Source organism: Mytilus galloprovincialis, chromosome 7 (assembly GCF_965363235.1).
Source record: "Mytilus galloprovincialis chromosome 7, xbMytGall1.hap1.1, whole genome shotgun sequence".
In the NCBI taxonomy this organism is placed as follows: domain Eukaryota; kingdom Metazoa; phylum Mollusca; class Bivalvia; order Mytilida; family Mytilidae; genus Mytilus; species Mytilus galloprovincialis.
In genome coordinates this window covers 90565228-90709406 of record NC_134844.1, presented here as the reverse complement: position 1 = coordinate 90709406, position 144179 = coordinate 90565228, and the positions used below count along the sequence as shown (strand labels likewise).

Sequence of the window (144179 nt, the reverse complement as noted above, 5' to 3'; positions counted from 1 at the left end):
ATCTGTTAAATCTCCTAATTTATTTCCCATCATACTTTCTATCTTTTTACAAGCTTCAGAACCATCATCATTATAAATACAAGAATCTGTATCCATGTATAAAACTCTTTCTTGTAGAATATCCAATAGTTCGTATAATTTTAATCTAGCATGTGCTGTTGTAAACAAAGCTATATAAACATTTACACTTGGATTAGGTTTAGAGTATTCTTCTTTATTTTTATATTCTGTTAAAACAATATCTTCATCTAATATCATAGTACTTATATCTTTATATTTTTCATTAAATACTATTTTAGTTATATGTTCTAAAGTAAAACAATATTCTTTTTGTGTAAAATTATCTCTCATACCAAAATGTCCCCATAAATTATTTAAACATATTTTAGCTATAAATCTTAATCCTGAATTGTACTTAACTTTGTCAATATCTAAATCATAAGCAGTATTATCTATAATGTATTGTATTTTTGTTTTACATTCTTTATCGTTTTTACAATCATTTTTACAATATTTAGGATCACATTTACATCCTGAAGCTTCTTGTTTATATTTCATAAACGTATCTACATAAAGTTTAAATATATCTGTAGATGTTTTTTCAAAATGTTCTAGTTCATATATTTTTTGTAATTCATAACCTTTTTCTATTGCTTTATCTATTTCTATTGTAGACCATGTACCTACTATAACTCTTTCCTCATCAGAATGTATACATTTTTCATTTTTAATATTTTTACATTCTTTACATCTTTTTATTTCATGTATTTTATCATGTTTATTTAAAGTAGGATCATCTATGTGTTTACATTTAAAAGATATTTTATTCATACATGTTCTACATAATCCAAAAAGTAATTTATGTGTATTATCACTAGTTGATTGTTTATAAGGTAAAACAGGGTGATACAATCCTTTAGGTGGTAATATTTTACATTTCATTATTCCGAAATAATTATTTTTTATATAATCATCTACAGAAACATCTGTATATGTAATAGGATGTCCTATAGGATATTTACAATATTTATTTACTGATGGATACAGAGAACAAAAATCTACATATCTACCTTTTAAATCAGAAAGATTATTGTATAATTGAATAGTTTCTGTTCTTCCTCCATGAAATGCATCTCTTTTATCAATAGGTTTTAAATGTGGATCAACTTCAGGATATTTTTGTTGATCAAACTCACATTCTCATATTGTATGAATTTTTACATTTGGTTTTAGATTATCTTTAATAATTTTAAGTCTTTCTTTAGTTTCATTATATAACTCTTTCATAGTTTTTTTATTTCTATCTTTTTTGCATATTTCTTCAGGACTATAACATTTTGGACATCCAAAAAATTCATAAACATTACGCATTTTATTTTTTCTATCATAATAATAACCATCGACTTTATAACATTTATTATTAATGAATAATTTCTTTTCACCTCCTCTTTTAGCATGTTGAATCATTATATTATATTCTAAAGAAATATACTCTAACCATTGTATTGATTTTTGTGAATGTACTTCTTTAATTGTCATCTTTTTGTGAATTCCAATTGTTTCATTTGTCAACATTAATGTTTTAAATATTTTTGTACAACATTGAGCAATTGTAATATATTGAAATGGATCGATACAATTATTGAATATATTTAAAAATAATTTTCTATATAAGGTACAACCTTTGGCAAGAATTAAAACATCCAATAGACAATAATAAAATATTTCTTTATAGAATTTAAATTCTTTTTCTTTAACTTTATTATACCATTCATCAAATAATTCTTTATTTTTAATTGTCATAGTATTATAACCAAAATATTCTTTATCAGGATAAATTCCCTCATATTTTTGATTCTCTGTTGTATTAAAATAATGTGGAAAATAACCTTTGTTACCCACAAATCCAAATGTTTTTGGGAAAGCAGCTAATCCACATAATGTAAAATTTATAGAATCTATGAATCTTAAATTTATTCCTTTAATAAACATAGCTGTTAATTTTAGTCCAGAAGAAATTATGTTATGTTCAATTTTATTTTTTACAATGTATCCTAAAATCGGTTGCATATCATAACCTTTTCCATAATGTGAAATAAAAGTGTAGTCTTTAAATTTGTCTCTTATGAAATATTTACAAAAGTTGTCTATTACAGAATTTCCTATAGGGGTTTCATATTTAATTTTTTCTACATCACTAAAACAATCATCTATGTCTAATTCTAACAAGTTTAAATCATCAATATTGAAATCACATTTAAATACTTTTACATAGTTATTTTTAAAACAATAAATATTTTCTAAATCGTAAGCTATACAAAAATTCATTATATGTATTCCTGTTTCTTGATTTGCTTCAAAATCAAAATATATATATTTATTATTTTTTACTTGTTTTGGTACTGATGGTTTCATATAACATAAGTGTTCTTCATTACTTTCCGTGTATTTTTCATAACATATTAAACATATTTTTTCACCACATTTGTGATTTTTGCCTGTATATGTTTTGTTACATTTATCACAAATATGTTGTTTTCTGATAGTTGTTACTGTGTTATCTTTGCATGTATGTTGTTCAGTATAACCAATTAAACATACTTTACAAAACCTACGTTTAGCTAAAAATCCTGTTATATTTGTTATAGTGTCAAAGTGTTCATCATGATAATATAAATATATTTGTTCATTATATTCTTCATTACCATTATATACAATATATTCTGTACTATTTGATGTAAAAACAATTATCCTAATATTAAGATAATTTTCAAAAGCTTTTAAATCATCTAAATTATTACCTTCTTCTTTTATTTCTACTCCTGATTGTTCATGCAAATCTTCAGCTAATCTTTTTTGTAATGGTCTACTTTCATTGATATGTTTTAATTGAGAATCTGTAAAATCTTTTAATAACTTATTTGAAGCTAAAGAAGTTACAATTGCCCTTGATAAACATATTGTATCATCATTTTTTATTTGGATAATACTTCTTTTATTTGTGACATCTAATATTTTTAAACCCCTACCTTTTCCTTTTCTATTAGGTATAACAGTAACTTCAAAAATAACTTCTTCTAAATTTAATTCTTCAGCACTATTTAATAATCTTTCCATTTGATCCATGAATAACTTTTTAACTGTATTATATGTTCTTATAGGCCAGCTTTTATGTTTAGTAATTATGATTTCATGAATAGGTACTATTTTAATTCTTCCATTAGGGTAATCTTTTATGGAATAGTCTACCATGTGTTCAAAAGCATTTGTAAATGTTTCTTGTTTTTCATCCTTTAGACTAATTTTATAATTAAATACATAAATACTTGCTTTATGTTTATATTCTTTTGTCAAAACAAGTTTATATGAATCTCCTCGCTTGGATAAAATTTTATCCTTTTTTGCCTCCATTTTTTAAGAAAACATTTTAGTTACTTAAAAATGTCTAAAACAAATCTAACAAATAAATTAGCAAATGAATTACATCATAGAGTTGTAAAATCTTTTCCTAAAAGACGTGTTTATGTTAATTCAATAGATCAAACATGGGCAGTTGATTTGATAGATATACAACAATATTCAAAACAAAATAAACACTATAAATATTTATTAGCAGTTATTGATGTTTTTAGTAAATATGGTTGGTTGATTCCATTGAAAAATAAAACAGGAGTAGCAGTAAGTGAAGCATTTAAAACATTATTTAAAGAAAGAAAACCAATGTATATTTGGTAAGATAAAGGATCTGAATTTTATAATCGACAAGTAAAAGAATTGTTAAAAGATAATAACATAAAGTTATATTCAACTGAGAATGAAGAAAAATCCAGTGTAGTGGAACGCTGGATAGGAACAATGAAACAACATATGTATAAATACTTTACTGCTAATGAAACTTTTAAATATTATGATATACTAGATAAATTAGTTAAAAATTATAATAATACAGTACATTCTTCAATTAAAATGACACCTGTTCAAGCAAGTAAATTAAAAAATGAATTAACAGTGTATAAAAATTTATATCCAGAAAAAGAAGAGAACATTAAAAAACCTAAATTTAAAGCAGGTACTAGAGTAAGAATAACAAAAAAGAAGGGTAAATTTGAAAAGGGTTATACTACTCGTTGGACTAAAGAAATATTTGTAATTGAAAAAGTTTTAAATACAATTCCTTTTACTTATAAAATAATTGATTTAAAAGGCGAAGAAATAACAGGTTCTTTCTATGAACAAGAATTACAGATGACTAAGTTTTAAATCTTTATTTACTTACGGTTAATTTATTACCAAAACAATAATCAGTTTCAAAATTTTAATTTGAAAACAAAAGTGCAATGAATACATACAAATCAAACACTATAAACATAATATCACTGTTCAAAGTTAGATCTGTCACATCCACTAAAAGTTACCCGGTTATGAATAACCGTTACAATGTCCCACCTACTGATCATGTATGATCACTCCTTATATGGAATAAGAAAATCAATAGTAAAGAGTTGTCCCACCTACTGATCATGTATGATCACTCCTTATATGGAATACAATATCACATACATATCAAACTTCTTGTGACGGAGTAAGTCCATCATCCCATGGAATAAAGTCTCCCTTTCTCCAAAAGGTGGCAAACTGATCAATTTCTAACATTTGTTTAATAAGTTCTTGTTTTGAAAGAATATCATTGATTGAAACATTAATGTTCAGAAAACCTTTAAATCCTTTAAGTAGATTAGAAAGTTGTCTTAATTTCCGAGCATGAGGTATAGATATATCTATCTGAGTTGATAACCATGTGTCCCACGTTGTATTGACCTTTGCCAAAATAAACCAGTCTCTCAAAGCATTAAGGAAATCACCGAAAAGAATGTTAAACAGCATACCTTGGGCGTTATGTCTTCCCAAGTGTTTGTATGCTTCTTGTAACTGTTTAACAGGGTCGCCTTCTATATTAAAACAAAACTTCTGCCTCGAAATTGTCTTTGTTAAATCCGCCTTTCTGCTTATTAGAAAGGTGTGAAGTTCTTCAGGGGTCGTGATAGTTTGTTTTTTTTTCTTTCCCAGTTTTTCTTTAAATAAGTCCTGCACCTTTCTTTTCGGAGCTTTTGGAAGTTTAACCGGTCCCAAACTCTTAGCTCTTTCGATTGTCTCAATCATTTTCTGATAGTAACTGATATTTTCTATCAAAATGTTACTTTCTTCTAAACTCCATGACCAGTTCTGTGGTTGAGGCTGCACCTGACACTCTTGAATTTCCATTTGTATTTCTTTTGTAGAATTACTTTCTTGAAGCATTAATTCACGTCTTCTCACCACTGTTAATTTGAAACGAAAGACCGCACCAGTCTGCTATATGTTTACATGTGATGACAACATTGTCTAGGCAACATGTAAACATACTCTTGACAACCATGTAAATATTTCCAATGATCGATTTAGTCTATTTAAAAGTCATGTCCTATTAAATAGCAAATGTAAAAAGCAATTTAAGTTGTAGTAGTATTGATCCGTTTTATTACTAGACTATATTGATAAAATTAATTAAAAATCAAGGTTGGGGCGCACTGGGGAAATTATTTTTTCTCTTAAATCCCACAGAATTTTTTCTCTGCCTGTTATCCCGGTTTTTTTTTGGGAGTAAGAAAATTTGGTGTTTTTTGGGGTGTTTTTTTGCTTTTTTTTTTATGAAAATTTAGGGCTCTTTTACTTGAAATGAGGGTAATTTTTTGGGGGTCAAATTTTTTTTTTTTGGAGGGGGGTGCTGGAGTCGTTCAAGTACTATACTACTCCCCTTAGGGGAAAAAATGAGTTTTATAAAAAAACCCAGGATTAAGGTTTTGGTGTGCTCTTTACAAAAATTTTTTTTAATTTTTTTTATGGGGGGGTATAAATACAAAGTGTGTTTTTTTTCTTCTTAATTTTGAAGTTAAAAATCACACAAAAATGTTGGTAAAATTTTTATTTTGGATGTAAAAAGGGTTTTTTTTCTTTAAAATGGGGGGTCAAAAATTGAAGATAATTTTTTTTTTTGTGGGGGGCTAAAGGAGTGGTATATTGTGTGGTGTACATGTCTAGCGGGCAGATGTCATCTAATCTTGACCTCATTTTTGTCGAGCCTGCAACTTTTGTTGCAGAAAGAGTTAATTTAAGCTCGACATAGGGATAGTGATCTGGCGGTGACGGCGGTAGCTACGGCGGCGGCGGTGTTAGCTCACTTCTTAAAAGCTATATATTTTAGAAGGTGGAAAACCTGGATGCTTCATATTTTGTATATAGATGCCTCATGTTACGAAGTTTCCGTCAGTCACATGTCCATTGTCCTTGACCTCATTTTCATGGTTCAGTGACCACTTGAAAAAAAAGTTCAGATTTTTTGTAATGATAAATTCTCTCTTACTGTAAGTAATAGGATAACTATATTTACAATGTAGTATGTACGTACCTTGCAAGGTCCTCATGCCCGGCAGACAGTTTTCACTTGACCTCGACCTCATTTCATGGATCAGTGAACAAGGTTAAGTTTTGGTGGTCGTCCATATCTCAGATACTATAAGCAATAGGTCTAGTATATTTGGTGTATGGAAGGACTGTAAGGTGTACATGTCCAACTGGCAGGTGTCATCTGACCTTGACCTCATTTTCATGGTTCAGTGGTTATAGTTAAGTTTTTGTGTTTTGGTCTGTTTTCTCATACTTTATGCAATAGGTTTACTATATTTGTTGTATGGAATGATTGTAAGGTGTACATGTCTAGCGGGCAGATGTCATCTGATCTTGACCTCATTTTCATGGTTCAGTGGTTATAGTTAAGTTTTTGTGTTTTGGTCTGTTTTTCTCATACTTTATGCAATAGGTTTACTATATATTTTGTTCATTGTTGTTGTATGGAATGACTGTAAGGTGTACATATCTAGTGGATAGATGTCATCTGACCTTGACCTCATTTTCATGGTTCAGTGGTCAAAGTTAAGTTTTTGAGTTTTGGTCTTTTTATCTAATACTATATGTCATAGGTCAACTATATTTGGTGGATGGAAATATTTTATGATCTATATGTCAGTGGTGCAGGTTTTATTTGACCTTGACCTGGTTTTCACGGTTCAATGCTCAGTGTTAAGTTTTTGTGTTTTGGTCTTTTTTCTTAATATAAACTATACATGCTATAAGCAATAGGTCAACTATATTTGTTGAATGGAAGCATTGTTAGCTGTACATGTCTGCCTGGCATATGGTTCAACTGACCTTGACCTCATTTTCATGGTTCAGGTTAAGTTTATGTGACAGTCGTAATAAAGCTTTATATTTAGGAGTATCAACATAATATCAATGATTAGTAAAGAAGGCGAGACATTTCAGTGTGTGCACTCTTGTTATTTTCATGGTACAGTGGTCATGGTGGTTATACATGTAGTTAAGTTTTTGTGTTTTGGTCTGTTTTTCTCATACTTTATGCAATAGGTTTACTATATTTGTTGTATGGAATGATTGTAAGATGTACATGTCTAGCGGGCAGATGTCATCTGACCTTGACCTCATTTTTATGGTTCAGTGGTCAAAGTTAAGTTTTTGAGTTTTGGTCTTTTTATCTGATACTATATATATATGTCATAGGTCAAGACAACTATATTTGGTGTATGGAAATATTTTATGATCAATAAGTCAGTCGTGCAGGTTTTATTTGACCCTGACCTGGTTTTCACGGTTCATTGCTCAGTGTTAAGTTTTTGTGTTAAACTATAAACTATAAGCAATATGTCAGCCAAATTTGTTGTATGGAAGCATTGTTAGCTGTACATGTCTGCCTGGCATATGGTTCATGTTAAGTTTATGTGACAGTCGTAATAAAGCTTTATATTTAGGAGTATCAACATAATATCAATGATTAGTAAAGAAGGCGAGACATTTCAGTGTGTGCACTCTTGTTATTTTCATGGTACAGTGGTCATGGTGGTTATACATGTAGTTAAGTTTTTGTGTTTTGGTCTGTTTTTCTCATACTTTATGCAATAGGTTTACTATATTTGTTGTATGGAATGATTGTAAGATGTACATGTCTAGCGGGCAGATGTCATCTGACCTTGACCTCATTTTTATGGTTCAGTGGTCAAAGTTAAGTTTTTGAGTTTTGGTCTTTTTATCTGATACTATATATATATGTCATAGGTCAAGACAACTATATTTGGTGTATGGAAATATTTTATGATCAATAAGTCAGTCGTGCAGGTTTTATTTGACCCTGACCTGGTTTTCACGGTTCATTGCTCAGTGTTAAGTTTTTGTGTTAAACTATAAACTATAAGCAATATGTCAGCCAAATTTGTTGTATGGAAGCATTGTTAGCTGTACATGTCTGCCTGGCATATGGTTCATGTTAAGTTTATGTGACAGTCGTAATAAAGCTTTATATTTAGGAGTATCAACATAATATCAATGATTAGTAAAGAAGGCGAGACATTTCAGTGTGTGCACTCTTGTCTTTAAAGGTTACCTTTAAGACTAGTGGTCACCAGTTTCAGATTTTTTGGTCATTGACAAAGACTACACAATATGTTTAGATTATTGAATATCAAACATTTCAATTGGAAAAAAAATGACAAGAACATTTTGACTGACCTTTGCAAATATTTGTGTATAGACTATTGATTTTATTTGTGCATGATTTGTATCTATACTTGTGTTTTTAATTATTACGAAGGATCAAAATCGGAGATTGAATGGAAAAGGCACACTGTTCATTGTATCTAGTTTAAAATCTCATACCGCATTTCATGCATTCAAAATTTATGACGACACACTCGACCTCGATGAGTCGAACCTCAGATGAGTCGAATACTTTGGTCCAGTCCCTTCGATTTCGACACAACGAGGTTCGACTGTAGTTCTATTAAAGTTCGTGTTGTGCCTTTGTGATGTCATTTACCAGATAGAGGGGGATCGCCTGTATTCTAGTTCTATTAAAGTTGTTTTGTGCCTTTGTGATGTCATTTACCAGATAGAGGGGATCACCTGTATTCTTGTTCTATTAAAGTTCGTTTTGTGCCTTTGTGATGTCATTTACCAGATATTTAAAGGGGATCGCCTGTATTCTTGTTCTATTAAAGTATGTTTTGTGCCTTTGTGATGTCATTTACCAGATAAAGGGGATCACCTGTATTCTAGCTCTATTAAAGTTCGTTTTGTGCCTTTGTGATGTCATTTACCAGATAAAGGGGATCGCCTGTATTCAAGCTCTATTAAAGTTCGTTTTGTGCCTTTGTGATGTCATTTACTAGATAGAGGGGGATCGCCTGTATTCTAGTTCTATTAAAGTTCATCAAGTGTCTGTAATCGTCATTATGCAGGATTAACTAGAAATAATATTTGTTCCTTAAGTACCTGATTACAATTCCCATACAACAACAGTGCTGATTAAATTTATAAGAATTTAATTTGCCGAATAATATGTGCAATATAGCAATATCATTTTTTCAACCAATCGCTCAACATAGGAACGGAAGACTTTTTTATAATATCAAAAAAAAAAATTGTTCTTATAGTTGTGACCTGTTATCTATTTTTAAAAGAGATATATCTTGTATCACACTGCAAGGAGTAAGATACGAAAATGTAATACAAAAACTGATTTAATTTGATTGGCTTATCCAGCATCATATGATTATCTATTATTTCAACATGATTTAAATTTGATGTTAACGTTTATTTGCAGATTGTTATTGACCTGTGGCAGCTGGTATTAATGCCATGATGACACCCTTTGAAATAAGCTGAAGTTGCAATTGGAGTTTTATGAAGGATAATTTGTAGTTATTGACAGTGTCAGAACTAGAACCAACAGACTTCTGTTTGGGACTTTGGGTATTTAACCATACTCGGTATATATATATATATATTTCTGATGTATAGGTGTCTCTTTTTGGACATTCACTACATCGAGTCTTTTTATAAGTGATATATAATATCTTATTAGCTTTGATGGCATGAGGCAATAAATAAAAACATTGTCAGTGCAACAGCTAAACAGACATTATTTCCGGTGATCAAACATGCTTAAGGGGAGATAATCAAATTAACTTTCATCAATATACTGTCCATATACAGTCTGTGTGCCTTGTCAGTGACTAACAGCTAGACAGATATTGTTTCTGGTCTAACATGTTAGAGGGGAGATAATCAAATTAATTTTATTAAGGAATGACTGTAATATTTTTTCTGTCCATGAAGAAATAACATTAAAAATTTGGTGCACACTGAATAACGTGCGTAGCGGGTTATTTAACAGTGTGCACCACATTTTTTATGTTATTTCAAATAGACAGAAAAAATATCACAGTCATTTCTTATAATTTAATTCTAAATTCCATTTTAAGCCGTAGAAAACCATGAAAAAACGTTGATGACGTCACGGTCACATCACTAAATTATGTATATGGGCTCATAACAAAATAACATCAGCCAATCAGAATTAAATTAAATCATTTCTATATACTGTCCATTTGACCATGTGCCTTGTTTGTGTAACAGTTGGACAGATATTGTTTCTGGTGGTCTAACATGTTCAAGGGGAGATAATCTGATCAACTTACTTCAGTATCTGTCTATATGTCCATGTACCTTGTTGTTGTAACAACTGGAAAGATATTGTTTATGGTAAACTAAAGTTTACATGTTAAAGGGGAGATAATAAAATCAACTGTCTTTAGTAAACTTATGTCTGTATGCATTGTCAGTCCTTTACTTCTTCACAGATGATGGATACATTAACCTTTACATAGTGGAGAAATAGTATGGCCTAAATCAATGGTTAAAATATTAGAATTATAATCTAATACATATATTTAAAAATGTGTTTTTTTCTTTTTTTGCAGGATAATGGAAGATTGGGATGGGGTAAGATTTTCTTCTTAAAGTTCAATAGTCTTGTGACCTATTTCTGTCTTTAAACTGCAGAGAAAGGTACATGTGTGTAGTTCATTGTATTCATAGAGGGAAAATAAAAGAGAATCAAAATGACAAGAGTTATAAGAATTGTAATGGACAAAATTTAAAGGTGTAAACCTGATACATTATACAGCATCCACATTTTTAGCTCACCTGGCCCGAAGGGCCAAGTGAGCTTTTCCCATCACTTGGCGTCCGTCGTCCGTCGTCGTCCGACGTTAACTTTTACAAAAATCTTCTCCTCTGAAACTACCGGGCCAAATTTAACCAAACTTGGCCAAAATCATCATTGGGGTATCTTGTTTAAAAAATGTGTCCGGTGACCCGGTCAACCAACCAAAATGGCCGCCATGGCTAAAAATAGAACATAGGGGTAAAATGTGGTTTTTGGCTTATAACTCAAAAACCAAAGCATTTAGAGCAAATCTGACAAGGTAAAATTGTTCATCAGGTCAAGATCTATCTGCCCTGAAATTTTCAGATGAATCAGACAACCTGTTGTTGGGTTGCTGCCCCTGAATTGGTAATTTTATGGAATTTTACTGTTTTTGTTTATTATCTTGAATATTATTATAGATAGAGATAAACTGTAAACAGCAATAATGTTCAGCAAAGTAAGATTTACAAATAAGGCAACAAGACCAAAATGGTCAGTTGACCCCTTTAGGAGTTATTTCCCTTTTTAGTCAATGTTTAACCATTTTTCGTAAATCTTAGTAATCTTTTACAAAAATCTTTCTCCTCTGAAACTACTTAGCCAAATTAATCCAAACTTGGCCAAAATCATCTATGGGGTATCTAGTTAAAAAAAATGTGTCTGGTGACCTGGCCTTCCAACCAAGATGGCTGCCACGGCTAAAAATAGAACATAGGGGTAAAATGCAGTTTTTGGCTTATAACTCAAAAACCAAAGCATTTAGAGCAAATCTGACTGGGTGTAAAATTGTTAATTAGGTCAAGATCTATCTGCCCTGAAATTTTCAGATGAGTTGGACAACCCATTGTTGGGTTGCTGCTCCTGAATTGGTAATTTTAAGGAAATTTTGCTGTTTTTGGTTATTATCTTGAATATTATTATAGATAGAGATAAACTGTAAACAGCAATAATGTTCAGAAAAGTAAGATTTACAAATAAGTCAACATGATTGAAATGGTCAATTGACCCCCTAAGGAGTTATTGTCCTTTATAGTCAATTTTTAACAATTTTCATAAACTTTGTAAATTTTACTAACATTTTCCACTGAAACTACTGGGCCAATCATTATAGATAGAGATAATTGTCAGCAGCAAGAATGTTCAGTAAAGTAAGATCTACAAACACATCGCCATCACCAAAACACAATTTTGTCATGAATCCATCTGTGTCCTTTGTTGAATATTCATATAGACCAAGGTGAGCGACACAGGCTCTTTAGAGCCTCTAATTTGTGTTTTCTCCAAAAACTCTGAAATTACAAACAACAATTTCACTGTCTTGGTCAGTTGTTGTCACTGCATTTGAAAAGTTAACTGTAAAAGTGGACATCATAAGTAGAATAACTCAGACTATAAAAAAGTAGTTTGTTAATTTGTTAAATAAAAATATGTAACATTGTAACACACATGTCACTATAATTACCAATATACTTACTTACTTACTTGCTTAATTTGAATTATAACATTTATCATACATTATTATGTACAGGAGAGAAATGCTTATACTTTGTTTTACTTACAGAAACTGTGTACAGCTGCTGAGGAGGGAAATATTAAAGATGTGGAACTATCATTAAGGAATGGAGCTAATTTGGAATATAAAGATGATTTTGTAAGTGAAGTAGAAATATTTAAATCATATAAAGATATTTACTTACAGTATACACAAGGTCAATCATATATAAATCTTTAAAAATAAGCTGAACGTTTTAATTACGTTATATTAAGGAAATATTAAATTTCTCAATGATCAAAATTAGTGTTTGTCAAACTGCTATATATATCCAATGAAATTTTTCTGATAAAGTGTGTAGTTCAAGTTTTTATATTTTTGTCAAAGGGTCAAGGTCAATATTTTGTCAACATTTTATGAAAACTAAACGAGCCAAATTAATTTCAGTCGAGGTGTTTGGTACCACTTTAATGAATGTTGGTTCTAACCATTCATCTGATCATGCTCTGGTCATTTAAGTTTGTTTTGTATTTATATCAGGTGAAATATGTTAAAGTTCCACATTGACGATCGAAACAGGTGTTAATTACTGGTCATCAGAAACATGTCATTTTAAATGTTATACAAACAAGTATGTGTGACACCTGATAATAAAACACTCCTGTAGTGAACATGACATGTGACACCTGATAATAAAACACTCCTGTAGTGAAAATGACATGTGACACCTGATAATAAAACACTCCTGTAGTGAATATGACATGTGACACCTGATAATAAAACACTCCTGTAGTGAATATGACATGTGACACCTGATAATAAAACACTCCTGTAGTGAACATGACATGTGACACCTGACAATAAAACAATCCTGTAGTGAACATGACATGTGACACCTGATAATAAAACACTCCTGTAGTGAACATGACATGTGACACCTGATTAAACATCATTCATTTACCACTCCTGTACTGAACATGACATGTGACACCTGATCATACATCTTTCATTGACCACTTCTGTAGTGAACATGACATGTGACACCTGAACTTACAACATTCATTTACCACTCCTGTACTGAACATGACATGTGACACCTGATTATACATCATTCATTTACCACTCCTGTACTGAACATGACATGTGACACCTGACCATACAACATTCATCAACCACTCCTGTACTGAACATGACATGTGACACCTGATCATACAATATTCATTGACCACTCCTGTATTGAACATGACATGTGACACCTGATCATACAATATTCATTAACCACTCCTCTACTGAACATGACATGTGAAACTTGATCATACATCATTCATTGACCACTCATGTACTGAACATGACATGTGACACCTGATCATACAACATTCATCATCCACTCCTGTATTGAACATGACATGTGACACCTGATCATACTAAATTCATCAACCACTGCTGTATTGAACATGACATGTGACACTTGATCATACAACATTCATTAATCACTCCTGTAGTGAACATGGCATGTGACGACACCTGACCATACAACATTCTTTGACCAGTCATCTAAGGAACATGACATGTGACACATGATCAAACAACATTCATTGACCAATCCTGTATTGAACATGACATGTGACACCAGATCATACAATATTCATTGACCACTCCTGTACTGAACATGACATGTGACACCTGATCATACATCATTCATTTACCACTCCTGTAGTGAACATGATGTGTGACACCTGATCATACATCATTCATTTACCACACGGTACTGAACAAGACTTAACATCTGATCATACAACATTTTCGTTACCCCTTCTGTACTGAACATGACATGTGACATCTGGTCATACATCTTTCATTGACCACTTCTGTAGTGAACATGACATGTGACACCTGAACTTACAACATTCATTTACCACTCCTGTACTGAACATGACATGTGACACCTGATTATACATCATTCATTTACCACTCCTGTACTGAACATGACATGTGACACCTGATCATACATCTTTCATTGACCACTTCTGTAGTGAACATGACATGTGACACCTGAACTTACAACATTCATTTACCACTCCTGTACTGAACATGACATGTGACACCTGATTATACATCATTCATTTACCACTCCTGTACTGAACATGGCATGTGACACCTGACCATACAACATTCATCAACCACTCCTGTACTGAACATGACATGTGACACCTGATCATACAATATTCATTGACCACTCCTGTATTGAACATGACATGTGACACCTGATCATACAATATTCATTAACCACTCCTCTACTGAACATGACATGTGACACTTGATCATACATCATTCATTGACCACTCATGTACTGAACATGACATGTGACACCTGATCATACAACATTCATCATCCACTCCTGTATTGAACATGACATGTGACACCTGATCATACTAAATTCATCAACCACTGCTGTATTGAACATGACATGTGACACTTGATCATACAACATTCATTAATCACTCCTGTAGTGAACATGGCATGTGACGACACCTGACCATACAACATTCTTTGACCAGTCATCTAAGGAACATGACATGTGACACATGATCAAACAACATTCATTGACCAATCCTGTATTGAACATGACATGTGACACCAGATCATACAATATTCATTTACCACTCCTGTACTGAACATGACATGTGACACCTCATCATACAACATTCTTTGACCAGTCCTCTAAGGAACATGACATGTGACACTGATCAAACAACATTCATTGACCAATCCTGTATTGAACATGACATGTGACACCAGATCATACAATATTCATTGACCACTCCTGTACTGAACATGACATGTGACACCTGATCATACATCATTCATTTACCACTACTGTAGTGAACATGATGTGTGACACCTGATCATACATCATTCATTTACCACACGGTACTGAACAAGACTTAACATCTGATCATACAACATTTTCGTTACCCCTTCTGTACTGAACATGACATGTGACATCTGGTCATACAACATTCATTTACCAATCCTGTACTGAATGTGACACTTGATCATACAACAGTCATGTACCACTACTGTACTGAACATGACATGTGACACCACATCATACAATATTCATTTATTACTTCTGTACTGAACATGACATGTGACACCTGATCATACATCATTCATTTACCAGTCCTGTACTGAACATGACATGCAACACCTGATCATACAACATTCATTTACCACTCCTATGCTGAACATGACATGTGTCACCTGATCATACATCATTCATTTACCACTCCTGTATTGAACATGACATGTGACACCTGATCATACAACATTCATTGACCACTCCTGTACTGAACATGACATGTGACACCTGATCATACATCATTCATTGACCACTCCTGTACTGAACATGACATGTGACACATGATCATACATCATTCATTTACCAGTCCTGTACTGAACATGACATGTGACACCAGATCATACAATATTCATTGACCACTCCTGTACTGAACATGACATGTGACACCAGATCATACAATATTCATTGACCACTCCTGTACTGAACATGACATGTGACATCTGGTCATACAACATTCATTTACCAATCCTGTACTGAATGTGACACTGGATCATACATCATTCATTGACCACTCCTGTACTGAACATGACATGTGACACCTGATCATACATCATTCATTGACCACTCCTGTACTGAACATGACATATGACACCTGATCATACAACATTCATTTACCACTCCTGTACTGAACATGACATGTGACCACTGATCATACATCATTCATTTATCACTCCTGTACTGAACATGACATGTGACACTTGATCATACATCATTCATTTACCAGTCCTGTACTGAACATGACATGTGACACTTGATCATACATCATCATTTACCAGTCCTGTACTGAACATGACATGTGACACATGATCATACATCATTCATTTACCAGTCCTGTACTGAACATGACATGTGACACCAGATCATACAATATTCATTGACCACTCCTGTACTGAACATGACATGTGACACCAGATCATACAATATTCATTGACCACTCCTGTACTGAACATGACATGTGACACCTGATCATAGAACATTCTTTGACCAGTCCTCTAAGGAACATGACATGTGACACTGATCAAACAACATTCATTTACCACTCTGTACTGAATATGACACCTGATCATACAACATTCATTTACCACTCCTGTACTGAACATGACATATGACACCTGATCATACAACATTCATTTACCACTCTTGTACTGAACATGACATGTGACCACTGATCATACATCATTCATTTACCAGTCCTGTACTGAACATTACACGTGACACCTGATCATAGAACATTCTTTGACCAGTCCTCTAAGGAACATGACATGTGACACTGATCAAACAACATTCATTTACCACTCCTGTACTGAATATGACACCTGATCATACAACATTCATTTACCACTCCTGTACTGAACATGACATATGACACCTGATCATACAACATTCATTTACCACTCTTGTACTGAATATGACATGTGACCACTGATAATACATCATTCATTTACCAGTCCTGTACTGAACATTACACGTGACACCTGAGCATACAACATTTTTTGACCAGTGCTCTAAGGAACATGACATGTGACACCTGATCATACATCATTCATTAACCATTCCTGTACTGAACATGACATGTGACACCTGATCATACAACATTCATTTACCACTCATGTACTTAACATGACATGTGACCCCTGATCATACAACATTCTTTGACCACTTCAGTACTGAACATGACATGTGACACATGATCATACAATATTCAGTCACTACTCCTGTACTGAACATGATATGTGACACTGGATCATACATAACTCATTAACCACTCATTTAGTGAACATGACATGTGACACTGGATCATACAACATTCATTTACCACTCCTAAATTGAACATGACATGTGACACCTTATCATACAATATTCAATCACTACTCCTGTACTGAACATGATGTGACACCTGATCATTCAACTAGCAATTACCACTCTGATACTGAGCATGACAACACCATCATTTGACCTAACCATGACACTCTTTTCCTTAAGGGCATACGATACAGTTACAGGGGAGGTAATGACGTTGCTAACGTAAAATGTTATTTTCGCGACGTCAAACTGTGACATACCGGGAAAAGATGCATTTTTCAACTGATTTTTATCATTCAAACTGATTTAATTTGAAAACGAGTGCATGGGACCCTATTTTTTAAAACGACATTTTGTTTCTTTTTGCAGGGAGATTATGTGAACCAAATTTTATAAAACTGTAAATAGTGCAATTTTATTAATGTTGATATATACAGCAAAACATTACGTTTTTTTCTCAATTCATGACCATTTGATAAATATGAGTTATTTCTGAATAAATAAGTACATGCGTTTTTAGGATACTTATAAAATACAGAAATTACAAATTATTTAACAAAAAACAATTTGTGTTTATCTTTTAAAACAAAAAAGTTATGGCTTTCTTTCGAAAGGGAAAATACGGCCACAAATCCGAATTTTGAGCAAATATACAAAATTTTGACCTCATTTGACTCAAAAAGGAGCACATGAAGGTATATTTTTTATTACATATTTGATTTAATCAGGTAAAAAATAGTCTATATGGAAATTTTCATCAAACTGTAAATACGGGATCAAAACTGTATCGTATGCCCTTAACACAAACAAATGACATATCACGGACACTCTTATACTCAACACCAACATGTGACATAGCAATTACACTCTTATACTCAGCACCAATAAGGGACATAGCAATTACACTCTTATACTCAGCACCAATATGTGACATAGCAATTACACTCTTATACTCAACACCAACATGTGACATAGCAATTACACTCTTATACTCAGCACCAATAAGGGACATAGCAATTACATTCTTATACTCAGCACCAATATGGGACATAGCAATTACACTCTTATACTCAGCACCAATATGTGACATAGCAATAACACTCTTATACTCAGCACCAACATGTGACATAGCAATAACACTCTTATACTCAACACCAACTTGTGACATAGCAATGACACTCTTATACTCAACACCAACTTGTGACATAGCAATAACACTCTTATACTCAGCACCAATATGTGACATAGCAATAACACTCTTATACTCAACACCAACAAGTGACATAGCAATCACACTCTTATACTCAACACCAACAAGTGACATAGCAATAACACTCTTATACTCAGCACCAATATGTGACATAGCAATAACACTCTTATACTTAGCTCCAACATGTGACATAGCAATAACACTCGTATACTCAACACCAACATGTGAAATAGCAATGACACTCTTATACTCAACACCAATATGTGACATTACAATGGCATACTTATACTCAACACCAACATTTGACATAGCAATGACACTCTTATACTCAGCACCAATATGTGACATAGCAATGACACTCTTATACTCAACACCATCATGTGACATAGCAATAACACTCTTATACTCAGCACCAATATGTTACATAGCAATGACACTATTATACTCAACATCAAATTGTTACAAAGCAATGACACTCTTATACTCAGCACCAACATGGGACTTAGCAATGACACTATTATACTCAACATCAATTTGTTACATAGCAATGACACTCTTATACTCAGCACCAACATGGGACATAGCAATAACACTCTTATACTCAACACCAACATGTGACATAGCAATAACACTCTTATACTCAGCACCAATATGTGACATAGCAATGACACTCTTATACTCAACACCAATATGTGACATTACAATGGCATACTTATACTCAGCACCAATATGTGACCTAGCAATCACACTCTTATACTCAGCACCAACAAGTGACCTAGCAATAACACTCTTATACTCAGCACCAATATGTGACATAGCAATGACACTCTTATACTCAACACCAATATGTGACATTACAATGGCATACTTATACTCAGCACCAATATGTGACCTAGCAATCACACTCTTATACTCAGCACCAACAAGTGACATAGCAATAACACTCTTATACTCAGCACCAATATGTGACATAGCAATAACACTCTTATACTCAACACCAATATGTGACATTACAATGGCATACTTATACTCAACACCAATATGTGACATATCACTGACACTCTTATACTCAGCACCAACATGTGACATAGCAATAACACTCTTATACTCAGCACCAATATGTGACATAGCAATGACACTCTTATACTCAACACCAATATGTGACATTACAATGGCATACTTATACTCAGCACCAATATGTGACCTAGCAATCACACTCTTATACTCAGCACCAATATGTGACCTAGCAATGACACTCTTATACTCAGGTCCAACATGTGACATAGCAATACCACTCTTATACTCAGCTCCAACATGTGACATAGCAATAACACTCTTATACTCAGCACCAATATCTGACATAGCAATCACACTCTTATACTCAACACCAACAAGTGACATAGCAATGACACTCTTTCACTACTCACAACCATGCAACATATCACATTTATAGGCAACGCAAACAAAAAGTACAAACACAGCTTATTGAAGTTTTTCACTTATACCCAACACAAACATACACCATTGCTATATTACCCTTATACACAGCAACACATATGATATGAAGCAACTTCAGTGTACTAGCCAAAATTTGAAAAGGGCAGGGTGCAAGTCAGAAAAAGGGCAATTTTACGCGTAAATGTCATTGAAAAAAGGGCAATTTTACCCGTTAATTAATGTCACTGAAAAAAGGCAATTATTTAAGCCTCATAATTAATTAGCCCATAACTTTTATTATGCATTCTTGTAAATTCGAGTTTCAGTTAAAATGTAATATATTTAAATGCTTTTGGCACAATTTTATATGTTTGACTTCATAAATCTATGGTCATGATGCTGTTGCCATTTTAGGAAGCTGTTTCCTTCTTATTATATAGTTTCTGTTACAATAGCAGTCTCACCAAGTTTGTAAACAAATATTGTGAATTGTTTATGCTTCATTGCATTTGATAGATCAGTTAATGGAAGTAAAGATGCAAAATATAATTTTCAAAATATTTATTTTTGAAGTGTATTCAAGTGAAAATAATTTAAATTAATATTCTAATATGCATTTGCATTAAATTAATTTCATATTTAATCCTTTTATGAAAAGAAACATAAATTTAAGGAATATATTGTGAACAGGTGATAAATAAGGGGAAATAACTCATTTTGTTGATATACACAAATTATGTAAAGCTAAGGTAATTGGTGTTAATATTAACAATGTGTTTGACACCAAAGCTGTCAGGAGAAGCCATGCACTTAATGGGTTACTTAATTTGACAGTTTGCACAGGTAGCTGAATTTCCTGTTCATGGAAAAATTACGAATTTACTGGTATTTCAAAGGCAGAAATAGCTGTTTTTTTCGCGATTAAAACGGCAGGGCGCCCATGGGATGGCATAAAAAAGGCAGGGGCCTCAATAAAAAAGGGCGGGCGCTGCCCCCTGTTCAAACTTTGTAGCTAGAACACTGAACTATTATACACCACAAAAACATTTCACATGGAAATACCACTGAATTCTTTTTAAGCTTTGGTCATTATTCTGAATCAACACAAAATCCTGTTAATCAAACATGTTTCATGGACATTAAATACTTGTTAGAATTACATAAAGTGGGGTCTCTTTTTTCCTGTCTCATTAATCTGACTTAGAAAATATAACTCGTTTTTATCTTTCTTGAAATTATTTTTTTTAACTTTGATCATCATTGTTAATCAGACAGATTTAATAAAAATAATAACAAAAACTTGACAGAATTATATAAAGTGGGGTCCCATTTTATTTGTAACACAAAACTGAATCAGATAGTAAATGTTTTATTTTGTTTCTTGACAAAAAAAATTATTTTGTTAGCATCTGATTTTAATGAGAAGTTGATGAGAACAAGTTGTGTTGACATCTTTAGTCAGATAATGTTAATTCTACAGATCTAATGTAAGTTCTGACATCTCACAATAAAACATGTTGTTTATTTGTTGTTTTGACCACTGATTCATGTGATATATATTTTGTTTATATTTATTACACAACATTGTCCAGTTTATGACACAAGTTTTGATGTCTGTTATATGTTGATATTACAGTTTGGAGGACAGACACCATTAATGTTGGCGGCTGAGGGAGGACACCTGGAGGTAGTGATGTACCTCGTTAGTCAGGGCAGTCAGTTAGAGGCCACAGACCCGGTAATGATAGATATAATCACCGTACTCTGACCAAACATCACTTTATACAGAAGTTTTTTTTGTTAACTTTGATTATTCTACACAATCTACACAAAATTATGTTGTTAATTAGACATGTTAAATGTAAATGTAAATCATCTTTTAAAAATAACAAATACTTGACAGAATTATATAAAGTAGGGTCTTATTTTTCTTGTCTCTTCGTACTGAATCAGAAAATTTAACTTGTTTTAATGTTTCTTGAAAAAAAGTTTTTTTTTAACTTTGATCATTCTACTGAATCATTGTTAATCAGAGAGATTTAATGGACAACAAATATTTGTTAGAATTATATAAAGTGTGGTCTCATTTTAATAGTCTTGTCCAGCTGAGTCAATTGATATAAATATTGTTTATGTTTCTAGAAAAAAGTTTATTTTTTAACCTGACAGTTCTGATGGAAGTTCTGACATCTCACAATAAAACATGTTGTTTATTTGTTGTTAATGTAGAATATAAATACAAGTGTGACTGGTCATTTTATTCAGTTTTGACCACTGATTCATGTGATATATATTTTGTTTATATTTATTACACAACATTGTCCAGTTTATGACACAAGTTTTGATGTCTGTTATATGTTGATATTACAGGTTGGACAGACACCATTAATGTTGGCGGCTGGGGGAGGACACCTGGAGGTAGTGACGTACCTCGCCAGTCAGGACAGTCAGTTAGAGGCCACAGACAAGGTAATGATAGATATAATGAGCTTACTCTGGCAAAACATCACATTATACAGAATCTACACAAAATCATGTTGTTAATCAGACAGATTTAATGGACAACAAATATTTGTTAGAATTATATAAAGTGGGGTCTCATTTTATTCGTAACACAGAACTGAATCAGATAGTAAAGGTTTTATTTTGTTTCCTGACAAAAAATTATTTTGTTAACATCTGATTTTAATGAGAAGTTGATAAGAACAAGTTGTGTTAACATCTTTAGTCAGATAATGTTAATTCTACAGATCTAATGTAAAACATCTTTTAAAAATAACAAATACTTGACAGAATTATATAAAGTGGGTCTTATTTTTCTTGTTTCCTCGTACTGAATCAGAAAATATAACTTGTTTTTATGTTTCTTGAAAAAAAATTTTTTTTTAACTTTGATCATTCTACTTTATCATTGTTAATCAGACAGATTTAATGGACAACAAATACTTGACAGAATTATATAAAGTGGGGTCTTATTTTTCTTGTCTCTTCATACTGAATCAGAAAATATAACTCGATTTAATGTTTCTTCAAAAAAAGTTTTTTTTTGTTAACTTTGATTATTCTACAGAATCTACACAAAATTATGTTGTTAATTAGACATGTTAAATGTAAATGTAAAACATCTTTTAAAAATAACAAATACTTGACAGAATTATATAAAGTGGGGTCTTATTTTTCTTGTTTCTTTGTACTGAATCAGAAAATATAACTCGTTTCAATGTTTCTTGAAAAAAGTTTTTTTTTTAACCTGACAGTTCTGATGGAAGTTCTGACATCTCACAATAAAACATGTTGTTTATTTGTTGTTTATGTAGAATATAAATACAAGTGTGACTGGTCATTTTATTCAGTTTTGACCACTGATTCATGTGATATATATTTTGTTTATATTTATTACACAACATTGTCCAGTTTATGACACAAGTTTTGATGTCTGTTATATGTTGATATTACAGTGGGGAAGGACACCATTAATGTGGGCGGCTTGGGGAGGACACCTGGAGGTGGTGACTTACCTGGTCACTCACGGCAGTCAGTTAGAAGCCACAGAACCCTTGGTAATGTTAGATATAATGACCTTACTCTGACAAAACATCACTTTATACAGAATCTACACAAAATCATGTTGTTAATCAGACAGATTTAATAAACAACAACAAATATTTGTGAGAATTATATAAAGTGGGGTCTCATTTTATTCGTAACACAGAACTGAATCAGATAGTAAAGGTTTTATTTTGTTTCCTGACAAAAAATTATTTTGTAAACATTTATTTTAATGAGAAGTTGATGAGAACAAGTTGTGTTAACATCTTTAGTCAGATAAGGTTAATTCTACAGATCTAATGTAAAACATCTTTTAAAAATAACAAATATTTGACAGAATTATATAAAGTGGGGTCTTATTTTTCTTGTCTCTTTGTACTGAATCAGAAAATATAACTTGTTTTTATGTTTCTTGAAAAAAAGTTTTTTTTACTTTGATTATTCTACTGAATCATCGTTAATCAGACGGGTTTAATGGAGACCTAATATTTGAGAGAATTATATAAAGTAGGGTCTTATTTTTCTTGTCTCTTTGAACTGAATCAGAAAATATAACTCATTTCAAGGTTTCTTGAATTTTTTTTTTTTTTTTTTCAACTTTGAACATTCTACAGAATCAACATAAAATCATGTTGTTAACCAAACATGTTAAATGGACAACAAGTACTTGTTAGACTTATATTAAATAGCGTTTGCTATTATTTTTTCCTGTTTTGTAGAACTGAATCAGAAAATACATATTTAGTTTCTATATCTTAATCTACCATTTATCAGTTTATACATAAGTATAATTGGATATTTTCTTCTCCGATGTTATATTTGTTACATTTTGATAAATTGTTTGACACCTCTCTTGATTTATTATCACACACCATTAACATGTTTATATTTTTATATTGTTATAGGATGGACGAACAGCTTTACATCTTGCTGCTCAGTATGGACGGATTGATGTAACAAAATGGCTAACAGATCAAGGATGCAGTCCTTGGGTGAAAACAAAACAGGTAATTTTCATTTTTATTCGCGATCTTTCTTGACAAAAAATGTATACATTTTAAATTGATATATAGAACAAAAATTCACTTGATATTATGTGAACAAAGTATTTAACATTGTGTAGTCACTTGATTTACAAACATTAATCATACCAACCCACATACCACACTTTAAAACACCAAACAAATCTGAAGACATGGACAAATCACCAATCAACACAGACAAATGATCAAAGTATTTAACGTGGTGTAGTCACTTGATTAACAAACATTAATCAGACCAACCCACAGACCACATTTTAAATCACCAATCAACATGGACAAACAATCAAAGTATTTAACATGGTGTAGTCACTTGATTTACAAACATTAATCATACAAACCCACAGACCACACTTTAAATCACCAATCAACATGGACAAACAATCAAAGTATTTAACATGGTACAGTCACTAGATTTACAAACATTAATCATACCAACCCACAGACCACACTTTAATTCACCAATCAACACGGACAAATAATCAAAGTATTTAACATGGTGCAGTCACTTGATTTACAAACATTCATCATACCAACCCACAGACCACACTTTGAATAACCAATGAAATATTAACACACAGACAAATAATCAAAGTATTTAACATGGTGTAGTCACTTGATTTACAAACATTAATCATACCAACCGACAGACCACACTTTAAATCACCAATCAACACAGACAAATACTCAAAGTATTTAACTTGGTGTAGTCACTAGAATTACAAACATTAATCAGACCAACCCACAGACCACACTTTAAATCACCAATCAACACGGACAAATAATCAAAGTATTTAACTTGGTGTAGTCACTAGAATTACAAACATTAATCAGATCAACCCACAGACCACACTTTAAATCACTAATCAACACGGACAAATAATCAAAGTATTTAACTTGGTGTAGTCACTAGAATTACAAACATTTATCAGACCAACCCACAGACCACACTTTAAATCACCAATCAACACACAGTCAAATAATCAAAGTATTTAACATGGTGCAGTCACTTGATTTACAAACATTAATCATACCAACCCACAGACCACACTTTGAATAACCAATCAAATCTTAACACACAGACAAATAATCAAAGTATTTAACATGGTGTAGTCGCTTGATTTACAAACATTAATCATACCAACCCACAGACCACACTTTAAATCACCAATCAAATCTTAACACATGGACAAATAATCAAAGTATTTAACATAGTGCAGTCACTTGATTTACAAACATTACTCATACCAACCAACGGACCACACTTTAAATCACCAATCAACACAGACAAATAATCAAAGTATTTAACATGGTCCAGTCACTTGATTTACAAACATTAATCATACCAACCCACAGACCACACTTTAAATCACCAATCAACACAGACAAATACTCAAAGTATTTAACATGGTGCAGTCACTTGATTTACAAACATTACTCATACCAACCCACAGACCACACTTTAAATCACCAATCAAATCTTAACACATGGACAAATAATCAAAGTATTTAACATGGTGTAGTCACTTGATTTACAAACATTAATCATACCAACCCACAAACCACACTTTAAATCACCAATCAAATCTTAACACTTGGACAAATAATCAAAGTATTTAACATGGTGCAGTCACTTGATTTACAAACATTACTCATACCAACCAACAGACCACACTTTAAATCACCAATCAACACGGACAAATAATCAAAGTATTTAACATGGTCCAGTCACTTGATTTACAAACATTAATCATACCAACCCACAGACCACACTTTAAATCACCAATCAACACAGACAAATACTCAAAGTATTTATCATGGTGCAGTCACTTGATTTACAAACATTACTCATACCAGCCCACAGACCACATTATAAATCACCAATCAACACGGACAAATAATCAAAGTATTTAACATGGTGTAGTCACTAGAATTATAAACATTAATCATACCAACCCACAGACCACACTTTAAATCACCAATCAACACAGACAAACAATCAATGTATTTAACATGGTGCAGTCACTTGATTTACAAACATTAATCAGACCAACCAACAGACCACACTTTAAATCACCAATCAACACAGACAAATAATCAAAGTATTTAACATGGTGCAGTCACTAGAATTACAAACATTAATCAGACCAACCCACAGACCACACTTTAAATCACCAATCAACACAGACAAATAATCAAAGTATTTAACATGGTGTAGTCACTTGATTTACAAACATTAATCATACCGACCCACAAACCACACTTTAAATCACCAATCAACACAGACAAATAATCAAAGTATTTAACATGATGTAGTCACTAGAATTACAAACATTAATCAGACCAACCAACAAACCAAACTTTATAAACACACCTCCCACCAATCATACATTACAAACACATCTTCCACCAATCATACATTACAAACACACCTTCCACCAATCATACATTACAAACACATCTTCCACCAATCATACATTACAAATACACCTTCCACCAATCATACATTACAAACACACCGTCCACCAATCATACAGTCAAACACACCTCCCACCAATCATACATTACAAACACACCGTACACCAATCATACATTACAAACACACCTCCCACCAATCATACATTACAAACACACCTCCCACCAATCATACATTACAAACACACCTTCCACCAAACATACATTACAAACGAATCTTCCACCAATCATACATAATGAACACATCAACCACCAATCATACATTACAAACAAGCAATCTACTAATCATACATTACCAACACACCTTCCACCAATCATACATTACAAACACACCGTCCACCAATCATACATTACAAACACACCTCCCACCAATCATACATTACAAACACACCTTCCACCAATGATACATTACAAACACACCTTCCACCAATCATAAATTACAACCACATCTTCCACCAATCATACATTACGAACACATCTTCCACCAATCATACATTACAAACACACCTTCCACCAATCATACATTACAAACACACCTTTTTCTAATCATACATTACAAATACACCTTCCACCAATCATACATTACAAACACAACTTCCACCAATCATACAATACAAACAAATCTTCCACCAATCATACAATACAAACACATTTTCCACCAATCATACATTACAAACACACCTCCACCCAATCATACATTACAAACACACCTTCCACCAATCATACATTACAACCATACCTTCCACCAATCATACATTACAAACAAGCATTCCACCAATCATACATTACAAACACACATTCCACCAATCATACATTACAAACACACCTCCCACCAATCATACATTACAAACACATCTTCCATCAATCATACACTTCCAACACACCTCCCACCAATCATACATTACCAACACACCTTCCACCAATCATACATTACCAACACACCTTCCACCAATCATACATTACAAACACATCTTCCACCAATCATACATTACCAACACACCTTGCACCAATCATACATTACAAACACACCTTCGACCAATCATACATTACAAACACACCTTCCACCAATCATACATTACAAACACACCTCCCACCAATCATACATTACAAACACATCTTCCACCAATCATACATTACCAACACACCTTCCACCAATCATACATTACAAACACATCTTCCACCAATCATACATCACAAACACACCTTCCACCAATCATACATTACAAACACACCTTCCACCAATCATACATTACAAACACACCTTCCACCAATCATACATTACAAACACATCTTCCACCAATCATACATTACATACACATCTTCCACCAATCATACATTACATACACATCTTCCACCAAGTATACATTACAACCACACCTTCCACCAATCATACATTTCAAATACACCACCCACCAATCATACATTACAAACACACCTCCCATCAATCATACATTACAAACACATCTTCCACCAATCATACATTACATACACATCTTCCACCAAGTATACATTACAACCACACCTTCCACCAATCATACATTACTGTTTACAAACACACCTTCCACCAATCATACATTACAAACACACCTTTCACCAATCTTACATTACAAACACACCTTCCACCAATCATACATTACAAACACACCTCCCACCAATCATACATTACAACCACACCTTCCACCAATCATACATTACAACCACACCTTCCACCAATCATACATTACAAACACACCTTCCACCAATCATACATTACATACACATCTTCCACCAATCATACATTACAAACACACCTCCCACCAATAATACATTACAAACACATCTTCCACCAATCATACATTACAAACACATCTTCCACCAATTATACATTACAAACACACCTTCCACCAATCATACATTACAAATACACCACCCACCAATCATACATTACAAATACACCTCCCATCAATCATACATTACAACCACATCTTCCACTAATCATATATTACAAACACACCTTCCACCAATCATACATTACAAAGACACCTTCCACCAATCATACATTATAAACACACCTCCCACCAATCATACATTACAAGGACATCTTCCACCAATCATACAACAACATACCTTCCACCAATCATACACTATCACCAAACCTTCCACCAATCATACACTACCAACACACCTTCCACCAATGATACATTACAAACACACCTTCCACCAATCATACATTACAAACACACCTTCCACCAATCATGCATTACAAACACACTTCCACCAATCATACATCACAAACACACCTCCCACCAATCATACACTACCAACACACCTCCAACAATCACACTACCAACACACCTTCCACCAATCCTACATTACAAACACATTTCCACCAATCATACATTACAAACACACCTTCCACCAATCATACATTACAACCACACCTTCCACCAATCATACATTACAAACACACCTTCCACCAATCATACATTACAACCTCACCTTCCACCAATCATACATTACAAACACACTTCCACCAATCATACATCACAAACACACCTCCCACCAATCATACACTACCAACACACCTCCAACAATCACACTACCAACACACCTTCCACCAATCCTACATTACAAACACATTTCCACCAATCATACATTACAAACACACCTTCCACCACTCATACATTACAACCACACCTTCCACCAATCATACATTACAAACACACCTTCCACCAATCATACATTACAACCTCACCTTCCACCAATCATACATTACAAACACACCTTCCACCAATCATACATTACAACCACACCTTCCACCAATCATACATTACAAACACACCTTCCACCAATCTTACATTACAAACACACCTTCCACCAATCATCCATTACAAACACACCTCCCACCAATCATACATTACAACCACACCTTCTACCAATCATACATTACAACCACACCTTCCACCAATCATACATTACAAACACACCTTCCACCAATCATAAATTATAGACACATCTTCCACCAATCATACATTACAAACACACCTCCAACCAATAATACATTACAAACACATCTTCCACCAATCATACATTACAAATACACCACCAACCAATCATACATTACAATCACACATCCCACCAATTATACATTACAAACACATCTTCCACCAATCATACATTACAAACACATCTTCCACCAATTATACATTACAAACACACCTTCCACCAATCATACATTTCAAATACACCACCCACCAATCATACATTACAAACACACCTCCCATCAATCATACATTACAAACACATCTTCCACCAATCATACATTACATACACATCTTCCACCAAGTATACATTACAACCACACCTTCCACTAATCATACATAACAAACACACCTTCCACCAATCATACATTACAAACACATCTTTCACCAATCTTACATTACAAACACACCTTCCACCATCATACATTACAAACACACCTCCCACCAATCATACATTGCAACCACACCTTCCACCAATCATACATTACAACCACACCTTCCACCAATCATACATTTCAAACACACCTTCCACCAATCATACATTATAAACATATCTTCCACGAATCATACATTACAAACACACCTCCCACCAATAATACATTACAAACACATCTTCCACCAATCATACATTACAAACACATCTTCCACTAATCATACATTACAAACACACTTCCACCAATCATACATTTCAAACACACCTTCCACCAATCATACATTATAAACATATCTTCCACGAATCATACATTACAAACACGACTTCCACCAATTATACATTACAAACACACCTTCCACCAATCATACATTACAAATACACCACCCACCAATCATACATTACAAATACACCTCCCATCAATCATACATTACAACCACATCTTCCACTAATCATACATTACAAACACACCTTCCACCAATCATACATTACAAACACACCTTCCACCAATCATACATTACAAACACACCTCCCACCAATCATACATTACAAGGACATCTTCCACCAATCATACAAACAACATACCTTCCACCAATCATACACTATCAGCAAACCTTCCACCAATCATACATTACAAACATACCTTCCACCAATGATACATTACAAACTTACTTTCAACCAATCATACATTACAAACACACTTCCACCAATCATACATCACAAACACACCTCCCACCAATCATACACTACCAACACACCTCCACCAATCACACTACCAACACAACTTCCACCAATCATACATTACAAACACATTTCCACCAATCATACATTACAAACACACCTTCCACCAATCATACATTACAAACACACCTCCCACCAATCATACATTACAAGGACATCTTCCACCAATCATACATTACAAACACACCTTCCACCAATCATACATTACAAATACACCTTCCACCAATCATACATTACAACCACACCATCCACCAATCATACATTACAAACACACCTTCCACCAATCATACATTATAAACACATCTTCCACCAATCATACATTACAATCACACATCCCACCAATTATACATTACAAACACATCTTCCACCAATCATACATTACAAACACATCTTCCACCAATTATACATTACAAACACATCTTCCACCAATCATACATTACAACCACACCTTCTACCAATTATACATTACAAACACATCTTCCACCAATTATACGTTACAAACACATCTTCCACCAATCATACATTACAAACACACCTTCCACCAATCATACATTACAAATACACCACCCAGCAATCATACATTACAAACACACCTCCCACCAATCATATATTACAACCACACCTTCCACTAATCATACATTACAAACACACCTCCCACCAATCATACATTAAAAACACACCTTCCACCAATCATACATTACAAACACATTTCCACCAATCATACATTACAAACACACCTTCCACCAATCATACATTACAAACACACTTCCACCAATCATACATTACAAACACACCTTCCACCAATCATACATTACAAACACACCTTCCACCAATCATACATTACAAACACATTTCCACCAATCATACATTACAAACACACCTCCCACCAAACATACATTACAAACACACCTTCCACCAATCATACATTACAAACACACTTCCACCAATCATACATTACAAACACACCTTCCACCAATCATACATTACAAACACACCTTCACCAATCACACTAACAACACACCTTCCACCAATCATACATTACAAACACATCTTCCACCAATCATACATTACATACACATCTTCCACCAAGTATACATTACAACCACACCTTCCACTAATCATACATAACAACCGCACCTTCCACCAATTATACATTACAAACACACCTTCCACCAATCATACATTACAAACACACCTTCCACCAATCATACATTACAAACACACCTTCCAGCAATCATACATTACAAACACACCTTCCACCAATCATACATTACAACCACACCTTCCACCAATCATACATTACAAACACATCTTCCACCAATTATACATTACAAACACACCTTCCACCAATCATACATTACAAACACACCTCCCACCAATCATACATTACAAATACACCTCCCACCAATCATACATTACAAACACATCTTCCACAAACATACATTACAAACACACCTTCCACCAATCATACATTACAAACACACCTCCCACCAATCATACATTACAAATACACCTCCTACCAATCATACATTACAAATATATCTTCCACCAATCATACATTACAAACACACCTTCCACCAATCATACATACAAACACACCTCCACCAATCATACATTACAAACACACCTCCACCAATCATACATTACAAACACATCTCCCACCAATCATACATTACAAACACACCTTCCAGCAATCATACCTTACAAACACACCTTCCACCAATCATAAATTACAACAACTCCTTCCACCAATCATACATTACAAACACACCTTCCACCAATCATACATTACAACCACACCCTCCACCAATCATAAATGACAAACACACCTTCCACCAATCATACATTACAAACACACCTTCCACCAATCATACATTACAACCACACCTTCCACAAATCATATTTTACAAACACACCTTCCACCAATCTTACATTACAAACACACCTTCCACCAATCTTACATTACAAACACACCTTCCACCAATCATACATTACAAACACACCTCCAACCAATCATACATTACAACCACACCTTCCACCAATCATACATTACAACCACACCTTCCACTAATCATACATTACAAACACACCTTCCACCAATCATACATTACAAACACACCTTCCAGCAATCATACATTACAAACACACCTTCCACCAATCATACATTACAAACACATCTTCCACCAATTATACATTACAAACACATCTTCCACCAATCATACATTACAAACACACCTCCCACCAATCATACATTACAAATACACCTCCCACCAATCATACATTACAAACACACCTTCCACTAATCATACATTACAAACACACCTACCACCAATCATATATTACAAACACACCTTCCACCAATCATACATTACAAACACACCTCCCACCAATCATACATTACAAACACACCTTCCACTAATCATACATTACAAACACACCTTCCACCAATCATACATTACAAACACACCTTCCAACAATCATACATTACAAACACACCTCCCACCAATCATACATTACAAATACACCTCCCACCAATCATACATTACAAATACATCTTCCACCAATCATACATTATAAACACACCTTTCACCAATCATACATTACAAACACACCTCCACCAATCATACATTACAAACACACCTCCACCAATCATACATTACAAACACATCTCCCACCAATCATACATTACAAACACAACTTCCACCAATCATACATTACATACACATCTTCCACCAAGTATACATTACAACCACACCTTCCACTAATCATACATAACAACCACACCTTCCACCAATTATACATTACAAACACACCTTCCACCAATCATACATTACAAACACACCTTCCACCAATCATACATTACAAACACACCTTCCAGCAATCATACATTACAAACACACCTTCCAGCAATCATACATTACAACCACACCTTCCACCAATCATACATTACAAACACATCTTCCACCAATTATACATTACAAACACACCTTCCACCAATCATACATTACAAACACACCTCCCACCAATCATACATTACAAATACACCTCCCACCAATCATACATTACAAACACATCTTCCACAAACATACATTACAAACACACCTTCCACCAATCATACATTACAAACACACCTCCCACCAATCATACATTACAAATACACCTCCCACCAATCATACATTACAAATATATCTTCCACCAATCATACATTACAAACACACCTTCCACCAATTATACATACAAACACACCTCCACCAATCATACATTACAAACACACCTCCACCAATCATACATTACAAACACATCTCCCACCAATCATACATTACAAACACACCTTCCAGCAATCATACCTTACAAACACACCTTCCACCAATCATAAATTACAACCACTCCTTCCACCAATCATACATTACAAACACACCTTCCACCAATCATACATTACAACCACACCCTCCACCAATCATAAATGACAAACACACCTTCCACCAATCATACATTACAAACACACCTTCCACCAATCATGCATTACAACCACACCTTCCACAAATCATATTTTACAAACACACCTTCCACCAATCTTACATTACAAACAAACCTTCCACCAATCTTACATTACAAACACACCTTCCACCAATCATACATTACAAACACACCTCCAACCAATCATACATTACAACCACACCTTCAACCAATCATACATTACAACCACACCTTCCACTAATCATACATTACAAACACACCTTCTACCAATCATACATTACAAACACACCTTCCAGCAATCATACATTACAAACACACCTTCCACCAATCATACATTACAAACACATCTTCCACCAATTATACATTACAAACACATCTTCCACCAATCATACATTACAAACACACCTCCCACCAATCATACATTACAAATACACCTCCCACCAATCATACATTACAAACACACCTTCCACTAATCATACATTACAAACACACCTACCACCAATCATATATTACAAACACACCTTCCACCAATCATACATTACAAACACACCTCCCACCAATCATACATTACAAACACACCTTCCACTAATCATACATTACAAACACACCTTCCACCAATCATACATTACAAACACACCTTCCAACAATCATACATTACAACCACACCATCCACCAATCATACATTACAAACACACCATCCACCAATCATACATTACAAATACACCTCCCACCAATCATACATTACAAATACATCTTCCACCAATCATACATTACAAACACACCTTCCACCAATCATAAATGACAAACACACCTTCCACCAATCATACATTACAACCACACCTTCCACCAATCATACATTACAAACACACCTTCCACCAATCATACATTACAACCACACCTTCCACCAATCATACATTACAAACACACCTTCCACCAATCATACATTACAAACACACATCCCACCAATAATACATTATAAACACATCTTCCACCAATCATACATTACAAACACACCTTCCACCAATCATACATTACAAAAACACCGTCCACCAATCATACATTACAAACACACCTTCCACCAATCATACATTACAAACACACCTTCCACCAATCATACATTACAAACACACTTCCACCAATCATACATTACAAACACACCTCCCACCAATCATACACTACCAACACACCTCCACCAATCACACTACCAACACACCTTCCACCAATCATACATTACAAACACACCTTCCAGCAATCATACATTACAAACACACCTTCCACCAATCATACATTACAACCACACCTTCCACCAATCATACATTACAAACACATCTTCCACCAATTATACATTACAAACATACCTCCCACCAATCATACATTACAAACACACCTTCCACCAATCATACATTAAAAACACACCTTCAACCAATCATACATTACAAACACACCTTCCACCAATCATACATTACAAACACACCTTCCACCAATCATACATTACAAACACATCTTCCACCAATCATACATTACAAACACACCTTCCATAATTATGCTTTCTTTGTTTATGTGAATCGAACACTAAAGACCAAGAATGACTTTCCGCAGTAACATATGTTAGCCTTTTACTCATATGAATAATGACACTCCACAATATAAACATACATCAGCCTGTTGCTCATGTAGCATAGTGGTTGTCAATAAAGCAAGTACTAGAATAAAAATACTCTCATGGTCCATGTGAATCGGACATAAAGCAAGAATAATGACACTCCACAGTAACATGTGTCATAGTGGTTGTCAATAATGCACGTACTAGAACATGTAGAATAATAATACCCTCATTATAAGTTAACGAGACAGGCAAAATTTTATGTAAACCAGATGGTTGAATTATAATAAATATAACTTTATTATTTCAGTATATTTGGTTTTAATGTATTAATTTACATACTACACTAATTAGGGCCCCGCCTAGTGACGGGTCACCCTATAGTGATAAGTCTATCTGTCCGTCCGTCTGTCCGTAACAAATTGTGTCCACTATATATCTAGCAAACCGTTATAATTTCATACTTTTTACTTGACATGTATATTAACCAACACCAGAGGGTGTGTCATAATGTTTGTACAACTTCCTAGGTCAAGGGTCAAGGTCAAAAACTTGGTTTCAGTTGACAACCCCATGTCCTATGGTTAAGATTGTGTTTTCTCTATATCTTGAGAACAGTTATGATTTCAAGGTTTATACTTGACATGTATATTAACCAACACCAGAGAATGTGTCATAATGTATGTACAACTTCCTAGGTTAAAGGTCAAGGTCAAAAACTTTGGTTTCAGTTGACAACTCCATGTCCTATGGTAAAGATACAAATTTTTTACCACACATTATTTACAGCTGGGCCCACAGAGATGGCTCCCATTTCAATGATGTCTAGTTTATTCATGTTCTTTAAAAGTAAAATCTCAATTATTTGTTCATGTATCTCTTTATTATGTCACTTCATATTTGTTGTTTATTTTGGTTGACTGGTTTTATGTCAAGTATTGTATAGGTAAAATTAGTACAACAATTGCCTATTATTTAAAGAAGATGTATATATTTGTATGATTGATAAAAGAGTTTTTGATTGTATTTCAGGGTAAGACTCCTTATGATATGGCAACAATAGAAAGCGATGAATCTAAAGAGAGAAAAAGAAAGAAGAAAGAAGTGATGGACTTCCTAAAGGTAAATATTCTGTCTTAGTTAATAAGAGATATTTACAAATATGTTGACAGATTGTTAGAGACACAACAGACTTTATACATTGAAGTTACAATAAAACGGTTGCCTGTTGTTTTCAATGTCATTGTAGTATTTGTTGTCAGTTAACAATGTACCCGGTAAGTTGACAATTCCAAGCTTGTTGCCTAATACAGATGTTGGCATATGCGAAAGACAAATGTTTAAAATGAGTGTCTCATCTGTTGGATGTCTCTTATTTTTTGTGTCGTCAGCTTGCTATTTCCTAGGTATATATATCACATCATAAAATTGAGAATGGAAATGGGGAATGTGTCAAAGAGACAACAACCCGACCAAATAAAAAACAACAGCAGAAGGTCACCAACAGGTCTTCAATGTAGCGAGAAATTCCCGCACCCGGAGGCGTCCTTCAGCTGGCCCCTAAACAAATATATACTAGTTCATCTCCTTTTGTGTATACATAATGTGTGGAAAAGTTGATTTACATGTTTATGCAAATATGTAATAATCATATACTAAAACAAAAAGCACATCTTAACAAAATGTTTAGTATGCTGTCAACCTGTGTATAGATTTTAAAGCTTTCAGTATGAAGTGGGTAGACAAAGCCACCTACATAGATAAAACCTCTATGAAATCAGTAAACTCAGTAACGTTAACTTTCCTGCCTTTTTAAATTACATACAAAAACAAATAAATCACATCATCATTAAATAGGCTGTGTGCGGTAAATTTTACTCGCGTGTGGTATGGCATAGAAGGAAAAACAATTACTGTGGCGATTAAACATGTGGTAAAGATGTCAGTCCACCAATCCATTCACTCCAATTTAACATGTGGTAAAGATGTCAGTCCACCAATCCATTCACTCCAATTTAACATGTGGTAAAGATGTCAGTCCACCAATCCATTCACTCCAATTTAGAATGTAAAGTTCTACTGTGAAAGTACTTTTATTTGTGGGGAACCAATTTTCGTGGTTTTCGTGGATGACTTTGTCCACGAATTTAAGTGTCCAATGAAATAAAACTATTGTTGTCCAGATCAAGACAATGAAAGATCCACATGTAGGTTTGATTACTAATAAGATCTAGAGAATATATTGAATATCGCCAAATCTGAGAATACCATAATGATCTATAATAGTAGTCACTGGGCAAATGCACTATGAACTACAACTGCAGGCAGGAGTAGTCCCATTTAATCTTTAAAAACCTAAACTGTACAAATGTTGATCTTTAAATTCTCATAAAAAAAATATTTTGGATTGATGAAAGTCAGATTTCCGGTATTAATATGCTATGATAAAGTGTTCATTTTATATCTCATAATTCTCGTACATATGAGAAATAATGATTTTATGCTGGGCTTTGCTTTTGATAAGAATTATTTTACAATTCAAGATACATTTATAGCATTTGTTTATGTAACTGTTTTCCTTTTGTGACATGTTTATGGCCTGATTGACACCTTTGATGGTCTATAATTTTTTGATCACTCTATCTTGGGCTAATGAGTGATCACTACGATTTACACGGTCAATGTTTACTTTGCAATTTCCTTCAATCTAGACAATTTGTACCCTTGTTTCAAATTACTTTAATGTTTATACGACCGCAAAAATTGAAAATTTTTTGGTCTTATATTGGTATCACCTTGGAGTTGACGTCGTTGTCATCCGAAGACATTGGGGTTTCCTACTATAACTTTAGTATAAGTAAATAGAAATCTATGTAATTTTGACACAAGGTTTATAACTATAAAAGGAAGGTTGGGATTGATTTTGGGAGTTTTGGTCCCAACAGTTTGGGAATTAGGGGCCAAAAAGGGCCTAAATAAGCATTTTCTTGGTTTTCGTACTTCAACTTTAGTTTAAGTGAATAGAAATCTATGAAATTTTGACACAAGGTTTATGACCACAAAAGGAAAGTTAGGATTGATTTTGGGAGTTTTGGTTCCAACAGTTTAGGAATTAGTGGCCAAAAAGGGCCCAACAAAACATTATTCTTGGTTTTCGCACAATAACTTTAGTATAAGTAAATAGAAATCAATGAAACTGAAACACAAGGTTTATGACCACAAAAGGTCGTACACTCATTTGACATTTCATTTGTATCCTATATTTTTCGAAAAAAGTGTATTCAAATACAATCAATAAAAAGAAGATAAGGTCTGATTGCCAATGAGACAACTCTCATCAAGAGACCAAATGACACAGAAATTTACAACTATAGGTCACTATATTGCAAGTATTGTTTTTTTTCTACTTATGATCAAATATGATTTTGTGAATTTTATGGTAAATAAAAAAAATATCTTTTTGTGAAAAAATTACTGGTATGGTATGTCATGTATTTATTATAAGGAACAGAATAAGGTAGCAAAATGAGGTACTGATTTGTTTTGGTCCAGAAGTGTCTCCTGCCTTGCCAAACTGTCTATCAATCATGACTACTAAATAGATCTCCTACGGTGCCAAACTGTCTATTAAACTTGGAGCATCAATGTAAAAATATCGGAAATTGATGAGACTGTCATTAAAGTGAGAGGGTTAGCGCTATAGAACCAGGTTTAATCCACCATTTTCTACATTTGAAAATGCCTGTACCAAGTCAGGAATATGACAGTTCTTGTCCATTCGTTTTTGATGCGTTTTGTTATTTGATTTTGCCATGTGATTATGGACTTTCCCAATTGATCTTCCTCTAAGTTCAGTATTTTTGTGATTTTACTTTTTTCTAAACCTGTCGAGGTGACGAACTGTCCAGTAAAGTTACCTTTGTCTACAAAGCGCATCATTGATTCGGATCAGTTAGACTGGTTTCCGAGAATAGTTTACCTTTTACCTTTTAAAATGTACCTGACAACGGAAAGAACCAGTTAAAAATTATCGATTGCAAGTAGAAAAAGAAGAAGAAAACGGTTTTGCATTTGAATAAACAGAATACAGACACATGTCAAATTAATATTTGTTTTCTTGTTTTTTTGTTTATAATTACTTTGTTCATTAAAGTTGGATTATTAAAAATTTATTTTCTGCAAAATTATAATTGAACTTGTCCCGACGGACAAGCTTGATACAGCTTTTACTTATCCGACCTTCTTTTCCTCTGGTACCGGACAATTAAGACAAGCGTTATTGTCGAAGCCTGTCGTGGAATGTGAAAGGCAGACGAAGGGGATTTTCGTTTAACAAAAAAAGAAAATTTATCATTTTTAATCATAAGAGAAACAGATGCTCACATAGTTACTCGTGGATTATCGGATTTATCCAGTCTCGATAGTTCAATTATACATTTTAAAGTCTCACCGAGGCTTGGACTTTAAAATTGATAATATAACTATCTTGATTGGATAAATCCAATAATCCATAGGCCACTGTTATCAATGTAAGAATCTATATGTATGTAAGTATGTGATAAACATATATATAAATGCACTTCTTTAGTAAAGGATAATGATTTTTTTTTTCAGTGCATGCAAATACAAATATTTGAGATTATTTGTAGCTATAGTAACGATGCTCTCAAAGTTTTTGTTAGTTATAAATGTAACCTCAATTTTGATATTTTGATTAATTTTTCCACGTTTAATTAAAAAAAAAGTAAACCTGTGTACAGTAATTTATATACGTACATATGCAGATACAGTGAGGTATATTGTCAGTTTGAACCTGGTACACAAATAAAGCAAGTTATTTACAAAGGACAAGGTATGATAAGCTATTGCAACTGGCCCCCTCTAAGAAACATTGTTATTTCTAAAGAGAATAGTGTCTCATCTAACAAAAAATCAATATAACTTTTCTTTTTCCGTGTGAAAAAAATATTAAATACCTCTCACTTTCTCATGAAAAACGTAAATTTTATGAAAATCCGAAGTTTTTCTGTCCGTTTGAGCAATTTTTAATTATGAGCGGATGCGAGTACCACGAATATATTTCAATGTGTTGTTTGTTGTAAGGAAATAATTCACTGTTTGTAAATATATTCATGGTACTCGCGTCCGCTCATGTTCAAAATTCAAAATGTCTTCACTGAAAATTCCATGTTTTTACGAAAACGTCAATAATATGTGAACCAAGGACCGGAACGAACTTGCATTTTCAAATCTGCTCGAGTATCTTATTTTAACTCAGGTGATCTTGATTGAGTTACTAAACTTCAATGCCGGGAAGGAAAAAAGCTTTTTCGTTCTTTATCATGTTTACGGTTTATTTTAAGTCGAGCAAAGTAAAGGAACGTGATTTTGCATCATTTTTTTAAAGGGACAGTGGCAGTGTTGTCAAAGAACAACCAGCAAACTGTACATTCAACAACACTAAATGAATAAAGACCCTACCAAATTATAACCCTTTTTATCCGTGTACATAGTACGTAAATGGCAACTGGAAATTTAAATCGATTTAACGTGGAAACAAAATTAGAACCGAGATTACCTCCCCTGTCAATGGATTATACAGGAAATTATTTGATTTTTTTTTAAAATAATTTAAAAGAAACAAAAATCTTAACTCATTAAATTTATTATAAATATTTTAAATATATAACATGTATTTAAAACATGTAAAAGAAATACTGCAAGGTTTAGATATAATTTTAAAACTTTAATTAAGTGTATGCAAATATTGAAAAAATACAAGTCAAATGTGATACTATGAAATAATCTCAACAAAATATCTACTTTCAAAACCCGAAGATACATTACATTGCATTTGCATGCTTAATTTTTTATAATTGAAAATCCATGTGTCTACTCTCGTATATAAGCTAATCAGACAGCTGTTACGTTCTTGCTAAAAGCTGACATTACACCATGGTAAAAATTTCAGTTAAAAAAAATAGAAAACCATCTTTTCTGTGACTGTTTTTTATTTCTTTTCACTTTTTCTTTTTTATAATCTTTTCTCTAATATAAAATAAAAGGAGAAGCTTTTTTTTTGTAAAAGAAATAAATTGTCTTTTTGACACATTCCCTATCCAGTCCATTCTAACATGTCTAATTTTGGACAATGTATATTAAACTTGTATTTTGTGTATCTTCTCAAGGGATGTAGAAAAGACATTTCCTTACTCAAGAGAAGCACACCTTGTACCTGTTAGATAATGAGGAACAAAAAGATTCAGTGTTTTTTGTTTTTGGAATGTACAAGTACCCGGCCACGTCCACTTATTTGTATATTTATTGATCTTAGCCTTTTTTTTAACTGACTTTAATAGTTCGTTCTTATGTTTTACTGTTACACCACTATCCAAGGTTAGGGTGAGGTTTCAGATCCCGCTAACATGTTTAATCTGCCACATTATCTATGTGTGTGCCCATGGTGCCTGTCCAAAGTCAGGAGCATGGAGTCAGTTTCTCAAAAAAAGACTTACGAGTAAGATTGATTGTGAGTCATTAACAATTATACTTATGATCATTCTTAGTCGTAAGTTTTTATGTGAAACCGACTCCTGTAATTTAGTGGTTATCGTTTGCTTATGTCATGAATGTGTTACATATTTGTTTTTGGTTAATTTTTGTCTGCATATATTAGGCCGTTGGTTATCTCGTTTTAATCGTTTGACACTGTTATTTCGGGGCCTTTTATAACTGACAATGTGGTATGGGCTTTGCTCATGTTGAAGGCCATACGGTTGTTAATTTCTGTGTCATTTTGGTCTTTTGAGTGGAGAGTTGTCCCATTGTCAACCATACCACATCTTCTTAATTATAATAAATGCATTGAACAAAATGACTAAAACCACTGGACTCCTATCATTTTCCGGATTGCCCAAAGATAGATATGTTATTATTCTATTTTTATACGTCCGTCAAAATTTTGACGGGACTTATTATGGTATACAAATGTCCGGTGTCCGTCCGTCCGTCTGTCCGGCGTAAACATGTCGCACCGTAACTTGAGAACGACTTATCCAAATTTCATGAAACTTAATATAGTTGTTTCTAATGATGGTCAAATGATCTGTATACTTTTTGGTGAAAATAAGATTTAAACTTTTTGAGTTGCGGCACTTTGTAACTAAAACAGGGGTGTGTTTTTTTTTCACATGTCGCACCGTATCTCAAAAACGTTTCTTGATTATTGCTTAAAACTTTACACACTTCTTAGTTATATTAATCTAAATATCTGTATACTTTTTGGTGATGATTCAAAATTTCTCATTTTTGAGTTTTTGAGTATTTTATAAAAAAGGGGGAGGTTTTTTTTACATGTCGCGCCGTATCTCAAAAACAATTTATGATTATTGCTTAAAACTTTACACACTTCTTTGTTATATTAATCTAAAGATCTGTATACTTTTTGGTGATGATTCAAAATTTCATTTTTGAGTTATTGAGTATTTTGTAAAAAAGGGGGAGGTTTTTTTTACATGTCGTGCTGTATCTCAAAAACGATTTATGATTATTGCTTAAAACTTTACACACTTCTTTGTTATATTAATCTAAAGATCTGTATACTTTTTGGTGATGACTCAAAATTTTATTTTTGAGTTATTGAGTATTTTGTAAAAAAGGGGAGTTTTTTTTTTTTGCATGTCGTGCCGTATCTCAAAACAATTTATGATTATTGCTTGAAACTGTACACACTTCTTTGTTATACTAATTTAAAGATCTGTATACTTTTTGGTTTGATTCAAAATTTTATTTTAGTGATATTTGTATAAAATAAACAGGGTGGGGGGGGACTTGTTTCACATGTGCCGCCGTGTCTCAAAAACAATAAATGGTTATTGCTTAAAACTTCCTCAGAAACTATTTATGATTATTGCATAAAACTTCCACACAAGACGTTGGGCGTATCATGCGCTCATGGCGCAGCTGTTTATTTCATGATATATTCATCTTTGTCTTAGATTAAAAATAAAACTGTAAAAGAACCCAAAGTCATCGCCCCCTATCCTCTCGGGCCCGGTTGAAAAATATCAATATGTAGATCAATTTAACAATCACAGTGTACAGTATGCATCAATTTACTCAATGTTCTAAATAATAATTTGAATGGTACTACTTTTTACTGCATAAAATTTATTTTACAACTAAAAGGTTTTAAAAAAAATGGACGTTCATGTAAATTTTGAAAGTCAGCAGCCAAGTTAATACATCAATAATTTCAACTCTTATAATTCTCAACTATTTTTTTGTGCTCCATGTATGTAGTAAAGAGCATGCATACTTCCTCTCAGTACCAGAACGAGCATTAAGTTGTTCCCTTGTCCGTCTATAAATACGTACATACATACATTATAGGTCTGTCCGTCTGTACGTTCCAAAATTGGTTTCCGATCTCTAACTTTAGTTTGCCTCAACCAAATGTTAAGAAACTTATACACAATGCTTATCATCACAAAACACAGGTCAATTTCGATTTTGCTGGTGTCACTTGATACTAGAGTTATGCTCCTTAACAAAAGGAAAAAATGCTGAATTTTTCGTTTCCGTTTTCCAACTTTAGTTTGTCTCTACCAAATGATACAAAACTTATACACACTGTTCATTACCACAAAACACAGATAGAGTTTGAAAGTTGATGGCGCCACTTTTCCAGTTCAAGAGTTATGCCCCTTTACTAAAAGCAAAATTGCTAAATTGTTCGTTTCAGTTCTCTAACTTTAATTTTATGCTTCAACAAAATGTTATGAAACTTATATACAATGCTTATTACCACAAAACACAGACCCAGTATGAATTTTGGTGATTTCTTTTTTCTGTTCCAAGGTTATGCTCCTTTATGAGGTGTAATACTACCAAATCATGGTACGTCACATCCGGTTGTATACGAAAGTAGGTCGAAAAAAATATTCCCTTGAATTAGGGTTATTAATCCTACATTTTATTGCAGTAAAAAAATTTCTGTGTCATAAACATATGTCTTGGGTATTTCAAAACACCATTACTTTTCTATTTGGGATTTCTAAAGAAAATTTTGCAAACTTGAGGTTACATGGTGACTAAACCTTGTACACAGATAAAATAAGGGGAGAAATTTGATTGGTTAACTTCCAATGATGGTTATTTTCTTATATGCAATGACATGTTATGTGAAATTTTTTCTATAGTATTGGATAGGATTAAACTTTACTCATGCATGCCAAGTATTTCTTTATTTGAAAAAAAGATAAATTCTGCACATTTTTTTGAAAAGTGCAAATTTAACAAAGGCTAATAGGAGAAAATCAACGGTGGTATTACACCTACAAATGAAAAAAAATGCTGATATTTCCGACCTCTAACTTGAGTTTATCTCAATTCAATGTTATGAAATGCATATACAATGATTATTGCCACAAAACTCAGTTTAAGTTCAAATTTTAGTAGCGTCACTTTTAAAGTTCTTGAGATATCATGTCTCTGTATAACTTTATATGTTAGCCGGGAAATCAACTGAGTCCCTATGCCAATGGACACATTCTCTATTTATCTAAGTTAAATTGTTCAATCTTTGGGCGAAGAAAAAAAATACATAAATTAATTGAAACCTGATTTGCGATGGTTGCTGAGCAAGATATTATATCATGGATACGTTCCTGTGTAACCATGGAAACACTGAATGAAGAATTATATTAGAATTGCACTTCTGCACTAAAGGTACTCATCAATATCCTTTAGTTCCACGTTTCAAGCTAAACAATTACACTCTGATACTAAACATCTTTTTAAATGTTCTTCAATTGTTAACTTAAAACTAACTATGCGTTGCTAAGGAAAATTCGGGTTGTTTTGACGGATTATATAGATACAAAATCAATATGATTTTTCATGCAAACATTGTTTCTTAATATATCAATATAGGAGTCGACTTAATATGAGTTGTATGAAAACATTTGAATTTTTCATTTTTTTTATGGATAACATTGGATAAAAAAGTACTTTTGTGTGGTCATTAGGCAACATTGCCCCTTATCATACCTTGTCCTATGAATACATGAATCTTGTCCTTTGTGATTTATTTGTATGCTAATCAAATATAACAGTATTAACAAGAAGAAGATGCTCAACCCTTATAATGTAAATAGACTTTTTTGTGGTTTGTAAAAGATTTTAAAGATGTTGTTTAGATTGTTTTTATGCCCCAGCGACAAAATGTCGAGGGAGCATATAAATTTACCCCCGTCTGTCTGTCCGTCCGTCTGTTCTTCCGTTCATATGTCCGGATTAGCATACATTGTTCGTCCGGCCATCTCGTCCTACAGTTTTGGAGGTACAACTTTAATATTTTGTAGGATGTTCATACACATAATAGAGGTGTGCATGGCCACAGATTTTGATTTTTTTCAAATATTCTGAAAATGACAGGTAGTTGGACAGTCATTTTTTTGGTACTAGCTCCATAAAGAGATCATGGTTTGTTCGGCTATCTCCTTCTACAGTAACATCATGATACATAGTGTTAAATTTATCATTTCCTATGGTCAGGCGGAGGCATCATTTGTGTCTTACAGACAGTGTAACAATTTCAAGTTGTATGCCAACATCACTGTTTGTCAAATCTAAAATATGTGGAACTATACTCGTGCATGTGGCAGAGCAGAAAGGAGGTGGGGGACATTGTCCATATCTAGTATTGTGTATAGTCATGTTTACATTTTTAATGGTTTTTAGCTCACCTGTCCTGAAGGGCCAAAACAGTTTTTGTCATCACTTTTCGTCCATTTCAAAGTGATACATCAGATATTTTCAAACTGATATGTTATTGTGTTGTGTTGTTGCACCACTGTCTCAAGTTTAGGGGGAGTGAGCACTCACAAACCTGTTTCACCACAACATTCTGTATATGCATGTTCAAAGTCTGAAGCCAGTACTTCACGGGTTGTTTTTAGTTGCTGTCTGATATATTTGTATTTTTATTATTGATTGCTGGATATTAAACTGTTGATTTTCTCGTCTTAATGGCTTAACATTTTACCGTAGACACAACAAGTTTATGAATTGTTATGTGATATCAGATTGTTTATTCTTTTGTAGACTGTCATGTTAAAGACTCCAGAAGGTAAGTCTTGTTATGATCTGCCAGTATTCTTGTCTATCATTCCGTTATTTAAGAATAAAGTGTTTTTCCTGTAGTAAGTTTTTGGATGTCTGCTTGATTAAACTTCTGATCGGGAATAAAAGAAGGTTGGGGGTTGAGATATTAAAACACTAATTTAAAACTTCAATATATTCATGTGCTGTCCCAAATCAGAAATCCTTAAAAGAGTTGTATTTATGCTATACCTTTTTCGTTATTTCGTTAGAATTTGGTGTTTATGGCAGATCTTCCGTTGTATCTGTTTAAAACAACATCTATACTAATTTTTCTGCACCAGATACGGATGTCCACATTAAATTTCTTTCACTGATACTTTTGACCAATTTAAAAAAAAAAAAAGCAACAGAATGTAAATGAAAAAAAAGTAAAATTGGTACCGTTAATATGTTATGCTCGTGCATATTCACAATATACGGACTTCATTTGATTAATTTTTCAATCTGTTTACATTTACTAAACATGTGTCTTTCTACAGACTGATATTTTCTTCGAAAGTTAATATTGGTCGAAATTTGCCACGGCTTCTTTTGAAACAAATCTCCTGTATTTTTAAATGTTTAAAAAATATCTTGTGCTCCATGACCAATTAAATATAACAGTAATGTCTGTCCTCCCCAGATACGTTAGAAGCTGTCATGTAATACTAAAAAAAAAAATTCAAATTTTATCAATCTTTGTGAAAGTAAAGATTGTTCCCAATAACTGCTCTAACACAGCAATGAGAAAAAAAAAGATTGAAATTAACACTACCTTAGTTCTACAGTCACCATTACACATTGGTTGACATATATATGATGTGTCTGTGTCTTTACTCACTGCTTTTGTAAATATTTAGATACCATTTAAGTCCTCTGATCTGTTATTTATTGATTGAGTCCTTTTTTCGAATGTGACTTTTTACTAAGTGTGAATTTGCATGGCGGGTGATGTTTGCATAACAGGAGACGCTTACCATGTCGATGCACCTTTGGAGTTCATAGGGTTCCCTCAGTTTCTGTGTGTTACCTTTGTCGCTTTCTAATCGATTTGCAAAATTTGAGCATCAATAAACTACTGTTTCCTTTATTTATAGGTGTTATTCCCCTTTGATTGCCAATTTGCGGTTAAGGACACAATTTTGAATTGATCAGATTATTATTTTAAAATGAACATATATCTTCCTGACAGAGTTGACCTAAATGATACATTCCTGATTTTATGGTTTGTTAGATGATTGGTCAAATTATTTGTTCCATATATGATCAAAGTTTGAATGGATAATACATTGAGGGTTGTTAAAAAAAGTGTCATCTAGATGATAGGATGCAACACCTGCTTGCTATAGGAAATCTTTAGTTCTGATTGGCCAAACTTCCTGAGGCTTTTTTGAAGCTACACGAACACAGTGAGATCATCAGATATGGACATCTGAAAATAAATTTTAATATACATTGTTCATTATTTTCTATTTTTGGAATACATACCAGTAAAAGTTTATTTTGACATTACAAGACCTAAAACAAAAATGGATGTTAATATCTATCACCATGGTAGGCAATGGGATTTTAAAAATCCTTTTTATAAGGAGGTATTTTAACATCAATAGTAGCTTTTATGTTTATATTTGTATACCTCCAAGATTTTTTAAAAGAAAGGATATTTAAAAAGTCACATAAAGACCCATCTCTGACCAAGAAGAACATCACTATATCATTAAGTGGTAAATTGGAAAAATTAATTGTTAAAGAAACATTAGCTACAAATTGGATAAGTAATCTAAACAGTTGGACGGCAAACGATTTAATGGCTTCTTATGTCAAGACATTGGTCACGTGACAGAAGGTTGGAGTTTGGAGTTTCTTTTGTAAACGGGCATGCCTTGTGGTTTTTTTACTACCACAAAAAATTTGCGGCCGTATATTGATATTGCGTCGTCCGAAGACACTAAGTTTCCAGACAATAACTTTAGTTTAAGTGAATGGATCTCCATGAAATTTAAACACAAGGTTTGAAACCACAAAAGGAAGGTCGGGATTGGTTTTGGGGAATATGGTCCCAACAGTTTAGGAATTAACAGCCTAAAAAGGGGTCCAAATGCGCATTTTTGTCGAGCCTGCAACTTTTGTTGCAGAAAGCTCGACATAGGGATAGTGATCCGGTGGCGGCTACGGCGGCAGCGTTAGCTAACTTTTTAAAAGCTTTATATTTTAGAAGGTGGAAGACCTGGATGCTTCATACTTTGTATATAGATGCCTCATGTTACGAAGTTTCCGTCAGTCACATGTCAAATGTCCTTGACCTCATTTTCATGGTTCAGTGACCACTTGAAAAAAAATTGCAGATTTTTGTAATGTTGAATTCTCTCTTATTATAATTAATAGGGTAATTATATTTGGTATGTGCGTACCTTGCAAGGTCCTCATGCCTGTCAGACAGTTTTCACTTGACCTCGACCTCATTTCATGGATCAGTGAACAAGGTTAAGTTTTGGTGGTCAAGTCCATATCTCAGATACTATAAGCAATAGGACTAGTATATTCGCTGTATGGAAGGGCTGTAAGGTGTACATGTCCAACTGGCAGGTGTCATCCAACCTTGACCTCATTTTCATGGTTCAGTGGTTATAGTTAAGTTTTTGTGTTTTGGCCTGTTTTTCTTTTACTTAATGCAATAGATATTTGTTGTATGGAATGATTGTAAGGTGTACATGTCTAGCTGGCAGATGTCATCTGACCTTGACCTCATTTTCTTTGTTGAGTGGTCAAAGTTAAGTTTTTGAGTTTTGGTCTTTCTATCTAATACAATATGTCATAGGTCAACTATATTTGGTGTATGGAAATATTTTATGATCTTTGTCAGTCACGCAGGTTTTATTTGACCTCGACCTCATTTTCACGGTTCATTGCTCAGTGTTAAGTTTTTGTGTTTTGGTCTATTTTTCTTAAACTATAAGTAATAGGTCAACTATATTTGTTGTATGGAAGCATTGTTAGCTGTACATGTCTGTCTGGCATGGTTCATCTGAAATTGACCTCATTTTCATGGTTCATTGGTCTTTGTTTAGTTATCTTGGTTAATAAGTTTATGTGGCAGTTTTTAATAAAGCTTTATACTTACGACTATCAGCATAATATCAATGATTAGTAAAGAAGGCAAGACATTTCAGCGTGTGCACTCTTGTTTCTAGTTTCCAGACAATATCTTGTGTGTAAGTGTATGGATCTTTTTGAAATTTTGTACCACAAGGTTCCATACCAAAAAAGGAAGGTTAGGATTGATTTTGGGGGTTATGGCCCTAACTGTTTAGGAATTAGGGACCAAAAGGGGCCAACAACAATACTTTTCTAATACTTTGTATAAATTACTTATTTCTTGAACAATTTCAATGGGGTTTTATTCTTGAATTATTTGGGTTCTTTAGTATGGTGATTCTAACCGTGTATTAAGTTTTTGGATTTTGGGCCCCTTTTAAAACTGGTCCACATTGAGGTCCAAAGGGTCCAAAATTAAACTTTGTTTGATTTCATAACAAATTGAATTATTGGGGTTTCTTTGATATGCCAAATCTAACCGTGTTTTAAGTTTTTTTTTTTTATATTGGGCCCCGTTTTTAAATTGGTCCACATTGAGGTCCAAAGGGTCCAAAATTAAAATTTGTTTGATTTCATCAAAAACTTATGTATTGGGGTTCTTTGATATGCCGAATCTAAAATATGTATTTAGATTCTTAATATTTGGTCCCCTTTTCAAATTGTTCTACATTAAGGTTCAAAGGGTCCAAATTTAACTTAGTTTGATTGAAGAAAAAATAGAATTTTTGGGATTCTTTGATATGCTGAATCCAAACCTGTAATTAGATTGTTGATTTTGGGCTCAGTTTTCAAGTTGGTCCAAATCGGGATCCAAAATTAAACTTTGTTTGATATCAACAAAAATTGAATAGATGGGGTTCTTTGATATGCTGAATCTATCCGTGTATTAAGTTTTTGGATGTTTGGCCCCGTTTTTAAATTGGTCTACATTGAGGTCAAAAGGGTCAAAAATTAAACTTTGTTTGATTTCTTCACAAATTTATTTATTGGGGTTTCTTTGATACGCCAAATCTAACCGTGTATTAAGTTTTTTGATTTTGTGCCCCGTTTTTGAATTGGTCCACATTGAGGTCCAAAGGGTCTAAAATTAAACTGTGTTTGATTTCAACAAAAATTGAATATACAGGGTTCTTTGATATGCTGAATCTATCCGTGTATTAAGTTGTTGGATGTAGGGCTTGTTTTTAAATTGGTCCACATTGAGTTCCAAAGGGTCCAAAATTAAACTTTGTTTGATTTCATCACAAATTGAATTATTGGGCGTTTCTTTAATATGCCGAATCTAACCGTGTATTAAGTTTTTTTGATTTTGGGCCCTGTGTTTAAATTGGTCCACATTGAGGTCCAAAGGGTCCAAAATTAAACTTTGTTTGATTTCATCAAAAATTTATTTATTGGGGTTCTTTGATATGCCGAATCTATCTTTATATATATATATACTACTCGTCTAAAAATCAACCCAACGATGTTAGATCTGTAAATTTGCTTTCGCAAATTTTTGGTTCTTCCCTCGCCTGGATTCGAACCCATGCTACTGTGATATCGTGACACCAAATCGCCTGCACTGCAGCCGTCCCGCTAGACCACACGACCACCTGGGCTCTCAAAAAAAGAGCTTTCGCTGGCCATGTGTTACCTTTCCACGTCAGTTTTAATCTAGCGGCGTACTACAGTACATGATATATAAGGCATGAAGATGTTATTGTTACAGATCATCTAAATTATCTATAGTAAAGGATCCTACAAATTAATGTAAGATACAGTCACAGAAAATAATTATATTCATAAGTACGTCTGAGTCAGTGACAACCCTACAACAGATGTATCCATCGGATCGCCATCAATGATGGTGATACATGGCTGTGTACATAATGTATATACAACTCGTCTAAACATCAACCCAACAATGTTAGATCTGTAAATTTGCTTTCGCAAATTTTTGGTTCTTCCCTCGCTGGGATTGGAACCCATATATATGTATATATATATATAATATTGCGCAATAGCAAGAAATTTTCTATTTAATTAATAGGTTAATTATATTTGGTATGTGCGTACCTTGCAAGGTCCTCATGCCTGTCAGACAGTTTTCACTTGACCTTGGTTTTGCGCAATAGCAAGAAATATTCAATTGCACAGTATTGTCCCGTTTTCAAATTGGTCCACATTGAGGTCCAAAGGGTCAAAAATTAAACTTTGTTTGATTTCATCACAAATTTTATTTATTGGGGTTTCTTTGATACGCCAAATCTAACAGTGTATTATGTTTTTTGATTTTGGGCCCCGTTTTTGAATTGGTCCACATTGAGGTCCAAAGTGTCCAAAATTAAACTTTGTTTGATTTTAACAAAAATTGTATATACGGGGTTCTTTGATATACTGAATCTATCCGTGTATTAAGTTTTTGGATGTAGGGCTTGTTTTTAAATTGGTCCACATTGAGGTCCAAAGGGTCCAAAATTAAACTTTGTTTGATTTCATCAAAAATTGATTTATTGGGGTTCTTTGATATGAAAAATCTAACCGTGTATTTTGATTCTTAATTTTTGGTCTCCTTTTCAAATTGTTCTACAATACAGTCCAAAGGGTCCAAAATTAAACTTAGTATGATTTTAAAAAATATTGAATACTTTGGATTCTTTGATATGTTGAATCTAAACATGTAATTAGATTTTTGATTATGAGCCCAGTTTTCATGTTGGTCCAAATCGGGGTACAAAATTAAACTTTGTTTGATTTCAACAAAAATTGAATGTATATGGGGTTCTTAAATATGCTGAATCTATCCGTGTATTAAGTTTTTGGATGTTGGGCCCCATTTTTAAATTGGTCCACATTGAGGTCCAAAGGGTCTATAATTAAACGTTGTTTGATTTCATAAAAAAATAAATTACTGGGGTTCTTTGATATGCCGAATCTAACCGTTTATTTAGACTTTAAATTTTTGGTCTCGTTTTCAATCGATCTACATTAAGGTCCAAAGGGTCCAAAATTAAACTTAGTTTGATTTTAACAAAAAATGAATTCTTGGGGTTCTTTGATATGCTGAATTTAAACATGTATTTAGATTTTTGATTATGAGTCCAGTTTTCAAGTTGGTCCAAATCTTTAATTTTTACAGAATACACTATGTTAAATCGTTTAACGGGTAAAGGAACCTATGAATCTTATGACATGCGCTGTATGGTGACTGGCCAGTTCGCCGTCGGAAAATCTACTCTGGTGAAGCTATTAGTGGGGGACATTTAGACTTTAAATTTTTGGTCTCGTTTTCAATCGATCTACATTAAGGTCCAAAGGGTCCAAAATTAAACTTAGTTTGATTTTAACAAAAAATGAATTCTTGGGGTTCTTTGATATGCTGAATTTAAACATGTATTTAGATTTTTGATTATGAGTCCAGTTTTCAAGTTGGTCCAAATCTTTAATTTTTACAGAATACACTATGTTAAATCGTTTAACGGGTAAAGGAACCTATGAATCTTATGACATGCGCTGTATGGTGACTGGCCAGTTCGCCGTCGGAAAATCTACTCTGGTGAAGCTATTAGTGGGGGACATCATTCCCGAAGGGAGACATCCTACAGATGGTATCTCTCTCCTTGAAGGTCGATGTGGCCTTGACGTCCAGACAAGAGAATGGATTCTTATAAATCCAGGTAAGAGGTGAAATATACAAAATGTTTGTTTATGCCCCTGTCGCATCGGAGGGGAAATTAAGTCTTACCCTTGTCCGTCTGTACGTCTGTCCGAGCATTATGTGAAGTTCGGACATGCATCCCAAAATTAGTGTCTGTACTCTTACATTAGTTTGCCTCAACCAAATTTGTATGCCCCACCTACGATAGTAGATGGGCATTATGTTTTCTGGTCTGTTCGCTCATTTGATCGTCCGTCCGTTCGTCTGTCCGGCTTCAGGTTAAAGTTATTGGTCAAGGTAGTTTTTGATGAAGTTGAAGTCCAATCAACTTGAAACTTAGTACACATGTTACATATGATATGATCTTTCTAATTTAAATGCCAAATTAGATTTTTCACCACAATTTCACAGTCCACTGAACATAGAAAATGATAGTGCAAGTTTCAGGTTAAAGTTTTTGGTGAAGGTAGTTTTTGATGAAGTTGAAGTCCAATCAACTTGAAACTAAGTACACATGTTCCGTATGATATGATCTTTCTAAAAAATGATCGTGCGAATGGGGCATTCGTGTTCTATGGACACATTCTTGTTTGAAACTGATATACGATGCTCATTACCACAAAACTAACAACAATTTTTAATTTTGGTGGCGTCCCTTTTAACGTTCTTGAGTTATGTACCTTTAAAACATTATATGCAAACAGGGCATCATGTGTGTCCCATGGACACATTCTCAATCTATTTTAAAAGATATAAGATGACCCGGCCCTTTAACAGTGCACAGTTTTTAACACATTTTTCTAACGACAAGTGCCTTGGTAACGATCGCTTTGAGGGTTCTTCTCAAAAAAACAGTTTTGACGACCTTGAAACGTGGACGTGTCTGAAAGCACCCTTTACCAATGTCAACAAGCAATGCAAAACTTTCCATGTAAAAATGGAAATACGGTCAGAAATACAGAGTGGTTTGTTGATTTTTCACATAAAATTTTAAATATAAGGACAGAAATATACATGATATAAGAATAAAGCATAACAATAAAAAAAAAAATAAAAAAAATATTGACATGTTGTTGTACGACTGCCAATGACGCAATGTTTACCCGTAAACAAACTGTTAGAGAGGACTGCAATGTTAACAACTGCATGTCAAAAACAAGTAAAACCCATATATAGTATGCTATGAAGGTGTCGGAGTTCATCTGCACGCTATCTGTTTTGCCTATTACTACATTTTGTCACTGTTAAAAATTCTTCTTTTTTAACATGAAATATTTTCATTTACAAGTTTTGTCAGGAATTTATTCCGAATATGTGAAATATTTTCTCACTGCAAAATTTTGGTAATAGTTAGGTATTTTCTGAAACAGTTTTGAACATAACAATTTTCCAGCAAAGACTAAATACTTGACAGTCACATCTAAAATTAATTTACAGATGTATATACTTTATCAAATCATGGGCACGAAAAGGCACTTTAAAACAACCACTGTCCTCTAACTGGAATTTTTGTTGTTGTATTTGTTAGCGTAAAGAGGATTTATAACAAATTCTTTCATATCAGGCCAAAAAAATATATATGTCTGTTTAAGATTACATAATTTAAATAAATAGGGTAGGTAGGTCTGTATTTCTGTTTTATTTTATTTTTTCATTTTATTTTTTGTGTCATGATTTTGAGTCATGCGGTTTCGTCTTGTTGTGGTCCGAGTTGATCATGGGTAGAGTTTACCCGTATTTTTAATGATTGGATTGTTTCCCTTTGTTATAGGTTGGAAAAAATGATGGCAAAGTGTTCATTACATCACATGAGTCGCGAATTTCCTTAAAACAGCTGTCATATTCACGATTGTGAACATTAGGATATAATTCTTAATGATTTGCATATCTATAAATACTTGAATTGGATTGGTCAATTAGAATTTTTCTCTAAGTTTACACTTCGATAAACCATGTTTCCGAAACTACTTTTGTAATCTATTCATGCGCGATACACAAGCTTGCAGTGATCCCGGGATTTTCAGCAAATTGAGATTAAAAAACAATTGCATAACAGTTATGACTATTCTAGTGCATATATAACAAAAAAAGAAATAAATTTATTGCACTAAAGCTTCGAAAATGTACAAAAATTAAATTTAATAAAATTCCCCGAAATTTCATGAATGATTTGGCAAATTTACGTCATGGCAAAACACGACGTCATACGAATGGAAATTTTCAAGGGAAATATTATTTCGTTACATGTACGCTTTAAATTCGGATAAAATTTAATTAAAATGAAGTTTTTGAGGTAGGTGCTATTTCATTTAAGATTCCGTTGTATTTATTGGACATTTATGGTTTTTAGAAAGTCAAGATGGCGGCGTACTCCTTAGTTACGACTTGCCATTGTGCTTTTGATGGTAAAAATATATAGTAGCCATCAACAACAAAAATGTTTTGCTGAAGAATTATAAGGATTAAACACATATTGGCAATACTAACTTCACTTTTGACACGAGTTCAGTTTATTTTTCACTTTACGATGGAAATAAAATGACTTAGGGTCGGCGCTCAAAAGTAGGGTAGGTTGGATAACAGTAAACAGACAGATATTTCGTTTTTGCCTTATAATTCAATGATCTCCGGAACTTAACATAAATCCTCGGGGTTTTCTATTTATGATATTTTCTTTTACTTGTTTTGATATTTGTTATTTTGTATTTTATGTTTTATCTATCAATGTGCCAACCGAGTTCGCATTAAAAAAGAGGAAATATCAGCGTAAAAATGTTAACAATTGAATAAGAATGTGTTATCACAATAGACTACCGGAACTCGAGCAACACATTTCACTAAATTGATTATTTGTTTTACCCAGAAAAAAGAGGTCTATGCAATTATCCCTCAATACTGCATGCTTTGCGGAGAAGCACAAAATCTTTGGTTTGAATAAGTCGGGATTCAGCCTATGACACATGCAGTCTACCGGGCAATTCCAAACACTACCAGCTAAAGGCCGTATATACACAAAATGTAATTACTACTTACTTGGTTCAGGAAAAGTTGGGATTGGAATTCTAAATCTCCGTGCAGTACACAGGAACGCTATATTAGATGATGTCCGCAAACTTTAACTTCTGTCATATTTGTTGACATGCATATTTTTTTTTTTTTTGAAAAGCGAAGCTAATAAGGAAAGTTCTTGATTTCAAAAAATGAAAGTGTATATTAGCATGTCATTGCATCAAAAATTATGAATGGCAATTTTCTAAATGATTTGTGAACACTGGTTTGACCAACTTGTGGCAAAGTAACATCTTATCGGTAAAGGATGATAATAAGGAGATGACTTTTTAAACTGCACACGTCTGGTTAACATCAGACCTTGACCTCATTTCATCGTTCATTGATCAAGGTTTAGTTTTCCTGGTTAAGTCTTTTTCTTCAAAACTATAAGCGATAGGTCAACTTTATTTAGTGTATTGAATGATTGAAAGGTGTACATGTATTTCCCGTTTGGTTTATCTGACCTTAACCTAATTTTCTTTGATCATGTTAAAGTTATGTGATACTTGTAGTAGACTTTATATTTATGACTATCAACATAAAATCAATGGTCAGTAAAGAAGGCGAGACATTTCAGCCTGAGCACTCCTGTTACCCTTTTTTGCATTTTCGTTGAAATCAAAGTAGATAAACGGTATGGTTCGTGAGTAATCAATGATATAAGGATTTATTTTGATACCATTGAAAGATGGTTTTTACCTGTAGTTGCATTTTTATACTGGTCCGAGACCACAATTATTTCGTAGTGCATTTCTTTTAGAACATAAATGAAAATAAAAAAAATCCCACCTGCGCTTTCTCAAAGAAACTTTTACAGTGTGTTGTACTACTTTTGGGACAAAATATATCAAAATAATAGAAAACTTCATCGCCTTTTCAAACTCAAAATATGGACAATTTTATCTTTAGGGCGCCTTGAAATCTTTTGACAGCTTCCGAAGTACTATTTTTCAACCTTTTTCACCTGGACCAAATCACTACTTTCCTTTAAAATTCTGGACCCAATTTTTTTTACAGTGTACTTTTACCCCCCTACTTGCAATTTGATGCATTAAACATGGAGAAATAAATTTGGAAGGGTTATAAAAATTAATGGCAAGTAACCCACTGTCAACACTAGGGACTATATTTGTGAACAACGAAAATCAAGGGACGACAATTGTGGTCTCGGACCTAATACTCCACGCAACGAAGTTGCCGAGAGTATAATGTTTTTCACCCCCCTGTCTGTCCGTCCGTCCATAAGTCAGTCTGTTCTTGTTATCGCAACTCCTTTAAAACCCCATAACAGAATTTTAGGAAACTTTGTAGATAATAGGGACATACTAGGTAGATTTCCATACAGACAGGATATAACAATTCATTTTTTTTCACCCCCCTGTCTGTCTGTCCGTCCATAAGTCAGTCCTGTTCTTGTTATCGCAACTCCTTTAAAACCCCAGAACAGAATTTTATGAAATTTTGTAGATAATAAGGACATACTATGTAGATTTACATATAGACAGGATATAACGATTCAATTTTTTTTAGGAGTTATGCCCCATTAACTTAGAATTTTGGCCAGAACGCAACTCCTCTGAAACCTCACAACAGAATTTCATGAATGTTTGTAGATAATATAAACATACTATGTAAATGTGCATATCGACAGGAAACTACGATTCAATTTTTGTCGAGCCTGCAACTTTTGTTGCAGAAAGCTCGACATAGGGATAGTGATCCGGCGGCGGCTACGGTGGCGGCGTTAGCTAACTTCTTAAAAGCTTTATATTTTAGAAGGTAGAAGACCTGGATGCTTCATACTTTGCATATAGATGCCTCATGTTACGAACTTTCCGTCAGTCACATGTCCAATGTCCTTGACCTCATTTTCATGGTTCGGTTCAGTGACTACTTGAAAAAAAAGTTAAGATATTTTGTAATGTTAAATTCTCTCTTACTATAAGTAATTGGATAACTATATTTGGTATGTGCGTACCTTGCAAGGTTCTCATGCCCGTCAGACAGTTTTCACTTGACCTCGACCTCATTTCATGGATCAGTGAACAAGGTTAAGTTTTGGTGGTCAAGTCCATATCTCAGATACTATAAGCAATAGGTCTAGTATATTCGGTGTATGGAAGGACTGTAAGGTGTACATGTCCAACTGGCAGGTGTCATCTGACCTTGACCTCATTTTCATGGTTCAGTGGTTATAGTTAAGTTTTTGTCGAGCCTGCAACTTTTGTTGCAGAAAGCTCGACATAGGGATAGTGATCCGGCGGCGGTATAGAAGGCGAGACATTTCAGCGTGTGCACTCTTGTTGTGTTTTGGTCTGTTTTTCTTATACTATATGCAGTAGGTCTACTATATTTGTTGTATGAAATGATTGTAAGGTGTTCATGTCTAGCTGACAGGTGTCATCTGACCTTGACCTCATTTTCATGGTTCAGTGGTCAAAGTTAAGTTTTTGAGTTTTGGTCTATTTTTCTAATACTCTATGCATTAGGTCAACTATATTTGGTGTATGGAAATATTTTATGATCTATACGTCTGTTACGCAGGTTTTATTTGACCTTGACCTCATTTTCACGGTCCATTGTGAAGTGTTAAGTGCTTGTGTTTTGGTCTGTTTTTCTTAATTTATAAGCAATTAGTCAACTGTATTTCTTGTATTGAAGAATTGTTAGCTGTACATGTCTGCCTGGCATGGTTCATCTGACCTTTACCTCATTTTCATGGTTCATTGATCAATGTTTTGTTTTCTTGGTTAATGTTGAGTTTATGTGACAGTTGTAATAAAGCTTTATATTCAGGTCTATCAACATAATATCAATGATTAGTAAAGAAAGCGAGACATTTCAGCGTGTGCACTCCTGTTTTTATGCCCCACCTACGATAGTAGAGGGGCATTATGTTTTCTGGTCTGTGCGTCCGTTCGTCCGTCTGTTCGTTCGTCCATTCGTTCGTTCGTCCGTCTGTCCCGCTTCAGGTTAAAGTTTTTGGTCAAGGTAGTTTTTGATGAAGTTCAAGTCCAATCAACTTGAAACTTAGTACACATGTTCCTTATGATATGATCTTTCTAATTTTAAAGCCAAATTAAACTTTTGACCCCAATTTCACGGTCCACTGAACATAGAAAATGAAAGTGCATGTTTCAGGTTAAAGTTTTTGGTCAAGGTAGTTTTTGATGAAGTTGAAGTCCAATCAACTTGAAACTTAGTACAAATGTTCCCTATGATATTATCTTTCTAATTTTAATGCCTAATTATATTTTTTATCCAATTTCACGGTCCATTGAACATGGAAAATGATATGGGAGTGGGGCATCCGTGTACTTTGGACACATTCTTGTTCTAGGAGTTATGCCCCTTTAACTTAGAATTTTAGCCAAAATATACTACTGCAACAGTTTGTCATCGCAACTCCTCTGAAACCACACAACAAAATTTCATGAAACTTTGTAGATAATAAGGACATACTATGTAGATGTGCCTATAGACAGGAAAATATGATGTAATTTTTAGCTCACCTGGCCCACAGGGCCAAGTGAGCTTTTCCCTTCACTTTGCGTCCGGCGTCCGTCGTCGTTGTTAACTTTTACAAAAATCTTCTCCTCTGAAACTGCTGGGCCAAATTAAACCAAACTTGTCCACAATCATCATTGGGGTATCTAGTTTTAAAAATGTGTCCGGTGACCCGACCCACCAACCAAGATGGCCGCCATGGCTAAAAATAGAACATAGGGGTAAAATGCAGTTTTTGGCTTATAACTCAAAAACCAAAGCATTTAGAGCAAATCTGACAGGGTAAAATTGTAAATCAGGTCAAGATCTATCTGTCCTGAAATTTTCAGATGAATTGGGCAACCCGTTGTTGGGTTGCTGCCCGTGAATTGGTAATTTTAAGGAAATTTTGCTGTTTTTTGTCGAGCCTGCAACTTTTGTTGCAGAAAGCTCGACATAGGGATAGTGATCTGGCGGCGGCTACGGCGGCGGTGTTAGCTAACTTCTTAAAAGCTTTATATTTTAGAAGGTGGAAGACCTGGATGCTTCATACTTTGTATATAGATGCCTCATGTTACGAAGTTTCCGTCAGTCACATGTCCAATGTCCTTGACCTCATTTTCATGGTTCAGTGACCACTTGAAAAAAAAGTTCAGATTTTTTGTAATGTTGAATTCTTTCTTATTATAAGCAATAGGATAACCAGGGATAACTATATTTGATATGTGCGTACCTTGAAAGGTCCTCATGTCTGTCAGACAGTTTTCACTTGACCTCGACCTCATGTCATGGATCAGTGAACAAGGTTAAGGTTTGGTGGTCAAGTCCATATCTCAGATACTACAAGCAATAGGGCTAGTATATTCGGTGTATGGAAGGACTGTAAGGTGTACATGTCCAACTGGCAGGTGTCATCTGACCTTGACCTCATTTTCATGTTTCAGTGGTTATAGTTAAATTTTTGTGTTTTGGTCTGTTTTTCTCATATTATATGCAATATGTCTACTATATTCCTTGTATGGAATGATTGTAAGGTGTACCTATCTAGCGGGCAGATGTCATGTGACCTTGACCTCATTTTCATGGTTCAGTGGTCAAAGTTAAGTTTTTGAGTTTTGGTCTTTTTATCTAATACTATATGCCATAGGTGATCTATATTTGATGTATGGAAATATTTAATGATCTTTATGTCAGTCACGCTGGTTTTATTTGACCGTGACCTCATTTTCACGGTTCATTGCACAGCGTTAAGTTTTTGTGTTTTGGTCTATTTTTCTTAAACTATAAGTAATAGGTCAACTATATATGTTGTATAGAAGCATTGTTAGCTGTACATGTCTGCCTGGCATGGTTCATCTGACCTTGACCTCATTTTCATGGTTCATTGGTCTTTGTTTAGTTATCTTGGTTAATGTTATGTTTATGTGACAGTTGTATGAAAGCTTAGCTTTATACTTAGGACTATCAACATAATATCAATGATTAGTATAGAAGGCGAGACATTTCAGCGTGTGCACTCTTGTTGTTATTATCTTGAATATTATTATAGATAGAGATAAACTGTAAACAGTAATAATGTTCAGCAAAGTAAGATTTACAAATAAGTCAACATGACCGAAATGGTCAGATGACCCCTTTAGGAGTTATTGCCCTTTATAGACAATTTTTAACCATTTTTCGTAAATCTTAGTAATCTTTTACAAAAATCTTCTCCTCTGAAACTTTTGGGCCAAATTAATCCAAACTTGGCCAAAATCATCATTGGAGTATATAGTTTAAAAAATGAGTCCGGTGAACCGGCTATCGAACCAAGATGGCCGCCACTGCTAAAATAGAACATAGGGGTAAAATGAAGATTCTGGCTTATAACTCTGAAACCAAAGCATTTAGAGCAAATCTGACAGGAAGTAAAATTGTTAATCAGGTCACGATCTATCTGCCCTGGAATTTTCAGATGAATCGGATAATCGGTTGTTGGGTTGCTGCCCCTGAAATGGTAATTTTAAGGAAATTTTGCTGTTTTTGATTATTATCTTGAATACTGTTATAGATAGAGATAAATTGTAAACAGCAATAATGTTCAGCAAAGTAAGATCTACAAATAAGTCAACATGACCAAAATGGTCAGTTGACCACTTTAGGAGTTATTGCCCTTTATAGTCAATTTTTAACCACTTTTCGTAAATCTTAGTAATCTTTTAGAAAAATCTTCTCCTCTGAAACTACTGGGTCAAATTTAACCCAAACTTGGCCATAATCATCATTGGGGTATCTAGTTAAAAAAAGTGTCCGTTAACTCGGCCAACAAACCAAGATGGCTGCCATGGCTAAAAATAGAACATGGGGGTAAAATGCAGTTTTTGGCTTATAACTCAAAAACCAAAGCATGAAGAGCAAATCTGACAGGAAGTAAAATTGTTGATCAGCTCACGATCTATCTGCCCTCGAATTTTCAGATGAATCGGATAATCCACTGTGCTTAAACGGCCGTGGGTAACTTAAGTTACCCACAGCCCAAGATGGAGCCGCCTGGCTTCGGTTAGGAAGTTTGCTCCTATATAATTAAAATACCATGAATACAAAAGAAATGTTCAGTAATTAAAAAGTTATATAAATCTTTTAGGGAAACTCTGCAATGTAAAATGTGGTGTGTTACTACAAAATAAACAATTACAGCACGATTTGCCAAAACACTCATGATGTCCGTAACTTCAAAACAACTTCGTAACTTTTTTCCTTATACCAATAGGGATGTCCGTAACTTTAGCATGATGTCAGTAACTTTTAAAGAATCTTTATTCGTGGATGTAATTATTTTAAAAAAGAAATGATAAATAACAAAAATACCGAACTCCTAGGAATATTCAAACGGGAAGTCCTTAATGGAATGGCAAAGCCAAAAGCTCAATTTAACACACCCAACGAATGGAAAACAACGGTCATATTCCTGCCTTGGTACAGGCATTAAAAAGTAAAATTACAAACATACTGAACTCTGAAGAAAATTCAAAAAGGAAAGTCCCTTATCAAATGGAAAAGTCCAAAGCTCAACCGAATGGATAACAACTGCCATTTTCCTGACTTGGTACAGGCATTTTCTTATGTAGAAAATTGTACAGCAAAATTAATGTATCTTACATTCTACTGGCTTTATAGATTGTTAACTGCTTAAGTTTTAGATGATAAGTTATGACATGCAGGTTATAAATCTCACCATTTCCAACTGTAGAAATTACATTGATAGTGAACATATGAAAATCACCTTAGGAGAACAAGTTCGGAGGTCAATCCTTAGCAGAAAAACATATATGAATCAGTCCAAACCTCTAAAGAAGATATGTATGATTTGATACCCGATCTTATTGAATCACTGGGGTCAATGAAACTTTTAGAAGATTTTAAATCTACCTTTATTGCTATAATAAACTGACACCTGTTCAACAATATAGCCTTCCATCTACTCCTAGATATTGGCATTTTTTTTTCTCACAATCATTAACATATCACACTAGATATAGTGAAGAGACCATATTGTTTTGGCTAACAATTCAGAAATTATTTAAAGGAAAGGATATCAATTTTTTCCGCGGCTACACAGGCCAAGGACTCATCAGTGAACAATCTAAAACGCTAGAAGAATGTTAGATACATTTTGCCGTACCGTCAGATCCCGTTTTATCCCGGGAATATTTTTTTAAAATTTAACGGAAAATCCGTGACACTCTGGTTTGCTTTTTTCTCTTGTTTAGTTTGAAGCATATCGTTATTGTATAAACCTATGTAATAATTAAGGGGTGTGCTAGTGTTTATTGTCCTTTAAGTGTTGAAATTGCTAATCTTACAATTTAAAAAAAAAAGTTACCCACATCCGAAAATAAAGTTACGGACAGTCTGATTATTTTTTACTTATAAGTTACGGACATCTTATGCATTTTTTAAAAGTTGGCCTTGCGCTAAAGTGAAGTCAAAATTAACAAATTTATAGTGATGGTAATTGATTTCTTTATTCTAAAATCCTATCAATATTTACATAGATCATGGAAAACATTGCAAAATGTAGATTTCGTATCAACTATCATCTCAACGAGTTTAGAGTCCGCCTTCTTGGGCTGTGGGTAACTTAAGTTACCCACGGCCGTTTAAGCACAGTGATAATCGGTTGTTAGGTTGCTGCCCCTGAATTGGTAATTTTGGGGAAATTTTGCTGTTTTTTTGTTATTATCTTGAATATTATTATAGATAGAGATAAACTGTAAACAGCAATAATGTACAGCAAAGTAAGAACTAAAAATAAGTCAGTATGACCAAAATAGTCAATTGACCCCCTAAGGAGTTATTGCCCTTCATAGTCAATTTTTAACAATTTTCTTAAAATTTGAAGATTTTCAATAACATTTTCCACAGAAAGTACTGTTATAGATAGAGATAATTGTAAGCAGCAAGAATGTTTAGTAAAGTAAGATCTACAAACACATCACCATCACCAAAACACAATTTTGTCATGAATCCATCTGTGTCCATTGTTTAATATTCACATGGACCAAGGTGAGCGACACAGGCTCTTTAGAGCCTCTAGTTTTTCTATGAGTTATGCCCTTTTGAACTTAGAATTTTGGCCCAATTATACAAATGCAACATTTTAATCATCCCAACTTCTCTGAAACCATGCACACACCAGAATTTCATTAAACTTTGTATATAATAAGGACACATGTACTATGTAGATGTGCATATCGACAGGAAATTACTATTGAATTTTTTTTCTAGGAGTTATCCCCCTTTTAACTTCGAATTTTGGCCTAAATATACTACTGCAACAGTTTGTAATCACAACTTCTCTGAAACCACACAACAGAATTTCATGAAAGTTTGTAGTTATTGAGGACATAATATGTAAATGTGCATATCCACAAGAAAATTTTGATCAGTTGACTTTTGACAGTTTTGTAGAGTTATGAGTCTTTGAACTTAGGAATCTGGTGAATTTGTGTTTGTCCAGTGACAATGTGGGGGCGTGGGGTATGTGAGCGTGCTCACAAAGGTTCTTTATTTTTTAACTAATATATATGATAAACAGTAAATCTCCAACTTAGTCTATTTACTAAGATTTTAAATAGACTCCTTATATGATTTATTCTCCTTAAATGACCATTTTCACCCGTTTTTATGATTCGTTTGTCTAACTTTGATAGATTGGTTGCAATAATAATTTCAAAAATGGGCAGGATTTAAGATAAACCAATAAGTCAACCTGGTTTATATCCTCAGTTGGCCCTTAGGTCAACTATTGCCCTTAGATTATGATTTTTTTCCATTTTTGCATTTTTTTGGAAGAAACTACACAAATGTGTAAAAGATGGAAAGAGAAAATAAATTGCATAGTTGGAGCCTCTTGTTTACCGACTGTCTGCACAAAATTTCACAAATTGCTGAAACAAAACAATTCATTTTATGATTTAACTTTTTCTTCTTTCGTATAAATGTTTACAGACCATGTCAGGTACAGGCTCAGATTTAAGAAGAGTTGTTTCTGTCCTAGAAAATTGTTACTTTAAAACAACAAAAAATAATAAGGAGGGAAACAAATCTCAAAGCCTTAAATGCACTTGCTTCAGAAATATTTGAAAACCAGAAATCACAAAACTTCTTAATTATCACGTAAAATTTAAAATTTAAGCATTCTTGAGAAGTTATGCATTTTATTATTTTGTTTATCAGTTCATTCATGCAGTCACCCTTTATTTTTTTATGTCAAGTGAGCTTTTCTCATCAATTGGCATTCGTTGTCATCATTGTCTGTTAACTTTTACAAAAAATCTTCTCCTCTGAAACTTAACTGTGCCAAATTTCACCAGACTTTGCAACAATCATCATTAGGGTATATAATTCAAAAACGTTTCTGATGATCCCGCCTGCCAAGCAAGATAGCCGACATGGCTAAAATAGAACATAGGGGTAAAGTGCAAGTTTTGTCTATTATTTCGAAAATTGTTATAAAGGAGCAGACATGTTCATAATGTTGAGTGCCAATTGTCCATATACGTCAAAACTTTCAGACAACTTCTTATATGAGTTATTGCCCTAAAATGACAAATTTTACCATTTATTTTCATACTTGCCTATTATCTTGAAAACTTAATTATTGATCGAGAGAAACCTTTAAATTGAAACAATGATTATCAAGACAAGTTCTACAAATCTGCATGGTCAAAATTGACAGCCGACTCCTTATTAGAGTTCTTGCCCATTGATAATCATTTGTACCATTTTTTGGGGAAAGACATTCCCTCACATCATTCATTTTGTTTTTATAGTGTGGAAAACCCCCCAACAAATCTTACTGAGATTGATGAGAAGAAAACACACAAATGAATAGATTGACTTTAAACACTTTTCTACACATTTCCCTTCTGTATCTAGCGAAATTATCGTATTTTGAGCTCTCTTTTAGGCCAACCTTAAAAATATGTTTGTTTGCAGTTTTCCGACTGTACCTTCAGACTGAAGGGTCGGTAGGTAGGAAAAATATTTTATTTTATCAGCCAAAATACAGTTTAAACAAGCAGTTAAACTAAACCAAGTTTCTTGTGAAGAAAAAAAAAACATTTTAAAACAACAAACACTGGACATGCTGAAAACCAACATCAAATGAACAGTCATTTTCAGATAAAAAACTTTTTAACCAAAACTGAAACTTTAACATAGTGTCATTATCCAATTTATGACATAAAATATGGTATAATTATTAAATACTGGAACACTTATAAACAAGGAATGTCATTATGACTAGAACTGTTTTAAAGAAATATATTCAGACATGTATGCTTCTTGACTAGAATGTTTTCATGAGTAGAGTATTTTCATCAGAAAAGTGTAGATATTAAAGAGTGTATTTTTAATAAAAAAAAATAACCATTGAATCTTCCTCAATTGAAAAAAAAGTATTAAGACATTCGACTGTTTTCATATTTCTAACAATATTTAATTATATGCGATCCCGGGGGAGTTACTTCCTATATTTTTAGTGGTATGAGTGTACCGCAAAACAGGGTAACTTTTTCATACCCTGCTGGTTAGAGCAGGGTCCCTTTTTCATGTCCTACTGGTTAGAACAGGGTCGCTTTTTCATGCCCTTCTGGTGAGAACAGGGTCTTTTTTTAAACAAAGTATTTGTTTAGAACAGGATCGCTTATCTAACTGTTTGAAGATAGTCTAGAACCCGGGTCTAGAACTGCATCTATTTTATACGGTCTAGAACAGGGTATACATTTTCTGAGCGTGTATAGAACAGGGTATGTTTTTAAATATTTTTGTTTAGAACAGGGTATGTTTTTCAGTGTTTTCTGGTTAGAACAGGGTATGATTTGGCAAGTGCTGTCGGCACAGTTATACCCGAAAGGATAGTCAGTAACCCCCCCCCCCCCCCCCCACACACACGGGTATGTGATAAGGTTATATTTTTGCCAGGCTTTAATGAAAACCAAAGAAATCTAAAGTTTGGGGCAAAATCCATAGCACCCCATTAAAAGTAAATGGTCTTTACTGAAATGTTTTTAATACATACAAAAATTGGCAGCATAGCTCCTAAGGACATGTTTTAATTGAATTCACACAGGCCACACAGTTTGGGTATATTTAATATTGTAAGAAAGAGAATAATTGCAATGAGTGGGGCAGCCCCCCTTATCCTAAAGGAGCATACTCATTGAAATCGAAGATAGATTTAATATAGAGAGAGTATATTTATTTTTCAAGCTAACCATTCATTTTCTCTACATCTTTGTGTAGTTAGGGTTGCTTCTTATTGATTTGGCATGATCTATATCCATTAACATTTCAAATGAGCCCTTCCTCCGTACAGACGTGTTTACAGATATCCATGAAGATTTAAGTCACAGAGGAGTGGTTTCATCTTCGTCGTTTTCACAACGATTTGTAGAAAATATGCCATTAACTTCAAGCTGCTGTCGAATTATTTAACCACTGAAATTGGTTCCATAAAGTCAGGCTCCACAGATTCTGTACCCGATTTGTTTGAGACAATGGTTATTGTGTCAGTTATGAATATCCACTGCATCATCGTCAATGATATCATCACACATCATTACATGTGCCTGAATCTGTATAAACAGTTTACTAATAAACTTTTTTGTTTGTTATTTGTCTTAAAATTAACACGAGACGACAGCGTAAAGTACTCGTCCGTGACTTCATTGATACCTATAGGGAAAACGATAGTATTTAATTTTCCCAGCATTAGGTTGGCCTTTTGTGTACCCAAGGCAGGTGAAGGAAGTCAAATTAGGAGCACTGTGATTGGATGTAAGGGTACAATATATTTTTTATTTATCTATGAATAACTGCAGTGTGTATATTTACAACATAAATTTTGAAACCTATTGAAATATTTTCTAGAGAATTATTTGAAAAGACTTGCAAAATTTCAATGTTAATATTGTCGCCTATGGCAGAATAAATATTACCGTTTTCCCTATACTGAAGATAGCAAGGGAAATCAAAGTCACTAAGACTTCAATTCTTTTATACTATTTTGAAGTTTTTGATTAGTACATTTGATTTTTATCACAAAGAATAGAAATTTTTCACTGAGAACAATACTGTGTTGAGAAAAGTGCTGAGTCATCATGATAGGTCAAATTGATTGGTAATGATATAAAACTTTATTCTAGGATGTCAATACTAACTATATTGTGTAAAATGCACCATATTATAGTTCTTTTGTATTTGATTTCACCTTTCGCAATGATTTTTTCAATTGGAAACACCAGAATTCAAGTCGCGACAAATATTTTTTACTGACATGTTTGCCTTTTTTGCTGCGTAATTCCCTAAATGTATCACTTGGGTATTTCTGTAAACATAATGTATTAAAATGGGAAATTGTCTGGTTTAGTTTGTACTGTTTATGGAATTAGGCATTATTTGGTCACATTGGAAGCATTTTCAGTGTAGAATTGTTCATCTAAGAAAAAAAGAGGCCCACTTGAGGCTAAATTAAATTACATAGAATTTATGCTCTCCTGTGTAAAGAATTGTTCACATTCTTGATAATTCATGCAGCAAATATTTCAAAAGTGCTTCATTTTGTAGTTTCTTTCTTTTATTATATCAGACATAAATAATTTTTCATTTCCTACTGTTTGAATGGACTTTTGGTGGAAATTAATACTCCCAAGGGACATAATTCAGCTTTTTCATTGATTAATACAGGCAACAAATGCAACTTTACAGCTGAGTATTTTGCATATTTATAATGTTTAAAGTGTCTAATATCTTTGTTTTCATCATCTCAAGACAGAATAGTAGATTTTATAACAAGCTCTGCCCAAGAGAAAATAAATCTGGAATTCCACTGGAATCCCGGCTGGAATTTTGATGGGATTCCAAGTGGGATCCCACCTAATTCCACCGGGATAAAATTTCGGGAATCCCGCCAAAAGTCCGGGATTCCCGAAATTTTATCCCGCTGGAATTAGGTGGGATCCCACTGGGATATTGTGGGATTTTGATTGGGATCCCACTGGGATAAAATTTCGGGATTCCCGCTAAATAAGCGGGATCCCGATGTAAATGTATTGGGATAAATTTCGGGATTCCCGTAAAAGAAGCGGGATCCCGATGTAAATCCCAGTGGAAATATACTGGGATTCCCGGAAAAAAAAGCGGGATCCCAAAAATAAATACCAGCAGGATATACATGCACCAATTTAAATTGCACTGCCACTGGGAATCCTGGGTTATTTATGCAAAGGATACATGTCATGTTTTCCTTTCTGTTAATTAATTTGCTGTCTCTGTACTTCCAACTAGAATTGCTGAGTAAATTATGGTAACTGGAATATCTGCATGCAATCTGTTTCGTTGGAAGCTCCATTTAAAAGGATCAGTATATCCCCTAAAAGTATCAAAAAAATCCACAAAGAATCATTTGTTCAATACGTTTTGAAGCAACAAATTCAATAGAAATATTATTGCATGTTTATTGTTCATAGAATACAGTAGATTGGAAGCTAGTCCAAATAATTATGAAGTCTTGGAAGGTTATTTTAATTTTTTGGCAAATTAATTACCTTCCCCCTTTTTTATACCCTGACGATAAATAACTATAGCGACTTATTATTTTCACCAAATAAACATACACACAACTGAATTAAATTTTGACATACCTACTATTTATGCCTGTTATGTGACAAGTTAACAAGTTTATTCATTGTAAATGTTAAAAATAAATATATTTTCAGTTTATGCTTTCAGACTTTCTGATGTTGATTTTGCTCAGATAAAAACCATACAAATCATAGTTCCTCCATAAATTATTTTTATAATCATTATATGCACATGTACACATGTTAAATTAAATTATTAATGCACTTATCTGAAAACATCTTCATCTTCGTCCTGTCCATAATTCAGCGTAAACAAATTTTGATGACGTTTTTACCAGTACACAAACGTCGACGTGACAATCTCGCCCCAAATTATATCGGCCAAGTTGATCTGTCTCCGTAACGGTATTATAAATAAATTAAGGGTATCGCATAAAAGTATTAATTACTGGCCAGTTTTTACTAAATATAAGAAAATTATACTTTATTAATCGGCACATGGTGCATGCGGATAAGATAGTGGCCGCATTATTTAGGACAGTAGTCAGTATTTTCTAGGGTCGAACTGTCCCGCGGCAGTGCAGTTGAAAACAAAGCACGTGGTTATGATTTTTTACAGTTTACATAAGTTGAGAAATCAAAGTTTTACGATGTCGATCATTATCTTATCATTGATGCCGGACGACAACTAATAGAAACGCACTTATGGGAACTTGGGGAACAACAGAAACGCCCAAGCTTTTCTGGCAAAACACTCGTTGACATTTCTCGGACGCCCTGCCATTTTTATCGCGAAAATCTCGGCATTTTTCTGACTTATTAATATCTGTCAAACTGAATATTAAGTGACACTTAAATGTGATTGGCTTCAACTGACAGCTTTGGTGTCATACGCATTGTTAATTAACACCAATAAAAATAAAATTGAAAATGGAAGTGGGGAATGTGTCAAAGAGACAACAACCCGACCACAGAAACACTTACATATTTTCAACAACATAATATATTGTTCATACAATTTCCCGTTTTAACTAGACTGGGATCCCAGCTTCAGGCAGTCATCCCGATTGGGATCCCGGCTTTAAACAGTTCCGATTGGGATCCCAGCTTCAGACAGTTACCCCGATTGGGATCCCAGTGTCCGATATTTATCCCGTTTCATCTTGACTGGAATCCCGGCTTCAGACAGTTATCCCGAATGGGATCCCAGTTTCAGATATTTATCCCGAATGGGATCCCGCTTCCAGATGCTTATCCCGGCTTATCCCGACAATTTCACCGGGATTGCATTGGGATCCCGATGGATCCCGTTTTCGTTTTCTCTTGGGTGAAATTTTTAACCACAATATGGCATATACTAAAGCATGGAATGGAGATTAGTATGAAAAATCTTGAATTTGTGCATTTGTTGTAAATTTTTGATAAAATGAATACAAATTGAATGGAACTATTTATCATTCTTTTTGAATAAGACAAGATATGATTGGATACAGGTTGTTTAATTATTTAGGCTTTTCTGAAAGAAGTAGAGAATGAGGCAAACCAGCATGTGGGGGTGGGGACATAAAATGATCTATGTTTCTTTAAGTACTGGGAACATACAAGTATTTATTATAGCCAAGGTTTTCACAATAGCCCAGTATTGCAATCATAATGTCATAAGAATTCTTTATATCTTTATGTCACAGTATAGGGAAAACGGTAGTATTTAATTTTCCCAGCATTAGGTTGGCCTTTTGTGTACCCAAGGCAGGTGAAGGAAGTCAAATTAGGAGCGCTGTGATTGGATGTAAGGGTACAATATATTTTTTATTTATCTATGAATAACTGCAGTGTGTATATTTACAACATAAATTTTGAAACCTATTGAAATATTTTCTAGAGAATTATTTGAAAAGACTTGCAAAATTTCACAAATTTGGTGCAAAATGACGGTGGGCATGGATAACATAAACAAGCTCCGTTGGAAGTTGGACATGATACTATTTGGCTTTAATTTTTAAAACACAATAATAAAGTACTAACACAACATATAACTGTTTTATCCAGGTTTTTATCTTAAAAAGTTGTAAATTTAGAAATGTTAATATTGTCGCCTATGGCAGAATAAATATTACCGTTTTCCCTGTAAACAATTTCCATGTGCTTTATCATTAAATGGTCACATGAACGCTTGACGGGAAGCTAAGATAAACCGAACTTGAAATGCGTAATTGACCCAGACTTTAAATCATTTCCGGAAAGGACCCAAAGTTCCGGATCGCGTCAATAGAAGTATTAAAAAAAAATTCTTCAAATTTAAATCAATAAAATTTTCACAGTCTGGAGGATTTTCAAGGGTCGGTCGGTAAACTGCAAACAAACAATATTTTAATTTAAGCCTTACACTATTTACGTTTCTTTTACAATCCGGAAAAATTGGTATGACGAGATATTCTAAATATATCCAATCTACATTATATTTTATAATGACGTCATTGTTGGAATGCCACACTATGCAGAAGCAGGGATATCCTTCACTGGTTATTTAAATCATTCTCAGAGTTTGTGCACTAATTATAAATTGTTATTTGTTAAATTTAAACATAATTATGTTTGCTGTAGATGATTCAAACATCAACATGCAATACTTTAATTTGTAGGTCAACATCTTTCAAAGTAAACAAGAAGTTCGTGGAGATACATGAGATTGGGGAGAGAAACGATTTTTTTCTTTTTTTTTCTGTAAAATTCTGTTTTGTGAATCTTCCTCCAAATCAGGAGCACCTTAATTGATGAGTTATTATCCACTAAAATAAAACTTGAAAATGTGACATTAAGTATATGATAAGTAGTCTTCCATTTAAACTTAATAATGTGTACCAACAAATAAATTATTGTTATGGGAAAAAAAAATTTAAAAAAAGTTGCATTTTATAGTTTAAACCTATTTATTCATGAAATTTACAAATATTTCAAAATGTAGGATCTGGAAACAAGCATCACACAATTTACATCAATCATATCATTTTTTTTTAGTACCTGTATCCCTGTGATGAGAGTTGTAACTGGGAACTTTATCAATGGAAATTTAAAATTAAATGGATTTTTCAGTCCTAACTTTCTTAAAAAAAATTTAAAAATCAGGGTACTGTCACAAAAAATGGAAAATGGCCTAGCCTGCAGTTCAGTGGTACACAATTAAGATTTCAGAAAACATTGTTGTTGTTGTTAAATGACAGAAATCAGTTGAATTTTACATAATTAACTATCAACTTTAATCGAATGTTTAGATTTAGAAGATGCAGATTTCTTGGTCCAAATTGAATCCTAAACTAAGGAAACAAAATTAGATTAAACAACAACAATTGACTTCAATATTGTCAACCTTTCTACATGTTCTAGCTGTTCTTTTTTTCATTCTTTATATGAAGACTATCAAAAGATACCCCCCCCCCCCCCAAAAAAAAAAAAGACGTGTGCCGTCTTTCCCCTCAGAGCTATTCAGCTCTTTGATTAAGCGTTTTTTTTGGCCTTATATCTTAAAAGTTAAAAATCCAATACCACAAAAGGAAAGTTTGGATTGATTTTTGGGGTTATGGTACCAACAGTTCAGGAATATGGGGCCAACAAGGGGTCAAAAGCAAGCATTTTTTTATATGACCGCAAAAAATTTTAATTTTTCGTCGTGTATTGCTATCACGTTGGCCTTGTAGTCGTCGTCAACGTCGTCGTCCGAATACTTTAGTTTTCGCTCTCTAACTTAAGTAAAAGTGAATAGAAATCTATGAAATTTTAACACAAGGTTTATAACCACAAAAGGAAGGTTGGGATTGATTTTGGGAGTTTTGGTCCCAAAATTTTAGGAATTAGGGGCCAAAAAGGGCCCAAATAAGCATTTTCTTGGTTTTCGCACTATAACTTTAGTTTAAGTAAAAAGAAATCTATGAAATTTTGACACAAGGTTTATGACCACAAAAGGAAGGTTGGGATTGATTATGGGAGTTTTAGTTCAAACAGTTTAGGAATTAGGGGCCAAAAAAGGGCCCAAATAAGCATTATTCTTGGTTTTCGCACAATAACTTTAGTATAAGTGAATAGAAATCAATGAAATTTAAACACAAGGTTTATGACCACAAAAGGAAGGTTGGGATTGATTTTGGGAGTTAAGGTCTGAACAGTTTAGGAATTAGGGGCCAAAAAGGGGCCAATGTAAGCATTATTCTTGGTTTTAGCACCATAACTTTAGTATAAGTAAATAGAAATTTTTGAAATTTAAACACAAGGTTTATGACCATAAAAAGAAGGTTGGGTTTGATTTTGGGAGTTTTGGTCCCAACAGGTTTTTAGGAATAAAGGGTCCAAAATTGAACTTTGTTTGATTTCATCAAAAATTGAGTAATTGGGGTTCTTTGATATGCCGGATCTAACTGTGTGTGTAGATTCTTAATTTTTGGTCCCGTTTTCCAATTGGTCTACATTAAGGTTCAAAGGGTCCAAATTAAACTTAGTTTGATTTTAACAAAAATTGAATCCTTGGGGTTCTTTGATATGCTGAATCTAAAAATGTACTTAGATTTTTTATTATTGGCCCAGTTTTCAAGTTGGTCCAAATCGGGGTCCAAAATTAAACTTTGTTTAATTTCATCAAAAATTGAATAATTGGGGTTCTTTGATATGCCAAATCTAACTGTGAATGTAGATTCTTAATTTTTAGTCCCGTTTTCAAATTGGTCTACATTAAATACCAAAGGGTCCAAAATTAAACTAAGTTTGATTTTAATAAAAATTGAATTCTTTGGATTTTTTGATATGCTGAATTTAATCATGTACTTAGATTTTTGATTATGGGCCCAGTTTTCAAGTTGGTTCAAATCAGGATCTGAAATTATTATATTAAGTATTGTGCAATAGCAAGAAATCTTCAATTGCACAGTATTGTGCAATAGCAAGAAATTTTCAATTGCACAGTATTGCGCAATAGCAAGAAATATCTAATTGCACAATATTGTGCAATAGCAAGAAATTTTCAATTGATTGGAGTTATCTTTCTTTGTCCAGAATAGTAGTTGAATCAACTTAAATCATTGTTTTATACAATACACAATGTATATTCACTTTTACTACCAACTGATAAATTAAAACAATCTTTACTATTCAGTGATAACAAAGGGAAAGGGGGATGTGAGAGAAAAAAATGGGGGGGGTTAAACTTTTCTCATTTCAGATTTCATAAATAAAAAGAAAATTTCTTCAAACATTTTTTTGAGAGGATTGATATTCAACAGCATAGTGAATTGCTCAAAGGAAAAAAAAGTATTTTAAGTTCATTAGACCACATTCATTCTGTGTCAGAAACCTATGCTGTGTCAACTATTTAATCACAATCTAAATTTAGAGCTGAATCCAGCTTGAATGTTGTGTCCATACTTGCCCCAACCGTTCAGGGTTCAACCTCTGGGGTCGTATAAAGCTGTGCCCTGCGGAGCATCTGGTTCTAGTTTCAAGACAATAAATTGTGTGTAAGTGTATGGATCTCTCTGACATTGTACCACAAGGTTCCATATCACAAAGGGAAGGAAGGCTGGGATTGAGTTTGGGGGTAATTGCCCAAACATGCAGGAATTAGGGGTAAAAAAGGGGCCAAAAACAAATGTTTTTTCTAGTTTCCAAACGATCACTTGTTTTTTAAACAATAGTTTGATAACAACAGCAGCTGCAAGAGGGAAACATAGTTCTGTGGAACTCCTAACACACTCTGATTTTACAAGGTTTTTTTAGTGGTTTTTATACGACCTCAATTATTTTTTTTGGATTTGATTTTGGGGTACAACAGTTTAGGAATTAGGGGCCAAAAAGGGGACAAAAACAAGCATTTTTTTGTAGTTTCAAGACAATAACTTGTGTTAAAATGAATGGATCTCTCTAAAATTGTACTACAAGATTCCATACTACAAAGGGAAGGCTTGGATTGAGTTTTGGGGGTAATTTCTCCAAAGGGGGGATTTTTTCCCCAATTTTATTAAAGAGTTCATATTTATTTATTTTTTTTATTTTTTCAAATTTCAAATTTTTGAAAGTTTCATTTGCACAGTATTGCGCAATAGATTTTAAAAATTTTTGACCACATTTATTTTGTGTCAGAAACCTATATTATGTCAAATATTTGATCACAATCAAAGTTCAGACAGTATCAAGCTTGAATATTGTGTCAAAAAAATGCCCCCAACTGTTCGACCTCTGTGGTCATGCTAGGCTCAAGTTCAGACAGTATCAAGCTTGAATATTGTGTCAAAAAAAATGCCCCCAACTGTTCGACCTCTGTGGTCATGCTAGGCTGCGCTCAGCAGAGCATTTTATTAGTTTTGGAAGAGGGAGGTTTTTTTTATTGTAATTTTTGTATTAGAAATAAGAAATTTGCATGCAAGCCATAGATTTGTTGGACATTTTGGCATGGCCTGAGCTGTTTAAATTAAAATTTTATACCAAGGGTAAGCCTTATTTTCACGACTGTTTACATTAAATCAATCATGGTTAGTAAAGCAGCCGAAACATTTTAGCATTTGTACTCTTGTTTTTAATTTCAATTTTAACTCAGTGAAATTGACAAAGTTTATGCACATAGGTTATTATACATGTGGATTAATGTGGAGGTAAATTGTAACAGTCAAGTACATCTGCAGTAGGTATATTTATATGTATAGAATTTTATTACCCTCTTATGTACAAAGCGAAAGAAGCACTTCATATAAAAATTAGCATTTATATTAATTTTATCTTTTTATGATTCTATAAAGTGGTGTGTTTTTTTCCATACAGAAACTTATAATGCCATGGATGTGGTATACAATAAGGTTTTAATGACTTCAACAGAAGAAAAAGATCCTCATCCAAAAGAAAAGTTGGACCAACAACAAGCCTTAGATACAAGTCCTTCTGGAAGTAAAGATGATGAAATGGTTAATCCAGGTGTTCTACAGCAGTCACAAGCTATTGCATTGCCTCTCCCATTAAACACATCAGTTAATCTCTCCAACCAATCTCCAGCAGCCCTTACTTTGTCACCTCAGGCATCCTCCATTGTGCCTCTATCACGACAGCAGCTGAAACAGAAAATGAAAGCAAAGATGACTAAAGATGAAATCAGAAGAAAAATGGAAAAAGTTCTAAAGAGTGGGAAATACAAGATGAAAGTGGGACGACTTATTTTCTGGGACTTTGGTGGACAGTATGTATATTATACAACACACCAGACCTTCATGACCTACAGGGCTTTGTTTCTTGTTGTATTTGATGGCAGCAAAGGATTACATGAACAGGTTCCTGATGTCTTGTGTTTTCCTGGGCAGCATATGACTCCAACCCCAGCAGGTAATATAATAAAACTATTCATTACATGATTGACCTATTCAAAAATCCTACTTCTGTCTTCATAAATGGCTTTCCGCAGTCCTATTTGAAGCATTCTGATTTGCTTACTTTTATATGATATTGAGATAAATCAGAAAGTATCATTCAGTGATGTGCCCATTACGCATCAATATTGATGAATTTAACCATTATAAAACCCATCTTACATTTTTAACAGACTTAACATGTAAAGACCAGATGGATGGATAGATTGTTCTTAAAGTCCAATGTTAAAAAATTGCATGTATATTATTACGGGAACATGTTAATGACTATGATCATAATATAAATCATAATTTTTACTAGACAGCAGGGCTCGACATTACTGTTTGTCTGATTGTCTTGGACAAGTCGATATAGTGGTCGGACGAGTAGAATCATCATATTAGTTGTCCGACGGGACAAGTGAAAAATCCTTGATATAAAACATATAAAACTTTCAAGACTTACAAATTTCTAAAATATGAACTATTTTTTAGCTCACCTAGCCCAAAGGGCCAAGTGAGCTTTTACCATCACTTTGCGTCCCTCGTCCGTTGTCCATCTTCGTCCGTTGTCCGTCGTCGTAAACTTTTACAAAAATCTTCTCCTATGAAACCATTTGGCCAAATTAAACCAAACTTGGCCACAATCATCATTGGGTATCTAGTTTAAAAAATGTGTGGCGTGACCCTGCCTACCAACCAAGATGGCCGCCATGGCTAAAAATATAACATAGAGGTAAAATGCAGTTTTTGGCTTATAACTCAGAAACCAAAGCATTTAGAGCAAATCTGACAGGGGATACAATTGTTTATCAGGTCAAGATCAATCTGCCCTGAAATTTTCAGATGAATCGGAAAACTCGTTGTTGGGTTGCTGCCCCTAAATTGGTAATTTTAAGGAAATTTTACTGTTTTTGGTTATTATCTTGAATATTATTATAGATAGAGATAAACTGGAAACAGCAATAATGTTCAGCAAAGTAAGATTTACAAATAAGTCAACATGACCAAAATGGTCAGTTGACCCCTTTAGGAGTTATTGCCCTTTATAGTCAATTTTTAACCATTTTTCATAAATCTTAGTAATCTAATTCAAAAATCTTCTTCTCTTAAACTACTATGTCAAATTAATCCAAACTTGGCCACAATCATCATTGGGGTATCTTGTTTAAAAAATGTGTGGTGTGACCCTGCCAAGATGGCCACCATGTTAAAAATAGAACATAGCGGGAAAATGTAGATTTTGGCTTATAACTCTAAAACCAAAGCATTTAGATCAAATATGACATGGGGGTAAAATAATCTATTAGGTCAAGATCTATCTGCACTGAAATTTTCAGACAAAACCCCTGACAACCTGTTGTTGGGTTGCTGTCCCAGAATAAGTAATTTTAAGGAAATTTTGCAGTTTTTGGTTATTATCTTGAATATTATAATAGATAGAGATAAACTGTAAACAGCAATAATGTTCAGCAAAGTAAGATCTACAAATAAGTCAACATGACCAAAATTGTCAGTTTTACCCCTTAAGGAGTTATTGCCCTTTATAATCATTTTTTAACAATTTTCATAAATTTTTGTAAATTTCTGTAAATTTTTAGAATATATTTTCCACTGTAATTACTGGGCCAAGTTCATTATAGATAATTGTAGCAAGAAGAATGTCCAGTAAAGTAAGATCTACAAACACATCATGATCACCAAAACACAATTTTGACTTGAATTTATCTGTGTCCATTGTTTAATATGTACATATACCAAGGTGAGTGAAACAGGCTCTTGAGAGCCTCTAGTTTATTGATCATACCAATTCTAATTTCATTGATTGAACCAGAGGGTGTAATTAAGTGGAAGGAAATCAAGGACAAAACATGCAGACAGACGGAAGCTTTCATATAAAGTGATAATAATAGTTATAACCATTTGAAAATCTGAGGTCTATAAATTTAGGGTTCATTTTCCATGGCTGTCAGAGTAAAAATGTTTAAAAATATTTTCTAGCATGTTTTATTCCTTCCAAGCTTTTGAAAATGCATTAATGTCATTTGAAACCAGTTTCTTGAGACTTTAATATTATCATAATTATTGAACAAATGCATGCATTTATACTTAACTAAGGCTTGTATGCACGTTTTTTAAATTTATTACAAATCTATGATATATTACTGACAAATACTATTTCATTCAGTGAATGATGTTCACATTAGCTAAGATCACACCAATCATTTCCAGTTTGATAAATAGTTCTTCGGACATTTACTCTAAAGAAAAATGGGGCGAGCGAGCGATTTTTTTTTGTTTTTAAAAAAATTTTGAAAATGAGTTTTTGACAGGTGAGTGGTCTGCAAGAGGAGCGAGCGATATCTTTTATTTTAAAAAGTGTTACATGGTAGGTTTATCAAACAGAAAAAGAAGGAAAAGCACTGATGTTTTGATGCATAAGGCCTGTTATCCCATTTGAATACATTATTCTGACTCTAAGCAAACAACTGTAGACTCTTTCACCTTGCAGCAGGAAATACTTGAAAAAAAACCTCTTAAATGTGACTTAGAAATGTCAATACCAATGACCTTCACAAATGTAAAGAGCACGAAAAACACATGACAATTATTAAATTGATACTTTCAGTTTGTAACTTTTTGGTGAACAGCCTATTTTGACAATGTTTCAGGTTTTATTAAATTCCACCAAGGGCTGTTCCAAAAATAAATGTATGGGAGAGGAAGGGCACTTTTTATTTGACCCCACCATGCATACATTTTAAATTGGATTTAACATTTAAATGTTCAAGCAATCTTTCTTAAATACCCACCACCCATCAATATTTTAGGTGCCTTCCTCCCCCATATAATTAATTTTTTGAAAGGCCCTAAACAAAACATTGGATTTTCTCATGGTTAAAGAATGTTTAGTTGCCTATAATTGCTAACATCTACTTCTTTTGAATTTTGGTGGATAGTTGTCTTATTTGCAATTAACCACAAAAATGATCTCCTTATTGTTTTATTAAGAGCTGTGGTTGGAAACTTAAAGACAAACAGAAGGATATGTGTTCTCATAGCTACTAGCTACTACTGTGAACTGTAAGATGCACCCTGGGAAGGAATACATTTTTAATTGTATCGCCTCAGATAGATTTTATTTTGATAGTCGGATTTTGACATATTTCACAGTATTAAAATTGCAGTCTTTTATGGATGTGGTCTATATACCACAAAGCATTTTTAACCGGATTTTTGTGACAAAAATGTCGGTTATTGATTTGGGGATGTACGGCGGGCGGGCGGGCGGGCGGTCAGGCAGTCGGGCGGGCGGGCGGGCGGGCGGGCGGGCGGCAATCAAATGTTGTCCGTGCATTAACTCATGAACCGTTCAACCAAAGCTTTTAAAATTTTAATATGTTGTTACTGACAACTAAATGAAGGTCAAGTTCAATAATGGCGATTTTGACTTTTACCGTTCAGGAGTTATGGTTCTTGAAAGATTGAAAAATGGAGTTGTCCGTGCATTTACGCATGAACTGTTCTACCAAAGCTTCCCAAATTTTAATATGTTGTTACTAATGAAAGAATGGAGGTCAAGTTCAATAATGACGAATTTGACTTTTACCGTTCAGGAGTTATGGTTCTTGAAAGATTGAAAAATGGAGTTTCCAGTCGTGTCCGTGCATTTATGCATGAACTGTTCTACCAAAGCTTCCGAAATTTTAATATGCTGTTACTGATGACAAAATGGAGGTCAAGTTCAATAATGACGATTTTGACTTTTACCGTTCAGGAGTTATGGTTCTTGAAAGATTGAAAAATGGTTTTTCCCGTCGTGTCCGTGCATTTTCTCATGAACCATTCAACCAAAGCTTTTGAAATTTTAATATGTTGTTACTGATGACAAAATAGAGGTCAAGTTCAATAATGACGATTTTGACTTTTACCGTTCAGGAGTTATGGTTCTTGAAAGATCGTAAAATGGCGTTTCCATTCAGGTTGTTGCATTTACTCATGAACCATTCAATCTAAGCTTTTCAAATTTTAATATGTTGATACTGATGACAAAATGGAGGTCAAATTTGATATTGACGATTTTCACTTTCACCATTCATCAGTAATGGTTCTTGTGATATTGCCAGGACACAAATAAATGTTAATAAATCCGGTTTGCTGTCGTTGTGACAGCCTCTTGTTAAGTTTATTCTGCACAAGTGTCCCTGCTTCTAAAGTATCTGAAGACCATCCACACTATATTACTATGTCAAAAAGGTCACGCAACAGTTTATCTAGGCCTGTCAATTTCTCCTTGCACTGTTCACACGATTTTGGTTTAGGTGTTTAAGGAAGTTCTATTGTTTTTTTCATTAACACTGCAAACACATTTTTTAGGGGGACCTCTTGGTATTTCTTTTATTTTTTTTTTTATCGGAGGGTGTTCTATCTATTTCAAAATTCACAAATTTCCAGTTTAACTCTCCCAACACCGACATATACAGGTCAGCGCCAACATTGATAGATGTAGTCCGAAATTACTCTGACGTCCAACGGCTGTTTTGTCAGACGAGCCTCAGACCCAGTAATCTCTGACTATGATAGGTGATGCCGACGGCTGTTGTCGAATTTGTATGTGTTTGATATCAGCAAACGAAATATTGACAGACTTTACCCTTTTGGCTTCATCAAAGATATATTCGATGGGTAAATGATGATGAACAACGGACAGCCGTTTGTTCAATGAATTTGCCTGTCCTCGGCATTGAGCCGAAACCACAACAACTGATGGCTTGACATTTAGATTTTTATATTTCCTTTCACTTTTTATACGACCGCAAAATTTAAAAAAAATTTGGTCGTATATCGGTATCACGTTGGCGTCGTCGTCGTCGTCCTGCGTCGTCTTGTGTCGTCTTGCGGCGTCGTCGTCGTCCGAATACTTTTAGTTTTCGCACTGTAACTTGAGTAAAAGTGAATAGATATCTATGAAATTTTAACACAAGGTTTATGATTACAAAAGGAAGGTTGGGATTGATTTTGGGAGTTTTGGTCCCAACATTTTAGGAAATAGGGGCCAAAAAGGGCCCAAATAAGCAATTTCTTGGTTTTCGCACTATAACTTTAGTTTAAGTAGATAGAAATCTATTAAATTTTGATACAAGGCTTATGACCACAAAAGGAAGGTTTGGATTGATTTTGGGAGTTTTAGTTCAAACAGTTTAGGAATTAGGGGCCAAAAAAGGGCCCAAATAAGCACTATTCTTGGTTTTCGCACAATAACTTTAGTATAAGTAAATAGAAATCAATGAAATTTAAACACAATGTTTATGACCACAAAAGGAAGGTTGGGATTGATTTTGGGAGTTAAGGGCTGAACAGTTTAGGAATTAAGGGCCAAAAAGCATTATTCTTGGTTTTCGCACCATAACTTTAGTATAAGTAAATAGAAATCTATGAAATTCAAACACAAGGTTTATGATCACTAAAGGAAGGTTGGGTTTGATTTTGGGAGTTTTTGTCCAAACAGTTTAGGAATAAGGGGCCCAAAGGGTCCAAAATTGAACTTTGTTTGATTTCATAAAAAATTGAATAATTGGGTTTCTTTGATATTCCGAATCTAACTGTGTATGTAGATTCTTAATTTTTGAACCCGTTTTCAAATTCGTCTATATTAAGGTGCAAATGGTCCAAAATTAAACTTAGTTTGATTTTAACAAAAATTGAATCTTTGGGGTTCTTTGATATGCTGAATCTAAAAATGTACTTAGATTTTTGATTATTGGCCCAGTTTTCAAGTTGGTCCAAATCCGGGTCCAAAATTAAACTTTGTTTGATTTCATCAAAAATTGAATAATTGGGGTTCTTTGATATGCCAAATCTAACTGTGTATGTAGTTTCTTTAACTTTTAGTCCCGTTTTCAAATTGGTCTACATTAAAGTCCAAAGGGTCCAAAATTAAACTAAGTTTGATTTTAACAAAAATTTAATTCTTGGGCTTGTTTGATATGCTGAATATAAACATGTACTTAAATTTTTGATTATGGGCCCAATTAAGTTGGTTCAAAACAGGATCCAAAATTATTAAATTAAGTATTGTGCAATAGCAAGAAATTTTCAATTGCACAGTATTCAGCAATAGCAAGAAATCTTCAATTACACAGTATTGCGCAATAGCAAGAAATTTTCAATTGCACAGTATTGTGCAATAGCAAGAAATCTTCAATTGCACAGTATTGTGCAATAGCAAATATTTTCAATTGCACAGTATTGCACAATAGCAAGAAATATTTAATTGCACAATATTGTGCAATAGCAAGACATTTTCAATTGATTGGAGTTATCTTTCTTTGTCCAGAATAGTAGTTGAATCAACTTAAATCATTGTTTTATACAATAAACAATGTATATTCACTTTTACTACCAACTGATAAATTAAAACAATCCTTACCATTCAGTGATAACAAGCACCTTTTGTTACATTTTAATATTATATGATGTATTTAAATGAGTAGTTATTTTTTCAAACTCCATTGAAAATTTGAATTGAGATCAGTTTTGGAAAAAGGGAAAGGGGGATGTGAAAGAAAAATGGGGGGGGGGGGGGGAGGGTTAAATGTTTCTCATTTCAGATTTCATAAATAAAAAGAAAATTTCTTCAAACATTTTTTTGAGAAGATTAATATTCAACAGCATAGTGAATTGCTCAAAGGCAAACAAAATATTTTAAGTTCATTAGACCACATTCATTCTGTGTCCGAAACCTATGCTGTGTCAACTATTTAATCACAATCCAAATTTAGAGCTGAACCCAGCTTGAATGTTGTGTTCATACTTGCCCCAAACGTTCAGGGTTCAACCTCTGCGGTCGTATAAAGCTGCGCCCTGCGTAGCATCTGGTTATTGATTGAACACATTTGCGTTTGAACCTAGATTTGATTATATGCAAAAAGAAAGTGTCAGTGAGAGAACAAAAATTTCAAGGCAAGACTAATTTCGAAGCGGCATGCTGACCAAAAAAAAAAAATACGAAAGCAGTAGTTTTTTTTGTCTGTTGAAAACTTCATTTCTCAAAAACAGGAACAGAAAAATCCAAAGAACTATAAATGAAATAATAATAAACTTTCAAGTTTTTTGCTAAAGTTTACTGGATCGCGACATTAATAAACAATAAAAACAGAGCACATGCAAAACGTGAAAAATAAGTGAATTTTGTATTATATTCATGTATTTTATTTTCAGTATTCTTACAACACTGGGTCAACTGTATCCTTACCTATTGTAAGGCAGTATATACAGAAATTCCAAAGATCTTGTTTGTTGCTACTCATAAAGACAAAGTACCAAAGGTAAGTGAACTAATTGTAGCTGATATAAAGGCATTCTTTAGATAATGTAAGCTGGTCAGAAGTCGTACGTTAGATAATGTACGCTCGTATTAAGGCATACATTAGATAATGTACTCTCGTATTTAGGCATACGTTAGATAATGTACTCTCGTATTAAGGCATGCGTTAGATAATGTGCTCTCTTATTAAGGCATGCGTTAGATAATGTACTCTCGTATTAAGGCATGCGTTAGATAATGTACTCTCGTATTAAGGCATGCGTTAGATAATGTACTCTCGTATTATTGCATGCGTTAGATAATGTACTCTCGTATTAAGGCATGCGTTAGATAATGTACTCTCGTATTAAGGCATGCGTTAGATAATGTACTCTCGTATTAAGGCTTGCGTTAGATAATGTACTATCGTATTAAGGCATGCGTTAGATAATGTACTCTCGTATTAAGGCATGCGTTAGATAATGTACTCTCGTATTAAGGCATGCGTTAGATAATGTACTCTCGTATTAAGGCATGCGTTAGATAATGTACTCTTGTTTTAAGGCATGCGTTAGATAATGTACTCTCGTATTAAGGCATGCGTTAGATAATGTACTCTCGTATTAAGGCATGCGTTAGATAATGTACTCTCGTATTAAGGCATGCGTTAGATAATGTACTCTCATATTAAGTCATAAGTTAGATAATGTGCTCTGGTATTAAGTCATACGTTAGATAAGGTACTCTCTTATTAAGGCATACGTTAGATAATGTTCTCTCGTATTAAGGATACGTTAGATAATATACTCTCGTATTAAGGCATACGTTAGATAATGTACTCTCGTATTAAGGCATACGTTAGTTAATTGAAAATGATCTATAAACATTCTTTACATCACTTATTTACACAAACAATTCAGCAAAATTGCAACATAATCTACGAAAATGAGAGCTGTCAATCAAACTAATTCATTTTATGTATGACATAATAACTACTGTCCCTACTGTGACAAGGTTGCAGAGGTGATAATATCAACTGTTGTGTGGTATAGGTGTCAAAATTAGTGAATTAATCAGTCAAAGGTCAAAATCACAGCAGCAGATTGAAATTAAGGTATTTTTGTTGTTAGAATAAAACAGAAAAAAGGCGAATTTATGTTATATGAGAATACTTATAAATGATATGACATAATGGATTTAATTGCACCAAATGCACAATTCTACAATGTCTCTTTACTGATGCTAAAGGTTCAAATATTTTAAGATCAAGAATTTTTTACAGACTTTAAAGATAGTATTTTACCAACAAATTGAGAAACTCGAGCTTTTTTTCAGTCCAATAACTTAAGTTTAAATCATGACACAATGAAAATCAGTTTCAATATTGACGTATTTCACTGTTACTGTTATCGTGTTATGATCTTTATTTGTTTGGAAAATGTACCAGAATGTTATTTCTGTGTGAAAACGTCAGAAAAATCTATATCCAGTCCCCTTTCAAAATTCCAAAATGTTGTTTCTGAAAAAAATTATGGAGGTCAAATCAAATATTCAAAATTCCATTTATGCTCTTTTTGAGGATTAATCCATGATTCATTGGAAAATAACACTTTATATCGATTATGTACAATACCTAAGAACACTTAACATATCTTAATGTAATCACATAATCCGCCCTTATTTAGTTTTTCATTCAATTGTTTAACTTGAATATTAAACATGTCCAAGATCATCGACTTTTTATTAGCTCACCTGGCCTAAAAGGCCAAATGAGCTTTTCTCATCACTTGGCGTCCGGCGTCTGTCGTCGTCTGTTGTCGTTAACTTTTACAAACATCTTCTCCTCTGAAACTACTGGGCCAAATCAAACCAAACTTGGCCACAATCATCATTGGGGTATCTTGGTTGGTATCCCGGCCAACCAACCAAGATGGCTGCCACGGCTAAAAATAGAACATAGGGGTAAAATGCAGTTTTTGGCTTATAACTCAAAACCCAAAGCATTTAGAGCAAATTTGACATGGGGTAAAATTGTTTATCAGGTCAAGATCTATCTGCCCTGAACTTTTCAGATGAATCTGACAACCCGCTGTTGGGTTGCTGCCCCTAAATTGACAATTTTAAGGAAATTTTACTGTTTTGGTTATTATCTTGAATATTATTATATATAGAGATAAACTGTAAGCAGCAATAATGTTCAGCAAAGTAAGATTTACAAAAAAGTCAACATTACCGAAATGGTCAGTTGACCCCTTTAGGACTTATTGCCCTTTATAGTCAATTTTTAACCATTTTTCGTAAATCTTAGTTATCTTTTACAAAAATCTTCTTCTCTGAAACTACTGGGCCAAATTAATCCAAACTTGGCCAAAATTATCATTGGGGTATTTAGTTTAAAAAATGTGTGGCGTGACCCTACCAACCAACCAAAATTACCCCCATGGCTAAAAATAGAACATAGGGGTAAAATGTAGATTTTGGCTTATATTTCTGAAACCAAAGTATTTAGAGCAAATCTGACAGGGATAAATTGTTTATCAGGTCAAGATCTATCTGCCCTAAAATTTTCAGACAAAACAGACACCCTGTTGTTGGGTTGCTGCCCCAGAATTAGTAATTTTAAGGAAATTTTGCAGTTTTTGGTTATTATCTTGAATATTATAATAGATAGATATAAACTGTAAACAGCAATAATGTTCAGCAAATTAGGATCTACAAATAAGTCAACATGACCAAAATTGTCAAGTTACCCCTTAAGGAGTAATTGCCCTTTATAGTCATTTTTTAACAATTTTCATAAATTTTTGTAAATTTTTGTAAATTTGTAGAATATATTTTCCACTGTAATTACTGGGCCAAGTTCATTTAGATAGAGATAACTGTAGCAAGAAGAATGTCCAGTAAAGTAAGATCTACAAACACATCATGATCACCAAAACACAATTTTGTCATGAATTTATCTGTGTCCATTGCTTAATATGCATATTGACCAAGGTGAGCGACACAGGCTCTTGAGAGCCTCTAGTTTTGGATTAATGGATTCGGTGATAAATTTGTTTTACATGAACTGAGTCAGTGTATACTTAGCATTTCACCATATAATCTTATTACTCTCTGTAATTCTGTATTTCTTAATAGGAGGATATTGAAACAAGGCGTACAGAGTTATATAGTGGAGTAGAAGAGTTATTTAAAGACCATGAAGGTCGAGGACATCTGGTCATCGACAACCAACTATTTGTCAATGCCACAGACAACACAGATCCAGAGATCGACGTCCTTAAGAAAGCAATCACAGATCTTACCTTTCAACATCCATGTTGGGGAGAGGAAATGCCCAATGCCTCTGTTCCCCTTGAACTTGAGATTGCTAACTTGGTAACAAAGGGAAAACAAGTATTGTCTTTGAGAGAAGTTGAAGAATTGAATTCCATCAGCAAGGTGTCCGTCTTGTCTAATGAAGAGCTGAGAGATTTCCTCAAATTTCACCACTCACTTGGGAAATTAATCTATATTGATACCCCACAGTTGAGAAGTTATGTGATTATCAGTCCGCTACTTCTGGTCGAAGTGATGAGATCCTTTGTTACAGGTATTATATGATAAAATATCCACTTATATACTCTTCATGGTCATCAAACACAGCCAGGTGTCTATATAACATGCTAATAATCTCTTTTTGCCTTAGGCTAGATAATTGTCATAACTTTTCCAAAGACTATAAAGAATAAAGACTTGCAGTTACAAAAATTTCTGAAAAAAATGCTCATACTCGGACTCAGAAATTAACCAATTGTAATACTAGATATGATGTTTGAGGGAGTACAAATGAAAGTTTTATTACTAAAAGGCCAAATCATGCTGATATTAACACATTTTTTCCACAACCACGGATAAGAAAGAAAGTGAAAATAAGACATAATCACCTGATAATTGCAAATTTTGAATGTCAAAAAATATTCTTCTCTGAAACTACAAAAACAGTTGCAACCACATCTTCATTGGAGTATCTGTTCTAAGGAATATGTGTTTTTTTTTGTATGGCTCCTGTCAGTAAATCAATTAACTACCAAATAATACATTAGATTAAAATGTGTCTATCATGTTAATGGTCTCAATATGTTGAAGTACGTATTATAGATAGGGAAAATATAACAAGGTCAAATATGATCAGAACGTTAAGATCTACATACTTTCTGTCTTTATCCTAATTAACAGATCACCCCTAGAAGGAGTTATTGTCATTACGTAGGGTTTTTCAACTTTTTATCATGTCTTTTTACAGACTGTCTATTTAAATTAAAACTGTCTGTAAGACGACATCTTTTAGGAGTAATTAACCTTAAATGGCAAATGATAACAGTCTGTTGTTTTTATTTGTTTGCCTATTTAGTTAAAAAACTATAAAAGAAAAATGGAAACATAAAAGCCGACATGATCAGCCAGAGAAGATTAACAAATAAAGCATTCGTTTCATTATCATGAGATACTTTTAAAACTCTTTTAATTTTTAATTTGTTTCAATTTAACTTTACAGATATTGCCTTCTGGCCAAAGAAACGTCTTATAAGAAATACTTTTGAAAGGATGTCAGCGAGTGGTATAATACAAAGAAAAGATCTGTATCTTATTTGGGAACAAAAGCACTTCAATAAAATATCACCCTACAAAGAGTTCATATTTGATATGCTTATCCACCTTGATATTCTATCAGAGCAGCGTAGGTATGATATAACTACGGGAAGTCGGTTACCAGTGGAAAACTTCTTTGTTCCCTGTATGCTCACTCAAAGAAATGACACAAGATTCATGACCCATGAATGCACACCAGAGAAAGCCATTAGTCTAGCTTTTGTTTTCAAAGGGACAATAATACCACCAGCCTTACCAAATCGTCTCATTAGCGCATGTCTCAGTATGTGGACTGTGAAGACATATGAAGGAAAACAACTCCTATTTTCAGGATTCATTGGATTATCATTCGACAAAGCACATGATATTGTTGTATGTGTTGAAGGCAACAAGATATTGCTCTACATAGTCCATGAAACCTCCAATGGACTGATCGTACCAGATATTGCCACTGGTATCAAGGAATGCATGTATATAACATTGGAGAGAATCTCAGAATTCTATAAGTCCACAGTCCAGGCCACATCTATCAGCCAAAAACTACCCTTCCACATTGAATATGCATGCTCAAGGTTAGAATGTCATATCCCAGAAAAGGCAGCATTCACAACTGATGAATGGATCTGTTATAAACACAAGATTGTACATACTAAAGAAAAGTGGAATATTTGGAATCAAGATCAGGTATACATAAATCATATGGCTTTCATAGAATAAGTTTATTTGTTTTGGAATACTTTGCGGTTCTGCTATAGTTTTCATCTAAAGTACAAATTGCGATGTTTTAAAATGTCATCTTGTAATCTGTTTCTAGGTTTCATAGAATAAAGTTATGGATAGTTTATGTTGGAAAAGATAAGAATTATATTTTAGTGACTTTTTTTATATATATTTACAGGGTTTCCCCTGGGTCAATATTTTTTTTTGGCCTCCACTTGTGGCAAAACAATATATTTTTGGCCACTTTGTTATTTTTTTCGCCAAGTAACATAAATATATTTTTCGTTTAAAATTTCCTTTTTTTCTACCCCCTTCCCTCCTTAATAAGATGAGTTTGCCCCATTATTTTTTCAAACTTATCTTAGAGTCTACATTTAATGAATAAACACTAAACATTTACTTTTGAAAAGGAGAACTTTTTTTAACTTAAAAAGGGAAAAATTCATTATATTTTGAACAACTTTTCTAAAAGAAAAGCCACTTACTTTTAATAAATAAGATATAAGTCCCGGAATATAACAAAATTCTTCGACATATTTTGACCATATAATACCACAAAAATGTACAGTTCTTTGGGGACATTTCTTTAAAAGAAAAATATGTGCCCTTTTGTACTAAGAAGTGGTTTTTACAACAAAACAAAAGCTTTCATCACTTGAAATTAATCCCTCATTTAAGGTGTAGTCATTACATTGAATGGTAACTCTCATCATGCTCATTCGAGGGGATGTTTCCAACCTTTTGCATAGATTTCTTTTTTTTCTTTTCTAGACCATCGTAAATGAAAAAGTTGAGACGTAAAACTATGCTTGAAACACGTTGTTTATAAAGTACTCTCTCAAATCAATTATCTATATCAAAATCAACATGGCCAAAGGATAAAGTTTAAATCGGAGATTTTTCTTGCTTTTGAACATTTTTCGTCATAACAACCGTTTTCTATTCTGGACTATCATTAAAAGAAAGAGAGGAGATGTCAAAAATTTGCTTCGAACACGTGAGTCGCCAAGGGGTTAATAAATCCTTTATGTGACATGTGACGGACGCCATTTCACCATATCATTTTGTCAAACAATACCTTTATTAATTAGTCCTTTGTTGTCGACTCCTATAAAATGCAATCAGCTGATTATTGATTTCTTGTCAAAATCTTAAAGAGTTTAAGGTAAATTCCGAGTATTGTCTGATCAGGTAAAGTCCGAGAAATCCGTAAAAAAAGTAAATAAACAAGATAAGATAAATGACAATAAATCGTTATATATATTTCTTTCAACAAATTCTTTCTCAAATTTTAATCGCCACATTTACCATTATTTCCAGCGGAAACCCTGTATCTATACATATACCTTTTTAGCTTCGTTATTCTGTGTTTTCGTGTTAAAGTTGACTGGTTCTTTGTAATTTGTAAGTAATCTGCAATAATCAATAGCATGGTAAAGTTTTTAATGGAAATACAAAATGTGATGTCAACACTGTTTTCCTATTCACTTTAATTTAACATAGCGCGCCTTTTTCATATGTTTCAGGAAAAAGAACAATGTGAAGAGGACTGTCCAGGTAAATAACTTTAATTAGATATTACTGATCTATTCATTACACTAGTTTACACCTTGCTGCAACCCAAAGACGTTTTCGCCCCTAATCACATTGAGCTGTGAATCAGATTCAGATATCATTATTCTTTGAAATCCTCTCATTTTCTCTAAAATATCGTTTGCTGAATGTTTGAATGATCATAAAAGATAATACTTTTTACATGCAACAATATGCTTACGTTGAAAAATTGTTTCATATCAATATCGCATATCCTTGCTACAAATTCTCTGTTTTGCTCTGCATGCTCCACATGCTCCAATGATATTGTGATTTCAATCATACTTAGCAATTGATCTGGTTGTGCATATTCTACATTATTGCCATTGTACAGAAGACAAACGTAGAAATTATAGACCATTTTGCCTAACCGATTACAGTGCCCATATAGATTGATCCGTTGCTCTCGGTGTCATTTCAGGATTATGCTCCCCTTGTACCAAACACCAATTAGAAGGTTTTCATGGTTTTGTTCTACATTTTCTCCCGTTTTTTCATTGACAATGCTAGCACAAGTCTGAAACGTATATACCTTGACTGGGTTGCTATATAAAATTTGGTGGTGCAATTTCCCATACTTTGCTTAGTTCATTAATAATGCCACATGATGTTCAATTAGAGCATTATTATTGCTGTTTGACCAACGTTGAGACAGATTAATTAAAATCCTTGTCTAAGAATAAGACCTTTATTGGTTTGACCATCCAATCAAGTTAAGGCCGTTAAGCTACAAATAGCATGACTATCAGAATTTGAACGACAAAATTTCTTTATATGAGACGAATAAATTGTCTGAAGTCAGCGAAGCTATGAATGTGTTTTTGATTTGATAGATGCTTTTGTGCTTTTTGTCGAGCCTGCAACTTTTGTTGCAGAAAGCTCGACATAAGGATAGTGATCCGGCGGCGGCGGCGGCAGCTACGGCGGCGGCGTTAGCCAACTTCTTAAAAGCTTTATATTTTAGAAGGTGGACGACCTGGATGCTTCATACTTTGTATATAGATGCCTCATGTTACGAAGTTTCCATCAGTCACATGTCCAATGTCCTTGACCTCATTTTCATGGTTCAGTGACCACTTGAAAAAAAAGTTCAATTTTTTTGTAATGTTGAATTCTCTCTTATTATAAGTAATAGGATAACTATATTTGTTATTTGCGTACCTTGCAAGGTCCTTATGTCTGTCAGACAGTTTTCACTTGACCTCGACCTCATTTCATGGATCAGTGAACAAGGTTAAGTTTTGGTGGTCAAGTCCATATCTTAGATACTATAAGCAATAGGGCTAGTATATTTCGTGTATGGAAGGACTGTAAGGTGTACATGTCCAACTGGCAGGTGTCATCTGTCCTTGACTTTATTTTCATGGTTCAATGGTTATAGTTAAATTTTTGTGTTTTGGTCTGTTGTTCTCATACTATATGCAAAAGGTCTACTATATTTGTTGTATGGAATGATTGTAAGGTGTACATGTCTAGCGGGCAGATGTCATGTGACCGTGACCTCCTTTTTATGGTTCAGTGGTCAAAGTTAAGTTTTTGAGTTTTGGTCTTTTTATATAATACTATATGCCATAGGTCAACTATATTTGGTGTATGGAAATATTTAATGATCTTTATGTCAGTCGCGCAGGTTTTATTTGACCGTGACCTCTTTTTCACGGTTCATTGCACAGTGTTACGTTTTTGTGTTTTGGTCTCTTTTTCTTAAACTATAAGAAATAGGTCAACTATTTATGTTGTATAGAAGCATTGTTAGCTGTACATGTCTGCCTGGCATGGTTCATCTGACCTTGACCTCATTTTCAAGGTTCATTGGTCTTTGTTTAGTTATCTTGGTTAATGTTAGGTTTATGGTACAGTTTTTATAAAGCTTAACTTTTTACTTAGGACTATCAACATAATATCAATGATTAGTATAGAAGGCGAGACATTTCAGCGTGTGCACTCTTGTTTATATAATTGTTTGTTTTAAGATTGTAACACAGTGATGACTGCTGTACCCATATTTTGACTTTTTTATTTATCATGTCTGTTTTGTTCACGCATCGTTGTTATATAACGTAATTTGATGAGACTGTCGTAAAAGTGACAGGTTTAGCGCTATAAAACAAGGTTCAATCCACCATTTTCTACATTTGAAAATACCTGTACCAAGTCAGGAATATGACAGTTGTTGTCCATTTGTTTGATGTGTTTTGTCAATTTATTTTGCCATGTGATTAGGGACTTTCCGATTGAATTTTCCTCGGAGTTCAGTATTTTTGTGATTTTACTTTTTAGTTATTCTGAAAACAATGATGCCCCATAGGTAAGCTTTTGAAGAGTATATTTCCTATTCTGTAATTGAAGAACACATCTTTTAATTTGACGTTCATTATTTGAAGAACAAGAATCTGGTATCATCGCCATCAAACATTGTTTATAGCCGTTTAGTTTCACTTTGAACGGCATCAATAAACATCTCTGGATCTACAAAAATCGTTATGACACCTTTAATAGTTCGAATCGCTTCTCCCGGCAAACGTCATTTGAGTGACAATGCTCTGACATGAATACATTGTGGTCTTGTTTTACGCTTAGATGCTTTTAGTTTGTTAACCCTAAAGTTATCGTTTCTAAATTTTACATCCTTGGGTTTTGCACGAGGAAGCTTAACCACTTCAAACTTTTTGCTCATCTCTGAACTTGCCTCACACAGTTCTCGGTAAAGACTGTAAAGGTCGAAGTTCACCTGAGTTTTAAGATTTGTGTATGTTTCATCATCTGAATCTAAAAACCGCCAACCCAAGTAAGAAGCATGACATTGTTCAATCTTTGAATGAGCAGTTTATAGATCTTTGAGTTTTCAAGAGCTTTTATCGATTCATGTTCATAGTGACACTTTTGAAACCGATTAAATACTCGATGAAATTGCTTTTTTTTTTTCTTTTTCAGTGTTTTCTTTCTACCTATGGGTTTTTTGTTCTCCTTTAACATGTCCAAAGTCATGATGTTGCTTTGAATATAACTTGTAAGTCCAAAACTGTTAACTGCTGCATCTTTAATTTTATCATTTCAACATGTTCAACTTACAAAATAAACCACAAATGCTAAGTCCTACATTATTAGCTAATTAATCAGTTACACTGTTCACTTGCATTGTAAGGTCATTTATCTTCTGTAAATTGTAATCTTTAATCAGGCAGTGCAATACATATGTTGTGACTATTTATCATGTGTAAACTGTAGCTTTGTATCAGTTATCATCGGTAATTTGTACATTTTTCCTTTGATGTGTACTCGCTGATAATGTCAGTATCAGTGGACTGGCCTTGATATTAAAATTATTATGTCAGTACGCAAATGACATGCGCGAATGCAACGCGTAAGGATCTACTTTCCCCATTCATTCACAAAATTGCGCGCGATTTGAAGCACTTGTCATTGTTTGAAACTTTCACAAAGTTAGTTTAACCTTTTTGAACGGTTGTTGTGAAAATGTGAATAGAAAATGTATGAAAAACCCGATAGACTTTTAAATAAAATGCGTTATCTACACTATAAATATAATGATTATGAAGCTTTCCTTGCACCAGAGACGTACAACTAACATATCATCCATGATGTTCCAATCTGAGTTTTTACTGTTCCGAGTGTAGTTTTCCTTTTCTGTTTCGTGAGAAGTATGTGTTTTACCTGTTCAGTCACTATAAAGTATTACGATTCATATTTAGACGCAACACATAAATAGTGACCAAAAAGGTACCGCTATCGCATGAAGCTAGATAAAAAAAAAAATTACGCATTTTCGACATTTTTGTGGGACCATCTTTTTAAAAGATGTGGTTTCATTGTCAATATAACATGATAAAGACGGATATTCATAGAGCAAAGAACAAAAAAGTGAACATAGTATGGTCCGCAAATAGTCAAAAAGTAACATAAGGACCTAAGAGCTAAGGTTCCGCAGCTACCACAGTGCCTTTAAACTCGAAGTTTTATATTTCTGGTCCGTGTTAAAAATAAATGAACATGACTTTGAAAAAAGCAAGAATTATAAAAGTTGAGTGACGTCTATTAAAATGTTTGAAATAATTATGAAGTCGACAAGAAATGAGCTTGTTCAGATAATTTACAGTCAGATTACAATGCCTCCTGAAATGTCTGCTTACAGTGCTTTCTTACAATTATTTGAAATCATGGCGATGTGATCGTTTTCATGATAAACACTGAGAGAATAATGACAAGATAAATGTGATTTTACCCACTATACTACAAAACATTGAACTTAAAAGTGATGATATGCTGTCAGATTCATATCGTATCATTTTAATTTCTTACTATGCTTCAAGTTGTGAAAAATAAAGAAATTTGACTTACCGGTATGCTACCATTAAATTTGGCATTGTGAGTCATGTCCAAAGCAGCCGCATGCAATAATTCCTTTTCAATACTTTGTGCAAGAGAACACCATGTTTACTGCACTGTGACAAAATTTTAAATGACGTAATGCAGCCTGTGACGTCAAGTGTGATTCTACCAAATTCGACGCGAAAAAGAAGTTCGTTTGTTATTTTCTCTATTTTTGTAGTGATTTTTATTTTATTTTTTTAATTACCGATATACAAAATAAAGAAATTTTTGTTTTTGATACTGACTTTATCACAGAAAATATCAGGCTCGTCCTTCGGGCTCACCTGATATTTTACTGTGATAAAGTCAGTATTAAAAACAAAAAGTCCTTTATTCTATATTTACAGCATATATTTAGTGATCCAATGTAAATTGTACTTGTCAGGCATATTTTGTTGTTGATGATGATGATGGAAGTGTTTAAATACTGGCTTGCTTTATAGCCCTGGCACGGTCGGTTTGTGGTTGTCCTGTCTTGCATGTCTTGTGTATCACAATCCTGAAAAGGTCGATCGGAATTGTCAGTCCGAAATAGGTTAAATTCACTGTATTAGTGGTATGTATTGTTTTAAACAGGTTTACAAGAAGATGCCCTGATCCAGATTCCAAGTGATATTGAACTACAAAGATTTTCATCAAGATTTGACGAAACCACAATACGAGAATTGGCCATACATCTTGGAATGACTTTCCAAGAATGGGATGATCTCAAAAGTAATAATCCGAGATGTGTTCAGATTGTCAAGTATAGAATAATGGTCAACTGGAGAGAAACATGTTCAGGAACTTTTAAGAAAATGTGGAATGCTTTAACAAAGATGGAGTTAACTACCCATATGCTCTGCCAAGTAAGCTATCTTTTTATTATTTATTTTAGTTTTTGGTTTTAAATGAATACTTATGTAATTTGTAAAGATTCACATATTCTCTGCATCAATCTGTGCATGATTGTTACAAACCTCGTCAGCACTTCTTTGTTGATATGAAATATCAATGATTCTTTCATGTTCTGTATTTTTTTTGTTTAAGGATTTCAAGATATTGGAGACATTACGTTTTTTTTAACCCCCCATTATTCTTATTTGGCACAAATTTTCGAACTTTTTGTTTTAAAATACTCTTCAATTTTGTGTTTGATTTGGCCTTCAACTGTCTTGATTCGAGCAGTAATGAGTCTTGTGTTAACGAATAATTAAACACGTGTACTAACCTTTAATAGTTATCAAAGGTACCACGCTTGTAATTTAATACGTCGGACGCGTGTTTAGCCTACATAAGACTCATCAGTGATGCTCAGATAAAAACCTTTATGAAGGCAAACAAGTACAAAGTTGCAGAGCATTGAGGACTGCAAATTCCAAATACGGCTAGGTATCTTTGCCTGGGATAAGAAACTCCTTAGTATTTTGATAAATGCATACTTGATCTCGACCTCATTTCCTGGATCTGTGAATTAGGTTCTGTTTTCGTGGTCAATTCCATATCTCAGATACCATAAGCAATAGGGCCAGGTTAAGGGTTAGTCTACTCAGAGTTCGCACAATCTTTTTCCCCTGGTGGTCCTTGAAGAAAATCTACTGGTCCTCATTATTAGTTCTATTGAAAAATACTAAAATTGTGTCAGTCCTACGCAAAATGTTGGTGGTAAAATCTTGAGTACTGACACTTTTCGCGAACTCTGAGTCTACTATATTTGATGTATGTAATGATAGTAAGGTGTACCTGTCCAACTGGCAGTTGTCATCTGACCTTTACCTCATTATTGTGGTCCAGTGGTTAAGTTAAGTTTTTTGTGTTTTGATCTGTTTTTATTATACTTTATAAAATAGGTCAATTATATCGGGTTTATGGAAATATTTTACTACTTTCATGTCAGTATGGCAGGTTATATTTGACCTTGATCTCATTTTCATGGTTCATTGCTCAATGTTAATCTTTTGTGTTTTTCGTAAACTTTAAGCAATTAGTCAACTACTTTTGGCGTATTGTGTGATTGTAAGGTGTGTCTGTCTGGCAGGTGCCATCTGACCATCACCTCATGTTAATGTTCTATTGGGCAATCATCAGTTTTCCTGGCTGAATAGATATAAGAAGATGTGGTTTGATTGCCAATGAGACAACTCTAGAATCATCGGAGCATTAGCACTCAACAGCAAGCTATAAAGGCCCCAATGAATAGTGTAAAACTCTTCAAACGGGAAAATTAACTGGCTAATCTATATAAAAACGAGAAACAAGAAACACTTATGAACCACATCAACAAACGACAACTACTGAACATCCAATTTCTGACTTAGGACAGGTGCAAACAGATACAGCGCATTTAAGCGTTTAAATAGTTTCATGATTACCAACCTTCACCCATACCTCAAACAATAGTGTAACATCACAACAAAGAAAGACAGACTTTAAGATATCAATTGAAATTGATTAACTTAACCAAAAGACATATTAACACATGTGAACATACACTGAACGAATAAATTTAGTCTGACACAATCACTACAAACCAGTAAAAGTCTGAAATGGCCTATATCTGTAATCGACAGTACTGATTTTAACTCGATTTGTCTACATTGGGCTGACATTTGCTTGATAATACTCGACTGTAGTCTGAACCATACTTTACCGTCTAAAGTTATCTTCAACTTTGATTCGACCAGTACATTACCATTTTATTTGCGTCTAAATCATGCACCATATAGTTAGAACCATACTCGACGTTGTGTGAACCAAACTCGACCAGTCTTGACCTTCAAATTTAGTGTTGTCTAGTCTGAATTACCCCATCTAACTTAATCATAAATTGATCTTTAAAAAAATACAGGTTATTTGTTAGTTTGGTTCATTGCTGCCAAAATTAAAGGATTTAGTTAATAGGTAAAAAAAACTAGAATTATTGAAGTTCGGACTAAATTTAGAAAGTCACCTTTAAATTTGTTTATTACTTTTCAAATTGACTTGGATTTTCATAAAACTATACAGGTTTTTCGGTTATATATTGATCTTACTGAATTCCAGGTTGTTTTGTGATAAGTGTATTGCTGTAAAATTTAAGCATTTAATTAATCTAGGTAAAAAAGCTAGAATTTCAGTTCGCAATAAATTTATAACCTTTTCAAATCAACTTGGATTTTCATCAAACTTTACAGCTATCTCAGTTGTAAATTGATCTTACTAAATTCTAGGTTGTTTGGTACTTTGGTTAATTGCTGTAAAATTTAAGGATTTAATTGATAGGTAATTTTAGATCAGCTAGAATTTTCAGTTCTACAGAATGTTGATACTCACCTTTAAATTTGTTAAAACCTTTTTTCAAATTTACTTGGATTTTCATAAAACTATCGGCTATCTCAGTTGCTAATTTATCTTATTGAGTCCCAGGTTGTTATGTTGTTTGACATAATGCTGTCAAATTTAAGAAATGATAAATCAAGGTAAAAAAAGGCCCGAATTTTCAGTAAGGACTAAGATCAGATAGTCATCTTGAATTTTTTTCAAAGCAACAGCTTTTCAAAATGTACAGGTAGCTTCATTATATATTTATGGTTTAGACTGAAGAAATAGGTTGAAAATGGGTTAAGACTGTTTCAGACTGTTTTCAATGGCAAAGATAAGGGTAAAATACTAATCAGTACGGTCGTGTATGGTTAAGACTGGGTAATGTCGAGTAGAATTCAGACCAATTTAGACTGGTCGAGTTAAATTCAGTATAGTTGAGTACAGATATCTGCAATTTCAGACTTTTTCCTGGTTTGTAGTGAATATAAATACAAAATCAACAAAAAAAAGGGGTGACATGTTTCCTGGATACTATAAGGAAAAGGTCAACTGTATTTGATGCATCGAATGATTTTATGACTGTCCCTCATCAACATTCCGAAATTAACTCAAATTAGTGTTACCCAATGTGCATGAAACTTTGGTGATTTGTAAATATCTATGGACGTGAGCTCCTTGTCATTAATTTAAGATTTTAAGATTCCGAGAAATGGGGTTTAATTCATTAAAAAAGTTAGGTTTCCAGTTTTCGGACAATAAGTCATGAATGTTTTCTCCAATTTGAAAGAAACTTTGATCAATTGTCTTTATTTATTGACATAAGCTCCCTTTTCCAGTTTTCTAACAATAAATCAGTTCTCGTGAAACTTTGGTGAATTGTATTTTGATTTTTATAAATTTTAGCCTAGTAGTCAGCACTTCGGTGTTGACATGAATTTCAATTATGTGGTTAATTTCCTATTTCAAAACTTTGAATTTTTCGAAAAACTAAGGATTTTCTTATCCCAGGAATAGATTACCTTAGCAGTATTTTGCACAACGTTTTGAATTTTAGATCCTCAATGCTCTTCAACTTTGTATTTCTTTGGCTTTACAACTATTTTGATATGAGCGTCACTAATGAGTCTTACGTAGACGAAACGCGCGTCTGGCGTATTCAATTATAATCCTGGTACTTTGATAACTAATTAGATCAAAAGTTTCCAAGTTATTCATTAACAAGGGTGATATTCCAGTTTTCAGACACTACCTTTAAAGTGCTTTGAGCAGTATTCATTATTTGTTTATAGTCTGACAACAGATTTACTAAGTATTGCGCAACAGCACAGTGTATTGCCCACCAGCAAGAAATCTTGAATTGAACATAAATTCAATTAATATAAACAATTTCAAGTTCTTTGACTTCATTTATTCAGAAACCTATAATATGTCAAATATGCAATTACAATCCAAATTCAGAACTGTATCAAGCTTGCTTATTGTGTTCATTTTTGCCCCAACTGTTCATGGTTGGACCTCTGCGGGCATATCCAGCTACCTTCCAGCAGTTTATTCTTTTAAATGTACATGTATACAGTCCTACTAAAATATATATCCATATCATTAAAAGTCTAAAAGAAACAATTTACGATGCATGTACTTGACAATATGTATCATCATTCATGTGTTAGATTAAACACCACCGTCTGTTTGTGCATCCGTCCGTTCGTCAGTCCTGTTCTTCGCAACTCTTTTGAAACCACACCACAGAATTTCATGAAACTTTATAGATAATAAGGACATACAATGTAGATGTGCATATCAAGTGGAAATTATTATTCATTTTTTTTAGGAGTTATGCCCCTTTGACTTATGTGTGGGGAAGTGGGGTATGTGAGCGTGCTCACAAAAGGTCTTTAATTCCATAAAGTATTGTATTTTAGGTACTGTAATTTGTTAAAAACTATAATAAGTTATTTATCCGATTATTGAATGTTTGTTAATGTTGAACATCCAGTGGACAAGAAAATATTTACAATACATACAATAAATATATGTCCTTTTGTAATAATTAGGGCTGACCTTAATGAATGGTGGAAAATTGAGAGTAATTCCTACAGGGACAGAAATTTTCAAGGATTTTACTGCCAGTTGGAAAAAGACCAAGAGTGACCATATGGCTATTCCACAACCACCCTTGAGGGTTTCCTCCTTATTCTAGATATTTTTAATAAATTTCCACTGATCTTTCAATAAGATTTCAACGTATTTTCCTGTCAATCTTTCAACAACAAAAATTCTCTTTTGAAACAAAAAGAAAATAGATATTTATTCATTGCAAACCGAGAATAGTACTATTTCCCTGAATTGCAATTGGAAGACTTAGCTGCACATATTATACTCTTTGTTTTGACTTAATTTTAATCAGACACTTTTCCTTCAATGCCAACTAATAGTTACATAGTACCTGCAATTTGTCGATAGACCAAAGGATGTAGGCATTTAAGAAATAAACCAGCAATACATTTCGTACATAATCACTATTTTGTATTATGCTGGCGAGAGTTGGGTATTATATCAAAATGTCGGGAACTTTCGGTATCTTCCATGTGCATGATTTCTGCCTCCGTATACTCTGGTTCTGGCATACCCACATTGACCATACTTATCAAAACCTGTTTCGCAGACTGAAAACTTTTAATTACTATCGCTCTTCCAACTAAACATTTTACGCTACAACATAAATGCTATATTGAGAGACAATATATAACACTTCATATAAAAAAAATGCTTTATTCATAAGAAAACAAATAAAGTTTAAATAAAACAAAAGTTAATCATCCCCCGCGCAACGAGTTGAAGAGGACATCGAAATACCAACAGACATCCTTCTCTCCATCCCTCCGTACGGTCTTGTATGGCGCTCTAACGTTTACAGTTTTTAAATCAGCTTGGATGCATTTCGAAAATTAGTGCCGATCAAAAAAAAAAAATTAAGAGTAATGCCCCTTGGAAACATTCATTAAACAGCGTTAGCGCTTTTATTAGTTCAATGCTTGCCACATTTTTATATAACGTATATTATAGATTTATATCTACAATGCTTTAGACGAATTTCGAAAATCAGTGCCGATAATAGAGGGGCATTATGTTTTTTCTGGTCTGTTGGTTTTTCGTTCATCCGTCCGTTCGTCCGTCCGTCTGTCCCGCTTCAGGTTAAAGTTTTTGGTCAAGGTAGTTTTTGATGAAGTTGAAGTTCAATCAACTTAAAACTTAGTTACACATGTTCCCTGTAATATGATCCTTCTAAGATAAATGCCAAACTAGAGTTGTTTGCTCTTTGTGCTTTTTTGTTAAATACTTGTTTGTTTTGAGATTGTGACACAATGACGACTGATGTACCAATATTTTGTCTATTTTACCTATACTGTCTGTTTTGTTCACGCATCATTGTAAATATTATGGAATTTGATGCGACTGTCATACAAGGGAGAGGTTTAGCGCTATGAAACCAGGTTAAATCCACCATTTTCTACATTTGAAAATGCCTGTACCAAGTCAGGAATATGACAGTTGCTGTCTATTCGTTTGATGTGTTTTATCATTTGATATTGCAATTTGATTAGGGACTTTCCGTTTTGAATTTTCCTCGGAGTTCAGTATTTTTGTGGTCTTACTTTTTTATTTGTTAGAACCTATTTGCCTTTTGACAAAACATATGTGTTTTAATGATTGTTAAATATAAAGTATAATGATAACGCAGTTAGATAAAATAAATGCATTCAGATTATCAAGCAAACTGAGTGCTTAAATTTAAATTGCGATTGATTCGTGCAATTTGCATTAAACCTCAGATTTGTAGAAACTGAGATTTGCAAAAGGGTTATGAAAAATGATAGTAGATGTATATATTCACTTTTCTATTCACAACAATGCAACATTGCCTTCAACTGACGTGTGCAAGAATCTTCACCCAATTACATATTTCTAATAAAGGTGTTTAACATCATCATTATCTTATTGTATTCAAAGTCAACTATTTCAATTCAAAAGCAACCAAAAATTCAGCAACATTTTTTTGGTGACCAGTCAGCAGTCTTCACGTATTGCTTTTCTTTTTTTAAGGAAATCAAATTGTTTTATGAAATCGAATGCAAAACGTTACATGTGTGTTAATCAAACCCATCATTCCATATCAAGTTAAAACATTACAACCCGATGAAATTGTGAAACAAATATTCGAGTGTCCTATAGTTATCAAAAGTACCAGGATTATAATTTTATACGCCAGACGCGCGTTTCGTCTACATACGACTCATCAGTGACGCTCAGATCAAAATAGTTAAAAAGCCAAATCAATACAAAGTTGAAGAGCATTGAGGATCCAAAATTCCAAAAAGTTGTGCCAAATACGGCTAAGGTAATCTACTCCTAGTCTGTATGCCTTTCAGTCCGTTGTCCTCCTGTTCTTCTTGTTGTTGGTCTACCTTGGGGTGATACATGTTTAAGGATGATCACTGTAATATTTTGATATCATCAACTTGAAACGCAGTACACATATAATCTATATTTATTTCTAAAATATTTTTGTAGGTTAAACGAATCAGAAAGAGACAGTGGGGTATGTTTTTCAATTAAGTCAAATTAATATATCGATGAAAGCCAAACCTAGGTTTACTATTAAAACAGTTGATTTATTGTGCTTATATTTCATAATCAGTCAGGGGCATTACTTAAACAAGTAACAATTAAAATTACCTATACAAGTAATGTTGAAAACGAGGCTAATTTAAATATAACTTATATAAGTTATTTTTCTTAATATTATTTTTATAGGTGTCCAAGAATACAGATTTTACTAGCTTTAGATAATTTTCACAGTTATCTGATTATTTTTCCCTTGATATATAAAAACTAATTCTTCAGAAACACTAATTAACTTTCCCACGCACTTATCTTTCATACCGACGCTTCTGGGTCAAAGATTGGTTTCTTGGGACTATTAAATTATCATTTTCCTCTAAAATCTTGAAGGTAGACTGATATAAATAGATAGATACTTGTGAATTAATTAAGACCTGAAGTTATTTATAATTTGTAACCTAAATCAATTACATATGTGCCTTAGATAAGTGTAATTGCTATTTTTTTCAAAAATGTATAAAATAACTTATTCAAGTAATATTTTTGTCATTATTTTCAAAGTAACCCTTTATCTCTATACTCCTCTCAAATCTGATAAATTCTTTATTTTGTGATATAAAATGTTGTTTAAAATCATGAAGACTACATTTAGTCTATGTTTCTATTGAAAATTAAAATAACTCTATTAAGTAATTTTATTATTTTTTAAAATAAAAAATTACTTATATAAGTAATTAAATAAAATAACTTGTTTAAGTAACGCCCCTGACTGATAATGTTAGTTTTTAATGGTGGAGGTAGCCGGAGTGCCCGGAGAAACTCGCCAATCATCTGTAAGAAAACAGACACTACCATATAGTCACTTACGATTAGAGCTGAGCGCACCTGTTACATGTGGGATTCAAACTCACAACCTCAGTGGTGACAGGCTAGTGATGCAATAGTTGAACTTCTTAGACCGCTCCGCCACCAAGGCGAAACAGTTGATGGAAGTTAGTTACATATAGGTGTATATAATATGATTATATTGAGATTCGCGTAAGCTTGTTATGCGCTTTTATACAATGCAGTCTGATTCGCATTCTATTTTTACTTTATCATTGGCTCAACGAGCAAGTAATTTAATGGGCAATGGATGATCTTTAAATTAATTATAGTATAACTAATCGCCGTATTTGAATATCAATAATAAGACAACGCGTGACCGAACGACGCATGGATTAAACGAGTGCGCAGCACGAGTTTAATCCATAGCGGCGTTCGGTCACAAGTTGTCTTATTTTTGATATTCAAATACGGCGATTAGTTATTCTTTTTATTACATTGGTAAATGGCTTTTTTTTATGAAATTAATGTAGAAAATGTAAGGAACTATATCTTTTTCCTACGCATTGACAATTTGTTTTGATCCGACGTTATCGACGTCTTGACAACGCCTATTGTTGCATGACGTCAGAGAGTGAAATAACCACGTTTATTTCACATGTGAAATTATCGGTTTTTATCTAACTGGGAAATCAATGTAATTCATTGCAACCAATGTAATAAATTCATTATAACTTCATGCTATTTGTAGTGTCATTGAAAACAGCCTATGTTTTTTATTTTATATTTTTATTGTGCTTTTTACTTGTTATAGGAGAAAAAAATATTTCAAAACGATAAAATACCTAACATGTGTTTGCTTATATTAATGAATTTGCTAATGATTACAAATAAATCTTCATTCTTAATAATTTAAGCTAGTATCTTGAAAATGTTGATTACAAAATTTCGTGCAGTAAATAATTAAACTCATTGAAAAAGAATAAGTGGTTTCGGTAACTTTGATGGGAACTTCGAATGCTTAACTTAATATTTCAGAGGGTCGAAAAATCAAATAATATGTATGGATATTTTGTGCCGACAGTACCCGTACGAAAAACATGACACGTACTCCGGCTGGACAGTAGCCGTACTGAGAACCGTACTTATAATAATTATTTGGACTTTTCTTTGAATGTGTTATAATGGATAACCCGGCTGGACTTTCAGCGAAATTAGCCGTAAACCGGCTCGAAATATTTAAATTAGCAGGAGTCCGGTTCAGAAAGTCCAGCTGGACTTTCATAAAAGTACGTCTGAAAAAATCCAGCCGGCATTTCTGGCAAAAATATGGCCTCTATAAAGTTCAGCTGGACTTTACAAAGTCCGGCTGAACTTTAAGAAGTCCAGCTGGACTCATAAAAGTTCAGCTGGACTTCAAAAAGTTCTGTTTGACCTTTAAAGATGATCTCAGCAGGGGCTGATCCACAAAAAAAAGGGGTGGTTCCACCCCCGCAGAACCCTCCCTCTTGATTACTACTGCTTAGTTTTTCTTCAGATGGTGGATTCGTCTGTTATGATATGCATCCCTTGTTATAATCTGAAAATAAAAAAATAAAACCAGATGGCATTATATACAATGTATATATATATGCATATACTGCTTATTTCTTTTTCTTTTTTCTACTGTCTTACTGGCAAAATCAAGAAACGGGGAATTGTGAAGCTAAATGCTTACTCCTAAAAATGTGTGGTTATAATTATCATGATTTATATATATTAAGACTACTGACTAAATAAATTTAAAGTGCATATGCAGTAAAGCTTTGAAAATCACTGAAACTGAAATATTTTTCATAATTAAGTATTTAATGTAGTTTTTTTTAATTCTTTTTACTCTTCAAAAATAAAAATTAAGCTATTTATAATGTTGTAATCATTTCATCAATATGTTGAAGAAAAAAGAGCATATCAGATTGTACTTACCAGAATATGCAATCCAAAATACATGCAAACAGCAATCTTCCTAAATTGAAATTGATGCCAGTCAGAAGGATCCATCTTCTCTAATATAATGTGAAAAGAACTACTTCCAAACATTTGCTTAATACATCCAATGTAAATTTCTCATTTTGTTTAAGAAAGAAGACACATCTTCCTGTTTATTCCAAATTCAAATTTTGTGATATTGCAATACATGAGGTTGTTTGAGGAGCTGTGAACATTTTTCTTCTTATGACTTCTTGCATATGTCTTAATTTTGAATATGTGATATATTAAAGAAAAGCAAATCAATTATTAATTTGTTCAATTATGAAATGTTTAATAAAAGTGAAAGTTATTGCAGATATATGTATTTAGAAATGTGTTATCCTTCAAATGGCCTCATGATCAACCTCTGTGTAGATGCTACTTCCTGTGGCCTGTCCAGACTGAGGTTAATTGAAAACAGATGGCACTCTCTACAAGACTACTGCTATTAAATCACTGTTATGGCTCAAGTTTCTAATTGTTATTAAAGAATGATGATAATTATTTATTTAATGCATTCATCTTATTAAATATAAATATACTAGAAAATGTATAAATTTAACCTATTAATAGATGCAATTTTGCTAGGGGTTTTATTTCATGAAAAAGTAAAGATGTTAAATAATTGTTGAAAACATATTAACTGGAAAATAATTCAATCAAAATTATATCACCTATATTAAATTTCAACTTTCCATTTACAGTCTAGATCTATTTTAAATATTTTATAATGGAATTGAAAATTTTAGGGGAAAAGATCACATCTTATAGTTTGATCTTAAAGTATATATTGTAAAAAAATATGATATCATGATTATAACTTGCAAATTTTCATTTATAACTCTTTTCCATTTTGATAGAAATTGTTCCTTTCAAAGAACAGAATCCTAGCGACAAACTTTTTATTTCTGTAAGGGAAGATTTAGCTGATGAAAATTTTCTAAGTCTTAATTCCTGCTCATAAATGACTGTAAAATTTTCTAAGACAAAAGTCCTGCTGATCATTCTACAGAAAGAATAATTTCCCTCAAAAGTCCAGCCGTGTTTATTTTTTTGTCAGAATTACAAAAAGTGCGGTTGGACTTTTAAGAAAATACCGGCTGGCAAATAACCAAAGTATAAGAAAAAGTACGTGTACGGCTCATGTCAGACTGGACTTTTCAAAGTCAGACTGGAATACGTCTCAAGTCCAGCTGAAGTCCAGTTGAACTCCTGTTGAAATTTTCGTACGGGTTGTTATCATATAAACATAAGATGATGTTGTATGATCTGATGATTGCCATTGAGACAACTCTCTGCCTCGCTACCAAATGACGTACACGTTAACAACTATAACAGTATAAAACTACGGAACTTTTCAGTTAATTTTTATCACAAATGTTTTGGGCTCAATGGTTTTGAATGTTGTCTTTTTTTCTTTGTCGCTAACTAGACATAGGTGTGTGTGTGTCGTTGCTACGGAGTCCATTTTAATCCTTCAAATGATATGACAGTTTGACTATGTATATCAAAGTATTGGAAAACTCTAAAGAATATCAAAGAAGCTGGCGAAAAAAACTTTAGTATGCCAAAATGCAATAGTGATAAATAGGGGGCATTTTTTTCTGTAGTAGTTTGAAATTGAGACATTTTTAGGTTTTAGTTTAAGTGGTTTAAGTGTTAAACTATGAGTTTGAGGTCATATCAACCTGAACCAAAAGGTAAATTGAAATAAACTTTATAAGTATTGTTGTCTTGAAGCATTTTATTATGATTTGAACTTTTTAAAATCACATACCATGTATGGGGTTTGACTCTAAATTTAGTTTGACATAGGCATATATGGGTATGGATATAGATTCTTGTTTTCGTTTTGTCTTTGATAACGTTTTGTATTGACTCTCTTACTTTCAGTACAAGGCAAGTTGGCAAGGACAATACATATTGATTTCAATACTGGCTGTATGTTAAAGTATCAATCCACCACACACACTAATATATTTGTTTATTAGTTGTTGCTACATTGTTAGGTATTGATGCATCCCTGACTTTCAAATGATAAGGTTAAATCCAGATAAGCCCTTATAATCAAGTGAAAATATATAGAAATCGTCAATTGAATACTTATATGAGTGCCCTTTAACCAATTGTTGGCATTTTTTGTAGCAGAAAATATAGTAGATTAATTCGTGTTTCCCAGTCTTCAGTTTTCTATGTTGTGTTATATAGACTGTTGTTTGACTTTTGGTGATTTTGATTTTTTGCCATGGCATTGTCAGTTCATTTTCCACTTGTGAGTTTGACTATTCCTTTGGTGTAATTAGCCTCTTTAGGGGTAATTTCCCTTGAATATCAATGTCTACCCATTTTTATTTTTTTTTGCTCTTTGTTATTATCATATGAACTCGCAGACAGAAATTGATACTTTCAACAGTAAATATGATATGTAAAACAAAATATAAAAATAAGTCAACTTCACCAAAAGTATAAGTGGACTTTTAATCAAATTAGTTGCCCTTGAAAGATGATATATAGCCAATGAAGACTTGCTTCGACTTATTGCCAGTGACAAACCCTCCTTTTGGTATTGGCAAGTTTGATCTATAACAAGTGAACACCTGCCTCGACTTATTGCCAGTGACAAACCCTCCTTTCGGTTTTGGTAAGTTTGATCTATAACAAGTGAACACCTGCCTCGACTTATTACCAGTGACAAGCCCTCCTTTCGGTATTGGTAAGTTTGATCTATAACAAGTGAACACCTGCCTCGACTTATTGCCAGTGACAAACCCTCCTTTCGGTTTTGGTAAGTTTGATCTATAACAAGTGAACACCTGCCTCGACTTATTACCAGTGACAAGCCCTCCTTTCGGTATTGGTAAGTTTGATCTATAATAAGTGAACACTTGCCTCGACTTATTGCCAGTGACAAACCCTCCTTTATGTTTTGGTAAGTTTGATCTATAACAAGTGAACACTTGCCTCGGCTTATTACCATTTAAAAAACATATTTCATGTATTGGTTCGTTTGATCTATAACTAGTGAACATTTGCCTCAGTTTATGATCAGTGATAAACCCTCTAAGATATTGGTAAGTTGAACATTTGTCTCGACTTATAACCAGTGACACAACTCCCTTTCGGTGTTGGTAAGTTTGATATATAACTAGTGAACACTTATCTTGACTTATTACTAGTCACAAACCCTCCTTTAAGTATTCGTAAATTTGATTTATGCACACAAATTAGGAAGCAGTATAATTTTATTATGCCCCTGTTGTAGCGGAGTAGTCATTATCCTTGTCTGTCTTTACGTCCAGCAGTATGCCCGTAAGTCCCTAAATTTGTTTCCGTTCTCTAACTTTAGTTTTCCTCAACCAAATGTTATGAATCTTATATGCAATGCTTATGATCACGAAACACAGATCAAGTTTGAATTTTGGTGGCGTCACTTTTACCTTTTTTTTTTAGAGTTATGCCCCTTTACAATTAGATGAATTGTTGATTTTTTCGTTTCCGTTCTTTCACTTTAATCTGCCTCAACTAAATATTAGGAATCTTATACAAAATGCATATCACCACAAAACCACAAAACTCAGATAAAGTATAAATTTGGGAAGCGTCACTTTTATCGTTCTTGAATTATGCCCCTTCATGACGTGATCTGCAAGTGACGGCAGCATCTGTGTCCCATTGACACATTCCTCATTTATTCGTAAAGTAAGTCAACCTTTTATAGAATCAGTAATGAATATGCAGTTGTATTGTGTGAAATAAATGCATTTAGAAATTGTTAAAGGGTGCATGCTTTCAATGCTTCAAAACACCAGTGCTCCTTTTTGAGTGAAATTGCTTTGATTTAAACCTTTATTTTTGTCACGGTTTATGATGTAAGTGTTTTTGCTAGAAGATGACAAACTGGTTAATCAATTTATATTTATATTTCGAAACATTATATATATGTATATGTTGGATGAACTTGTGTTTATAGTATTAACTTTTCGTAAATAACTTAATAAAAAAAAAGAATATTTGACAGATTTCAATGAAGAGTACTTGGATTTAATTCCAACAGATGAAATATTAGATGAGCTAGCACAAGTAATTGGTGTAGTATCTATCCCACTTGGTATAGAATTAGGATTACCTGTAACATCATTAGATATAATCCAGTATAACAATGGATGGAATTTAGTGGCAGAATGTAAGGAAATATTATTCCAATGGAGAGAAGATAAAAAAGTGAAGCCCACTATAGGTGTGTTGGTTAAAGCCTTGGGAAATGTAGGGAGAGGTGCTAGATGTTTGGAGGAAATCATTAAAACAGTTGGAGTAAAGAAATATATTCCACTTGAGAAACAAGGAAAATTTAAAACATTCATGAAAAAACTAAACCCTTTTCAATAGCAGAAGTAATACGAAAACAGTTGGCTTTATAGAACCATCTTTTTCACATTATCTTGCTTGGTTTTAGTGTAAAATCTAAATGCTGTCAATATTCACATTCAACCGATTCAAAATAAGTAAATATGGTTGAATAGGCTGTACAATTATATAGTTTAATGTAAAGCAGAATACCACAACACTGTCAAAATAATGTTATTAAACTTTAATTAGATTCCACATCAGTTAATTTAATCCTGCACACAGTTACTGAACATAATATCAAAAATCATAAATATGTGTCAGTAATTTATCAGGCTCCCTTTGGACAGGAAATCTCAGAAAGACCTATGCAATAACTAGTTGATAGAGCCCTTGTTATCCATTTGCAGAGTTGATTTTTTTTTATTCATTTTGGGGGGGGGGGGGGGTGCTTTTACACGAGTCTACGATATGTAACAGTATGTTGTGAAAACTATTCCATATTCTCTTTTTTGTTGAGAAGGTGAGGTGAGGCGCTAAAATGTTTTAGGTTCAGTCTGTTTTTATTTCTGTCTGACCTTGACGAAGCCAAAAAGCCAGACATAGCTATGCTATTTTCGGTGGCAGCTTCAACAATGTATTAGTTTGTGAGTAGGTCTAGTTTATGGTGAACCACTAGAGGTTGGTCGATGATGTTTAGTATGCAGTTGTTTTAGCTTTGGCATATCTCATTTCCATTTGCAAGTTTACATGTATTATTTTGTAATTCGGTAAGTTTAAGATATGAACCACCTATTTTAAGCACATGATATTTGAGATGCAATGAATGTGTATTGGTAAGTATCTTTTCCATAGAGATTATATAGCCCACCCCTCATCATGGTTTTTTTAAAAGTTCAGAAGTATTGTATGACCTAATATATAAAGTGTTAATTAAGAGAGTAAATTTTTGATTTTTTTTGTTGTTGTTGGTATTTTACTAGAACTTGGACTTAGTTTGTCTTTACAGATAACACTGATTTAGATACAGTACATGGTTGTAAGATTTTCAGTCTTCAAACCGTCATTAAACTTTACATTAGTTGGACATAAGCTTCTTTGTATGATCGGGAGACAGATTTCATAGCCAGATAATGAAAATATTTGTTTATGCCCCCATCGTAGCGCTGCAAGCAATAAGTCGATTTTAATTAATATTTGAAATGATTGTTAAGATTAAATGGCTTTCTGAGAGGATTGATCTGACCTTGACCTAAGTGGCAATGATATGTAAAAATATTATCAAAGTGTATGTGATAATTGTAGTAAAACTTTTATAGTTAAGACTAACCACATAAAAGCAAAGTTCAGTAAAGTTGTCTTCAGAAACAATTTGTGTTCATTTCTTACGTTCAGTCTTGTTTTCTGGATTAGGGAATGAACTGATTATTTGTAAATTTGATAATGTCCCATGCTTAAATAAGAACCAGGCAACCCACCATGTTTCGAATTCAATCCCCGGTTAGCATCCAAATGAGTCATAGTCTGTAGCTTTATGTGTGTACAGTATTATTTTAACTGATTGCCTTTTTGATATCGTTATTCCTTTTTTTATTACAAAGTAACATCAGTTGTCTGAAATTAAAATTGTCCCTAAAGTATGACTTGTCATACAAATAATGAGGAAATCGAGGAAAGGTGTATATATCTTATTAATTTACTACAGTTATGTTGTAGACTGTGTCATTACATCTATCTAACAAATTGAGTCATATAGATGATAACATTGTGTTCCACTGTAGCTGTTTGTATACTTATGTTCCACTATTGTTGTAGATCGTGTAATAATTATACACGTTTGACAAATCCCATCTTGTAAATAAAAGCGTAATGAATTGTTTCCATCTTGTTTGTACTATTGATGTAGATTGTGTCATTGTTACATATTTTTGACGTTTTGTGTTTTGTAAATAAAAAGCTGTTTGTTCCACTTAAACATGACTGATGTTTTGTTTACGTTCTATGTTTTGGTAAATGACATGACTCAATAAAATGAGGGCGAGGATAAAAGTTACAATCAAGATCTAAAGCTGTGTTTGAAGGAAAAAAAAGAGCAACATGATAACACAAAAAAAAACGGGAACGATCGCAGGTGCTCAGGTAAAATGCAACAAGATAACAAAAAACGCGAATGATCGCATAAGTTAAAAAAAGGGCAAAATGATAACAGAAACACGGGAATAGTCGTATGGTTTTAGGAAAAGGGCAACACGATAACAAAAATCACGGGAATGATCGCAGGTGTTCAGGAAAAAAGCAACACGATAACAGAAATACGGGAATAATCGCAGATGTTCAGGAAAAGGCCAACAAGCTAACAGAAACACGGGAATGGCCGAAGGCTCTGGAAAGGTGCAACAAGATAACAGAAACACGGGAATGATTGCAGGTGCTCATGAAAGGCAACAAGAAAACAGAAACACGGGAATGGTCGCAGGTGCTATGGAAAAGGTCAACAAGATAACACTGAATAGCGGATATGATCATAGGTGTACAGGGAGGGTAAATAGTTCCTGCTTCCCTATTGTCAACATGTATCGATATAAGACAATAATAAAAGCAAAGTTTAGAGCAAATTATCAAATTTTCAAAAAATATGATAGAACTGAAACTTGGAAATTCTGAAAAAAAAAAAATGATGCAACAGTCACCAAATTTAATATATTTTTTTTAATAATATCAACAAGGAACAATTATAGCTTTTGTATTAGGGCAGAAAAAGTTGACCCCGTAAGTGAAATACAAACTGACAAGCCAAAGGCAAAACCTAATGATAATTAAAAGACAACAACAACCTACAGAAAACAAAAATAAAATAAAGACTAAGCAAAACACAAACTGTCTTTTCTCAACATACAAGGCCAAAGGGAACCAACATGTCCTCCGTCATTCTTTAGGAGTGTACTTTAAAAAATGTATTTTCGATTAGGACACGAAAGATACCAGAGGGGCATTCAAACTCATAAGTCGAAAATAACTGAAACCGCCATGGCTAAAAAAGAAAAAAAAAGATCAAAAGACAAACAATAATACAAAAAACAAAACATAAAAACTAAGGACTGGGTAACATGAACCCCTATCAAAAATTGAGGGTGATCTCGGTGCTCCGGATGGGTAAGCAGATCCTGTTCCACATTTGGCACTTGTCGTGTTGGTAGAAGGCATGTTACTGTCTTCTATCTATGTTTATTACCTGCAGAAAATCTACCGGTAATAAAAGTAAGGACGGGTGAAATGCATATGATGGTATACATAGAGATCATCTGGTCGGCTAATAAGCACATTGGTATACAACATGAACCAACGCAGATAGATTGTTTTCAGTATTATAAACTGAAATATAGCCAAACTGACAGCAAATCAAATTACCAACATAAATCTCGATTTAAGTAGGAAGCAAGAAACAAATAAGCTGCGGGGCAGCATTCGTTGGAATGTGCACGCATTACAATTTACAAATCAATTTGTGTGTCTAACATACACTAGCAATTTATACAATTTTTAAACTGACCAAAAGAGGCCATGACTTGAACTTTGAAAGTGATTTCTATACTCGGTTTTCTTCAGATCCAAAAATGATTTCCTTATCAAAAGTAGTTTTAAGTCTATACCAATGTATTCTTGCGTCTGACATACCAATGCATTCCTGCGTCTGACATACCAATGCATTCCTGCGTCTGACATACCAATGCATTCCTGCGTCTGACATACAAATGCATTCCTGCGTCTGACATACCAATGCATTCCTGCGTCTGACATACCAATGCATTCCTGCGTCTGACATACCTATGCATTCCTGCGTCTGGCATACCAATGTATTCCTGCGTCTGACATATCAATGCATTCCTGCGTCTGCCATACCAATGTATTCCTGCGTCTGACATACCAATGTATTCCTGCGTCTGGCATACCAATGTGTTCCTGCGTCTGACATACCAATGTATTCCTGCGTCTGACATACCAATGTATTCTTGCGTCTGACATAGCAATGTATTCCTGCGTCTGACATACCAATATATTCCTGCGTGTGACATACCAAATGTATAACTGCGTCTGACTTACCAATGCATTCCTGCGTCTGACATACCAATGCATTCCTGCATCTGACATACAAATGCATTCCTGCGTCTGACATACCAATACATTCCTGCGTCTGACATACCAATGCATTCCTGCGTCTGACATACCAATGCATTCCTGCGTCTGGCATACCAATGCATTCCTGCGTCTGACATATCAATGCATTCCTGCGTCTGGCATACCAATGTATTCCTGCGTCTGACATACCAATGTATTCCTGCGTCTGACATACCAATGTATTCCTGCGTCTGGCATACCAATGTGTTCCTGTGTCTGACATACCAATGTATTCCTGCGTCTGACATACCAATGTATTCCTGCGTCTGACATATCAATGTATTCCTGCGTCTGACATACCAATATATTCCTGCGTGTGACATACCAAATGTATAACTGGCCAGGTATCTTTGGTAAGTTTTTATATTTTTTGGTAAAAAAATAATAAAGGATGTCTCTAACTCAATTTAACTTAATTTGTATTTTCGTGATAATATACAGCCTTACTTCTTACATAGTTCTGGTTTATGTTAAGGATGTCCTTATATACATTTATGGGTAGATACTTAAAATTTGCCGACATATGTCAACATTGCAGTTTTGTTCCAGCATCAGTATTCATGTACGTGATATGATGCTTGAAAATATATCAACATGATAACAATGTTATTATCATCATCATCCATTTGTTCATGACTGTAGTGATATTGAGAATGAAAATGGGGTAGTTGTCAAAGACAACAACCCGACCTAAGAGCATAAAATAGCCAAAGGCCACCAATGGGTCTTCAACACAACAAGAAAATCCCTCACCCGTTTATAAAACTTTGATTTATTGTCATATTAAGAAATTTTAGCCAGGAATTGAACTAAGTATCTAAGCTGTTTTTGACAAAACCTTTCAGAATTTTTTTATTCTTCAATACTCATCCACTTTGTACTTTTGTTTTGCCTTTTGAACCCTTTTTTTGATCGAGCGTTACTAAAAAGTCTTTTGTAGTCAAAAACGTGTCAGGCGTACAAAATTTGAATTCTGGTTTCTATGATGATTTTATTGATATAAGATCCTGCGAATTTTTCTTTTAGATTGAAGAGTTTTAGAAAATGGCTTATTAGTGAACATTTTATTTAATAGATTAGTTCTACCTCTTTCATTTTAAGTTAATACTTACACCTTATAAGTCTATGGTTTCTTCTTCATTGAGAAGTATATACAAGTTAAATGAATGACTATATTTTCTAGTGTCTTCTTGTAAACAATACACCAAGTGATTGCTTCTTGGAATTTATATGACTTAGCTTGCAATTTTCTGTTAACTGTTTTATAAAAGATTTACGCCATTGTTATATTATAGTTCGTTTTTGTGTGTGTTACATTTTAACGTTGTGTTTCCGTTGTGTCGTTTGTTTTCTCTTATTTTTGAGTGTGAATTTACATTACTATAAGACGTGTCACGGTACTTATTTGTCCCAAATTCATGTATTTAGTTGTGATGTTATATTTGTTATTCCCATAGGATTTTGTCTAATGCTTAGTCCGTTTATGTGTGTGTTACATTTTAATGTTGTGTCGTTGTTCTAGTCTTATATTTAATGCGTTTTCCTCAGTTTTAGTTTGTAACCCCGATTTAGTTTTTTGTCCATGGATTTATCAGTTTTGAACAGCGGTATACTACTGTTGCCTTTATTTACGGTCTTCCTCTGGTGACAACTATTGACTGTTTGGAGACATTTACCAATTTTGACCAATTATTTCCGTCTGATAATCATACACAAAGCATTTTTTTTACAAAAGCGAATAAATCATTAATATTTTTTAAACAAATATTGGTCCAAGTATAGGGCCTTGATGTACCTTTCATTTCATATATGCTCTATGCACCCGAGACAATTGTACATACTTCTCGGGTACCGTTTTGATAAATTCAGGGCATGAATGTCCCTTGGTTGTAAGGTTAATGGATGATTATGTAATAGTGTTGATTTTGATATATCATATTCTTGTGACATTACGATTCTTTCACTTACAAAAAGGGCCTCAGTGACCAAGTGGTTCAAGTAGTCGAACTACTAAAGCACTAGCCAATCAGCATTGAAATTGAGAGTTCGAATCCCGCACGTACCAGGTACTCTCGACTCAAATCTTAATTGACTAGGATCGTCAGTTGTCCTACCGAAGGTCGGTGATTATTTCAGGGCACTTCGTCTTCCGCCACCAATAAAAACTGACCACCACGAAATAGCACAAACATGGCGTTAAACACCGATCAATCAACCATTAACTTATAAAAGCTTTATATTACTTTGTCCAGACTTTTCTGGTTTAAATGATCATATAGCATATATCATATGAAAACATTTTTATAATTCTTAAAGGAAACTTCATAACTTTTATCGTCCGAAGCTGTCCTATAGGTATAAGACACGGGACTATCGTCTACATATAGTCCCTACATTGTGTGGACAGTGTAAGCCAAAGATATAGTATTTTATGATTTTTCGACTTTTTTGCATAAGTGGTATGTTTTTCTATCCGACAGTTGTTCATGTTTTGGTGTTGATGTTTCTTGATTTATTAATCAGGTGTGAGCTCAAAACCTCGAGAAAGGTAGACATGCAACACATTGTATAACATGTGTTGTATTTTTTGTCCTGCTCTAACGGCCTGTTTGACGCCCGTGCATTTTGATATTAGCTTCATGTACATGTACATAGATAACAAACCTTTATAAAACTTTCACTTACTCTGTATAAAAGTCTTTAACAAAGATTGATTCATCCTAGTCATTTCATACGCACTACCTAAACAGAATTAACCATGTGACCTGTGATTTCCTCCTGAAGACTTGGGAGGTTGGTTTTATTATTGTTCAACTGTATTGTTTGTTATGCGATAGTTCAGTAGCTCACAATACGATCTGAGGAATGACAGAACAAGTAGCTAGATAATTATTTTCATTAACTGTATTTAAAATTGGGCGTTTGACACTCACATTATCGGAAAGGGGCATGTGACCCTAACATTATTAGAAAAAAGAAGCACAAAATGGCTGGCAAACACCCCATAGACAAAACACATAAGCAAAAAAGAAAAACAAGAATACAACAAAAAAACATAACGCATCAACACAATTGCGGGGTATAAATACCGCGCACCGCTAAAAGGATATTTACAAAAATTGACAAAGCAGTTAAATCTAAAGATATACAAAGACAAATAAAAAGAACACTATAACACATTATTAAGACGACAAACAACATCAGTACCTAGGATTTGTAATTTTAAACCAATAAGTACCAGAAGGACATTCACACTCATCAGTCGAAAAAAAACCAGACAACGCCCTATCCAGCCGGAATTTGAACGTTGAAATAACATTGAATGAACTTTGATTTTTAACATTGAAAAGACATTGAGTTCACTGTTAGTTTTGAAAGTTGACACAACGTTGAACATGTTGAATATCTGGCGTTGAAACAACGCTATATTCTTAGCATTGCATCAACGTTGATATTCTTATCTATTAGATATAGGTTAAAACTTAACATTGAAACAACGTCTCCTTAGACCTAATATTACAACAATATTGTTTCGTGTTGAAATAAGCAATTCGTTGTTTGTTAATGGTTCATCTGTAACATGTGTTTGTCTTTTCATAATTAGGTGGTTATCGCGGATTACTTGTATACGGTGTGGTGTTTGGTTATTGTTGGAGTCCGTTTAGTGACCTCAACGACAATTGGACTTTGGTGGATATTTGTCTCATTGGTATTCATACCACATCTTCTTAGATCTATAATAGTTAGAAAAAAAAACCAGTACAACAGATGTCAAGTTATGACAAAAGCTCATAAACCCAATAGGTGATCTGTTAAATAGATACAAATTATCTCTGAATTCATTTTTAATATTTTCGTGAAAATAAATTGTACTCTCTAAACTCCTCCAACCTTTCCTGGTGCATATTCCTTCTTTAATTCCGCTTCTGCTATCGTTGTGTAGGCATCTATTCCTCTTCCTGAAGAAGAAAAAAACAACCTAAAACTATTTTATAAACATGACTTTACAATTACGTAGAATATTAAAGACAGGATCATGAAGGCTGAGTATGCTGTTTCCAGATTATAGTACATATTTATATAGAAGTCATGCATTTAGAACGTACAACAAAAAATACAATGGACACACTGAAGTCAGAAATGATATCTCTAGCAGACTTGGGGTCAATTACATTAGAACGTAATTAATTAAATTACACATTACATTGCAAAAATGGTCAATTACACTAATTACACATTACACAGTTTTTGAAATGTAATTAATTAAATTACAATTACTTTACTAAAGTAATTAATTAAATTACACATTACATTTCATCATAATATTTGTTAACCAATATTATACATGTATGTATAATGTATGTGTAAAATGTTCATGCAAACATAGTTTAAGCGTTGCATTTGATAATCATGAGTAATTTTAATGTTTTGTCATTTAGTCTGCATCTCTCTGGTCTGTACACTTTGACAGCCATTCTCAAAAGTATTTCTATAGGAGCTAATGTGGCATATATCGCTTGATTAGAACATGGAGGTATTATACTTCCATAATCAGTAGATGTGTTGATATAAGAGGAAATTAGTTCCTATTAACTTGCCAATACATTAAGGGCTATTTTGACATCTCAGAAATGAAGTCATTTAGATAAAACATAGCATGAATTAAGAAATTATAAAAAAAAATAAAAAAATCACTTAATAATTATTAAAAGGTATGCTTGTCACAACATAGACAATAATTTTTAGTACAAACAATGTATATAATATCTATATCTTAGCAAAATTTTGCTAATTACATAAAATACATGTAATAGTGGCATTGCCCCTGTATCTTTTAATCTGATTAATTGCTGTTTGTTTTTACAGCTGTTAATTTCTATCTGTATAATTCTTTTGTGTGTACTAATTTGACAAAATGATTGTGTGCAGTAAATTTAAATTCTAAATGAACTCTCATAAAGATTTTTCACACATTTTTATGTTTTTGTTTAACATGGTGATTTATTACTTTTCAATTTATTTTGTGACAGATCTTTCTTAAAAACATAAGTATTTTTTTTCAAATCATGAGACTATTTAGAAAAAATTCTGTTGGTCAAATAAGTAATATAAAAACTGTAGAATAAATTACAGAAAGTATGTGATATCAATATTTGAAAAATAAATATAATTTTACAATTTATATTATTAAACATAAATCCTTATCATTAACACCATAAAAGTACATGTAATTCAAATGTAATTCAAAAGTAATTGAGCATTACATTGCTTTTTTCATTGTAATTAATTAAATTACCATTACAAGTAATTCAAAAAAATGCTCAAATACACATTACATTCAATTACATGGAAAATTGTAATGCATTACACTTAATTACCATTACATTTTCAATTACCCCATCCCTGATCTCTAGAGCATGCAGTATGGTGAGATTATCAGAATATTATGCACGTGTGCATTTATAATCTCCGACTGTTAACATCACACAAGCATTCAAAGAATTAATACAGCAACGGATAATAATTTAAGGATTCACTTTCATTTTTATATGCATTATTCTTTCCTGAAAACGATCCTTATATTGTCTAGGAACATTGTACAATCTCTTGTGTTTGTATCACACTTCCTGATCGCTGTTGCGTGTGAAAAGGGTGGTCATATACGCGCAGTTATATATTTATCAGCATCGTGTCACTTGATAATATTATCAATAGGTAATTGGCAGTGCCAATCCTCGTGTATCTGTTGTGTATATGCCTCACTGTCACATGCTGTGTCTTATCTATGATTAAAATATTTCCGGATAATAACAAATTAGTTAAAAGCATATTTCGATGAATGAAATTTATATATTTTTTTAAACTTTTATGATTTTAATAAACGTCAAGGTAAGACGTCGGTTTGAGCTTATAAGTCTTTGGAAACATATATATTGTACAAAAAGATTAAAGGCAACATTGATAACAATTTTCCATAACAACATCCTTATTTGTGAACAACAAACGATTTACAACTATTATGCGTTCCCCTTTAACACTGATGATGAAAACTTTTTACATTTTTTTCTCGACGAACTTCTATCGTCGACATATCAACCAACATTAAACGTTGAAACAATATTTATTTCAACCTTACTTTAACAAGAAAAATGCAACTCAAATTCAACATTGACTTTCTGAAACATAATTTCGTCGTTGCTGTTACATCGTTGAAACACCTTTGAAGCAACGTCATGCGAAAATATCAACCACATTTCAGCATTGAAATGACGTTGAATGCCGGTTGGGTGCAAGAGATCAAATGTTATTTTGCTACCAGGGGATTCATTTCTCGGAAGCCAATTGGAAAATATCTTATATAGCGTCTGATAATTGTTTCTGAATAAAATATATGACAAGCAATTCCCGTCAAAACGTGTTTTTAAATCAATTATTCTTGTTTATTGTTTTTTTTTTCACACGTTATTGTCATTATAATTGAACTTTATTCGACTGTCATATATGTGAGATATTTGGCAAGCTACAAAACCAGGTGTAATCCACCATTTTCCAAAAAAAAAAAATTGACTGTTCTAAGTCAGGAATATGACAGTTGTTATTCATTCGTTTAATGTGTTTGAACTTTTGCCATTTGATTAGTGACTTTCAATTTCGAACTTTCTTCGGAGTTCTGTATTTTTGTAATTTTACTTTTTACACACACTGGGAATTAAAACAATACATATACTGAGAGTTGAAAGTTACACACTGAGATGAACTTAACTGGAAAAAAAACCTAATCATTACAAATTACTCACTGATAATTTTAAATTTTAAACAAAGATTTGTGCGCCCATATCTATTTAGCGTACTTTATCTGAATTTTTTACAAGCTTAAAACAACTATGGGACAGAGCTCGTTTGTAAGTCCTTCAATTTGGCGCCAATTTTTTTTTATAAAAAAACGTTTCAAATACAACGTATAAAAAGACTACGTCATTAAAGACCATATAGTCGCAAAATAAAACAGTTACATTGTATATCTGGATGTATTGAATAATACAAATAACAGCAATATTGTAACACAATGTGAATATAAAAATTGTCTGCATCGATTTAAATTGCCATTAGGTGTTTTATTTAAGTCAAACATAATGAATGATTTATCTTTGAAATGCATTTTTTCAGTTTGAATGCATGCAGAGAAATGAAAACAATTGTTATATAAAGAAGTTGAATACAACAATACCGAACATTGAGTAAAATAAAATAAATATGTATAAATCTATTGCGTTTCAAAACTGATATTCCTGTTCTGCACCAGTCTGTTTTGGGTAGAGCGAGGCAAACGATACCAAAAGGACATTACAACTCGTCATTCAAAGATAAAAATGACAACGCCATGTTACAAAAAGGGAAAAGGTCTAACAGCAAACAACAGTTCACTAAACGCATCAAATAAAACCAAAAAACTTAGCAACACGAACCCCACCTATCACCGGGGATGATTTAACGAGCTGTGAAAGGGTCGACAGAGCCTGTTCCACATGTGAGACTCATGGTGTTACTTGTGAAGGTTCACACATGGTGGTGAGTATAATTCGGGATAAAGGAGGATTGTGGTTGTGACAATTGGAACATATATATCATCACTGAAACAAAATTCAATAAACGGTTAACCAACTCGTGATCACATCGGTCACAAATGTTAGTGATGGATGCAACTGCACCACTTAGAACTCCTGCTACCAAAGATAAACGTTCGTTAACTTGTAGATAAGAAAGAAGACACACCTGTTTCATATTATCTCGCCTACAAATAACACCGGTTTACTTTTGTCTACAGAAATCTTGGAATTAACGACGAGTTAACTTGGCTTTTACATACAGTACAACCACGAACACGTCGCAATTATCATTTCTGCTCGTTTGTCTGGTCTACACCGACATGCATACTATCAAAATTGTCTGTTATTTAAAAGTTGAAATACTGAAAACACTTAATTTGATTTACTCTCATATTTAGAAAGCCTTCCAGTTGTCTTAATTTGGGTGTCACTGACGAGTCAAATAGACAAAACGCATCTTGCTGTAAAATTATACGCCTGATCAATGTCGTATAATTAATTTAGTATATAGGTATATAACATCGAAAGTGACATGTTTACATGTATCTATATTAACTATATGATTTGTAAAACATATAAAACAATGTACAAATTAACAGATGTCATCATATGACCAGATTAATGGCTTTATCCTTTAAATTGACATTTACCTTTTACTGTATAGGAATACAGTTTGCAATTTGATGTAAATATAAAAAAAAACGAATGGATGGGATGATTATCAACTGAATAATGACGCACATACAAAGTATATTCTGTAAATAGTTACCAGAGATTTATAATCTTAATGTATCACCACACAACTTTATAAGATATAAACACGATAAAGTTGTAATGTCCTCGGTAATAACAAATTGTGAAAAGATTGAAAGAGATAATACAACGACATGACTTGCAACTTTATGAATTTGGTAAAATTGAATAATACAATAAGTCTTAAATGATAACGTGTCAATTATATTTATTTAATGGAACAAATCTTTAATTTATAGCTTCATAAATAATTTTGAACTCACGATTTCATTATAAACAAACAAGTTTGAAGTTTTATACATCTTTGAATAGTCCAACTTGAAATACTTTATTACTCATTTTAAACTGTATCTGTATTTCTCACGAAGATCAAATAAAATCAGTAATGGCAAGTTTACTGCTTTGAAATATAATCGTTACGATAAGTGCAAGATTAAATGAAGTAGTTGGCTTCATTATAGGGCATTGCTAAGATATAATTTCGCCGTAAAACACCTGTCTACTCGCCCATTTTTTAGAAGGGGGGGGGGGGGGGCTTTGTGAATTTGCAGATTGGTTATAGCTTAAATTGTATTCATAGTAACATTTTACTGGTATAAGCCCCTTAAGAATTTTCTTTACTGATATTTGATGTTTTAGGCAGTTATTACTGTACAACTATGATCTATTTAATATGTTTCATAGTCTGAAATAAACCAGTCATAGTAACATTTCTCATGGTCTTTTGCTTTGATACACATATTGTTCTTTCGATTTTAAGTATGTGCGAGCTATTATTTGTATTTTATTTTGTTAGGACAATACCTATCTTGGGATATAATCCCAATAGAATAAGAAGACAGAAAGACTGTTCAGCTGCTCAACAGCAAACTAAGCGTATATTACTTAACATGCCTCGTCTGAAGTTGAATTTGAATAAATCAGTTTTTTTTTCGTACTTAAAAAAAGAAAGCCGATTGAAATAGAATAACTAAAACATTCTTTTTTATTTGTATGTGTAGTAAGAAAAAATAGAACAGAAACTCAGCAAGATTAAATTACACAGCGACATATAGTATCAGTGTGGGAACGGCATCAATATACTAATAAAGAAATAAACCAATGTTGAGAGTAGTGAACAATCAATAATGCGTCATTATAGTATAGATTTTCAATTATTGAAAGAATTATATAAAACATATTATAGCTTAATCTGATTGATTTTTGAATTCAGACTGACGGAAACACCTCACGCAGCCTTAGTGGTTCAAGCTTTGACCAGAATGTGCCTTCTAAAAAAAGGAAGGAAACACATTGCAATCTCAAATCATATTTCGTAGACAAAAATACAACAACATTACCAACATAAGAAGACAAGACACAGAAGATTACACTTAAAACTAAAGATTCATCTAATGCCCCCCCCCTCCGCCCCCCTCAGTTTACGTTAGTAACAACATCGTTGTACTTGACTTTAAAGACGTCATTATGACGTTGTTGTAACGTCTATGTAAGTAATTTGTATTTAAGCTACGTAATTTTGAGGTCAGTAATAGGTCGTATCAACGTCAAAACTTACGTCAGGCAGACGTTGTTGATAACATTCATTTCTACGTAAAAATAACGTTAGTTACTGACGTTAACGAGATCGACTAAAAAGTACTTTCAAATAACTTTGTTCTGATGTTATTTTGTTTACTGGGCTACTTCATCCTTTATAACATTACATTTCTGTCCAAGCTGAACGACCGAATATTGTAATGTATTTCACTTTGTCATTTGATTAGGTTTTACCTTTTTAAGTTTGCATGCTACATGAGTGTATCCAAAAAAGCTTGATAAAACCTTTTGGGATCAATAAAAAATTCAAACATTCTGTGTACAATCGAGATTGTTCTTTGAAGACGCTTTTCAAGCGTGCATATTTATACGCCTGGTATCGTGTTTGTCTAGAATGACCTCCTTCAAACTTGGATTAATTTTAGTAGATCTTTTAAAAGATGGGCAGGTAATAAAAATTTACGAATATTTACTGATTTAAATGATTATACGAGTGCTTTTTATGCTACTGGGTAATTTAACTTAATATTTCATGACTTCTACTAGCATCACTGACACTCGAAAATGATGTTATTTTATGGCCAAATCCACACACCATTTGGGGTTTTTATAAGTCAAACATATAAATGATTTATCTTTGAAATGCTATTCTTGAGTATGAATTCATGCCAACAAATCAAAACAATTATAGAAAAAAATGTATAACAACATTACCAAACACCGAGTAAAATATGAAACGGAAAGTCAAAAATCTCAAACAAACTGAACACAACATACCCAAGTCTCTGTTAAACTAATCGAAAGACTCCAAACAAAGCTGTTTCACAAAATTCTTGGAGTAAATTGAATATCATTTGAGAAAAAGTTAACAACATTGATAAATTAAAATTATAAAAAAATCCTTAATTAAAATATCTCAGACATTGCTTGTTTCATTTTAACTGCTAAAATGGAAATGTCAGATATTCTGAGTAAAATAATATAACTATGTATAAATCTATTGCCTTTCAAAACTTATATTCTTGTTCTGCACCAGGTGTTTTTTTGAAAGAGGGATGCGGACGATACTAAAAGTACATTCAAACTCAAAAGTCAAAATTAAAACTGGCAACACCATGTTACAAAAAGAATAAAAGACATAACAGCAGTTCACTAAACGCATCAAATGAAACAAAAGACTGAGCAACTCGAATCCTACCTATAACCGGGGATTTATTTTAAGAAAGGATAGACAGAGCATATTTCACATGTGAGACCCGTGGTGTTTTTCATGTGAGTACAGACAAAGTTAAGTATAATCTGGTAGGTAACATTCGGGGGGGGGGGGGGGAGGAGGTTATGAAAATTGGCTCATGGCCTTCGTCATTTGTGAAACGGAAATTTAAAACGAAAACGGTCAACAAACTCATGATGGCATCCGTCAATTTTAAAAGTGATGAATGCAAATGAATCACGTGGAACTCTTGTCTTAAAAACCTGCTACCGAAGATAAACGTGCGTATACTTGTAGACAAAAGAAGAAGTAACACCTGTTTAACATTATCTCGAAGTGTTTACTGAAATATTGGAGTTAACGACGAGTTATCTTTGCTTTTGCATACAGTGCAACTACGTAAAAGCCCACAATCATCATTTCTGCTCGTTTGTCTGGTTTGCACCAAAATGCATCCTATATAAAATGGTTGTCATTTAAATGTTGAAATACTGAAAACACTAAGCTTGCATCAACTCTCATGATTATATAGCCTTAGTTTGAGCGTCACTGACAAGTTAAATAGACAAAACGCATCTTGCTGTTAAATTTACACGCCTGGTCATAGTCGATATGTTTAATTTAGTATATAGGTATATAACATCGTAGGAGAGTGATAACTAAATTGTGTACATGTATCAATATTAACTATTAAATTTACAAAACATATAAAACAATTTACACATTAACAGATTGGTGGCTTTCTTTATTTATTCGATAAACAAAATGCCCTTTACCTAATACGTTATAGGAATAACGTTTGCGATTTTAATGTAAATATTAAAACAAATTGATGGGATGATAAAACACCTGTCGATCTGCCTTTTTTTTACTTTGCAAATTTCCAGATTGGTTATAGCTTCAATTGTATTTATATTAACATGTCAATGGTATAAGCACATAAAGAATTTTCTTCAAAGATATTTGATATGTTAGGCAGATATTATCGTACAAGTATGATCTGTTTAATATTTTTAGTCTGAGATAAACTAGTCATAGTAAAATTTATCATGGTCTAATTGCTTTGATACACATCTTGTTCTTTATGTTTTAAACATGTGTCTGCGAACTATTATGTGTATTTAAGTTTGTTAAGACAATACATATATTAAGGTATAATCACAATAGAATCACCAAGAATTAAGTAAATGTTGATTTATTAAGATAACTAGACTATTGCTTGTGCTAAGAGTTCGTTATTTGTGTTATACTATCACTATGTTTTTGTATAATTTGAAGTAGTTATTTGTTTCAATTTTTTCCTTTTTCTCCAAGTTAAAATTTACGGTTAAACATTTAGATGAAGATGAGAATGAAAATGGGGAATGTGTCAAAGAGACAACAACCCGACCATATAAAAAACACCAGCAGTATGTCACCAACAGGTCTTCAATGTGGCGAGAAATTCCCACACCTGGAGGCGTCCTTCAGCTGGCCCCTTAACAAATATATACTAGTTCAGTGATAATGCACGCCATACTTATTTCCAAATTGTACACAAGAAACTAAAATTAAAATAATATAAGACTAACAAAGACCAGAGGCTCTTGACTTGGAAGAGGCGCAAAAATGCGGCGGGGTTAAACATGTTGATGAGATCTCAACCCTCCCCCTATACCTCTAGGCAATGTAGAAAAGTAAACGCATAACAATACGCACATTAACATTCAATTCAAGAGAAGTCCGAGTCTGATGTCAGAAGAAATAACCAAAGAAAATAAACAAAATGACAATAATACATAAATAGCAACAGACTACTAGCAGTTAACTGACATGCCAGCTCCAGACTTCAATTAAACCGATAGAAAAATTATGATTTCATCATATGAATATCAGGCACAATCCTTCCCGTTAAGGGGTTAAGTATCATACCATCAGAGTATGATATTCACTAAAAGCTTTAAAATCCTAAACTTAATATACATGTTAACGAAGATATATAACCAAATTTATGGATGCAATCACTATTATTCTCCGGTCCTTGTTTGCAAAATTTTGTTTGCTTTGTATGGTTGAACCCAAGCTTGTAATATGTATGTTGTGATCATTATTTACGCTGTTTACCTCACTAGAATGATTGTTTCACAATCATTTTCTAACATACTAGACTTTCGAACTAGAACTTCCCATTCATTCCTCTCAATTGTAATACAAAATGCTTTGTTTTGATTTTTTTTACATGAAATTAAGCATTTATATCATTTCTTTATTATTTTAAGAAAACCTATACTATATCAGTCCACTTTTTTATTGGAAAGTTGCTTATCACTTTATTTAAACTAACAAATCGAACATTTTCTAAATCCTTTAAATGTGCGGACATGATGTTTGAAGACTTAATGTATTTGTATAACTCCAAGGTCAGAACGTTTTTATTTCATTAAAGTCATATAACGTTTGAAGGTTCACATCGAGCCTCTTTATATGCATTTAAATTTCTTATCTCGTTCCCAAGTTCAAATTTTGCAAGTGGTTTTTCGATCGTGAGACATTAAAGTGTGCGCCAATTATCTAACTAACACCAGTCAAATATGTTTTGTTGATTTTTTCGTAAGATCTACCGAGATGTACAATACATAAACATAGTACAGGTAAGTGTTTGTCTTTGTTATTATCCAAACGTACTTGTTTATTTCCTAATTTCTATTAATTTCGTTTTTGTTCAAATTGGTTTAGATTTATAAGAAATAAGTTGTGTATCTAAATGATCAGGTAAAAACAGTATTAATTTTTCAAGGAATACTACGACTGTATATTCAGAAGTTAGAGATACATTGGTTATATACATGTTATCTTTAATCGCATATACATGATCATGATGATAGTTAGTTTAGTTATGCAATATATATATATATAACAATTCACGGCAGTTAACTATGATATACAAGATACAGTTACAAATGAGTTATACCTCTGTCCTATATCTACGATTTCAATGTATTGCCATATGATATATACAGACTGTACGTTACAGAAATAACAATGCTGTAAATCTGTCAATTTAAGGTTTTGTAATGATATACAGACTGTACGTTCCAGTAATAATACTGCGGTATATCTACCAATTCAAGGTATTGACATGACATACAGACTGTACTTTACAGAAATAATATCGCAGTAGATCTACCAATTTAACGGTGTTCACTACTCCGTTTAAAAATAACAAGCTTTATAAAAGACTGTTATGAATTGATACTTCATAAATAATGAAACAATAAAAGCAGAAAAAAATGGAGGGTTTGTGTGTTTGTTTTCAAGATATAAGCCATTGAAAATTTGGCGGGAAATAATTCTCTCTAGATTTTTCATACATTTAATATTGACACCTTTTTCCGTTCAAAAACTATGAAAAAATAAGAAGGATTTCATAGAATTTGAAATATGGCTTTTTGAACATTATGTAATAAAATTATGAAAAGAAAAGTAGGGGTTAGTGGGCAAAATTTGTCAATGACAACACATGGATAAAACCAGAGGATTCCGAAAATCTGTCAAAAAAATCAAAAAATAGAGGAGAAAACATCCTTAAGATACAGACTGTATGTTCTAGAAATAACACTGAGGTATATCTATTAATTCAACGAATTGACATGATAATCAGACAGTACGTTCCAGAAATCACAATGAAGTATATCTACCAATTCAATGTATTGAAACACAATAAACAGGCTGTTCATCCAATACTAACACTGCAGTAATGGTTTTGTACTTAAAAGAGACGTCCTACGTATAATTTGATCTTCAAAGAAACTTTTAACAAACATTTAGTTGATTTTGCATCGATAAATATAGGGCTTTTGTTAGAAATAATATCGTATATGTTTAGGTAGTATTGTAGTTTTTCAATTTAAATCCTAAAATATATCTGATGTGTGTACATTTAAGAAATATCAAAATTAATGTTAATACCAATTATTTTTTTTGTTTTTTTAACATTTGATGTGCTTCATAATGTTTTCCTAACAATACCTGCATTATGTGTACCTTACTATCTACCTAATAATATGTTTTCGATTTCAAGTCAATTGTTTATTTCACCTAATTTTCCTGACTTTGCAACAACAAATAAGTCCATTCATGTAAGATTATTTCTATTTTAGTTTTAATAAACTCGCTTTTGTATTTATCGTTTGAAAAAATTACAATGCATTTCATACCATGAATGATTTTCAAACGGAGCACCCCATTCCATCACCCCTTTTGTCTGCTTTCTGATATTCTTGAATGTGTCATTTGATTTTGATTGCTAATCATTTGAGTATCTGTAATATCAATGCGTAGAATACAAATAATTATCTGTAATGACTGCAGTTTAATAAATTATCATGGAACAATAATATTCTTCATTGAAAGGTACAGAAGTGAACAATTGCTTTTCTATAATAACAACCGCCCAAGGCAAACCTGATTTCTTTTATAATTTAAGCTGTTGGGAAGCATCTGATAATATTTGGAACATGGGTAAAGGCGTTTCTTCAATGCGTTCCCTTTAAGTAAAGGTACTAGGTATACAATGTTATTGTTTGGAAACAATAAGGTTGTTGTAACTCCCGTCTATGGAAATTTCATTAATTGCGACACCATTGACGAATTATATATAAGCAAAGCGCTCAATAGACCGTAAAAGTAAGTCTGGTCAATTTTGCTATGTGTTAGTCCTTTTCGGTAATAAAGATCTTTATTTGAATAAATCAGGTATTTTGTGAGTTTGTAAAAATATTTACATATTCACATATTTTTACCGACATCGTCTGAACGTGATCAGTCAAATGTTTATCATGTTTATAGGGGTCAATATCCCTAATGCGCCTCCGATTGAGGAACACAAACGTTGTGAGTAAACAACAAATCTCTGTGTAGTGATATTGGACATGTTTCAATGTTTAACAAATGACTGAGCCTAACCATTTGTGTTGATCTGGAAAGTAGAGGACCATAGAATAAATGTGTAAAAACTATAGAGTTATTACATTATTCAAAGTATTAAATTTTTCAAAGAAATTATTGTGTGAAAAAAGAGATTTTTTTACCATGAGGAGCCGCATGACGAAATGATTTTCGGGGCATGCTAATTTACGGAAAAAGGAATCACACTTCGTACCCCGAAAATTTAACCACATATGTGAAAATGTCTCAGCTTCGAAACGAGCCATCATACATATCTAAGGCGGTGTTCACACCAAACGCCGTGTACAGTAAACATATTTACATTAGGTTTAATGTAATATACATTGTACACTAGTTTCACATTAAATTTGTTCACATCTATACACCTTTGTTTAGCTACCTGTACATAAGATTTGTTCACACTTGTAAACTATATGTCATTTTAATGTTCATTACGTAGAACTGAATTCAAATATTTTCGAACAACTTTTCTAGCAGTTAGGGAACGACCATTTGACATACAAAAAAGGAGGATGGATTTTTCCACAATTTGATTTGAAAAAATCGAGTCATACAGATGTTTAGAATGAACAAATATTCTGAATCCAAAGTTTCCCCATACATTATAGTGTTAGATATTGAATTGGTTCCATCGAAAAAAAACACTAAATATAAACATTCACGCGAGAAAAAAATCTGACTCAGAACATCCCCCCCCCCCTTTGAAATAAAGTTGTTGCTCCTTTAAAAAAGTCATTTTGGATGATCGACAGTAGTTTAAAGATGTCTCGACTACGCATTAAAAACGTAGGCTGCATCAACGTGTTTACAGACGAAGAAAAAGAATTGCAATGTGAAGGATAACTACATTTCTATCTTTTCTGTTTGTTTAAAATGGTATTTTTTTCTCCAAGGAGTTTTTGGCAAAGGGAAGGGGTAATGTTTTTTTATTCCATTTCTAATTGTATTTTAAGGGATCTGAGATACTACACAGACAAACAATTAATTTCACCCTTTTTCAGTAATGCATTTATGAGTGAATCGTTGTTTGAGTAAAGACCAGTGGCAAATATTTCTGTCAGTGTGTACGTCCAGTCGATTCGGGAAGACCTTTTCAAATGAATTAAATGTTCGGCAATGATAATGGATGAGTCGATAAGGGGTTAATAAGGCTACGTAAAGTGTTTTTATAACAAATAAGTATATGAAGTTTAGTCAAATATTCCTGCAAATAACTTTATCAATAAGTGTTATAAGTATCAATTTTATATAAAAATCGTTTCTTTTAAAATATACATTAGAAAAGTAAAGTTCTGAATGCCTAGTTTTATGTACACTTAACCTACACAAGGCCTACGTCGACTATCGACTGCATGTAGACAACACATGATTTACACTGCATGTAAACATTGCGTTTTATCAATGGGGACGTAATCATGTTTAGTTTATATGTGAGTTACACTAACACAACACCGAGTTTAGGTTAATGTGAACACGGCCTAACCTGTATGAAACAATCTGTATGGAATGTACACGGAATATAGTAGGAAAATTGTTTTGAATTCCTACCAGAAAAGAGTGATATTCCAGTCAGACAGTAGTAGGAATCCACACGGAAAATCGGCGAAAAATTTAAATTAGCAGGAATTTCTTAGTAGGAATATTGTATATTCCTACCAGGAATATGCAAATTAGCAGGAATAATTTTGGTAGGAAAATAAAATTCCTACTAGAAAACCTGGTAGGAATTTTTCAAAATTCCACCCAGAAAAAAATATTTTCTGGTAGGAATCTAAAAATATACAAAATGTAAGTGTATATTCAAAAATACACAACTGGGTCAATGATAAGTTTGAATCTCAACAACAAAGAACAAAGGAAATTCATGGAATCAATTCATTTAAAAAAAAATAGACTTTTGAAATGTTTAAGGAAACTGCATGCAATATATGCAAGCTATAGAAAGTGTTATACATAAAGTACGTGTAGATCTAAATTAGTTTAAAAAACAAATAATGAGTAATATAAGATTATGAACTATTTAGGAATTATTAATTGAATACTAAATATTTTTGGCAGGCAGATAAAAAAAATCATCTTGAATGTATAAGAATTACCTTTAGTCTTGATTAGCCATGATATTTTCTTACATTTCTACATTGTTACGTTGTGTGACCCTAGCTTGCATCATTGTATTCCAACACAACTTTTCTATCTTTCCCCTCCAACTTTTGAATTTGTGAACTGGAACTTGCTTGCATTTAACATTGCAAAATGTGTGTCATTTGCAAACAGGAATCCAGTTCAAGATAACTTTCCAGGTAGAAAGATTTTCTGGTAGGAATTTATAAATAAATTTTGGTAGGAATCTTAAACATGTAGGAAAATAAATAATCAACTCAGATTTTCAAAACAGAAAAAAAGTCTATACAGACTTTAACAATTCCACCTAGGTAGTAGGATTTTTGAAGTAGGAATATTAAAAAATCCAGTCAGACTTTTGTTCATTTTCCATGTCCGTCTACTTTCTATATAGAATCTTTGAATCTAGGTGGATTCCTACTTCATTCCTACTAGTGTCTGGGTGGAATCCTACTACTTATTTCGTACGGGCAGTTTACGATATAGACTGAGCTATAAAAGAAAACGTTACTATGACCGCCTATGTAGAAATCTAAAACATGTAATATATGTATATATTCATAAACAGGTAGATATCATTGTTGATTGTGTTTGTTCAATTTCTTTTTTGAACAAATTTAACCGTTGCCTAGAATCAATATTGTTAGTGTATTTCGGCTTTAACATCACAATACGGTAATTTGAATTGTAAATAAAACGATGGGGCGTAATATAAAAACCATTATATAAGTAAATGGCGGTACGCGTCTTTCTTACGGGCATGACTAATATATATATATATTGCGTTTGAATGACTTGCTTACTGCCGTTATTTTGTTTTGTGAAGTTGCAAATATTTGCAGTACTAGTTATAAATACCATTGAGTAGGCTAGTATTAACGACGTTACAAATACAGTTAAATTATATTTTATATAGCAAGGTTAACAGATCCTCGATATAAAATCAATGTGTGAGCCGTGTCAAAATTTATATCTTTATAAATCTATTTAAAGGCACGACTGTATCTTAAACAAATAAACTTGGACTTTGTTATCTCTTATGATTCTTCAACTTGCAAATAATTTTTCGGTCGGTAGAAACTAAAGAATGCGCTACCTTGTTTGACTAAAAATTGTCGGCGGGAGGCATTTATTTTGTCTTTGATATAATATTTACTTCATCTAAAAATATTACAATTAAATGGCGTCTTACACTTTTCTCAAGGGAATGATAAATCTTTTTTAATTTGCGTTTAAAACAATTGCTTACTTTCTTTAATCGGCATTTTGTTGAAAATTTGCGTAGCTCTATTTGAGGATACCATTAACTTTTTTCTGGTATTAACTGCTTAACAATAATCGTTTAATTGGATCTAATTTTATAAGACCGTTTAAACTTCATTAGTATGAACCTTACTTTACCTCAAAAACAAAAACGCAATTGATTGGAACGAAGTTTTACGACCTAAAATAGTTTAACGACCTATTTCATAAACGTAGAACTAAATCGTGTAAATGCATAGTATTCTTGTTTTCAATATTCATTTGCTAGCTTTTATATTGTACCCTGAAGAATTATATTAGAACGATGTTGTGTCTTTGTCACTACTATAGATGCAAGTTCAATTGGCATGTATGTACTTACATCACCCTCATATAACCAACTAGTAAGACTTTTTTCCTAAATTTATGGTTAGCACATCATTACCCTGAGTATATGAACATCATAACAGATTTAACATAAAGATGTAGAAAGACGTGTACCTGTACTTTTAAGTTTAGTTTGTCGCTACAAATGTGTTTCAGTTAATCGAATATACGTGCACATGATTTTATATAGCTTACATTGTGTAAAAGTTAAGCAATAGTTATTATATTATACAATTACATTTAAACGGAATAGATGTTACTGCTCAAGATGCAGTTGAAATTGATTTGAAGTTGATTGAGTTGCTAAAATGATTAATATAGTATTAAAAACAATTGTATAATGATTTATATAACGTTTGAATCAGATGCTAATAATTCACTATTTTTTCTCAATCGAATTCCTGTACCAAGTCGGAAATATGACAGTGGTTTTCTATTCTTTTGATGTATTTTGAAATTTTGATTTTGCCATCTGAAAACTTTCCGTTTTGAATTATCCTTCATGTTTGATGTTTTTGTTATTTTACTTTTTTAATATAAAAACTCTTTCGAGACATAAACTTATATCAAATTCAAAATATTTTAATTTCACTGCAAGCGATCGATGTATATAAATATAGATATATGTATTTGTGTCGGATAGGTTTGTGATATAAGTTATCTTCACATACCACCGTTGTAAAATAAATCCATAGCCTTAAAAAATATTGTTTAATGTAATTGTGATATGTAAAGTTGACCCGAACGTATTAAATTTTCGCGAATGACCTTTAATCGAAAGAAGGGCGAAAGATACCAGATGGACATTCAAAATAATAAACCGAATGTATAACTGGCAACGTCATGACTAAAAACGGTAAAGAAAAACAGACAACCAATAATACACAAAAAGCTACACCATGTAAACCAAAAGACTAAGCAACACTCATCGAACCAAAAACTAAGGGTGATATCAGGTATTCCGGAATAATTAATCGAATATATACTTAACTCAATCTGAACAAAACAGACACCCCAGTTTGCACTCATTCCCCCCACTATAACACGACAAAATATTAATGAAGAAAAGACTTGAAATGACAGCATTCAAAGAAAATACTAAAAATGAATAAGATATCTGCACCATTTTAACTTTTGAAATTCATATGAAAAAAATATGTTATCACTAGAAAAACACAAACAACACAAACAATAGTTTTTCAATGATACGTTAATATCAAACTATTGAATCAATACATTTGATGATGTTACATTTTAATTCCCGACGTCGTTTCAATTTTAAACACCGACCTCATTCAAAATATGTCTCTACTTGGCAAACAATTTAAGTTATATTGTTTAACAAAATTTCAATATGATAATTAATTTTTAAGTACATGCATCACTATCAACTTGACAACATCATTTCATTAATACTAGTTTTTGTATCTATTATAATGTGAATAATAACAATTTCTACAACAAGTATGCCTTCGTAACTTACTTAGTATTAGGTTGAAACAACTTTGTTGATTTTATGATTTTATGTATTGCTTTATGACTTTATTAATGAAGTTTAAAAGCCCAACTATATTTCAAACAAACAAATTTTAAGTTATACATCTTGTGTTTCTAGTTCTACCTGTAAATGATTGTTCGGTCGTTGGAAACACAAGTTTGTGTCACTAGAGTTCATTTAGAACGGTACATGGGAGGTATATGTACTACTTTTGATTGTATACGATAAAATGACAATCGAAACATGATGTGTTACTTATCAGCCATGTTCATGATGTTTGTATACTTATAATTATTACTATATCATCTATGAAATAAAACACAATAAACCGACATGACTTTTATCTATGCTTACTTTGTTAAGGCATATTAACACATATCAACTCAGTCATGTATGTGCAAAGTGTATGTGATGATTTAAACATGTTTTAGTTTTGTTTTTTTCTTTGAAAATTATGCAATTATAGTGATAAAGTAACTTTTTTTCAATGTTAACACTCTCAAATTATAAATGAATTTAAAAAAAAACGAAGCAGGCCAGGGTGCATGCTCAATAGCTTTATTCCAATTTACCAGATAAAATACAAATGGGAGAATAGGTTTGTTTATTTTGAGACACTTTGAAATTACAAAAAGATATTAACGTTTCCATTCACCGAAAAGTATTCTCAACTGCCATGTATGTAATACATAATACTCAGATTGCCAATAATGAATGCTTCATACATAAATTAAACCACAGGTTTACTTATAGACCCGTGTATGGGTTCAAAAGCTAATGTTATAAAGAGTCCTAGCCCATCCTCATAGCTTGTTGAACGTTAAGGGTTACCAAAAAATGAAAAACCAGGGGGTGTCATAAAAACGTCAACCATGTTGACTTTAGGATTTTTTTTTAATTTTATGATGAAATAATCTTATATAATGATAAGATGAGGTTGTATGAATGTCAATTGGAAAACATCATCAGAAACCACATGCCAATGAAGAACCAACTACATGACGTTGTGACTTTATTTTCCGCCTTTGAGTTTAAATCTCTCCTTGGTATCTCTCATCAGAAACCACATGCCAATGAAGAACCAACTACATGACGTTGTTACTTTATTTTCCACCTTTGAGTTGAAATCTCTCTTTGGTATCTCTCATCGTAACCACATGCCAATGAAAAACCAACTACATGACGTTGTTACTTTATTTTCCACCTTTGAGTTTAAATCTCTCTTTAGTATCTCTCATCAGAAACCACATGCCAATGAAGAACCAACTACATGGCGTTGTTACTTTATTTTCCACCTTTTAGTTTAAATCTCTCCTTGGTATCTCTCAACTCTCTCTTCAACAGGATATACTATTGCCTCTAACAATAAAGCAAACACAGCAAACACCGTACTGACTATGTTAGACTAAGGTATGATTAAATATGCAACTAAGATCTGACTTCAGAAAAAACAATGATAAATAGGTGCAAGATTATCTCGTAAAAGGAAGATTTAATGTATATTTAAATTATTGCAAGAATAAAATGTTAAATTTAGATGGCATTAATTCAGAAGTGGTTCTTTAAGTGGATCTCAATTACTGTAATTATTTTCGCGGTGTACATGTTGAACAATGTTTTTACCCAATGTATTGTATTACGTTATGTAAATAATACCTACATTTAGAGAATGTTCGTTATAAACAAACTGATAAGATAAGATTCTTCACAAAAAAAAACAATGTTATGAGATAAAACCATTAAACTACCAGTAAGTTTGTTTGACGATCACCATCACGAATCATTTGAACGTCATTTCTCTAAAAGAAATGTCGAGTTTTCAGAATTTCTTTCTTCGTATAAGGTGTATATATTTTTCTTAGTTCTAATAAAGAGTAAAGGACATTTATACAGAACGGTAGCATTGATAATAGATTAAATAAGATAGATCTGTGCATTCGATGTGAGGCTAGGCTCCGCGTTGAAGACTGTACCTTGATCTTGAGTTGTCGCATTGGCACTCATATCACATCTTCCTATATCTGTCTACATGATAAATACTCTTCCTCAATTTTTACATCAAATTCTTTTACCAGTTTTACCCAAAATTCTCCAAGTTTCTTTATCTGAGCGATAGATCATGTACAAACATTGTAATTTTCTACTCTTTGTAAAGGAAAAAAAATTACCAAACCAATCCCCCCCTTTTGAGTGTCTATGCACCAAACATTCCTATCTATTTGTTAAACTTTATCATTCTAACTAGGCTCCTGAATTAAGGTGTTTAGTTCGTATCAATATTGGTTTTGAATTCCACGACCGTAAGTTTCAAACCTTTTGAAGGACGACATCAACTTTTAACAATGAGAGTTTTGCCAGTGAAGGTAAAATTTCTGGTTTTTCAGGCCTCACGACAACGTTTATAAATTGTATCCGAAGTTTTGATACTTCAACAAACATGACCGCCATGGCTTACAATAGAACATAGGGGTCAAATACAGTTGTTGGCTTATATCTCAAACGCTAAAGTTTTAGAGCAAATCTGACATGGGGTAATCATTTCCTTGTTCAACATCTATCAGTCCTGAATATCGCGAACAAATTAAATCAAAAACTGTTGCTTGTCTGTTAAGTATGTGGATCTCTATAAAATTTGACCAGAAGGTTCAATACCACAAAAGAAAGGTTGGGTTTGATTTTGGGGTTATAGTACCGACAGTTCAAACGTAAAGGTCCAAAAAGAGGCAAGAAACAAGTATGTTTGTTGTTTCAGGACAATAACTTGTCTGTTAGTGTATGTATCTTTCTAAAATTGTACCACACGGTTCCATATCATAAAGGGAAGACTGGGATTGGGTGTTGGAGTAATTCCCTTAAACGTTCATGAATAAGGGGCAAAGAAAATTTAGTTTCCGGACAATGACTTGTGTGTTAGTGTATGTATCTTTCTGAAATTGTACCACACGGTACCATATCATAAAGGGAAGACTGGGATTTGGTGTGGGGGTAATTCCCTTAAACGTCCAGGAATAAGGGGCAAAGAAAATCTAGTTTCCGGACAATAACTTGTGTGTTATTCATGTTAGTGTATGTATCTTTCTGAAATTGTACCACACAGTCCCATATCATAAAGGGAAGACTTGGATTTGGTGTGGGGGTAATTCCCTTAAACGTCCAGGAAAAAGGGGCAAAGCAAATCTAGTTTCCTGACAATAACTTATGTGTTAGTGTATTTATCTTTCTGAAATTGTACCACACGGTCCCATATCATAAAGGGAAGACTGGGAGTGGGTGTCTCTTAAAAGTCCAGGAATAAGGGGCAAAGAAAATCTAGTTTCCGGACAATAACTTTTGTGTTGGTGTTTGGATCTCTCTAAAATTGTAATGTAAGGTACCATGCCACAAATTCATCTTTGTTGATGGATCAAAATTTCGAATTCATTTTATTAACTACATTCCCTTCGAAACATTCGGTTAAAGATTGAAAGTATTTGTCAAAAGTTTCAGAAGAGAAAAAAGTATACGATTGCGACGACAGATGACGGATGCAAAGTGATGAATGTGACCTACCGAATTAGACTATTTACTCGGATTTGTTATCACATAAGCAACACGACGGGTGCCACATGTGGAGCAGGATCTGCTTACCCACCCTGAGCACCTGAGATCACCCCCAGTTTTTGGTGGGGTTCGTGTTGTTTATTCTTTATTTTTCTATGTTGTGTCATGTGTACTATTGTTTGTCTGTTTGTCTTTTTCATTTTTAGCCATGGCGTTGTTAGTTTATTTTAGATTTATGAGTTTGACTGTCCCTTTGGTATTTTTCGTTCCTCTTTTATATATGTTCACATGAAATGAAACATGAAACATGAAAACTTAATTAAACGCCTATTTCTACATATACAATATGTATTCAATGGCGTTGTACATAAATGACATATAAAATACAAAAATACTATACAAAAATACAATATGTATGTACTATACCAAAAATTGAAAATATACACTGTGATGCACACAAAAAAAGTCAGAAAAGTTCAAAATAATTTTCGAAATACAATGTTTTCAACCGACATTTAAAAGTATCCAAAGATTCAGAGTTTCTTATATGTGTACCTAGTTCATTCCACAATTTTGGCCCAATAGTACTAAAGCTTCTATCTGAAAAAGTTTTCTTTTTGTTATATGGGACTGCATAACAACCAATAGATGACTCTGACGACCTTAATGAACGTTTCGACACTTGAGGATTTAACAAATTGATCAAATATGACATGATCCTTTAGAGCAGGTACAATGTAAGCAAAAAAGCATTCAAAGTGATGCAGATGATTTGCCGTTTTAAATATTCTTATTGAGGGAATTCATATACAAAGTTGATATGGAATTGTACTGATTGATTGTACATTACGGTACACTTGATACAAGAGCTCACATTCATCGCCTCGTTTTGACTATTAAACTTCCTGGTCTATTAAATTTTAAAGTCCGCTTTAAACGTACAAGAAATGAACAAGTGAGTTTATTTCGCAATGTTATGTGAAAAAATGGGCACCTTTGCCGCTCCCTTATTTATTTAATTTCGTTTACTCATTTTTGAAGGGTACTGTTACACAGGTCGTTCAAAGTTTATACAAATAATTTCCAGGTATCAATAGTAATCTCCACCTCAGTTCCAGGTTCATGGACCAAGAAAAAATCTATTGAGATTTTTTTTTAATTTCTTCACTTTATGTAGAGGTATATTTCCGAAACCAAATAGTTGCATTTAGTCACTGCAGTGACTGGGACATGTAACGATTGCGTTTAGACATTAGTGTCACCCATATTCGTTGATATACGATTATTCAAACGGAATGTGGTATAACGAAAATAAAAGCCATGTGTTGTTATGTCGATAATGTTACCTTAAAACTTCCTTCAAATAATACAAGTTAGTTTGATTCTTTCCGTTAGATAGTTTATTTGATATGAGCTCCATTTCTAGTGTACACAAATTGCCGGGTACGTCACCTTTTTTTGTGAAAGAAGTTTGTTCTAAAAATAACACAAGACAAACATGCAGTATGGAAGCTCAGTGGTGAGCATAACATTGTAATTTGATACAAGCATATTTTCGTACAATTTTAGATCAGTGAAAATAAAAACATTGTTTACAGATGAAGTATTTAATTAAATATCTTTTAAGATTGAAAACCTTACAAAAATAAAAAATTGAAACACCAACCAAAAAAAACCCGAAGAAAATAAAAAAAAAAACTTTAAAAATTATCAAAATTTTAAATAACAAAATAGAATTTAAAGTTGCTAGTAACAATTATTTTAACTTCTCATTAATTAAAAAGTGTGCTTAAAGCTACAGTTCAGTCATTTTTTTCCCTTTTGAATCATGATTTTTTTTCCACAAAAGATAAAGTTCATATTTCATGTATTTCATGTACTTTTAAAATCCACCAAATGTTCACAACTCAAAAGTGGTCCAACTTTTATTACAGAACTGTCAACACTAAAGGTTAAATATAAAACAAAACTATTTATCACATATTTGCATATGCATAACCTCAAAATTGCCCGGGGCAAAAAAGAGTATATTGATATTGTGCCCTGATTCCAAATTACGTCACGTCATTGCATCCTTTACGACAATTGATTACACGTTTGTGATGAAATGTTTAAGATTTTACCTGTTATGATTCATTTTTCTCTTTTCGGCAGAACTTAAATATGTGATAAATAGATTATAACATGTCTTTTCCATATTGTCCCTGGTATCATTCCTCGATCCATATCGGCCCTCAGCTAAAGCCTCGAGGCCGATATGGGGGTCTCGGAATGATACCAGGGCCAATATGGAAAAGGGCATGTTATAATCTATACAAACAGTCAAACAATTTACAAATGTGTATCATTATCATTATTGTAAGTTTCTTTCTGCTTATATTTCTGCCTTTTTATTTTAACCTGTAAAATATTAAAAGAACAACAATAATAATTTTGTGATCATACAGAAATCTTTAAAAAAACAAATAAATACACAATAGATTAAAACTGTTTATACAAATCCTCTATAATCAACGTTAGTTGAACTTAATTAACAAGAAGACTTTACTATGCTCAATAACTCCTTTGAATACAATTGAGAAAGGAAATGGGGATAGTGTCAAAGCGACAACAACCCGACCATAGAGTAGACAACAGCCGAAATTCATTTGATAAACCGAAATTCATGCATTATCGCTAAAATACATTGAAAACATATAAGATTATGACATTGATTGTGTTCCATGATATTGTTCATAAGAAAGTAGCGTCTTGATTTGGGATTACAGCTTGGGAATGAAGTTATCGAGGTCGTTGGAAATAAGGCAAATAAAATGATACGTAAAATAAGCCATTGTGTTTATTAAATAAATAAGTAATACTATAAGTCTTATCTTTGCTTGAAACATTTTATATGTTGTTGTTGTAGGGATATCCTTTAGCAATCAAATCATGCGATTGATGACGTCATCACAATAACACGCATTCGAGTCCACGAATTTATGTATCCATTAA

The 144179-nt window shown here is 33.2% G+C and overlaps 1 protein-coding gene across 1 annotated transcript; it reads left to right on the top strand.

The window, feature by feature from the left end:
- Positions 1-54200: 54200 nt before the first annotated feature.
- On the top strand, positions 54201-112578 carry LOC143083962 (uncharacterized). Its single transcript, XM_076260379.1, has 9 exons — positions 54201-54417; positions 77861-78412; positions 85657-85763; positions 88880-89333; positions 90279-91057; positions 92620-92650; positions 97655-97926; positions 104933-104960; positions 111837-112578. Exons 1-9 carry the CDS (start codon positions 54204-54206, stop codon positions 112202-112204), a joined length of 2805 nt encoding a protein of 934 aa, XP_076116494.1. The 5' UTR covers positions 54201-54203; the 3' UTR covers positions 112205-112578.
- The last annotated feature ends 31601 nt before the right edge of the window (positions 112579-144179 follow it).

Bases quoted from the DNA above. Each gene is read 5' to 3' on its own strand.
- LOC143083962 (XM_076260379.1), top strand. From the start codon at position 54,204: ATGTTAAATCGTTTAACGGGTAAAGGAACCTATGAATCTTATGACATG. The intron at 97,927-104,932 runs GTAAGCTATCTT...ATATTTTTGTAG, and splicing joins CTACCCATATGCTCTGCCAA to GTTAAACGAATCAGAAAGAG. The intron at 104,961-111,836 runs GTATGTTTTTCA...AATATTTGACAG, and splicing joins AATCAGAAAGAGACAGTGGG to ATTTCAATGAAGAGTACTTG.